General features: G+C 40.3%; 1 protein-coding gene across 3 annotated transcripts; it reads left to right on the forward strand.

The window, feature by feature from the left end:
• Positions 1-29185: 29185 nt before the first annotated feature.
• On the forward strand, positions 29186-75937 carry LOC104218246 (4-alpha-glucanotransferase DPE2). Of its 3 annotated transcripts, XM_070156001.1 has the most exons (24): positions 29188-29568; positions 29709-29802; positions 30175-30556; positions 31264-31381; positions 31462-31514; positions 31628-31755; positions 31859-31982; positions 32083-32279; positions 43876-43954; positions 44073-44111; positions 49100-49219; positions 49473-49574; positions 49660-49743; positions 49844-50086; positions 50190-50315; positions 50398-50472; positions 50561-50632; positions 52597-52716; positions 52854-52951; positions 53163-53322; positions 53424-53522; positions 63395-63592; positions 64763-64856; positions 75520-75937. In XM_070156001.1, the coding sequence occupies exons 3-24, from the start codon at positions 30203-30205 to the stop codon at positions 75735-75737; spliced, it is 2901 nt and encodes a 966-aa protein (XP_070012102.1). In that variant the 5' UTR covers positions 29188-29568; positions 29709-29802; positions 30175-30202; the 3' UTR covers positions 75738-75937. The 3 variants fall into 3 exon arrangements, with proteins under 3 accessions (XP_070012103.1, XP_070012102.1, XP_070012101.1); XM_070156002.1 differs by lacking the exon at positions 29709-29802 and having other exon boundaries at positions 29186-29568; positions 64763-64917; XM_070156000.1 differs by lacking the exon at positions 29709-29802.
• The last annotated feature ends 68242 nt before the right edge of the window (positions 75938-144179 follow it).

Here is a 144179-nt window from a genome sequence, read left to right on the forward strand (position 1 = left end):
TACAAAAATGTATGTCTATTTCCAGATGTGCAATTGTCGGCAGGGTTTAAGATGCCCAAGTTTGACTTGTATGATGGGCACGGTGATCCAGTAGCGCATCTGAGAGGTTTTTGTAGATAAATGAGGGGAGCTGGCGGGAAAGATGAGTTGCTAATGGCATATTTCAGTCAAAGTCTCAGTGGTTCGGCTCTGGAGTGGTACACTCGGCAGGATCACGGAAGATGGTACACATGGGATGATCTAGCCCAGACATTTGCTTGTCACTTCCAGTACAAACTCGAGATTATTCTGGATCGTCTGTCTTTGATGAAACTTGAGAAAAAGCACAATGAGAGTTTCAGGGAGTATGGTTTTAGGTGGAGAGAACAGGCAGCAAGGGTTGACCCTCCAATGAAAGGAAGTGAAATGGTGGATTATTTTCTGCAGGCCTTAGAACCTACTTATTACGATCATCTGGTATCAACTATAGGCAAGTCCTTCAATGAAGTGGTAAAGATGGGCGGTATGGTAGAAGAAGGGCTCAAGACAAACAAAATCATGAATTATTCGGCTATTAAGGCAACCACCCAGGCCATTCAAAGTGGAACTGGGGGAGTAATTGGAAAGAAGAAGAAAGAGGATGTAGCAACGATTGATTCAGGAGCTTGGTTCGGACCCAGGGATTCACCTCACCACTATCATCAGCCTCGTCCCCACCACCAAACCTACTCTCATACCCCATATAATCTACCTCAACACTACTACCCACCACCAGACCCCCATTTTTCTGTCCACCATGCCCAAACATACAGCCAACCTCCAGCCCACGCACAATGGCGTGCACCAATCCCACAAAATACATACTCAGCTCCACAAAATGCCTATCCACCCCCAAGAGCCTACCGAAACCCTCTTGGATCTGGTTTCCGGACTAGCCAAGCATTTAAGAATGAGAGGTTGCAAAAGAAGAAAACATTCACTCTATTGGGAGAATCCTATACCAGTTTGTTCCACAGGTTGAGACAATTGGGTATGATGAGTCCAATCGAGCCAAAACTACTAAACCCTCCCCGAGGAATCTTGATCACTCTATGAGTTGCGAATATTGTTTTGGTGCTCTAGGACACGACACAGAGAAGTGATGGCAATTGAAAACATCTATTTAAGAGCTCATTGATACTAATCGGATTGAGGTCCAAGCTCCGAAAGCGCCCAATATCAACCAGAATCCGTTGTCGGCCCATCATAAGACAAATATGATCGAGATAGTACATAGGGGAGGGGAGCCTAAGAAGCCTTCATAGACCATCATGATGATTCAGTTCAGTGAAGTCAGACCAGTTGAAGAGCCAACAAGTGAGAAATCAGTGATCAGGTTGAGCGGGGCAAACAGTGAACCATCTGCAGTAGTCAAGAAGGGGACCCCAAGTGATGTGGCAGTAAAATAAGAAAGAACAAAAGTGGTTGTGCCAGGAGTGGCGAACAAGCCTGTTGTAATTGTGGAGGGTGCCCGCACAGATCCTGTCATAATCAAGCCGGTAACTCAATTACCGATAGTCAACAGCAAGGCGGTCCCGTGGAATTATGAACGAGTGACAGTGACTTACAAGGGGAAAGAGGTTAAAGAAGAAGTTTGTGAGACCTATGGTTTGACTCGATCGGGGAGATGCTTTGCCCCCGAAGAGTTGAGAAAAGCTAAGATCTCCAAAGATAACCCGGTGCTAGTGAAGAAAGTTGTGACCGAGGAAGAAGCAGAGGAATTTTTGAGAAAGATGAAAGTGCATGACTATTCCATTATGGAGCAGTTGAGGAAGACACCGACTCAGATTTCACTATTGTCATTATTGATCCATTCAGACGAGCACCGTCGGGCTTTGATGAAGATCCTGAATAAGGCCCATGTTCCTGACAAAATCTCAGTAAACCATTTGGAAAGGATAGCTAACAAGATATTTGAGGTAAACAGAGTCACTTTTTCTGCTGATGAGTTGCCCGTGGAGGGTACTGAGCACAATAGAGCCCTCTATCTTACGGTAAAATGCGAAAATTCCGTGATTACTCAAGTACTGGTTGACAATGGTTCTAGTGCGAACATTTGCCCTCTCTCCACTCTGAACGAGTTAAAGGTGGATGATGAAAGAATTCACAAAAATAGTATCTGCGTTCGGGGATTCGACGGTGGAGGGAAAGATTCAGTCGGGGATATAGTGTTTCAGCTTACAATAGGGGCAGTTGAATTTACCATGGAGTTCCAGGTGCTCGATGTGGCTGTTTCTTACAATCTGCTGTTAGGTCAACCCTGGATTAATGCTGCCAAAGCGGTCCCGTCTACTCTGTACCAAATGGTCAAATTTGAATGGAATAGACAGGAAATTGTTGTGCACGGTGAAGACAATTTGTGTGTTCTTAGTGATGCCATTGTTCCGTTCATAGAGTTTGAAGACGACAAGGGGCCATAGGTTTATCAGGTTTTTGACACAGTATCGGTAGAGAAAATTCTAGAAGGGAAGTGCGTTCCAACTCCGAGGGTAGCTGTTGCATCAGTCATAGTAGCCGTTAAAATGTTGAAAAATGGTTTTGTAACGGGCAAAGGTTTGGGTGCATCTCTACAAGGTATCGTACAACCAGTAACCCTCCCTAAAAACTTAGATACATTTGGATTGGGGTTCAAGCCCACAGTTGCAGACATAAAAAGAGCCAGAAAGTTGAAACAGAGGGCACGTGTCCTCCCAAAGCCCATCTCATGTCTCTCCAGATCATTTGTCAGGCCCGGCACCAAGAAACGTCCAGGAACAACAGTTCAAAATTCTGTGGTTGGTCTTGATAAGGAGTTGCATGAAAGGTTTGAGAAATTATTCGACGAGGTGAACATGGTGGAAGCTGGAGAGGGTTCTAGCAAGGCGGATGTGCAATTTGTTGGGCCCAGTGCAAAGATTAACAATTGGGAGCTACTCCTCTCCCCACCAGGAAGGAGTTTTGGTAGTTTGCTTTGATTTTCTTTCAGTTTATCTGGATTATTCCAGGGTTGTAATTCAGATTCTATGTTTCGTCCGTTTGGATGGATAAACCTTGTTATCTTTTAATTTCAATGAAATGCAATTTCCCTTTTTCCTCATTCCTGACAGTTTTATTTTTGTTTTCTTTTCTTCCTTGTATGGTTCTTTTTATGTTGGTTTCAATAACATGACATGCATGAGGAATCTTCGACCCAGTCTTAAAAGCCAATCTAATTCTGAAATAGTAATTCAAGAAATAGAGTGTGATGATGAATCGGAATACGACGAGGATGAGGCCTTTGAAGAGATTAGTAAAGAATTAAGCCATTTTGAAGAAAAACCCAAGCCTAACCTGAGTAATACAGAAGCAATCAATTTAGGACCCAGATAATATCAGAGAAACTAAGATAAGTGTCCATCTTGAACCTCAACTCAGGGAGGAGATAATTAAAGCGTTACTTGAGTACAAAGACGTCTTTGCTTGGTCATATGAAGACATGCCGGGTTTAAGAACTAACTTGGTGGTTCACAAATTGCGCACTGACCCGGAATTCCCTCCTGTCAAGTAGAAGCTGAGGAAATTTAAAACTGATATGAGTATGAAGATCAAAGAAGAGGTTACCAAGCAGTTTGATGCAAAGGTCATTCGAGTCACTCGGTATCCCACTTGGTTAGCTAACGTAGTACCTGTGCAAAAAAAGGATGGCAAGACCAGGGTGTGTATTGATTACCGTGATCTCAACAAGGCAAGTCCCAATGACAACTTCCCACTGCCAAATATCCACATTCTGATTGACAATTGCGCCAAATATGAGATTGGGTCTTTTGTAGATTGCTATACGGGCTATCATCAGATCTTAATGGATGAGGAAGATGCAGAAAAGACGGCATTCATTATATTATGGGGTACGTACTGTTATCGGGTCATGCCATTCGGTTTGAAAAATGCTAGGGCAACTTACATGAGGGTGATGACGACCATATTTCACGACATGATACACAAGGAGATCGAGGTATATGTGGATGATGTAATTATAAAGTCTAGAAAGTAGTCTGATCATCTCATAGATTTGAGAAAATTCTTCCAAAGGCTTTGCATGTACAATCTTAAGCTCAATCCTACAAAATGCGCATTTGGTGTGCCATCTGGAAAATTGTTGGGATTCATAGTCAACCTTCGAGGTATCGAATTAGACCCGTCAAAGATCAAAGTTATCCAAGAGTTGCCACCCCCAAGGAACAAAACTGAGGTGATGAGTTTATTAGGGAGGTTGAATTATATCAGCAGGTTTATTGCTCAGCTTACGACAACTTGTGAGCCTATCTTCAAACTGTTGAAGAAGGATGATGCAGTCAAATGGATAGATGAGTGTCAATAAGCATTTGATAAGATAAAGGGGTACTTGTCAAACCCACCCGTGTTGGTGCCACCAGAACCCGGGAGACCTTTGATTCTGTATTTGATGGTCTTGGACAATTCATTTGGTTGTGTGTTGGGTCAGCATGATATCACCGGCAGGAAAGAGCAGGCTATCTATTATCTCAGCAAGAAGTTCACATCTTATGAGGTTAAGTACACTCACCTTGAGAGGACATGTTGCGCCCTAACTTGGGTAGCACAGAAGTTTAAGCATTATTTGTCATCTTACACTACTTACCTCATCTCTCGTTTGGATCCATTAAAGCATATCTTTCAGAAGTCTATGCCCACAGGGAGGCTCGCAAAGTGGCAGATTTTTCTCACAGAATTTGACATCGTCTATGTGACCCGGATTGTGATGAAAGCCCAGGCATTGGCCGACCATTTGGTTGAGAACCCAGTGGATGAAGAATATGAGCCTTTGAATACTTACTTCCCTGATGAAGAGGTAATGCACATTGATGATTTGGAACAAGCTGGAGAGCCAGGTTGGAAACTTTTCTTTGATGGAGCTGCTAACATGAAAGGCGTTGGGATAGGAGCTGTATTGATTTCTGAAACAGAACATCACTACCCTGTTACGGCTCAGCTTTGTTTCTACTGTACTAACAACATGACTGAGTACGTGGCATGCATTTTGGGCTTGAGGTTAGCTGCAGACATGTGTGTCCAGGAAGTCTTGGTCTTAGGAGACTCGAACCTTCTAGTAAACCAGATCTAAGGGGAATGGTAAACACGGGATTTAAAACTCATACCGTACCGGCAATGTTTGCATGATCTTTGTCAGCGGTTTCGATAGGTAGAGTTTAGGCATATTCCAAGGATCTATAATGAGGTTGTCGATACTTTGGCTACTCTGGCGTCAATGTTATATCACCCAGATAAGGCTTATATGGACCCTTTGCATATTTAGGTCCATGATCAACATGCTTACTGTAATGTGGTGGAAGAAGAACTTGATGGTGAGCCTTGGTTTCATGATATCAAGGAATATATCAGGATGGGGGTGTATCCGGTACAAGCCACAGGTGATCAAAAGAGAACAATTCGGTGGTTGGCGACCGGATTTTTCTTCAGTGGAGGAGTTTTGTACAATAGAACTCCAGATCTTGGATTGTTAAGATGCGTAGATGCTAGACAGGCCACAACTATCATGACCGAAGTACATTCTGGAGTCTGTGGATCACACATGAGTGGGTACATGCTGGCAAAGAAGATTCTCCGAGCAGGTTATTATTGGCTCACTATGGAGCGAGATTGTATCAGTTTTGTGCGCAAATGTCATCAGTGCCAGGTGTACGGAGATTTGATTCATTCTCCACCATATGAATTGCACACAATGTCTACACCATGACCTTTTGTTGCGTGGGGCATGGATGTCATTGGGCCAATTGAGCCATCAACATCAAATGGGCACGGGTTCATTCTAATGGCCATCGACTATTTCACCAAGTGGGTAGAGGCTAAAACGTTCAAGTCTGTAACCAAGAAAGCGATGGTTGATTTTGTGCACTCAAATATCATTTGTCGGTTTGGGATACCAAAGGTGATCATTACAGATAATGGTGCTAATCTCAACAGTCATTTGATGAAATAGGTATGTCAACAGTTTAAGTACGCATCGCAATTCCACCCCATATTGCCCCAAGGCAAATGGAGCAGTCGAGGCAGCCAACAAGAATATAAATAAGATACTTCGGAAAATGGTGGAGGGTTCTAGATAGTGGCATAAAAAGCTGCCTTTTGCATTGCTGGGTTATCGCACTACTATTCGTACTTCAGTAGGGGAAACTCCTTATTTGTTGGTATATGGCACTGAGGCGGTGATACCTACGGAAGTTGAAATCGTGTCCCTTCAGATTGTCGCTGAGGCCGAAATTGATGACGATGAGTGGGTCAAAACTCGCTTGGAACAGTTGAGTTTAATTGATGAGAAGAGATTGGCAGTAGTTTGTCATGGTCAGTTGTATCACTAGAGAATGACAAAGAGCATATAACAAGAAGGTGCGTCAACGGAAGTTTGAAGTAGGTCAGTTAGTATTGAAACGCATTCTTCCTCATTAGGCTGAAGCAAAAGGCAAGTTCGCCCCAAACTGGCTGGGGCCGTTCGTCATAACAAGAGTGTTGTCCAATGGTGCTTTGTATTTAACAAATATAGAAGGCAAATGTGTAGAAATGACCATCAATTCTGATGCGGTCAAGAGATATTATGTATGATTTCTTTGTTTAAATTGTATTTATTTGTACTTGGCATATTTTGAAGATTGGAATGACGAAGGCATTTTGTTCTGCTATCTAAACACTTTATCTTTTGTTATCCCCTTGAGCCTTATTTATTTCCTTTCATACCCCTCTTTTGGAATCAGGAGCAAAGATCAGAAGCGCAAGTGCGAAAGATGAGTAAAGGAAAAAGAGAAAATAAAAGAATGAAAAGAGAAAAGGAAAAAAAACACAACAACAAAACAACAAAACAACAAAAAGAGAAAAGGAAGAAAGAAAAGAAAGAAGAGAAAGAGGAAGAACAGAAAAGAAAATCACAACAACAAAATAATTTCTACGACATGAACTACGTTTGACCTGATTCCTCTTAAGGATATGTAGGCAGCCTCACGGTTCGGTCCATTCCAAATAAAATCCCAAAAGTCCCCCAAGCAAAGAAACTAGGGCAGAAGTTGTGGTTGTTGCAAGAAATCTGATTCCAAAAGTTGTAATTTTGAACTCATTTGAACTGTTTTGAGCCTTTGATACCTATTCTTTCTAACCCTATCCAAAGCCCACATTACGGTCCAAATAAAGACCTTCCGATCAATCTTCGAAAAATGCTAAGTCAGGCAAGTGGTGGTGGTTCATATCAGGGGTAACACTCTGGTCCAAGCAGGAAAAATAATGAAAATAAGAGAGTCTTATTGGTGAAAACCCTCACGGGCACCATAAGGCGACGGGAGCTAAGAGAAATCAAAAATGAGAGAGTGTTATTGGTGAAAACCCTCACGGGCACCGTAAGGTGAAAGTGAGTTGAGAGATGAACAAATGAGAGAGGCTTGTTGGTGAAAACCCTTCAGGGCACCGCAAGCCGAACAAGGTTAAGGTTTTGGTGAAGAAATCAGGTTATGTAAACTCCGGGGCAACAAAGTATGGCAACTGAAAGTTGAGTGGTTAGACAGATTGGGCCGATTAATCCGAAATACATATCATGATCATTTGTACCAGTTGTTCCACTCAGATAAGTCTCTTTTCCTTTTTCTTTTTAGCAAGTCATCCAGTTTTGGATTTTCTTTATCCTTAACTCTCAGGGTCATTGCATTTCAGCTCTTTTGGGTTTCGTTTCTCTAAGATGTTTCAATGTTAGTCTTGGTCAAGCAAATAAGAAAGGATTTCAAAGCTCACAACCAACTTCAAAATTGCAAAGCACAGTGTGGCCAGAACATACCAAAGATAGTATGATGTAAAGTGGGATATAAAGTGCCAGCAAAAGTTCCATCGGCAGAATGATTTAGTAATTTCATGGGAGATGCAGATGTTCAGTTAAAGGGGTTAGAGGTGTAAAACAACGGTTCGGGTATAGAACACTCGGGTCATCCGAGGTCGTGTGTGTTGAAAGTCAGTTAGAAAGTCAAGTGGTTCAGGGCCAGTCTGGGGAAGCCAATCAAAAAAAAGCACGGCAGCGGAGAGACCTTCAGCAAGAATGCCATCAAATAACCACCACATTTTAAACTGACAAGATTTTTCTTTGATTGAAACAGGGGCAGAAAGTTTTGTTGTTTCGGAAAAACCCTCCGTAAGGAAAGGCAAGCACCAAACAGGTTTGACCATAAATTCTCAGGACCCTTCTGGAAAATGGGACCTAGTTTAAAAATCAAAACAATCATGAGTAGCAAAATCTAGCATAGATGTACCCCCAAGGAATATAAGTTGGTTTCAAAATTGGCATATTTAAGATATGATTTAATTGAGAGTTGTCAGGACCCTCCTGAATAATGGGACCTAGATTTAAAATTTCCATTGGATAACAAAATTTAGCGTAAGTTCTGGTGTAGGGTAATATAATTTAGCCGTAAAATAGTCACTTTTCAGATAAAGCGTGACTTTTGATTTCCAGGACCTTCCTGGATAATAGGATGTAGTTTTAAAACTACCTTGGATAGCAAGATTTAGCATAAGATATAACTTTAGGAGATATAATTTAGATTTAAAACTGTCATTTAACTAGGAGTTGTCAGGACCCTCCCAGATAATGGGATCTACCTTTCAAATTCTTAGTAATATTTGGTAATATGATTCAGTTTAACACTCACATATGTGTCCAGCTACCAAACTGGGGAAAAAAAAATTCTTTGTTTTGTCTATTTTTGTTGAAATCAGGTACTCACTTGGAGGAAAAGGGGAATCAATTCAAGTTCAGCAGTCAGGAGCCCACCGGGAGAGCACGGGAATACAATTCAAGTTCAGCAGTCAGGCACCCACCTGGAGAGCACAGGAATACAATTCAAGTTCAGCAGTCAGGCACCCACCTGGAGAGCACAGGAATACATTTCAAGTTCAGCAGACAGGCGCCCACCTGGAGAGCACGGGAATACAATTCAAGTTCAGCAGTCAGGCGCCCACCTAGAGAGCACGGAAATACAATTCAAGTTCAGCAGGTAGGAGCCCACCTGGAGAGCACGGAAATACAATTCAAGTTCAGCAGTCAGGAGCCCACCTGGAGAGCACGGGAATACAATTCAAGTTCGGTAGTCAAGCGCCCACCTGGAGAGCACGGGAATACAGTTCAAAGTTCAGCAAACAGGCGTCCACCTGGAGAAAAGGGAAAGCATATCATATTACAATTCAAATAGGGACTTCACCGGGAGAATACAAGTCAACAAGGCAACAAGAACTACAAGAGCAAGTTTGAAGATATAGATAGGATTTTTGTAATGCATAGATCATAGTCTAGTCTAGCTTCTTTTTATTTTGACATGGTGTAATAAGGGGTTTAGTAAGCAGTAGCAGCAGCAGCAGTAATAGTGAAATCACAGCTTCATGGTAGCCCCAGCTACCAAACATTCCCGAACTACACTGACTTGATTCCTTTATAGCCAAGGATATGTATGCAACCTCGGAAGCAGGGTGCAATCAAATCTTTCAAAAATGCTTCCCACGGAGTATTCAAGCAGGCAAAAATCGCTCATATCCGCTCACTTTATCTTTGCACGAAAACTCTTCATGTTTCCGAGCAAAGAGGGGCAGCTGTGAGCACGTGATTTTTACACTATATGAATTACTCCCACAAATTCAAAACAAAATAACTTTTCCCATTGTTTGCAATTTTGTGGATTTTTGTGGCATTTTTCTGTCAATTGTTTGCATTTGTCTGTGCACGTTTATTTTATTTAATTAATGAAAAACACAAAAAATGTGTGTGTTTGCATTTAAGATTTAATTTAACATTTTAGGATTAATTAAGTTATTTTATAAAAAGATTAGTTAGTATTTTTGATAAGTTAATTTGGTTTTATAACTTAATTTAGGATTTTAGTTTTAATTTTTTGGAAAAAAAGAAGAAAAGAAAAAAGAATTAATTTTGAAGAAAAAAGAAAGAAAAAGGAATTAGAGAGATAGGTTTTGGGCCGAAATTGACCCTAGCCCAATCAAATACCCATCCAAACACCCTACCTAACCGGCCCAATCCCCTTACCCGGTTCCAGTCATCTCCATTAACTCCAAACGACCCCGTTTCCCCCTAAATTAATCTCAGCCATTTATGTTTTATGATCTAACGGACAGGAACTGGGGTGGGGGTTAGTATAAGAGTGTCCGAATTGCATCCACCCCCCCCCCCATTCCATCTTTCCCCCATTCCCGTCTTCCTCCTTCAGAGACTAATTCCCCAAACCCTAGCCGCCCCCATTCCCACCTCCTAGTAGCCTAGTGGCGCCACCTCCAATCTCTCCCAAAATCACACCCTATAACCACCTCGTTCCCCTCATCTCAAATCCACATACATTTTCTCTCAAATACCCCAAAATCGTTCGAATCTTAAATCTAGGGTTTTGAGTTCTAGAAGCCAAGTCGATTTATTCATGACAGGACCTTCCTCCAGCAATTTCTTAATATTCAGAGGCAATTTGGTCTCAAAATGACGTTGCTTGTTTGTTCTTGACAAAGAACAAGCGATTAACTTTATTTGGAGATGAAATTAGTGGGTCGAGTCCCGGGTTCGAGCTTTTGGTCGGTAGGTGTTTCTTTCCGATTTTGTTCATATTGGTGTCACTTTAATTGTCATTCTTCCTCGCCTATCTTTCTGTTTTTCCTTTCTTTTTCTCTGGTCAATTCAAGTAAAGTGTGACCAACACTTCTGGTTGAAAGTTAATTTGTGTGGCTCTATTCCTTGTTGGCTTTATTTTCCTAGTTTGTTTCACTAATTTCTTTAGTTTGTTAAGTATGGCTAAGTTGTTGATTGTTATCTGGTTTAACCTCTTAGTCCAATTTGATTAGTTTGTTTTGACAACTTAATTAATTCCCTGCATGTATGTATGAATTAATCAGTAGTTTAGTTAGTTTGTTGATTAGGGAAGTCGTTCCAGTGTTTGTGTCATGCTATTTTCCAAAGGTATACAGAATTTTGTTGGGTCAATTATTGGTTTGGGCTTTAGGTCTCTGACCCATTTAAAAGGAAAGGGCAACATGTTTATTCAGCCAAGCCATTGGGTCACTTTGACCCATGAGCTAAAGGGTAAATAACCTAGGTTTAAAAGGGTAGTTTAGGTAATTGGAGAAGGGAATCTGTTAGTAGCAGACTTAGGAAGTTTCCTGGAAGCTGAAAAACAAGCTTACTTGGCAAACAAGCCAAAAATTCAGGGATTAAGTAGCAAAACTGAAAATTGGAGAAGGGTAAAAGAGCAAAAGTTGAAACTTATATCTGTTGCCCTAGCACCTTGTATAAAGGGATCACTTTGCTGAAAATAAAAAGGGGGGGGGGGGAAGAAAAAATCCAGAAAAAAGGTAGACGACTAAAAGTTTTCACTGTTCTATTGAAATTTTCTCCTTTTTCTTTGATTTCTGAAGTTTTCCAAGTGCTGAAACATTTTTTGATTTGTCTGAGGCTTAGAATGAGTTGAATTTGGTTGTTTTTCTGCAAACCAATTCTGGATTGAGTTTTGTGTTTGGAGTCCTAATCAAATCTGGAGTTTCAGATTGATTCAAAATGACATTTGATACCTCCTCTTTGTTGTTTCTGGGCTGACTGTATTGCTGCTGTTGATTAACTCCTTGGTCTCTTATTTCTTTCTTCATTTCCAGGTATGTAATGACTCCTGAATCATGAATGAAATGTAGAGCTGAAGGTTATGCAACCAAGTTGAAGTGGCTACATGTTTCTTTGATCAAATGCTTATTGGATTTCCCTATAGTCTCTCCACATGTTCTCTGATGTAGTTATCATGAGTAGTTGTCTATATGGTCAATGTTATATTTCATTTTAAGACTTGGAGCTTGAATGTAATGACTTAGGACCGTTTGGACTTTTAAATGTGTTGATGTGATTAAGAAATAAAGATTTTAGTTGATTAGTTGAAGTTATTTGGCTTGGCCATGGTTCAAATCCATTAATTCGAATTTTGGGTCAGACACAATTAATTCACGTTCTGCTTTCCCATTTTAGTTGTCAAAACTTGCCTTTTGATGGCTTGGAGTATTCATTAGCTTAAGTTTGAAGTGGCATTTAGTCTAAGTTTAATTGATGGTTCAATATTTAATAATGGGTACTGTGATTCTCCGGCTGTTAAGTGCCAATTTTCCAGAATTCGTTGATGTTTCCCTCCAACATAGGTCTGAAGATTAATTTGAAGAGTTAAAGATTTAAAGTTGCATGTTAGTTAGTTGTCAAAGCGGAATCTTGTTTTGTGTTTAAAATCAGTGGCATGCTTCATTAATAATTGGATCTTTCATGATTAATCAGTGCAATTTGGGTTACTCAGGGATTAGATCCTGAGACTTCACTTCTCAGCTGCAGGGCTCCGAATTTGTGTTCAATTATGAGGCCCAATTCTGAAATTTCCTTTGAACGAGATCTAGGCCGTTTCTTTTGTTGGACTATGAGTCCTCTTGTATTAGCTCAAGCCCTTTTATGTAATGGATTAGTTTTCCCTCGTATAAGCCATCTTAGTTTGTTTAAATGGAACCTTTAGCTACACTTAGTGTTAATTAATTAGACTATTAACTAGTTGAGGCGAGCCATATTCAATAACATAAATAATTTATGGCCATTAAACATTTAGCTTGAACTCTCTTTTTTTTAGAATTGAGGTGCGCCATGCCAAACAAAAATGACAATTGCATGACCATCATTTTAATTAATCTTGCTTATCCTTAGAGATCGAAGCGTGCCATTTAGCGAATTTTCATGGCCCTCACAAAGTTGCAAACGCGTAGTTGCTTTAGGCGCGTTGTTTTAATAATTTATCTTCCTAAACTCGGGTGCGCATTTATGTGACCCAAATCCTAACAATATTAAATAAAATATGTCTCGGACTGCGGGTGTGAGCACGTGATTTTTGTTTACACGACAAGAAATTGAAAAAAAAAATAATAATAAATTGTCTTGGTATATAATTTTGTCAATATGCATGGCATTTTGATAGTTATTTGTAGTTTTTATCTGTGATTGTTTAGTTTTATCAATTAAAAATACAAAAATATATGTCACGTGTAAATTTAGGATTTTGTTCTACTATTAGGAATTAATTAAATCGTATTTGGTTTTGAATGAATAAAAAATCACAAAAAAAATATTATCTTTGGTATTTTTGTCATTCTATCGTTTAAAGGTTTATTTTTGTATGATATTGTGTGTTAATTATTACTAAAGAATCAATGAATGTCTTGTGATATAATTTAATTTTATATTTTTATATTTTTATTTTTAGGATTTTTTGTAAATTCGGATTTTAATTAGAAATAGAAAAAGAAAAGAAATAAGTTTGAAATTGGAATTGGGCCGTTCAAATTGGACCCAAATCGGGCCCAAAGCATTGTCTTGCCCGGTCCAGATCAGCTGACCTCAGGGATGTCCAGACAACGTCGTTTTGATCATGCTTGAAATGGGCCGTTGATCTCAGAATGATCAACGGCCAAGATCACATCTCCATACCCACGTTTTAACCCGACCCGTCTCATCCAGAGACCCACCGGTCTCACTTAACCCATACGGCGTCGTTTCCATTTAAGCTGATCAATCCAGGCCATTTATTTTTGATGATCTAACGGCCTAGATTAAGTTTCCCCCTAACTATATAAACCCAGTCCCTTACACCCACGCCCCCTAAGCCAGACCCCCTCCCCCATAATCGTCTCTTTCCCAAACACCCTCAAGAACCCTAGCACCGCCCCTCCTTTCCCTCACCATAAACCAGGCGGCAACAATGCCGGTGACCACCAGATTAACACCCCTAGTGCACCTCGACCCCCTGGACACGGATATGCAAATCGTTGGTCTCAAACCTTCCCCCATCGTCTCGAATCTTCATTGGAAGATTCGAGCCAAACCCCAACCTATGCCAAACCACCCCAAATCCGTACCAGTTACTCCCCTGACCCCCCCTCGTGACCAAACCAAGCTTGGTTTGGTTCGAATCTAACCAGAAAAGCTCGCACCTCAAATCTGAGCCCCGAGAACCCTAGAAATCCAAAACCTGGGGTTTTGTCCAGTTAAGTGAAGGGTTGAGGTTTAATAGACCTTAATCGAGGTGTTCTCAGTTGAGAACACTTCGATTAAGGTCCATTCGACCTCAAAAGAGGTCGAGTCCAGTTCAGGCCTGGTTCATTTTATTCTTGATCTTCCGAGATAAGTTTCTTTCCCTTTTGCTTTTGTTTGTATTTGTATTTGCTTGTATGATTAGTTAGTTTGTTTGATTTTTGTATGTTATCTTCTTTCGATTCTGTCTGTCTTCATAAAGACCCTTCATGTAGTCATTTTTCTTCTGAATACTTGTTACTTGTACTTACAGTGAATTATATGTCCAAGATATTTTGAATCATAGGATAGTTAAAGTCGTGTTTGAAATCCCATGTTACATCTGAAGTCACTGAAAGCCATCCAATGACCTGTTTGATATATTTTATTGGTTGTTAGCTATTTGTTGTAGCTCATATGGTCAATTAAGTAAGTGTCGTCAACTAAACTCACGTGAAAAACTAGAAAAAACATGAGTCTGCCCTTTCCAGTAGGATTTCTAGCATGACTCATATTCTTTGTGTTAAGGACTCGTATCAATGAGTTGGTTTCAGTATATTTGTGATCCTTGTTTACCTTCTCAGCTGCCTGTCTGATCCTTGGGCTTTGATTTGGTCAGGATTGGTTCCCAATATGACCTACTCATATCATTAGAGTAACTTCCCTGTTTGATTGAGTGTGAATCAATAAATGAAGGAATTGGTTGTAGCTGTAGAACTGTAAGCTAACCTGAAACCAGTCTTAGGAGTTAAGTCTATATAGACTATAACCTCAAACCTCTAAGCTTAAGGGTAATACAATAAATCAGAGGAGTTTCAAGGGTATTCTGGGGTTTTAAAGGTTCTGAATTGCTTAAAGGCAAGTGAGCTGACAGTAAGGTACTAAAATATTAATTAAACTAATGAAATTAATTGACCAATAGTGGGATTGATTATATGTTAAGCACCTTTAGCAGCTGGAAATCAGTAACAACATGGGCTTGATGATAAAAAGCTAAAAATGCACATGGCAATAGTAGTGGAACCTGCTGTACAGTAGGATATCCACTGCATTTTTGAATTTCAGCAGATTAAAGTAGAAGAAAACCCCATGCCTAGACAATCCTAAGTGGAAAGGACAGCCTATAAGGTTTATTTTAAGCCATGGGCAGCCTACCTAAAAGAGGGGGGGTTTCTTCTTTTCTAGGGGAGGTCAGACACCAAGAGTTTTAAAAACCAGAAAAGAGGTCAGAACCCAAAAAAAAGATAGAAGAAAGAAAGAGCATAGTTTGAACTAAAAGGATTTGGAGAACAAAAGAGTCCAGAATTTGAAAAAGGTTCCAAGAGCCTTAAAAGCAAAACATAGGCTATGTAGTTGAGAGAAATTTTCCAAAATGTTGCTACTCTAAGGCTAGGTTTCACAACAAAGAGCTTCAGTTGGTTTTTTGCTCAAATGTTCAAAAATCAGAAATTACTGTTTTATTGCCTCTGCCTGTGATCTTTTTGCACTGCTGGGCTTCATTTAGCAGCCTGTTTTTGTCTGCTGATTTTGCGAGCACTGTTCTTCAAGCTACTGCTTTTTCCTCTTGGTTTTAATCTGCTCCTGAAATTCCTGCTACTGTCGTTCCTGGTTGTGCTGGTTTTGCTGTGTTGCCAAACCTATTGTTGTTGTTGTGTGTGCTACTACTGTTCCTGCTGACCCCCTTTCCTTCTTGTGTCCAACATCCAGGTACACACTAGAATTTCACACTGATGTAACAGTAGAGTTGAGCATGAAATAAAAGGCGCGAAGGAGTTTAATCACTTGGTTTTGTACTTGTAGTTTTATAAAATGTTAGTGGATTTGTGTAGTTTTTTTGGGTTTATGACTCAATGAAAAATGCATTAGGTAGTTTGTACTTAATTGAAACTTAGTTTGTTTCATACTGTGATCTATAGTTGTTTAGTTGTATACATGATATAGTTATGTAATTTGTGGAATGCACAAGTAGTTAGTATATCGATAATTAGACTTCATCTCTAGTCATATTTTGTACATATAGGGCAGACTGCTTCTAACCTTGCCAAATGCAACATAGCTTTAATCATTTGAGTTTTAAGTCTATCGGATTCCATTAGGCAGTTTATAGGACAATGTTTGAATCCCATTAATAACATCCTCTAGTAGTTAATTCCATTAATCTCATTAAAAACGAGTTAGTTTAAGTTCAACTTGGAGAACGTTTAGCGTGAGTTTAGCATTTTATCAATCTTGTATGCATATTTTTTAAAAGGCACGCTCGCTCATGGAATAAGGTACGAAATAATTCCCCGCCTTACAAATTCGAGTGCAATTTTCCGTTAACATCTTTTGTAATGTAATAATTAATAAGAGGCCGGAGCTGGCCAAGCATGTAATTTAATTAGCGTATATTTTCTTCTTTCATTTTTAGAGACAAACATAATAGAAAAAATGTAGTCATTGTAGGTTTATCCTTTCAAAAAAATGAGACGAGCCTCGCCAAATACAAATGCAAATTGCGGGGCCCTCAATAATTGGTCGTAATAAATATTTAGATTTCTCGGGACGGACTGTTTAGGGAATTTCACTACCTTCCCGAAAGATAATAACGTGTTAGACTCTTTAGGCGCGATTTAATTAAATTACATTCTTAAATTCGGGTGTGCATTTATGTGACCCAAATCCAAATCTCAACGGAGTCGAAATGTATTAACAACCACAGGCGCATTGATTGTGACGTGGTTAGAAATGCATTTTCACGACGTTGCAATTCCATAAAAAATAATAATAATAAAAGCGGTTCACACTTAATAAAAGCACACAAGTCATAACATGTATTAAAATCAGATATTTAGCCATTATAACAATTTAAGCGACCGTGCTAGAACCACGGGATCCGTGGGTGCCTAACACCTTCCCTCGGGTCAACAGAATTCCTTACTTAGAATTTCTGGTTCGCAGACTTCATTTGGAAAGTCGAAAATTTCCTCGATTTGGGATTCAAGATAAACCGGTGACTTGGGACACCAAAAGCCAAACCTTTCCCAAGTGGCGACTCTGAATTAAATAAATAATCCCATTTCGAATATTGTCACTTAAATTGGAAAAACTCCCTCGCGCATTTATCCTTCGGGGTGGGCGCGCAAAATGGAGGTGTGACAGCGGGTGCATTTCATGTGGCGTGATCCAAAGACGTGTTTTAGATGACGTTGAAATTTTCCTTAAAATAATTAAAAGCGGTTAGAAAGTTAAAATATACCCTAGTCTAAAACATGTATTAAAATCAGATAATAGGCCAATTGTAGCAGTTGAGCGACCGTGCTAGAACCACAGCACTCGGGAATGCCTAACACCTTCTCCCGGGTTAACAGAATTCCTTGCCCGGATTTCTGGTTCGCGCACTGTAATATAGAGTCAATCTTTCCTCGATTCTGGATTTGAACCGGTGACTTGGGACACCATAAACTATCCCAACTGGCGACTCTGAATCTTTAATAAACAATCCCGTTTCGGTTGTCCTTAAATTGGAAAAACTCTCTTATACCCTTCCGGGGTGTAGGAAAAAGGAGGTGTGACAGTGTTGATACCCAATTTTTCCTTCATATATATTTAGATCTACATACATACTTTCAAAATATTGTATACGCATTACAAACATGTACAAGTATTTTTATAATTTTAAAGGCCTTAAACTAATTTATTTCTGTATTTTTAGTTATACAAATATTCAATAATTATTTCTCATATTATTTTTTATGAATATTTAATCATCTAAATTCATCATTTATGCCCATATAATGCTTAAATATTTTAATTGAATTTTTTACAAATCACATTTGTATTTTTAGGCTAGAATTGCATATTTTTGCAACAATAGCCTATATATATGTAAAATTATATTATCCATACAGAAAATAACTTTACATATTTTTACAATATTAAGTAAGTATTTTAAAGCATTCTTATGTACAAATAACTTTTTTATCATTTATAAATTATTTTATAAAATTATTTTACTAAATTAATCAGGTATTTAAAATCTAGCCCCTAGAAAATACCCAATTTTAAACCTAGCCTAATCTAATTACCCATACCCGTCCAACCCAAACCCAAACCCAAATACCCGTTCAATTAAACCGACCTAGACCCCTCTAATCTTGGTCGTTGATCTCTGAGATCAACGGCCCACATTGGTTCTTACCATTTTTAACTCTAAACGACCCCCTAACCTAAATCATTTCCCCACCATACCCCGTCATCACCTGTTCCCTTCTCTCTCAAATGCTCTCTACCTAAACCCTAATCTTCAGGCGATGCCACCAGCTTAGCCCTCCGTTCTATGATATATTCTATCGTCTCATGCCTATATTGGCCTCTTACTTTCTATGGTATCTCCATTACTTGGATCCTTGAGGAGATTCTTAAGGGACCTAGGAGGTCTGTTTATACCTTTGGGTTTTCTTGCCTATTTCAGGCCATTTGGCTCGACCTTGAGTAAGATCTTTCTCATTTTTGTCTTAAGTCCATGGATTCCTAAGTCTATGCTCGTCTTTGTTGCCTTTCTGAAAACCCTAATTTTTATCCTTTGACCTTCTTAGATTTGTCCATATCTGAGATGAATCGAACCTATTTCACATGTTTTCACGAAAGTCTTATGGTTTTTTAATTGATTTCCCATTTTTCCTAAAACTAGGGTTTACTGAACTCACCTTCTCAAAGCCTTTCTGATTTTTGAGTGTTTAATCGTTGTTCTTAAGTGTTACTGACTGATTCATGTTAAGATTGTTTGGACCCTAGTCGATTTATGCTAAAGCCCCAATTTTTCTTATACTTTTGCTTCGTTTCTAGGTTTTTTCGTGTCACTCGTTACATTATTTCGTTCTGTGCTTTGACTTTCATAATCTCTCCTTAGTCTAATTCAGTATCTTGTGACTTTTACCCTAGTTCATCTCTACTAGGGTTTCTGAATCGATTTTTTTGTTCCAAATGTTGGACCAACTCATTCTGTCCTAGTATACTTCTTCAGTCCGAGGTTTCAACATTTTCTGCCATAGTAGCATTGTTTTTTCGGTTACATATTCCCTTTGCCTTTGCCTTTGCTTTTTTAGTCGCTAGGTAGAGGATGAGGTGGAGGACCTCTAAATCTAGTGTGGTAAGCTGATGATGCCAGAATGCACGAACCAACCTTTGGTAATGGGAGTAATCAAAAGAAATAAAAAGCAAAAGGTATCCAAGTCACTAAGACTAAGTAAAAGAGTGTTTGCAATATTTGAACAAGTATCACATAAGGTCATGTGTAAATTTGTGTCCTAATTTGGGGACCTCATTATGCCTGAGGTAAGCTTAAGAGACACATAGACTTGGAGAAAATTCATGCCAATGTTTACCTCATTCCATTAATGCGAAAATAAGCCAAATCCATCTTTTACTAAATCGAAATAAAAATTATAAAGTCACTAATGGCATTAATCCTTGTTACATCGAAATCTAATCTAGTCTAGAAACTAGTAAAGAACATTATCTCATAGCCTACTTGGTCCCTGGAGGACCTTCTCCATGTTTGGGTTTCTTGACTCCATCAATCGTTTCCCAGATCGCACATGTCAAGTATCAATTACGCCATTTCCAACTTACCTCCTTCATATGGATCCATGCATTGACAATCCCAAAGCCTCTTTCTCATCTTCCCCTCTAGATCCATCAGTCCTAGCTCTAGATGTTCTGACCTCTCTATCGACTTATTTGCAATTTCCTTCCATTCTCAGATCGCTTCCATATCCACCTTATGATGTTCTAGATGTTTAGCTTTTGATTCGAACACCCTTTTTCGTAGCCTCTTGTACTTCACCTATGCCTCAACCACCTCATTTATGATCCTATCTTTCAGATTAAGCCCTAGTTTGACGTCCCAGGCTATTTCATCCTCCAACTACGAGAGATAGTAGTACATATGACCGGCGTGATACTTGTCCAGCTCGATAGTCTCTCCCTCCACGATGATCTTTTGGTTCCACATGTGTTGGGCTTCAAACTTGAGATGATATATTCTTTAAAATCTGCTTTATACTGAACCATATTGGAAACTCGAGGTATGACTTGTTTCCTCCCAGCTTGCCTCATTACCCTTATAGGAGCATAAGGGTAGATGCCTCGTAGCTGAATCAGTACTAAGGAGTAGTTCCTGTGGATCTGACGATGAACTCACTACTAGGAAACCATTCAAACATCTAATGCGCTTACTTGTTTGTCGGATTGCTGAAGAAACGCACCTAACATACAACATTTCCAAGAATTGCAGACCTGTATGGAATGAATGTCATTTTTTTTGGATGATGACTGGCTATGTAGCCATTCAGTGGCCTTCGCAGAAGACCTTGGCAATAATCACCCCTTTGAAAGTGTTTCAGTAGCCAAACTTTTAGCAAGAGATTACAACCCTCAAAGTGCCCGAACCCATGCTTGCACCGATCCAGATCACGATACATCTCAGCTAAGATCATCAGGATAATAGTGTACTTCTGCCCCTCGATACCCTCTATTAATGTCCTAGTGACCATGGCTAATCGAGTATGAATTCTTCCCCCTTGCATTGGAAAGATCAACAAACCCAAGAAACAGACTATAAAGACATATACCCGACGATTTACCTATCCCAAAGAAGTGTTGGCTAGCTCCTCATTATGTAGGCGATATGATTTTCTATGCACATACCACTCATATAGAAATTCAAAGGGGATGTATGATTTCTTCAGGCAGACCAATTCATCGTTCTTCTTAAAACCCACCATCTTTAGAAAATCACGGGGGTGCGATTTTATAGCACCAATAGTCCTGGACTATCCCACTGTAAATTGGTGAAACCCCCTATTTCGTCCAGTGGAGGAATCATTTCTATATTGCCAAATAAAAAAATAGCTCTCTTCTCATCCCAGAACATGGTAACAGTCTAGATCAGTCCACTGTTTGTTTGAATGTTCAGCAAGGATGGCAGGTTACATACCCTCCTCACATGATTTCTGTCACATGGTGCAAGGTCATTCCACCAGTCAATTAGCAAAGGCGGGATATTCTGGACCATACCGAACCTGGGGATTTCGTGCTTCATTTTCTGCAAACAAATAAAAGATAGCACTTTCCCCCTCCAGATTCGACTATTTACGCAATAATGATCAATATGTTAGCACGTTTTCTCCAAGTAATGCACATAATATGATGGTGTCCTTTGGGATGATGGAAATCCCGTTGGACTTTGGACAAGGTTCATCTAAGCGAGGTTGATACGTCAATGACGTCTCAATCCGTACTAGGTTTAGCATGTTGCATGTATATTTCAAATTAGAGTGTGGTTTCTAGAAAGTTCTAGACTAATACTCTCAAGTGGACAACTCGAGAGGGAAAGGCATGGGACCGTCGACTACACTGCTGATCGACTAATCTATCGCAAATAAGTCGTTCCAGCTTAAAGGGTGTTTTTAGGAAACCGCGGACACTCATCAAGCGCCACTATGTTGATAATAAGCATGAGTTGAGTATGATATGGAAAGTATACTTTATGCAAAAATGATAATACGTCGTCAGATATTTGCATAATGAAAGTGCGTAAAAACAGTAATAACATGAACAGGAGAAAGAAAAGACAAAGGAAGAGAAGTCAGTTTAAATCAGGAAAATGTGCGAGAATTAAATGAAGCAATTAAGGGGATAGGGATGGGAGAAATATGATATAGTAGCTTCAAACAAGATGAAGGAAGTGAAGAGATGATGTGCATGTCATAACAAATAAAGGGAAATAAGGTGAGGGATGTACATGTCTTAGCGATTTAAACAAATAAGGGAAAATAAGGGAAAGGATGTACATGTCATCAAATAATCCACATAAGTCAACTTTGTTATGGTAAGAGCCTAAGTGTAAATCCCCAGCAGAGTCACCATGCTATCGCGCCCCTTTTTTTCTCGAAAACGGGTTTCGACATGTGACAACTCTTTTAAATGAGTATTAAAAGAGAAGATTCGCCATCTAATGATTTTAAGGTGCGTTAGGGCACCTATTTGCAAATAACTCTATTTTAACTAGTCAACGTCACTAAAGATCAGGTAAGAGCTCAAAGTATCTCAAAGAGAAGGTGTTAGGCACTCTTCGAGTTCCACAACTATGGGTCCCGGCCGAAGTTTACACTATGTGGGATTATTGGATTACAATTTTCCTAAGTGATTCTATAAGTGAGGGAAGATAAGGAATTCAAAGGTTCTATTATGAACAGGTGCAAAGAAAATCGGGCAACAATTAAACTATAGATAATCAATACAAGTCTTAAGAGGTTACAAAGTACAACTTAATTATTCAATAATTAATGACTAAGTGTGAACAATAAACATATAAAGGAGGGGGGATCCTAAGTTTTTTAGCCTAAAGGATAACCCCGTGCAACATAAATAATACTTCGCAATACCCTAAGGTAGGGGTTGCTCATATTATTCAGTGGGCATAGATTATCATCTCCTACTACCTGATTATTATGTTAAAATTGTTTACCTAAAGGCGCTCTAATTCAATTCTAGGTCGTGTCCTATGCATGCACTACCCGTCCCATACTTATGGTCTAGGAGGCTTTGGACCTACTATTTGGATGGTTCTAGACTCTACTTAGGATGCTCAAAAATGATAAAACTAGCGTACATTCAAAAGATATAGGACTTCACATAGAAATAATAAAGGGCTCAAGTTAACCTCCACACATAAATAGTAAATGCAACGCGGGCAGATTAGGTAGTAGATAGTTTTTAGAATTAGGATGCATTAGAATCATTAAGTCATATAGGCATGATTTCTATGTGATTCTAACTTCCAACATTGTACAAGCAGCATTGCAGCTTCAGATTAATGGATTTGCAGATTAAATGTATTACAAACCTATAGGCATTACATCTACATTGTTCGCGCAATAAGGCAGTAAGACTGTTCGAAAGCTCAAGGTTAAAGACGTTTGATTTATAAACATGTTGTCTAAGATAAGTAACAGTATCCTATAGGCAGGAATTCTAACAATTGACAATTGAAATTGATTTCATAATACCTTATCCCCATAGGCATGTACGCTAAATGTGGCAGTACAACAAAGCAACAAGAGTAATCAATTAATTTATTAAGATCCTACAGTCATCCTATATAGGTGAGCAGTATAATAAAGAAATAGAAATGACGGATTAAATGATTGGTTGAAGCCCTATAGACATGGTATAGAGACTAGCGAAGCACATGTTATTGCATCTTATAGGCATGCTGTCTAAATATGGACAATAGTGGACATGCAAAACAAGTATAGCAAATTCTTAAACGAACATGCTTTGAATGGTGCACAAGTATCAGACATGTTAGGTGAAGTGTGAGATTTCCTATAGGCATGATTTCTATGAGTGTGTAGAATAGGAGCACGTCAAACGAATAGTAAACAAGATAATTAAATCCTATAAGCAAGTTTTCTACCCATTTATGCGAGAATCAGAATACCCCAACCCCTTTTCACTAATCTCCCCCATCGTTTGTTTACAAATAATTACATGCCCAAAGATAAAAGAAGAAACAGACACAAATATTACAGAATCGAGATGATTACAAGCCCAACAAATAGAGCAGACTCAAGAAGAGCTAACCCAGCTCAGCCTATGCCTTCAACAGACTCTTACACTCAAATAGTAGGCCCAGATCCAAACAGCTCCCAAAATAGGAGGGTATGTCCATTTGCACAACTCAGAGCCATACATGGACTCATATCCAGCCCAGTAGTTACAATATTGACCACTTTACCAAATAAATTAATGGGCCACACATGAAAATCAACTAAACAGTTCTAATGCAAAAACTTATAAAGACGGGATTGTGTGACATTTAGCAGGATTCATGAACACATGGGCATTTCAGAAGCAAAAGTGACAGATTTGATTAAGCAAGGAACAGGAACTAGGAGAATTAATAGACTTAATTTCAACATGGTAAATTTGACATGGCAAACTAATAACGTAGGTAAATTATTAAGTAGGTGAGAGCACTAAAGGTAGACATAACATCATGAGAGTTGTAGAAACATGCCATTTAGAGATAACAGGGTAAGCACACACAAGATGTACATGTTAAGCTTTCCAGAGTAAGTCTAGGGTAGAGCATGGTTCAAAATTAGTCCAAAAAGGGATTTTAAAACTATGAATCTAAGTTAGGAAGGTCTGATAGAGCCATAGTTAGAGGATGACAATTACACATAGTAAACAAGTAGACATGCATAATCTATAGCAACTAATAAGAATCTTAATTGTGCTTAGTATAACACAAAGGTTCCCTAGTTTAAAAATATCATAGTAGAAGACATTGCCAACTTAAGATCAAGCAAAGCAAATAGATTTCAGAACTTAAACTAGTCAACCATGCACAATACAGAAAATTAAGTGTATTAGGATTCAACTGGGAACCTAGGTAATACGAAAGAGCACAGAGTTGGCTAAAAACCACATTGCAATTCTTAAAGCTACATGTTTGGTTAAAGCATAGGGTTCATGTAAATAACGATAATAGTAGGGCCTACATAAAGGATTCAGAAACTTATTAAGACAAATTCTGGACAGGCAGTAATTCCTTATCGTTTCAGGGCAAGTGTTCACATTGAGGCATAAAGATATAGTATTAAACAGTAAATGTGAGGGATTAGGCATTCATAAACACAACTTCGAACAAGTGTCACAACCTAGAAAATCTTCTAATCATGATAACTTACACAAATCCAGATGAAGAATTATAAGAGAAAAATCAAACAAAGGTCGGCATAATATCATATTGGTTTTGAAAAGCCCACATAACAGGGATATTCAGAAGCATGAACACAAATAGGGAAGAAACATAATTAAGAGAGCCTGGGCACTTACCAATTTGCAAATTTAACAGCAAATAAAGAAGAATCACTAAATCCCAATAGCAAATTAAGAACAGTAACATAAATTTACACTCTTAGAGCATTAGAGTTCACAAGAGCTTCGAATGAGCCCCGAGCAGTACTCGCACTAGAGAGGTAATTAGAGACAATTCTAGTGGCCTTGGCTTTCAGTCAGCTACAACCAAGAGTGCAGAAAGTGTAGAAGAATAAGAGTAGAGAGAATAATAGTAGTGCTAACAGTAGTTGTATTAATAGTCGTTAAGACCTTAGGGGAGATGGGGAAAGGGTTTATATAGTAGTCGATTAAGCAGACAAACAAGGAAAGAAAATCAATCAAGTTCAAGCATGGGGAAGGAAAATCACATGCATAGCCTATTCCAAATCAGAGTAGGCAAAAATCGGACAAATCCTAGTTTGACAAATAGTCAAAATTTAGCCAAGAATCCTGGTGAATTAGACCCATATGACCTTGTTATGGGTGTATACAAACATATTTCCATCTGAATCTTGTAGATTGAGGACGATTGCACTTGCTTCGGAGAGGTGGTACTTGCCAAAATCGGGCAAGTACTAAGTAATGCCACGAACGTATGAGTAATAATTGGATAGTGTAAATAAGGTAAGCAGATCGTGAACGAATTCCATAACTTAGCCGGATTTAGAAGGGATTTGGGAGGAGGCGGCTAGGGCTTCTTCAAGGGAGAAGAGGAGGATAAGGGTGTGTAAGGGTGGCCGGTTGGAAACAATGGATTAGGGTTTGGGGTTGTGCGGTTATAAGGAGAGAAGGGGGAGGTAATATGAGTCGTGATCTTGAGAAATCAATGGCTGTAATTTTAATGTGAGAGATGAGGCGGGTTAGTCGGGTCCCGTCCGTGTTGGAGTAATAAGAGTTTATTGTTTGGGCTGGGGGATTGAATAAAGTGGATTAAGTGTTTGGGCCTGTAATTTGGTCCAAAATTAGCTTAGAATTGGGCTATGAATTTAAATATGCAAAAATTATTTAAAATAATATATAGAAAATGATTAATAAATAAGCAAAATATTATTTATGTAGTAAAATATTGAAAAATAATAGATTAACATTATAAAAATATAAAAATTTGATTCTAACATAAATAATGTAATAAATATAATTATGTATAAAATGTAGGCTATTATTACAAAATTATATAAATAGATCAAAAATACAAATGTAATCATATGAAATGAAGTAAAAATATCGTAAAACATATATGTGGGTGTAAATAATAAATTTGGATGATTAAATCATTACAAAATAATTTGAAAGGATAATTAATAAATATTTGAACAATTTAAATGCGAGAAAATTAATTTTAAATCTTTAAAAATTATGAAAAATTATAAAAAATACTTATTTGGCTCTTGTAAATTGAGTAATGATGCAAAAATGATATTTTGAAAGTATATATAATATTTTATAAAACATGAGGCTAAAATTGGGTATCAACAGGTAACCGAGGGGAACAGATATTTTCCACTTGTTCAATTGGGGCCAGTGGAAAGGCATGAGATGATGGTGTGGCAGCTGGTTTGAAGTTGGAGGAATATCATAAGTATAACCCCTTTGACCGGAAGCGACAAATGGGGCCTGTAAATAGGACTTAATGTTTTCAACCATTTCTGACTCTATAAAAGAGTCCTTGCATGTCATCTAGTTGAGTATCCGATTGAGCTGGAAAAGTTCCCCTTCTTCTTCTACTTTGAAGAGAAATCGCTTCATCATCGACCTTGGTTTCCTCTCATCAAGGACCATTGTGTTCAGTCCTATTGGATTTTCTTTTTATTAGAGGCTTCTTTTGCGTTTCAGCCTTAGAGGTACTTCTTCTTTTTGATTTTTTCACCTTGGGATGGGGACTCAGGGAGGTAGGGTCTTCACCGGAAGCAAGAGCGGCATCACGAGCCCTCTTCCGATCAAGGGCTTCTTGTATTTGTTGATGAGCCACCCTTGGGTCATAGAAAACCTCGACAACTGGGTAGATAGAAGACCCACATGGAAGGCCTACATGTTATGAAACAAAGTTAAAAAATTTACGTGACATAAAGTTGAAGATCAAAATAGAAAAGGGGAAGTTTTAGTTACCATGGTTCTTGGCCTTTTAGTTGAATCTGTGTGAAATGTCCTTCCACTTATGGGAGTCCATTTTGGAAATATCTAAAAATTGTGTACCCACTGGGTTAGGTTTTGAACCATTGGAGGAACCCAATGGGTGGCTGAAATGACAGAAGTAAAAGTTAGTTGAAAGTGGGATTTTCTTTAACACATTGAAAGAGGGATTCCAAGAAAACTCACAAGTAAAGTTCCAAAATTCAGGGATAGGAGGTCCTGATGTTGGTAGAATGTCCCCGATGGAGATGACAATGAACCTCTCCATCCAACCAAGTCATTATCATCATCAATGCTGGTGACGATGGCATGGTGACCGCATTTGCTAAGAGGGTTTCACCGGCCCAGGAACATAGAAAGCGAAGGCAAGCTATCGTTCACCATATTAACGGACCTACTTGAGCTAAGCAAACTCAGTAATTTTGGCACAATTCTAAAATGATGGGATCGATGACTTCGTCCATCCTTAAAGTGAAAGAGTACGTGTAAATACACATAAACCCTGGTTTAGTGAAAGTGACCCTTTCCACTTTATTAGGGGCTAAAACTTCAATATTGTTCTAGCCACAATCTTCTTTCACAACGAGAATACTAGCAGGATGTATTGAAGAAAGATATTTACTAACATGTTTGTTTCTATCATTTTTAGGGTTATGGGGTTCCTGTTGAACTTGGAGGTCCATCTCACAATTTAGTTGAGAGGGGATGATTGTGCTAGTAGTAGGAGGACCAACACCGACTTTCTTAGATTTATTCTTCTTGGATGGGCCGTCATCGATGTAAGTATATAAGTTGCCGAGGAAGAGGTACTAGAAGACATGGTGATGGAAAATGTGAATAAGAAAGTTTTATTGAGAAAGATGGAGTTGCAGAAAAGCTTTTAGAAAATTCGATGAAGAAAAGTTTGTAAAAGTGAAAGGTAAAAGTAGTAAGAACGAGAGAAGTTTATAGGGCAGAATGGAAAGCCATCATTACCTAGGTAACTGGCGAAAATATTTGTCAAATCACGGGATAACACGTGTTCGGCTCATTAAATGCAAGGAGACGTGCGTCCTTTCAAATGTCAGAAACCATTCAGAAACTTTCTCGCCAAGTAAATGAGTCTTATCTACTTTCCAGTAACATAATGTTTAGTCACCGAAAAGTAGGGGGACTATTTGTATGAGGTAAAATTGATGAATGACATGTGGATACTCGTCGAGCTGACACGTGGTAGTAAAGATAGCTAGGATATGAGTCAGCAAATAGTTGACACCGGTTACGAACATGTGACCAGTGTTGTGTTAGATTCGAAGACGCTGGAACCGGAGATGAAGGTTAGATGGAAGATATCGGTTGGAGAAGGAAATTCAAGGAGCGACGTTACAAATAATCTTTGCATTTATACTCAACCGTTATGCAGCCATCAAGAGGGGTCTTTATTCATATTAAATTCGAGCTTGATTTGAGGATCTTGTCCCCTTGAATTTAGCTATACATAGAAGAATTTGTACTCATTCTAGACATGAAAATATCTGTACGCAAAAAAGGCTAAACTTACATTTATCTATTAATATTCTTTTATTCTGCTCTATACACTATTTTTATTCTTGCTTCCGGAGAAGCCAATTTCGCAGTCAGACTCGTATTTTCTTCAAGTTTCTTTAATTTATTTATTTCTGTTCATAATTAATTTATATTCTTGAATCAAATTAATTCATGTGTCTATAAACCACATAGCAAATTTAACTGTACCATTTTACGGGTAAATAAAATTGTGAACCACTTTATAATAAAAAGAGGATTTATGGTTAATATTGGTAGCTTTTGACTAATACTGATAGCATTTTATGAATGGACTAATATTAGTACTTTTCTGCTCTAAAAGACTAAACTAGGTAGTTTTCCCTCGATCAAAATGTTCCTTATCATCTGCATGTGCACATTAGTAATTTAAGACCAAGTTGTGATGTTAACAGGCTTGTCTTACAAACGGCAACGTGCAAAGATGTGATTCTTATTAATCTTTCCCCTTCTCTCTCAAATATAAGGAAAAATATAAAAACAAACTATGAGGAAAAAGGGAAAAGAAATGGAAGTAAATTTATTGTAAAAAAATAGAAGAATCGTGAGGGAATGAAGATCCGTCGTCCAAAATTCACGGATTCGTAGAAGTCACCGTCATCACACAACTGTCTCTCTCTCGTGAAAGTAATGGCCACTCAATTGCTTCCCATTCATTTGCTTTGCTCTCACTAAAAGACGAACACTACCCTCCTTTTCTTCTACTCACTTTATTACTATTCCAATAAAAAATCTCTCGTACAATCTAAGATATTCTTTGAGTCCTTTTTGTATTTTTCCTTCAGAGGAAGAGAACCGCCGCTTTTTTAATTCCTTTTCTCATCTTCTTTAACAAATTCATCCTCTTCAGAATTGGATACTTCATTGGACTAAAGGTAACAGTTGAGCTCTTTCCAGTTAACTACTGAATTCTTTATGATTTGGGTTTTCACTGATTCAAGTAATTGTATAGTTATTGTCAATGTTATAAATTTGTATTACCAATAATAATACATTCTTCTCTAATGATTAATAGGTTTTCTGTAAGGTGTGTCTAGACTTAGTACAAGCATTAAATTTTAATCAGCTCAGAATTCAAATATTGATAGAATTTGCCCGTTTTACTGAAGGTAACTGCTGAGTTTTTCTTTCAATTGGGTTTGATTGGTTAAAGTTGTGGTACTACAGTTGATATTTATGGCAAAATGCATTTAATAGTAGATATTTTGTAAGTATGTGATTTGAATTTAATCTTGCATTATGAACTTCCTATAACCATATTCTTCGTTTTAGATGATTGTTCTGTTAGGTGTTCCAGTTTATATTATAAAGATTAAATTCCAATTAGCCTAGAATTTTATTCTTGGAAGTTCAATTAAGGGAGTCCGAAAGTATGTCATGCGTTACCATTTATGCAAGTTGAATCTCTACCCTGAGAGCTGTTGACATCGTTCATGAATTATATGTAGAATTTTCACACGCTAATTAATTGGTTTTGCTAGATTTTGAGGAGTTCCTCTCCAATTTAATATGGTGAATTTGGGGTTGTTTACTGGGAACAAGCCTTTGAAGTCAAGGAAGGTGAGCTTCAGAATCCCATATTATACTCAGTGGGGGCAGCATCTTCTGATATGCGGTTCAGATGCGTTGCTTGGTTCATGGAATGTGAAAAAGGGTCTATTATTGAAGCCTTCTCACCAAGGGGAAGAGCTGATATGGTCTGGAAGCATTCCAGTTCCTCCTGGATTCCAAAGCGAGTACAGTTACTATGTGGTGGATGATACAAGAAATATCCTGCGATGGGAGGTTGGAAAGAAAAGGAAACTGTTGCTGCCTGATGGGCTTCAGGATGGGCAGTTGTTAGAACTTCATGATCTTTGGCAGGTGCTAATTTTAGTTGCTTCTCTTTTCCATACTGTTTTGTGAATACTACACTACCTAGCATGCATGTCCCCTGGATGAACTTAATTATGAGAAAGGAAGGTATGCGAGTTGCTGTTAAAATTCTCTCTTACGCTGTACAACTCTTCCGCTTGTATCTTAGTTGTCAAAGGCACATAATATGAACTAAACTATTAAGCAAAAGATGACAGTTATCTAAATGCTTTTCGCTGTTCCACAAAAATTGTGGAACTTCATGCTGTCAAGCCAACTGCACTTTGACTTAACATAATTTTACCATCTTTTCTCCCTTAGAACCCCCAGGTCTGGTAAGAAAAATCTCATTATCATTGATAAAAAAATGGTCATTAGCTTTAGATGCCAAATGATCTTTACCACATAAATTTTTGGGGCAGATTAGTAAGCTGTATGATTCTTTATATAAGTAGTGACAATTTGAAAAAACGTGCTTTAGTTAGACATGAGTGTATGATGAAGCTATAAGCTATGAATACTCTACAAATGTCCTTTTCTATCTTAATACTATTTGTTGTTGATAACTGGCATGATTGTCAATATATTCTGCAACATGACCTCAAACATGCTTCTTATGTATTTGATTTTTCTTTGTAAGCAACTACCGATTTCAACAATATCCTATTAGTTTTGCCTCTTCGCTCCAGCAACTTATACTGTTTCTTCTGTTGCAGACTGGTTCTGACAATATCCCTTTTAGCAGTGCATTTAAGGATGTCATTTTTGGGAGAAGTTGGAGTTTGGGTGTTGAAAGGCCCTGGGGGATCACTCAGAATACGTCTGACCAGGATGGTAATTTTCTCTCTGTCTGATTCTCTATTTATGAAACATTGTTATTTGGAATGGGCTTTCTAAAATTACTGTTGAAACAGGTTCAGTTCTGCAATTCAGAATCTGCTGCCCCTATTTAGAGGAAGGAACATCTGTAAGATCTCTTTTCACAGAACAACCTTTGCTATATGTTTGCTTGTATATGTGGTCAATAATATCCTTGCAATCCATCTTGAAGTCAGACCCGACATACATGTTATCCTGTAGATTTATGTGATTGGTAGCTCCTTAAAACTTGGGCAATGGAAGATTCAGGATGGCCTTAAGCTCGCGTATGCTGGTGATTCATTTTGGCAGGCAGATTGCATTATGGGAAAAGATGACTTTCCTTTAAAATATCCTTTGCCTGCTGAGTTATAGGCTAAATGCCGTTCCATTTTGTCATAAACTTGATATAATTTCTTCCCGTTACTTGCTTTCATCCTTAATGCTTTAAACATACAAATATTGTAAATACGGTAAGGCTGGAACCTCAGTGGAATGTGGTGCAAGTCGAGAGCTTTTTGTTGATGTTGCAACAGGTGAATCTAGATTTGTACTTCTTTCAGATGGCTTAATGCGGGTAAGTCAGCAACAAGATATAATCAGTGGCCTGCTATGCTCCTCAATCTGATACTGGAGTATAAGCTGAAAAAAAAGATCTCAACCTGTGTTATTATCAGGAAATGCCTTGGAGGGGTGCGGGTGTCGCAATACCCATGTTTTCTGTACGATCAGAGGCTGATCTTGGAGTTGGGGAGTTTCTTGACCTGAAGTTACTTGTAGATTGGGCCGTTGAATCTGGCTTTCATTTGGTTCAGCTTTTGCCCATCAATGATACATCAGTCAACTGTATGTGGTGGGATTCTTATCCATATAGGTAATTTTCCCTCTTAAAATTTTAGATTTAAGCTCTGAATAATCATGTAGATCAAATTCATGCCATCTTGATATTTTATCAACAACCATGAATAGATGACAGAATATTGTTTATCCAGCTTTAGTGCTTTTGAACTCTGCTTTACAATTGTGAGAGTGAACGGGAGAAAAATCTTATTTATTAATTAACAATGATACAATTAGCCCTATATATATAATACATGTCCTACTCCTAATACATATGAGATTAAGGTTATTTACTCCTATTTAACTATCAAACTAACACTCCCCTCAAGCTGGTGCATATAAATCATATGTACCGAGCTTGTTACATATCAGTGAGGGACTTGGTGAAAATATCAGTAAGCTGATCATTCGACTTCACAAATTTTGTAGCAATATCTCCAAGAGTATCTTTTCTCTAACAAAGTGACAGTCAACCTCAATATGTTTAGTTATCTCATGGAACACTGGATTTGACGCAATATGAAGAGCAGCTTGATTATCACACACAAGTCCCATCTGACTAATCTCACCAAATTTCAACTCCTTCAGCAACTGTTTGATCCAAATTAGCTCACATGTGGCCATAGCCATTGCTCAATATTCTGCTTCTGCACTAGACCGAGCAACCACATTCTGTTTCTTGCTCTTCCAAGACACCAAATTTCCTCCTACTAAGACACAATATCCAGACGTAGAACGTTTATCAGAAGGTGATCCTGCCCAATCAGCATCCGAGTATCCAACGATCTGCTCATGGCCTCGATCCTCAAACAATAAGCCTTTGCCTGGAGCTGATTTTATATACTGAAGAATGCGGACAACTGCATCCCAATGACTATTACACGGAGAATCCATAAACTGACTCACAACACTAACAGGAAAGGAAATATCAGGTCTAGTCATTGTGAGGTAATTTAATTTACCAACCAACCTCCTATATCTTGTAGGATCGCTAAGAGGCTCCCCCTGTCCTGGCAGAAGTTTAGAATTCGGATCCATCGGAGTGTCAACAGGTCTACAACCTGTCATTCCTGAGGAGATCGCTAAGAGGCTCCCCCTGTCCTGGCAGAAGTTTAGAATTCGGATCCATCGGAGTGTCAACAGGTCTACAACCTGTCATTCCTGTCTCCTCAAGAATATCTAAGGCATACTTCCGTTGTGAGATCACAATACCTGAGCTAGACTGAGCGACCTCAATACCTAGAAAATACTTTAGTCTGCCCAGATCCTTAGTTTGAAAGTGCTGAAAGAGATGTTGCTTCAACTTACTAATACCATCCTGATCATTGCCGGTAATAACAATATCGTCAACCAGTGTTGTCAAAAGCGCGCTTAAGCCTTGCAGCGAGGCTCAAAACACGTTGAGCGCTTCGCCTCGCTTTGTCGGCGCTTTAGTGTCGCATCAAAGCTCTAAGGCATACTTTTCCTCGCCAATGAGTGTAATCTTGAAAAAGCGACCTTAAACAATTGATATTTCACTTTATCTTATTTCTTTGTCCATATATTTGTTATTAATGCTTATAATGATTAGTCTTGGAGACTATATGCACATTTTTACTTTTTCTCCTGTTGCGCCTTTTTTCATTAAAGCCCACGCTTTATTTGTGCTTTGCACTTAAAGCCCCAACGGACCTTAGAGTTTTTTTGCGCTTTTCGCCTTTGATAACACTGTCGTCAACATAAATGACCAGATAAATACAGAGATTTGAAGCAGAATGTCGATAAAATACAGAGTGATCGGCTTCACTACGAGTCATGCCGAACTCCTGAGTAACCGTGCTGAACTTACCAAACCAGGCTCGAGGAGACTGCTTTAGACGATAGAGGGACCGGCGCAACCGACATACAAGGCCACTAGACTCCCCATGAGCAACAAAACCAGGTGGTTGCTCCATATAAACCTCATCCTCAAGGTCACCGTGAAGAAAATCATTCTTAATGTCCAACTGATAGAGAGGCTAATGGCGAACAACAACCATGGATAGAAAAAGACGAGCTGATGCAATTTTAGCCATGGGAGAGAAAGTATCACTATAATCGAGTCCAAATATCTGAGTATATCCTTTGGCAACAAGACGAGCCTTAAATCGATCAACCTGGCCATCTGGACCAACTTTGACTGCATACACCCAACGACAACCAACAATCGATTTACCCGAAGGAAGAGGAACAGGCTTCCAAGTACCACTCGTATGTAAAGCAGACATCTCGTCAATCATAGCCTGCGCCATCCGGGATGAGATAGAGCTTCACCTGTAGACTTAGAGATGGAAACAGAGGACAAAGATGACACAAATGCACAATGGGATGATGAGAGACGATGGTAACTTAAACCGATATAATGAGGATTAGGATTAGGCGTGGACTGTATACCTTTTCGTAGTGCAATCGGTTGATTAAGAGGAGACAAGTTCGCAGTAGTAGCAGGGTCAGGTGCAGGACGTGAATCAGCTGGGCCTGATGCAGGGGGCGGACGACGATGATAAGTCAGGAGTGGTGGAGCTATAGAAGGTTGAACTGGACTAGGTGGTGGCACTGGAGCTATAGTTGGTGGAACTGGGCTATGTGGTGGCACTGGAGCTATATTTGGTGGAACTGGACTAGGTGGTGGCCCTGGAGCTATAGGTGGTGGAGCTGCAACTGGAATGGTAGCGGTGGAGCTATGGAGGAAGATGTATGGGAGATGGAGATTGAATCTCCAAAAGAAGGAACGGGTAGCACCTCAGAAATATTTAAGTGATTAACTGGACCGGTGAAGTATGATTGGGTTTCAAAGAAGGTAACATCAGCAGACATAAGAAATCGCTGCAGGTCAGGAGAATAACATCGATATCCCTTTTGCGTTCTCGAGTAACCCAGAAATATGCACTTAAGAGCACGAGGAGCTAACTTATCTTTTCCTGGAGTAAGGTCATGAACAAAGCACATACTCCCAAAGACACGGGTGGAAGAGAGAACAAAGGTAAGTGGGGAAACAGGATAGAGAATGGAACTTGATTTTGGATAGCTGAAGATGGCATACGATTAATAAGATAACAAGATGTAAGAACTGCATCCCCCAAAAACGTAGCGGAATATGAGATTGTATGAGTAGGGTACGAGCAGTTTCAATAAGATGTCTATTCTTTCTTTCAGCTACCCCATTTTGTTGGAATGTGTACGGACAAGATGTTTGATGAATAATCCCATGGGAGTTCATAAATTGCTGAAATGGGGAACACAAATACTCTAGGGCATTATCACTACTGTTAGAGATAGCTATGTAATTATCCCACATTGGAATAGGAGTAGTATCCCCTTTGTATAGAGTAGCTATAAATAGCACCTCCTGTATTGCATCACATACAATATCAATATATCATATTTTCTCCCGTGCCTTCTCACATGGTATCAGAGCTATCGTGAGAGATTTATCGCTGTGCATAAATTCCAGCGATTCCAGGAAGTAAAATCAGTCACCGGAACCCTTTTTTCCGGCGACTTTCAAAGTTGTTTTGCGTCTGCTTTGTCTCGGTCAGTGTTGTGCACAAAATCCAACACTACCACAAGAGTAGTCACTGTCCAGCGACCAAATCCCAGTGAAAATCTCCGGCGGTACTGTAGCTGTCCAAAGAAAATTTTCCGGCGAAGTTCCAACGTTGCGTGGGCCACCTTCCGGCCATTTTTTGGCGACGCCTCTTCAGGACAGATTGTTTCCCTTGCAATTCCGAGCCTACCCATCCAGGTTACACCAAATTCCGACCACTTTTTTTATTTTTCTGGCGTGAATAGTGATTTCAAAAAGTTGACTTCCGGCCATTTTTTGAAAAAGTTCCTTCAGAACAGTTGGGTCTTCTGGTAATTCCGATCCTACCCCTACTGTTTTATTTCATTCCGACCACTTTGAATATTTTCCGGCTGCAACAGTAACTTTCCAACTGCTACAGTAGTTTACTATTCTGGTTCAGTGTTCCCTACTCTATTTTCAGTGGATTACAGTTGATTATTTCTCTTATTTGGTAATAATTTACAAGATGTCTTTGGGAATTGATGTTTTTGGGTCTAAAAGCATGAGTTCTGGAAACTCTAATGTTATGATTACCTCGGAACCTTTAATGGGAGGTTCAAACTACTTAGCTTGGGCTTCATCTGTCGAGTTGTGGTGTAAAGGTCAAGGTGTGCAAGATCATCTGATTAAACAGTCTAGCGAAGGAGATGAAAAGGCGATAGCGCTTTGGGCAAAAATTGATGCTCAATTATGTAGCATCTTGTGGCGTTCTATTGATTCTAAGTTGATGCCTTTGTTTCGGCCATTCCAGACATGTTATTTGGTTTGGGCAAAGGCTCGTACGTTATACACTAATGATATATCTCGCTTCTATGATGTGATATCACGGATGACAAACTTAAAGAAGCAAGAATTAGATATGTCTACTTACTTGGGTCAGGTACAGGCAGTCATGGAGGAATTTGAGACATTGATGCCAGTTTCTGCTAGTGTGTCAAAACAACAAGAGCAGCGACAGAAAATGTTTCTAGTTCTTACACTCGCTGGACTTCCTCATGATCTTGATTCAGTACGAGACCAGATTTTGGCGAGTCCGACTGTCCCTACAGTTGATGAATTATTCTCTCGATTACTTCGCCTTGCTGCAGCACCAAGTCACCCAGTGATTTCATCACAGATACTTGATTCCTCTGTTCTTGCATCCCAGACAGTGGATGTTCGGGCATCTCAAGCTATGGAGAATAGACGAGGAGGCGGTCGTTTTGGGAGATCTAGACCCAAGTGTTCTTATTGTCACAAACTTGGACACACTCGCGAAATGTGTTATTCCTTAAATGGCCGTCCACCCAAAAATGCCTACGTTGCTCAGAGCGAGACTACAGGTAACCAGGGCTTTTCTGTATCTAAAGAAGAATATAATGAGCTCCTTCAGTATCGAGCAAGTAAGCAAACATCTCCACAAGTAGCCTCAGTTGCCCAGACTGACACTCCTATTGCTGGTAATTCTTTTGCTTGTGTTTCCCAGTCTAGTACTCTTGGACCATGGGTCATGGACTCAGGCGCTTCTGATCATATCTCTGGTAATAAATCACTTTTGTCGAATATTGTATATTCACAGTCTCTTCCTACTGTTACTTTAGCCAATGGATGTCAAACTAAGGCACAAGGAGTTGGACAAGCCAACCCATTGTCTTCTATCACCCTAGATTCCGTTCTTTATGTTCCTGGTTGTCCTTTTAGTCTTGCATCTGTTAGTCGTTTGACTCGTGCCCTCAATTGTGGTATATATTTTATTGATGATTCTTTTATTATGCAGGACCGCAGTACGGGACGGACAATTGGTACAGGTCGTGAATCAGAAGGTCTTTACTACCTTAACTCGCTCAGTCCTTCCACAACATGTCTAGTTACAGATCCTCCAGATCTAATCCACAGACGTTTAGGACATCCGAGTTTATCCAAACTTCAAAAGATGGTGCCTAGTTTATCCAGTTTGTCTAGATTAGATTGTGAGTCGTGTCAGCTTGGGAAACATACCCGAGCTTCCTTTACGCGTAGTGTTGAGAGTCATGCAGAGTCTGTTTTCTCCTTGGTTCATTCTGATATATGGGGTCCTAGTAGAGTCAGTTCAACCTTGGGATTTCGTTATTTTGTTAGCTTTATTGATGATTACTCAAGATGTACTTGGCTTTTCTTAATGAAAGATCGTTCTGAGTTATTCTCTATATTCCAGAGTTTTTGTGCTGAAATCAAAAACCAATTTGGTGTCTCTATCCGCATTTTTCGCAGTGATAATGCCTTAGAATATGTATCTTCTCAGTTTCAGCAGTTTATGTCTTCTCATGGAATTATTCATCAGACATCTTGTCCTTATACCCCTCAGCACAATGGGGTTGCAGAAAGAAAGAATAGGCACCTTATTGAGGCTGCTCGCACACTTCTAATTGAGTCTCGTGTTCCGCTGCGTTTTTGGGGCGATGCAGTTCTCACAGCTTGTTATTTGATTAATAGGATGCCTTCATCTCCCATCAAGGGTCAGATTCCACATTCAATATTGTTTCCCCAGTCAGCCTTATACCCTCTTCCACCTCGGGTTTTTGGGAGCACATGTTTTGTTCATAACTTAGCCCCGGGGAAAGATAAGTTAGCTCCTCGTGCTCTCAAGTGTGTCTTCCTTGGTTATTCTCGTGTTCAGAAGGGATATCGTTGTTATTCACCTGATCTTCATAGGTACCTTATGTCAGCTGACGTCACATTTTTCGAGTCTAAACCTTTCTTCACAACTGATGTCACTTCTGCTGACCACCATGACATATCTGAGGTCTTACCTATACCGACTTTTGAGGAGTTTAGTAATCCTCCTCCACCTTCAACCACAGAGGTTTCACCCATACCAACTTTTGAGGAGTCCAGTGTTATCCCTCCTAGTTCCCCAGCCACAGGAACACCACTCTTGACTTATCATCGTTGTTCGCGCCCTACATCAGGCCCATCTGGTTCTCGTCCTGCACCTGACACGGCTCCTACTGCGGATCCTGCTCCTAGTACACCGATTGCACTTCGAAAAGGTATACGGACCACACTAAACCCTAATCCTCATTATGTTGGTTTGAGTTATCATCGTCTGTCATCTCCCCATTATGCTTTTATATCTTCATTGTCCTCGGTTTCCATCCCTAAGTCTACAGGTGAAGCATTGTCTCATCCAGGATGGCGACAGGCTATGAGTGACGAGATGTCTGCTTTACATACAAGTGGTACATGGGAGCTTTGTTCCTCTTCCTTCAGGTAAATCTACCGTTGGTTGTCGTTGGGTTTATGCAGTCAAAGTTGGTCCCGATGGCCAGATTGATCGACTTAAGGCACGTCTTGTTGCCAAAGGATACACTCAAATATTTGGGCTAGATTACAGTGATACCTTCTCTCCAGTGGCTAAAGTGGCATCAGTTCGCCTTTTTCTATCCATGGCTGCAGTTCGTCATTGGCCCCTCTATCAGTTGGACATTAAGAATGCCTTTCTTCATGGTGATCTTGAGGATGAGGTTTATATGGAGCAACCACCTGGTTTTATTGCTCAGGGGGAGTCTCGTGGCCTTGTATGTCGCTTGCGTCGGTCACTTTATGGTCTAAAGCAGTCTCCTCGAGCCTGGTTTGGTAAGTTCAGCACGGTTATCCAGGAGTTTGGCATGACTCGTAGTGAAGCTGATCACTCTGTGTTTTATTGCCACTCTGCTTCAAGTCTATGTATTTATCTGGTAGTCTATGTTGATGATATTGTTATTACGGGCAATGATCAGGATGGTATTACTAATCTGAAGCAGCATCTCTTCCAGCACTTTCAAACTAAGGATCTAGGCAGATTGAAGTACTTTCTAGGTATTGAGGTTGCTCAATCTAGCTCAGGTATTGTTATTTCTCAAAGGAAATATGTGTTAGACATTCTTGAGGAAACAGGGATGACAGGTTGCAGACCTGTTGACACGCCGATGGATCCGAATTCTAAACTTCTGCCTGGACAGGGGAGCCGCTTAGCGATCCTGCAAGCTATAGGCAGCTGGTTGGTAAATTAAATTATCTCACAGTGACTAGGCCCGACATTTCTTATCCTGTGAGTGTTGTAAGTCAGTTTATGAATTCTCCCTGTGATAGTCATTGGGATGCAGTTGTCCGCATTATCCGGTATATAAAATCGGCTCCAGGTAAAGGATTACTGTTTGAGGATCGAGGTCATGAGCAGATCGTTGGGTACTCGGATGCTGATTGGGCAGGATCACCTTCTGATAGACGTTCTACGTCTGGATATTGTGTTTTAGTAGGAGGAAATTTGGTGTCCTGGAAAAGTAAGAAACAGAATGTAGTTGCTCGGTCTAGTGCAGAAGCAGAATACCGAGCAATGGCTATGGCAACATGTGAACTAGTCTGGACCAAACAATTGCTCAAGGAGTTGAAATTTGGTGAAATCAGTCGGATGGAACTTGTGTGCGATAATCAAGCTGCACTTCATATTGCATCAAATCCGGTGTTTCATGAGAGAACTAAACACATTGAGATTGATTGTCACTTCGTCAGAGAAAAGATACTCTCAGGAGATATTACTACGAAGTTTGTGAGATCGAATGATCAACTTGCAGATATTTTCACCAAGTCCCTCACTAGTCCTCGCATTGATTATATATGTAACAAGCTCGGTACATATGATTTATATGCTCCGGCTTGAGGGGAGTGTTAGAGATAGCTATGTAATTGTCCCACATTGGAATAGGAGTAATATCCCCTTTGTATAGAGTAACTATAAATAGCACCTCTTGTATTGCATCACATACAATATCAATATATCATATTTTCTCCCGTGCCTTCTCACAACTACGAAATGTGCGGATAGAAACCCCAAATTGATTTTGAATTTCAGCGTGGAAGGTCTGGAAAATAGAAAACAACTCAGATCGGTTTTTCATCAAAAATATCTAAGTGCACCTGGAATAATCATCAATGAAACTGACAAAGTAGCGGAATCCTAAGGTAGAACTAACCCGACTAGGACCCCAAATATCTGAATGGACTAAAGTAAAAAGTGACGTTGCTCGATTATCAAGACGCCGCGGGAAATGGGAGCAGGTATGCTTACCGAGCTGACACGACTCACTCTAGAGTGGACAAGTGAGATAAGCCAGATACCATTTTCTGAAGTTTTGACATACTGGGATGTCCTAACCGTTTATCTAATAAATCTGGTGAATCAGTAACGGGAAAAGTTATTGGAGGAAGACAAGATGCGAGTCCATGTGATTTTGCAAGGATAAGGTAATAAAGTCCATCTGATTCACGCCCGGTACTAATGATTCGCCCTATACTGCGTTCCTGTATAAAAACAAGGTCATCAAGAAATAAAACAACATATTTAAGTGATTTGGCTAAACGACTAACGACTATGAGATTAAAAGGACTACCAGGAACATAAAGAACAGAGTCTAAAGGTAAGGAAGGAAGTGGACTTGCTTGACCTATTGCACTTGCCATGGCTTGAGACCCATTGGCCATTGTGACTGTTGGAAGAGATCGAGAATAGTAATACTAGTGAAAAGAGATTTGTTACCAGAAATATGATCAGATGCACCTGAATCAATGACTCAAGACTCAGAAGGTGAAGATTGGGAGACACAAGTCATGCTATTATTTGTTGGAACAACGAAGGCTAATCCTGAAAATGCCTGTTTACGTGCTTTGTACTGAAGGAACTCAATATAATCCGGTAAAGAAACCATCTGGACTGGATTCAATGCATTGGATCCAACGGATTGTGAGTTAAAGGCTTCCGATACGAATGCCATTATAATATCATGCTGGAAACAGCACAAATGTTCTGGGGATCATTGTTCACGCCGGGAAAAATCACTGTAGCTCGCCGAAAATTCCAAAGTTGTCGGAATCCGTCGGAAATAGTACCAATGGACTCGGAATTGCAAGGAGATGAAGCTGTCCTGAATTTTTTTTTTTCAAAATCTGACCGGAAGAGGTCACACGCGCCGGCGCGTATGACAGACGCGCCGCCGGAAATAGTTCTCCGATAGGCGCGTGACGGCGTGTGGCTAACTATTTTCCGGTGATGTTTTCTGGGGTTTGGTCGGATCTCTCTTGGGAATCTTGTGGTGGTGTTGGATTTTGCACAACACCAGTGACTTTGACGCGATTAGTCACTTAGGTCACCGAAAAATTGCACGGTGATTGAGTTCTTTCTTCCCGGATATCGCTGGAATGACGCACAACGATCTCTTCTCACCGATGCTCTGATACCATATGTGAATGAACGGGACAAAAATCTTATTTATTAATTAACAATGATACAATGAGCCCTATATATATAATACATGTCCTACTCCTATTACATATGGGATTAGGGTTATTTACTCCTATTTAACTATCAAACTAACAACAATAATCACTTTTACTTAACTGGCCTGCTTGTGGCCTCATGAGTCTTTAGAGGCTTTGCCTGTTGAGATACATTAATAAACTATTTCCCTCCTCTTATTTTCTAATTATTCTTTTTCCTCCTTATGTACTGAAGTTACGCAAGGTAAGTTCCTGTGCAGTGTAGGTCAAGCTTTGCGGACACCTCTACTATGTTAGAGGTTGAAAGTACAACATTTAAAGATCCATGGTTATGATCCATCTTCCGCTTCAAGAGTTCGGAGGAAATTGTCTTTTGGGGAGAAGCTTTATGTTGTTTGAGTGTGGGTCTTAGTATAGTTCGATGTATACTTTACCTTTTCTCAAAAATAAAAATAAAAATAAATTAGTTTGATGTACATGGATGGTTTTCCCTTAGTGCTTCTTCTGTAAAATTATTTGCTTATCAGAAGAAAATATTGTAGGAGAGAATCCCAATTTCACGTGTTTGCTACTTGTTTTCACCTTGAATACATTTTTAGTTAAGGATTGTAAAGGGAAGATTTCCTTGTTGAAATAGCTAGACTGATTTGCATGAAAAAAGGGCAGCCAATGCACAAAGCATCCCGAGTTCACGCAGTGTCCGGGAAAGGGCCGCACCTCAAGGGTGTGATGTAGACAGCCTACCGTAATGCTGATAGACTATTTGCATGCTGGACGGAAATTTTTAAAAACGTAAAATGGGTTAAATATCAAGATAGAAAGGGAGGAAAAAGGGCTGCAAGAAATTACATCTTTCTGGGTCTTGTTAAGTGGATAGGAAAAGCTTGACTTAGACACTTTAGCTCTGTTGATATTCTTTTCTGATGTTATCTCCTGATTTCTGTAACCTATTTTATCAAACAACTGCACAATAGATGTTATTAAATAGCTTGAACTCAGAGGGTAATCAAGAAGTATTCATCAACAGCTTAAAGAACAATTTTGTCCACATGTAACATCCACAATAGTTGTGTGATCTGTACTTAAGAGATTCAACGGAAACTGCTAAATCCTTGGAGATTTGAAACAAGTTACTACTAGGAATATGGTCAAAATCTACATTGATCTACATTGACCGTTCATTTGTAAAATGAAAACATTTAGCCACATAAATACAGTTCAAGTTCTAAATCTAAGAAGTATATTGTCAGCGATAGCTAAACCCGGAATAAACAGTGTGACTGTGTACCTGTACTCCTATTCCCTATAGCATCATACTAAATGTACCTCCACCTAAAACCTAAGCTGACTAGAAAAAGAATAATGCTACAGAGATTCCAATTTAATCCTACATTAGGGAATTAAGAATTCAGGTCTCATATTTGGCTGGAGTACTCCCTTGTCAGGTTTGAATAGCAAAGGAAAAATCGTTTTAAAAGGACTATATGCATTTCCTAAGTTCTTTCTGAAAGCATTCTGATGGGGTTTGTAGCTGCATAAACCATAAGATAATCTTAATAGAATGATTTGTTCTGTTTAAAGAAAAGAGAGTGCATGAAATTTTTGCGAGCCCCAGTTCATAAAAGTGGCTATTCGGTGTTACCAGCTTTATCCTTTTAACCTTGTGGCTATTCGGTGAGCTAACGCATTTTCTGTTATTATTTCAAGCTGTATTATGTATAGGACTAATAATTTGATACTATCTGTTCCATTTTCTTGCTTGATGGCTATGCAGCTCACTCTCAGTTTTTGCACTGCACCCATTATACCTAAGGGTAGAGGCAATGTCAGAAAATATTCAAGAAGATATCAAGGTGTCATTTTAGTCGTTATTATTTTTGTGTCTGTATATAAAACAACACCATTTTTGTTGGATGAGCTGAACAGTGAAAATGCCATTTTATGGGTGACTATTTTTCTACTCATTTGCAGCAAGAGATCAGGGAGGCAAGAGTTCAGTTGGATAAAAAGGTATTCACACAATTCCTTTTTTTTTTTAACTGCTTCCTCAGTTTGTTAGGGACAAAGGCATTCCAGGAAAGTATTTTCATCTTAATTGCCGATACTATTCAGGCTCTTTTTGATGTAACACATAATTGCTCTCTTAAATCTCCTAGACTAGGAAAGCATTTCATCTTAACTGCAGCTACTATACAGGCTCTTTTTTATGTAACACATAATTGCTCTCTTAAACCTCCTAGACGTGACTGCGACCTTACTAGTATTGCTGTGACTGTTACCTAACCACTAACAATCTATCACCATGATTACAACATGCTATTCCTTTGTCTGTAGCCTCTTACATGTGAATTTGTTGAACATCCTCTTCAAGTTCGAACAGTTCCATCATGAAGGGCATATGTATTTGTTAGTTTAGTAGTTAAATAGTTACATGTAAATAGCCCTAATCCCATATGTAGTAGGAGTAAGACATGTATTATGTATAAATAGGACTCATTGTATCATTGATAGAACAAGTGAATAAAATATTCTCTCATGCTTTCTCATATGGTATCAAAGCTGTGGTGGTGAGACACATCCGGGAACTAGAATACAGAGCCAGGAGTCATCGTGCCTCAATTTTCCGGCGACTTTTCAAGGCTGTTTGCGTCATCTCTCTCCGTTAGTGTTGTGCAAAATCCAACACTACCACAAGACCTGTCATTGTCCGGCAACCAAACCCTAGTTAAAATCTCCGACAAAAGCCTCCTCACGCGCCCTCACGCACCGTTAGAAGCTAGGGTTCCGGCGCGCGCGTGAGCTCACGCGCCGGCGAGTACAGCCTTTTCCGGCCATTTTTTGAAAAATTTCTTCAGAAGAGTTGGGCCGCCTACTAATTCCGACCCCACCCATACTGTTTTCGTTTGATTCTGACCACTTTGAGTTTTTCCGGCGATTACACTGATTTTTTCTGGCAGCTACAATATTTTCCGGCCAAGACAGTGTCTCCTTCATTTGTTTCAGAGAGTTTTCAATTGATTCTTTCTGTTATTTAGCGATAATTTTATAGACCTCTCTTCAATCCAATGATGTCTTTGGGAGTTGATGCTTTCGGGTTTAAAAATTCGGGTTCTGGCAGTTCCGGTGTTATGATTACCTCAGAACCATTAATGGGAAGTTCAAACTACTTAGCTTGGACTTTGTCTGTCGAGTTGTGGTGTAAAGGTCAAGGTGTTCAAGATCATTTAATCAAGAATTCTAGCGAAGGAGATGAAAAGGCCAAAGCACTTTAGCAGAAGATCGATGCTCAATTATGCAGTATTCTGTGGCGATCTATTGATTCCAAGTTGATGCCCTTGTTTCATCCATTCCAGACATATTATTTGGTTTGGGAAAAGGCTCGCACTTTATGCACTAATGACATATCTCGTTTCTATGATGTGATATCGCGGATGACAAATTTAAAGAAACATGAATTAGACATGTCTACTTACTTGGGACAAGTACAGGCAATTATGGAGGAATTTAAGAAGTTGATGTCAGTTTCTGCTAGTCTTGAAAAGCAACAAGAGCAGTGACAAAAGATATTTCTAGTTCTTACTCTCGCTGGACTTCCTAATGATCTTGACTCAGTACGTGAGATTTTGGCTAGTTCGATTGTCCCTATAGTTGATGAATTATTCTATCGATTACTTCGCCTTGCTGCAGCACCAAGTCACCCAGTGATCTCATCACATGCACTTGACTCATCTGTTCTCGCATCCCAGACAATGGACAATCGGGCATCTCAAACTATGGAGAATAGACGAGGAGGAGGTTGTTTTGGAAGATCTAGACCTAAGTGCTCTTATTGTCATAAACTTGGACACACTCGTGACGTGTGCTATTCTTTACATGGTCGTCCGCTCAAACATGCTTATGTTGCTCCGACCGAGACTACAGGTAACCAGGGATTTTCTTTATCTGAAGGGGAATATAATGAGTTCCTTCAGTATCGAGTAAGTAAGCACACATCTCCACAAGTAGCCTCTTTTGCTCAGACTGATACTTCTGTTGCTTCTGTTGCTGGTAATTCTTTTGCTTGTATTTTCCGGTCTAGTTTATCTACATTAGATTGTGAGTCGTGTCAACTCGGGAAACATACCCGAGCCTCCTTTCCTCGTAGTATTGAGAGTCAAGCAGAGTCTGTTTTTTCTTTAGTTCATTCTTGTTATATGGGTCCTAGTAAAGTTAGTTCAACCTTGGGATTTCATTATTTTGTTAGTTTCATTGATGATTATTCAAGATGTACTTGGCTTTTCTTAATGAAAGATCGTTCTGAGTTGTTTTCTATATTCCAGAATTTTTGTGCTGAAATCAAAAATCAATTTGGTGTTTCCAGTCGCACTTTTCTCGGTGATAATGTCTTAGAATATTTATCCTCTCAATTTCTGTAGTTTATGACTTCTCAAGGAATTATTCGTCAGACCTCTTGTCCTTATACCCCTCAGTAAAATAGGGTTGCAGAGAGAAAGAATAGGCACCTCATTGAGACTGCTCGCACACTTCTCATTGAATCTTATGTTTCGTTGCGTTTTTGGGGCAATGCAGTTCTCACAGCTTGTTATTTGGTTAATCGGATGCCTTCATCTCCTATCCAGAATCAGATTCCTTATTCAGTATTATTTCCCCAGTCACCCTTATACTCGCTTCCCCCTCGTGTTTTTGTGAGCATTTGTGGGATTTTCCTGGGTTGTTGTTGTTGTTGTTGTTGTTGTTGTTTCGTTCATAACTTAGCCCCCGGGAAAGATAAGTTAGCTCCTCGTACTCTCAAGTGTGTCTTCCTTGGTTATTCTCGTGTTCAGAAGGGATATCGTTGTTACTCACCTGATCTTCGTAGGTACCTTATGTCAGCTGACGTCACATTTTTTGAGTCTAAACCTTTCTTTACCTCTTCTGACCACCTTGATATATCTGAGGTCTTACCTATACCGACCATTGTGGAGTTTACGATAGCTCCTCCTTCACCTTTCGCCACAAAAGTCTTACCCATTTCAACCGTTGGGGAGTCTAGTGTGGCTCCTCCAAGATCCCCAGCCACAAGAACACCACTCTTGACTTATCATCGCCGTCCGCGCCCAGCAACATGCCCATCTGATTCACATCATGCACCTGACCCTGCTCCTACTGCGGACTTGTCTCTCCCTAGTACAAACCACACTTAATCCTAATCCCCATTATGTCGGTTTAAGTTATCATCGTCTGTCATCACCCTATTATGCTTTTATATCTTCTTTGTCATCTGTTTTCATCTCTAAATCTACGGGTGAAGCATTGTCTCATCCAGGATGGCGACAAGCTATGATTGACGAGATGTTTGATTTACATGCGAGTGGTACTTGGGAGTTCGTTCCTTTTCCTTCAAGTAAATCTATTGTTGTTTGTCGTTGGGTGTATGCAGTCAAGGTTGATCCGGATGGCAAGGTTGATCGACTTAAGGCTCGTCTTGTTGCCAAGGGTTATACTCAGATATTTGGGCTCGATTACAGTGATACCTTCTCTCCCGTGGCTAAGATAGTATCAGTCCACCTTTTTCTATCCATTGCTGCTGTTCGCCATTGGCCTCTCTATCAGGTGGACATTAAGAATGCTTTTCTCCACTGTGACATTGAGGAGGAAGTTTATATGGAGCAACCACCTTGGTTTGTTGCTCAGGGGAGTCTCGTGGCCTTGTATGTCGCTTGCGTCAGTCACTTTATAGTCTAAAGCAGTCTCCTCGAGCTTGGTTTGGTAAGTTCAGCACAGTTATCCAGGAGTTTGGCATGACTCGTAGTGAAGCTGATCAGTTTGTGTTTTATCGAGATTCTAATTCAAGTCTCTGTATTTATCTAGTGGTCTATGTTGACGATATTGTTATTACCGGCAATGATCAGGATGATATTACTAAATTGAAGCAACATCTCTTTTAACACTTTCAGACTAAGGATCTGGGCAGACTAAAGTATTTTCTGGGTATTGAGGTCGCTCAGTCTAGCGCTGGTATTGTGATCTCACAGCGGAAGTATGCCTTAGACATTCTTAAGGAGACAAGAATGACAGGTTGTAGACCGATTGATACTCCGATGGATCCGAATTCTAAACTTCTGCCGGGACAGGGGTAGCCGCTTAGCGATCCTGGAAGATATAGGCGGTTGGTTGGTAAATTAAATTATCTCACAATGACTAGACCTGACATTTCCATTCTTGTGAGCGTTGTAAGTCAATTTATGGATTCTCCCTGTGATAGTCATTGGGATGTAGTTGTCCGCATTCTTCGGTATATAAAATCAACTCCAGGCAAAGGGTTATTGTTTGAGGATCGAGGCCATGAGCAGATCGTTGGATACTCAGATGCTGATTGGGCAGAATCACCTTCTGATATACGATCTACGTTTGGATATTGTGTTTTAGTAGGAGGCAATTTGGTGTCTTGGAAGAGCAAGAAACAAAATGTAGTTGCTTGGTCTAGTGAGAAGTAGAATATCGAGCAATGACTATGGTAACATGTGAGCTAATTTGGATCAAACAATTACTCAAGGAGTTGAAATTTGGTAAAATCAGCCAGATGGAACTTGTGTGCGATAATCAAGCTGCCCTTCATATTGTATCAAATCCGGAGTTCCATGAGAGGACTAAACACATTGAGATTGATTGTCACTTCGTTAGAGAAAAGATGCTCTTAGGAGATATTGCTACAAAATTTGTGAAGGCGAATGATCAGCTTGTTGATATTTTCACCAAGTCCCTCACTGGTCCTCGTATTATGTATATATGTAACTTATATGCACCAGCTTGAGCGGGAGTGTTAGTTTGGTAATTAAATAGTTACTTGTAAATAGCCCTAATCCCATATGTAGTAGGAGTAGGACATGTATTCTATATAAATGACTCATTGTATCATTGTTAGAACATGTGAATAAAATATTCTCCCATGCTTTCTCAGAGTATTCATAAATCTGATAGTTTTCTTTATCTTTTTGCCTGACCTATGATTATTGCAGGATGTAGATTATGAGGCTGCCATGGCTACAAAACTTTCTATTGCCAAGAAAATTTTCGCTCGTGAGAAGGAGAGCATACTAAATTCAAAATCATTCCTGGAGTTCTTTTCTGAAAATCAGGTTTGTAAGGGTTGAATTTTAATACATTTGTGATTCAAAACTTTAGGTTAGAGATATTTGTTTTGGCAGTTTTACTCTTAATGGCTGAAGGAAAAGAAATGAGAAGAAAAAAAGAAAGCAATCTTGAGATCCTTTTCATGTAGCTTTTAGCTTGTAAGCATAACATGAATAATTTTTTTTCCCCCCTACAAATTGACTGGAATATGATGATCTTAATTATGTTTTTGCGTCGGTCGTTTATTATTGAGTGTAGGAATGGTTGAAACCCTATGCTGCTTTCTGTTTTCTGCGGGACTTCTTTGAAACATCTGACCGCAGCCAATGGGGCCGGTTTTCTGAATTTTCAAAAGAGAAGGTAAAGCATAGACACAATTCACTTCAGGTAGCCTCATAGTCTCCCTGACACTTTCGGACTTACAATATATTTCCTGTCTCTGCAGCTTGAGAAACTCGTCTCAAAAGAAAGCTTGCATTATGAAGTTATTAGTTTTCATTACTACATCCAGTTCCATTTGCATCTACAAGTAAGTAAAGACAAGCTTTATGCATTTTGCTATTCCGCTATGAATATTATCTCTCTTCTATAAGAAAGCTGCTATCATACATTTGGGGTTTTCATATCAGTTATCAGAAGCTGCGGAATATGCACGAAAGAAAGGTGTAGTGCTGAAAGGTGACCTGCCCATTGGTGTTGATAGGAATAGTGTGGATACCTGGGTCTACCCAAATTTGTTTCGCATGAACACCTCAACTGGGGCACCCCCTGACTATTTTGATAAAAATGGCCAGAATTGGGGATTCCCCACTTATAATTGGGAAGAAATGTCAAAAGATAACTATGGGTGGTGGCGTGCTCGTCTAACACAGGTACCTAAAGCTTGCTACTAAGTTCTGTTTTTTTCCTTCTCAACGCTGGTACTTTAATTTTCAGGTGTTTATTATAAACTATATCCATGTTGTTACTTTACAGATGGGAAAGTACTTTACAGCTTATAGGATTGATCACATATTGGGATTCTTCAGAATATGGGAGCTTCCAGATCATGCAATGACTGGTCTTTGTGGAAAATTTCGACCTTCTATTCCTATTAGTCAGGTATCTAATACTTTGCTTATGCGGAAACTGCATACAATTCTTCGAATTCTCGTATTAAATGCACTAACTAGTTTCCTTGCAGGAAGAGCTCGAGTCAGAAGGATTATGGGACTTCAACCATCTGACCCAGCCTTATATTGGACAAGAGCTTTTACAGGTATAGAATTTCATATTCCTGCGTGCCTTATGTCCTTGTAATATCTTTTGCGATGTCTGATTTTGACCTTTCCCTGCTTATTTTACAGGAAAAATTTGGAGCTTCTTGGACAATAATAGCTTCTACCTTTTTGAATGAATATCAGAAGGGCTTTTATGAGGTTATTTTGAGATGACATATTGCTGAAATTTCTTTATTTGTTGCTTTTATTTTAATTCTGTTAGAAGTCTGTTCAAACTACTTCTAAGTAGTTCAAATGAAACGTTTGAAATCCTATAAATGGTAGGTCAATTGAAACATTTCAAAATCCTGTATGCGGTTTCTCTCTCTCTCTCTCTCCTTTGGTGGTGTAAGGAGGAGGGAGGGTGGTAGGTGTAAGTAAGTATAATTTAAAATCCTAATCTTGTCCTTTGAAAGGGAGCCGCACTCTCCCAAGCCCTGTACAGTGCAGGCAAGTATGATAGTAGTGTCAATATGCTATTAGTAGAAGATAGATATGCTCACCAAGCTCAATAAGCTGCAACAGCTCTTCAAGTTTCCCTTGTATCATTGTGCATTCTTTCCGTGCTGTAGCTAGTTCAAGGGTGGCCTCTGCTGGATGACGCCATCTTTGCCACTGCAGAAGTATGGTTGGCTTATTTTCTCAGGTGTTAGGCAGATTTCCATGAAAAGATAGTTTGTAAAATTAAGTAATTATTTATTTATTCCGGAATGCTGTATCAAATTTCTGAATATCATGAGTTAGTGCAATTTCAACCTTTCAATTGCAAAAACTACAAAAGAAGGTGACCTTTGCAGTTTCACTTGTTGTTCGAAGTTTGTTTGGGCCCCGTTTTCCCAAAACCCCCAAATAAGATACCTGTTTGGTAGCTAATATACAATATGAGATGGGTTTGAGATCAAGAGACACTAGAGAGGTATAAGAATATGGGGTTTGCAGTTTTAATACTTATGTGAATGTGAATAGCAAAACTTATATTCCAATACTGTTACAGTTGACACAATTGAAGGTAAAATTTAGTATCTGGAACATTTATCTCCTAGTCTTGTATTAGTTAACCTATGTGCTTTTATACTTTCTACTTATACCTGAATAGACATTCTTAAACGGGAGTAACTTTATTAGTTATTGTCATGAGACTTAGACTTACTATTTTTTAATTGCTATTTTAATTTCTTGTCATTTTTTCATTTACTAATTTTTAAATTAAGTTTTTTCATTTACTAAATTAATTGGGTTTTTTCTCTTCTTGTTGTTAAATACTAGTATTAAATTACTTGGTGTTTCCTTCGCATTTTTTTTCAAATGTCTATTCGTAGTCCTAATTTCGTTTTAAGACCACTGCACTAGGCTGGACTTCTCAGTGACAGTTTGGGACAGGGATATGGGAACCTATGGGATATTATTAAGTAGGTCTGATTTGGAATTTCTTGTGAGATATCTGTCCCTCACCCTGACAGAGCTGATGCATTCTTCCTTTTTTTTTTTTTTTTTTTTTTATCTCTTGATTTATTCATACAATATTGCTTTCAGTTTATGCACAACCATCTTAGTTCTAGCGTTAAAAGAACTAGCTACCTCGTCGAAAGCACAACCTTTTATTTTCTTTTGCAAGGGCTCATTTCTACAGTTCTCTTTGTTGCATCATGTACCTATTTCTTTATGTCATAGTGGCATCTCAGCTATGGGGCTGGAGGGTTCTTTCATTAGGCTGGACTTCTCAGTGACAGTTTGGGACAGGGATATGGGAACCTATGGGATATTATTAAGTAGGTCTGATTTGGAATTTCTTGTGAGATATCTGTCCCTCACCCTGACAGAGCTGATGCATTCTTCCTTTTTTTTTTTTTTTTTTTTTTTATCTCTTGATTTATTCATACAATATTGCTTTCAGTTTATGCACAACCATCTTAGTTCTAGCGTTAAAAGAACTAGCTACCTCGTCGAAAGCACAACCTTTTATTTTCTTTTGCAAGGGCTCATTTCTACAGTTCTCTTTGTTGCATCATGTACCTATTTCTTTATGTCATAGTGGCATCTCAGCTATGGGGCTGGAGGGTTCTTTCATTGAGGTTGCTATGCGCGTAGTTCCAAGTGAATATATTCTACTTCTTTCAATGTAGTTCAAGGAGGAATGCAATACTGAGAAGAAAATTGCATCTGTGTTGAAGTCATTCTTGGAAACATCCATGTTGGTAAAGAGTGAAGAGAAGCTACGACGAAAACTCTTTGATCTTCTGCAGGTGTAGTATACATTGCATTGATGTCCAGAAGTCTAATTTTTCTCTTCCCGTATATACAAATTTATGCTTTTTTCTGCATTATGCTTATTCTACAACTGATGCATGTCTTTATATTCATCCTCCCTACTTTATCACAGAATGTAGCTCTAATTAAGGATCCAGAAGATCTGAGAAAGTTTTACCCTCGCTTCAATATTGAAGACACGACAAGCTTCAAGGATTTGGATCAGCACAGGTAGCTCAAGTGTTTATCTAGTTTGCACTATCTGATCTCAGATTGATAAACTGCAGTAACTTTTTCAATGTAACTTCACTGCCTATCCTTCATCCATTTAGATGTCTATACCTTCCTCTCTGCATGTGAAGAATAATAGGGTTTTAGCCTCTATTTTCTTAGGAAATTATGCTAATTCATCCGGTTTCTTATGATCTGTTTACTATTGCAGTCAAAATGTCCTAAAAAGATTGTACTACGATTACTACTTCCAGCGACAAGAAGGTCTTTGGCGTCAAAATGCTTTGAAAACTCTGCCTGTTCTTTTGAACTCATCAAATATGCTCGCTTGTGGGGAAGACCTTGGCCTAATTCCCTCCTGTGTTCATCCTGTATGCTACTCAGTACCAACATTCCTCCGGAATCATACTTCATTGTTGCTTCACTTCTTGCATCTTAATTTTCAATTTGAATGATGACCACTTTGATGCAGGTGATGCAAGAATTGGGCTTAGTAGGCTTACGCATTCAACGCATGCCAAGTGAACCTGGTCTAGAATTTGGTATTCCTTCTCAGTACAGCTACATGACGGTAAAATCCTCAGAGATTTTTGCTACTAAAGTGCAACTTATTTTAATGGAAGTTAGTTTTATTTTTTTGAGAATGGTAACATGTTTAAATCTATATATGAAAGAAAGTAATGCACTAAGGCAGTGCAAAGCAAAATTTACAGGGTAGCAAAAATCAAAGCTAGATCACCTTGGATCACAAAAAAAGTAACATGTCAACCAAGGATTCTGTCTCATTTACCTAACTTTCTTTCCACCAAAAATGAAACAAAAGAATACAATTCATCTTGACTTCCTGAAATTGTATTTGTCTTCAAAAACTCTTAAGTTTCTCTCCATCCAAATTGTCCGCCATATGCGAGCTGGAACTAGTCTCCTCCATTTCTTCTGTCTCACAGATCCTCCATTATAATTCCAACACTTCAAAAATTCACTAGTGGTTGCTGGCACAGTCCTTCTAATGTAAACTAGTGGTTGACTGGTCATTAAAGATAAAAGATAGGCAGATCTGACAGTGAAAATCCCATTCCTACAATTATTCCAATGTAAAGTATCGTCTGTGAATCCTTGAAAAGTCTCCACAGTGTTAAAGAATTCCCCAACTCTCTCAAGTTTCCAATCAGTTAAATATTTTCTGAAAGTGATGTTCAACTCTTGCTGACCCTTAACTCCTTCTAGATTGGCTGTAGGTACTGTTGCAATGCTGTAAATTCAGGGAATACAATTCTTTAAGTGGACCATGTCCCAGCCAATTATCACTCTAGAATGGAGTTTTCCTTCCATTTCTCACCCTTATCCACCCTTATCAGTTTTCTTATTTGCCTTAGCGATGGATGCATTGACGCACCATATTCAAGGGGAGGTGCCATGGTGTATGTTATTCGCAGACGATATTGTACTGATTGACGAGACGCGAGGTGGTGCCAACCAGAGGCTGGAGGTTTGGAGACAGACGCTAAAGTCTAAAGGTTTCAAGTTGAGCAAGACTAAGATCGAATACTTGGAGTGTAAGTTCAGCGACGTGACCGAGGAAGTGGACATGGACGTGAGGCTTGATTCACAAGTTATCCCCAAAAGAGGAAGTTTCAAGTATCTTGGGTCTGTTATCCATGGGAATGAGGAGATTAATGAGGATGTCACACATCGTATCGGAACGGGGTGTATGAATTGGAGGCTAGCATCCGGCGTCTTGTGTGATAAGAATGTGCCATCGAGACTTAAAGATATGTTGTACAGAGTGGTGGTTAGAACGACTATGTTGTACGGGGCAGAGTGTTAGCCAGTTAAGAACATATGTTGAGATGGATATGCGAGCATACGAGGTTGGATAAGATTAGGAATGATGATATTCGGGTAAAAGTGGGAGTGGCCCCCGTGGAGGACAAGATGCGGGAAGTGAGGTTGAGATGATTCGGGCATGTGAAGAGGAGAGGCATAGATGCCCCGGTAAGGAGGTGTGAGCGGTTGGTCTTGGAGGGTATTAAAAGAGGTAGAGGGAGGCCAAAGAAATATTGAGGAGATGTGATCTGGCGGGACATGCCACGACTTCAGCTTATTGAGGACATGGCCCTTGATAGGAAGGTAGAAGGCTAGTATGTAGTCGAGCATTTTTCGTTTCCGTACCCGTGGTATTAGTGTTAATTTGTTAGTTTTTCTTGTTCTTAGATTGCTATTTACCTGTATTATCTTTAGCTTCGATTTCTTGGTATCTTGCTATTGGTACGGTTTGTTGCTACTGCTTCTTTCCATCTATTTTTGTGGCTCTTAAATTGCTCTTCTTATGTGCTGTTCTCTCACTATCTTTCGCTTTGGTTTTCTCAGTATTTTGTTGTTGTTATTGCTTGTTGCTACTGCTTCGTTTCATCTTTCCTGAGCCGAGAGTCTATCAGAAACATCTCTACCTTTTCCGGATAGGAGTAAGGTCTGCGTACACTCTACCCACCCAGACCCCGCTGAGTTATTTTTTTTTTTTTTTTTTTGTTGTTGTTGTATCCTGCAATTTGTAGCCAAAGAGTTCCAGTGCATTCTAATGGATTTCCAAACATTCACACCATAATGGCTATTGACAGACCTAGTGCACCACTGTCCATCCTGACTATACTTGTAGCAGATAACTCTTCTCCATAAGGCATTTGTCTCCGGATTATACCTCTATAGCTACTTCATGAGAAGGCTTTGTTTGTGTGCCTTGAGGTTCCTGATGCTCAGCCCCCTTGTCCCTTACTAGTGATGAGAGTTTTCCAATTAACCAGATGATTGGCATTTCCTCCTTAATGCAACAATTCTTTATCTTACCTTACAAGGTAAAGGAAACAAAGACATAACACAGGTAGGAAGTGCATCCAGTACACTACTCACCAATATCATTCTCCTTCCCAGGGAAAGATATTGGCTCTTCCAGATTGTTAACCTCTTTTTACATCTTTCAAGATTTCAAGCACTACATTCCAGATTCCCTGAGCTTTATTGTGGATCCTAGAGATAAACCCAGATAAGTAGTAGGTAATGAACCCGCCTCACATCTCAGAGTAGCAGCTAGAACCTGGTAATTTGCAACCTCTTTGATTGGGAATAACAGCCTCTTCCTCCGGTTGACATGTAGCCCAGAATCTGCATCTGCATCAACATCATAAAAAACCAGTATGATAGTCAAAGTCCAATCTTTCACCGAAATTTAAAAAATGTGAGTATCAAGGAAGCTGTGATTTTCCGAACTTTCAACAACTGATAAGATATTTCATTACCAGCTAGCATGAGGAAAAGACATCTCTATGCCTACATGTCAAGTCAACAACACCATATTGACATCTAGCATGAGGAAAATACATATCTATGCCTACATGTCAAATATGCATGTCAAGTTAATAGCATTAAAACGAAGCCATTACGTACACTCACACTCAGCACACTCACGGTGGTTGGCACAAATGCCCCTCACCATCACACACACAATTACACTCGGCACTATACGGGTGCCTTGCATAAATGCCCCTCACCAAAGCACATATATATCTCTGTGCCTGCCCTTACTGCGAATACCAGACTCCTGAAGGGCGGATCCTTGCCCAAGCGCTAATCAATATAACCGTTGCAGCGTGCAATCCGATCCAAATATCAAACCGTTGCGACGTGCAACCCGATCTAAATATAACTCACAACGCGGCTCTATGGCCTACACCAGTCATCAATCTGCTCAAGTCTCCATATGCCAACATCTCATAGAAACATAATCCAATTACACAACACGCAATATCACAATTTGCCACAAATTCAGCTCAAACTCGTATCACGTACAAGAACACCAATAACATGTGAGACAACATATCAGGTACGGAGATAGAGATATTACATGCGGATATAACTATCATGACCGAACAGTATGACTACGGCGAAGACAAATATTTCAACATGGCAAAAATAGCCCTATCATGTCTCAAACAATTAAGCAGATAGCCTAGATGTGATTTCTAGCATGAATAATAACTCATTTAGTCATACAAATGGAGAAAACATGACATCAAAAAAGCATGATAGCAAAACAAGTCATATAATACCCTAAGAACTATCCGAATCATGAATACCTCGGTGCACGCACACACGCCCGTTACCTAGCACATGCGTTACTCCAATACATCTCAAATATCACACTTCTCAGGGATAATTACCCTCAAATCCAAGTTTAGATTTGTTACTCACCTCGAACCGAAAATGCCATCCCGCGCGAATCGACATCTGAACGGCTTGAAACTAGCCAAAAGCAATTAAAAAATAGTATCAAATAATGCCATAAGAAACAAACTCAAACGAGAAAGGTCGAATCTTTAATCAAATACTCGTAGTCAACCCGGGTTCGCACCTTGGAATCCGATGAAACTCACAAATTCCCACAACCCTTGCGAATACGAGTCCAATCATACTAATTTCATCAAATTCCGATTCCGAAACGGTGTTCAAAACACAATTATTCACTTTAGAAAAGTTTAGACAGAAACCCGCAATTTCTCCTTTAGATTCATTAATCAAATGGCAAAATCAAATATGAAATCATGTAAAATAAGCAAATCCGAGTAAAAACTACTTACGCCAATCCAAATGGTGAAAATCCCCTCTAAAATCTCCCAAACTCGAGCTCCCAAATTGAAAATGTGATAAAATGAGGTCCAAATCCGAAAATAATATCTTATACCTCTGCTTCAGGTGTACCATTCGCGATCACGGGACCCATTTCGCGATCGCGAAGCACTAAATGAACGCTGCCCAGAAAGACACTACGCGTTCGCGGCCCCAGGCTCACAATCACGATGCACAACTCAGCCAAGCCTCCGCGATTGCAGTATAGACTTCGCGAATACGAAAGCAATATCACCACCTCTCAGCTCCCCTTCGCGAACGCGGTTGACTTCACACGAACGCGAAGAGCAATCTCCTCTAGTCCAATTCCTTATCCACGAACGTGATAGCTCCTGCACGAACGCGATGAACTACCAACCCAACTCACAAAACTCCACGCGATCGCGCCTCTGCTGTCGCTGTTGCGAAGCTCAACTAGAGCACCAAAAAACCAACATCTCATGCAAACTCCGAAATGGTCTGAAACCAATCCGAAATACATTTGAGCTCCTTGGGACCCCGTCTGAACATGCCAACCAAAACATAACAGAGACCTACTCGAGTCCCCAAATCACGTAAAATAACATCAAAATCATGAATCGTCGATCAAGATCAAACTCTTAAGTTCATAAACTTCAAACTTCAACCAAGCGTCCGATTCAAGCCTAACCAATTCGGAATGAACCCAAATTTTGCAAACAAGTTTTAAATGACATAATGAACCTACCTCAACTCCCGGAACAACAATCCGAACTTGATAGCATCGAAGCCAACTCCCGGTCAAACTTATGAACCTTCCAAACCTCCAAATTGCTAAATTTCGCCAAATAGAGCTAAAACCTTCTAGAAACATCCAAATGCAAATCCGGGCATACGCCCAAGTCTAAAATCACCATTCGAACCTAATGGAACCATCAAAAAACTCTGATCCAAGATCAAATACATAAAAGTCAAACTTGATCAACTCTTCCAACTTAAAGCTTCTAATTTGAGAATCATTCTTCTAAATCAATCCTGAAGCACTCAAAAATCAAAACCGACAATACATGCAAGTCATAATACACCATATGAAACTACTCATGGCCTCATATCACCAAACTGAATGCAAATGCTCAAAACGACCGGTCCGGTCGTTACATTTAGCTTAACCACTTCCTCCCAAATCCTATGTCCTTTAAAACTTCAATAAGAAAGTTCCAGTTGGCACGGTCATCTGCTTCTCAATCTCAAGTGTACAAAGGATCCCTAGAGATTGCTTAACTCTAGCAACACATTCATTAGCAATCAGAGCAACATCTATTATTTGTCTACCCTTAATGAAAGTCATTTGTTGTCCATCCACCAGTTTATCCACCACCTTCTTGAGCTATCTTTTAACAACTTGGAGATGATTTTATAGGCACTTCCTATTAGACTGATGGGCATGAAGTCCTTGAGTTCTTTAGTCCCATTCTTTTTAGGAATTAAAGCTATGTAAGATGCATTATAACACTTCTCAAAATATGCATTACAATGGAAATTCTTAATGGTATTTATGTGGTCTTCTTTCGGCATCGGGCAGTATATATGGAAAGAATCCCATGGAATACCCATCAGGACCAGGTGCTTTATCAGCTGCGCATATTTCAAGCATTCCACCACTTCCTGTTCTCAAAGTCCCTTTGTAACCATTCATTTTCTTCATCTGTGATATAAGAGCCCTCACTGCATAGTAAAACCAGGTCTCCTATTTTCTGTTTCAGTATATAATCTCTGGTAGAAAGCCTCTATCTCCCTTTTAATTCCATCTGGATCATGAATGTAACCCCTTGACCCTCAGATTGTCTATATGATTGAATCTTCTATGGAAGCCATCCTCTAGAAAAATTTGGTGTTATTATTCCCTTGCTTCAACCATAATGTTTTGGACTTCTGCCTCCATGATGTCTCTTCATGCTTTGCAATCTTCTGATAGATATGACATTTCTTTTCTGGTGAGTGTTGTAAGTCAGTTTATGGATTCTCCCTGTGATAGTCACTGGATGCAGTTGTTCACATTCTTCGGTATATAAAGTCAACTCCAGGCAAAGGATTACTATTCGAGGATCGAGGCCACGAGCAGATTGTTGGTTACACAGATATTGATCGGGCAGGATCACCTTCTGATAGACGTTCTACGTCTTGATATTGTGTTCTAGCAAGAGGTAATTTGGTTTCTTGGAAGAGCAAGAAACAGAATGTAGTTGCTCGATCTAGCGCCGAAGTTGAATGATCGGCCATGGCTATGGCAACGTGGAAGCTAGTTTGGGTCAAGCAATTGCTCAAGGAGTTAAGTTTGGAGAAATCAGCAAGATTGAACTGATGTGTGATAATTAAGTTGCTCTTCATAGTGGTATGAAGAGCGTGAAGCGAGAAAAAGCGACAACCCCCATTTTGCTTAAAGCGAGAAGCGAAGCGCTCGTTTTTTTGAAGTGAAGCAGAATTTTAAAAAGGATATAAAATTAGAGGTAAAAAAAAAACTGGGCAGAGGAGGAAACAAAAACTAGGCAGTAAACTGGGCAATTTTTTTCAAAATTGGCATCAATTCTGAGAAAGAACCGAAGGTAAAAAAAATTCGCGAGCATTTCGCTGCTTTTTGGACGTTTAAACTGTGAAAAGAAGGAGAAGGGCTAGGTCTGTTTTAAAAACAGAAGCGGTCGCTTCTTCGCATCACATCGCTTTCCCGCTTCTTGCTTTTTAGTGGGAAGCAGTCACTTTTCTGCACCTGAGTCGCTTCAGCAGGGTGAAACGTGCAGCCTCTCGCTTAAGCGCGAAGCGAGCGCTTTTATAAACACTGGCCCTTCATATTGCGTCAATCCGGTGTTCCATGAGAGGACCAGTGTTATCAAAGGCGCGCTTAAGCCTTAAAGCGAGGCTCAAAACCTGTTGAGCGCTTCACTTCGCTTAGTGGACGCTTTAGTGTTGTCATCAAGGTTCTAACACATACTTTTCCTTGCCAATGAGCGTAATCCTAAAGAGGCGACACTAAACAATTGATATTTCACTTTGTCGTAAGTTCTCTTCAGTTTCTTTGTCCATATGTTTGGTAATCATGCTTATACATATTAGTCTTGGACTACACATACATATTTGTAGTTTTTCTCCATTTGCGCCTTTCATCATTAAAGCCCACGCTTTTTTTGCGCCTTGCGCTTAAAGCCCCAATAGATCTTAGAGTTTTTTTGCGATTTTCACTTTTGATAACACTGGAGAGGACTAAACACATTGAGGTCAACTGTCACTTTGTTAAAGGAAAGGTACTCTCAGGAGATATTGTTACAAAGTTTGTGAAGTCGAATGATCAGTTAGCAGATATTTTCACTAATTCTCTTACTGGTTCTCGTATTAGTTACATCTGTAACAAGCTCGGTACATATGATTTATATGCACCGGTTTGAGGGGGAGTGTTAAGTAGTTAGTCATGTATAGTGTCCCACATCGAGAAGTAGATACCTATGATTATGTAGTCAATATAAATGGGGCATTGTACAATACTTTAAAAAATTAATAAGAAATAATATTTTCTCCCGTGCTTTCTCACATTTGTGATAGTCATTGGGATGCAATCGTCCGCATTTTTCGCTATGTAAAGTCATCTCCAGGTTATTGTTTTGAGGATCGAGGACATGAGTAGATCGTTGGGTACGCAGCTGCTGTTTTGGCAGGATCACCTTCTGATAGACGTTCTATGTCTGGATATTGTGTTTTGGTAGGAGGTAATTTGGTGTCTTGGAAGAGCAAGAAACAGAATGTGGTTGAAGCAGAATATCAAGCAATGACTATGGCAACATGTGAACTAGTTTGGATCAAACAGTTGCTCAAGGAGTTGAAATTCGGTGAAATCAGTGAAATGGAACTTGTGTGTGGTAATCAAGTTGCCCTTCATATTGCGAGAACTAAACACATTGAGATTGACTCTGACTTCGTCGGAGAAAAGATACTCTCAGGAGACATTTCTACAAAGTTTGTGAATTTTATCTGTAGGACCTCTAACTTTGATTCTTGCCCACTTTAGGAGATTTTTCAAGATAGTCTTCTCCTTTGTCTTTAACTTTAACCTATTTCCATTATTATCTCTGTAGACCAGAGATGAAGAGTCAGGCCAATGACCCTGATACACAACCAATCAATGCCTGAACGCACTGGCGCACATCCAGCCTCCGGCGACCACCATTTCAGTTTGAGAGGCTCTTGCTTCCACCTCCAGTCGCCGAGCATAACTTGTTCTGCTATCTTCCTATTGGGGAATTCATAAAGAAATTCCAGCTCATTTAAATCTTAGATCTGGACTCCGAAATCAGATTTCCATTTCTCCGCTGCCCATCTGCGTAGATCCGAGCGAGTGGGACTTCAGTGTTTCCAGAGAAACTCCCTACCAGGCGCCTGCCAAGTATATCATTATCAGATATGGCTACAGAACCGGAGATGTTGATGCACTCATTTTTCTGCTTGAAGCTGATGTTCCTAACCTAGTTTCCCATTTGCCTTGGGCAATCGTATCAGCATAAGAATTATTTATCTTCTTGGGTTATCTCACTACATGGTTAATCCCACCTTCAAGAACAAAATTTTTGATTTTTCCAGCTATGAGTCCCCATCCCTTGTTTGAAGACAGTTCAGGAACTTTAATGACTGAGCTCCTCTCGCCATGTACTGTCATGATACTAATGAATCTGCCATATCTGTTGTACTTTTGAGAGCAATAATAGTTGTGTAAATGGTCATTAACTTCCAACTTTTATACTTGTATCCTTGTGCCCATGTCGCCATGTCATAAATCACAAATGCATAGCAGAACTTCTTGCCAACTGTTATCCTACACATTAAATTCAGCTCTCTCCACCTGGTCATACCACAGAACTGAACCAGAAAAGTTCTCCGTGATATCAAAAGATTTGTCCGCCTCCGTGAAAAAGACCCTTTTGATCTTGTTTGCATGTTCACGAACCGTGTTTTTAATCGATCTGACGACATTGAAGAAAACACAGTCCCTCCAGTAACCTCCGATGACCTGAATTGCTCTCAGAAAAAGATTTAAGACCTCACCTCGTAAACTGTGCCTGAGAGCATTTTTCACTTTTTTAACTAGTGCATATATTTTCATAAACCAAATCAAATTACTTGAAGGACGAAGTACCAACGGACGTTAGTCTTATGTGGAGCAGTTTCTATGATAATCTACTGTACAAACCTTTTTCTGTAAAATTGTAAAACATGCTTAACCTATTAAACAAATATAATCAAACCATGACAGAAATATAAAAGGGCTGAGCAATATTATGATGTTACCTTAGGTACTCAAATTGAATCTGAGCATTTTCTTCATGTGATTATACGTCGTGTTGCTATAAAATTTGTCCAAGTGCTCCCTCTGGCTGTAAGAAAACAGCACCTGGGGGCTTGACAAAACTCTTGATTGTTACTCCTGTTCTGTCATTCTACCTTTTAAACGAAAACATACTGATGTACTGGACTGGAAGTCTGTTCAAAGTCAATGGAAACTAGATGCAAGCACTAATCTTGCTTAACATGAATTTTTTTTTTTTTGAAAGAACTAAATATTGTTCTGCTTTTAATGCTTACCCTTCGGGATATATTGGATGAAAAGAGTGAAGACACCTTTGAATATGCTTCCTTTTTCTTCTATGGAAGCCTTGTAAGACTTTTAGGAGTGCGTTTGTCGTCTAAGTAACAATCTGGTTTTAATGCATACTAGTCCTTGTTGCTTAAAGGCTAGCCAAATAAAGTTTGCTACTTTAAACTAAGGTTTGTGCTCCATCATGCCATGACTGTTCCACTCTACGCGCTTGGTGGGAGGAAGATGAAGAGAGAAGGCACCGCTTTTTTCAAGCAGTCGTGGGATCTGATGAGTTGCCACCTGATCAATGCACTCCTGAAATTGTGCACTTTGTCTTACGGCAGCATGTTGAAGCTCCATCGATGTGGTCAATCTTTCCGCTCCAGGTACTTCATTGATATATAGATCCTGCCACTCTTTTTGTAGCATGTACTTGATGCTTGATTAGTAGTTAGTGCTAAATTGGCTCGCTCACATGTGCCTCGAAGCTTCATAACACTGATGCAGCATGATGATTAGTGGGTTCTATGTCCTTTCAATAATCCCTTAATTCCTTCTAAAGGCACTAGTTTGCTAGGCTTCTAAAGGATAATGCTCTTTAGCCCAAGACTAAGTTGCTCGGACACGGGTGCGGATCTAGAAGTCGGATCCTACGATATGTAAATTCTGAGATTTAGAGATATGGATCATAATGCTATTTTCTTCAAATTTACCCTAAGTCTGATTCTGATTTCGGGAATCAAATTTTATTTTGTCTCGAATTCTTCTGTCCGTATTGGTGAAAGTATCCAAAATTGTTTGACCAAATCCTGTACGGATCCCATACCCACTCCCACACTAGTGTCGTGTTGACATGAGTGCGGCACCTAAACTGCCATGTCGGAGCAACTTAGTTCCAAGAGCAAGAAAAAGTCAAAATTCCTTTTCCTGGGGAGCTTTTAGCTAATTTCAAACAACCAAATTCAATTTGGAAAGGATGGTGATGTAAAGATCCTACGTAATAAATTAGTTATCCTCCCACCACCCCCAACTGAAAAAAATTTCTAAACAAATTCGTTTGATTGTTCACCATATTGACATCTTACGACTTTTTAGCTCTACAAAAGAGAAGCTGATTTATTTCTCGGAATGGATGTTTTCAAACAGTTTGGAAAGCATAGATTCTGTAGCTCTGTGGAAATGGTTGAATGGTTGTGTTTCGTCTACCGGCATTCAAAAAGTTAGAACTATGTACTTATTCAAGTTAGCATTGAAATGCATGGATATTTAGTAGTACTAATGTTTAGTCAGGGCTACTAAACCACTTCGTGACTAAATATGCTACTTAATGAGCATCTTTTCTGTTCTACTCTAAAGCAGTCATAAGAAAAATTAGGTGGTTGTTTGTCATGGTATCATTTCTTGTGAAGCATGTGATCTTGACATTGTGCTTTCCACTATTTGCAATTTCTTTTTTGATGTTAATGAGCTGCCCAGCAGGATTAATGTTTCAATGCTCATCTCAACGTTCAGTATTTTCTTCTACGGCACTGACAAAATTGCAACATAATGAACAGGATTTGTTAGCACTCAAAGAAGATTACACAACGCGGCCTGCAGTGGAAGAGACAATCAATGATCCAACAAACCCAAAACATTACTGGCGATACCGTATGTGCATTCGTCCTCTTTGTTGTCTCTCTGTCCCCCACCCACCTCCTAAAGAAGAAACGTAAGAGGAAACTTACCTTTCTTGCATATCTGTGATTTGATCAAAACTTTACCCAAAACATTACTGGCGATACCGTATGTGCATTCGTCCTCTTTGTTGTCTCTCTGTCCCCCACCCACTTCCTAAAAAAGAAACATAAGAGGAAACTTACCTTTCTTGCATATCTGTGATTTGATCAAAACTAAAGTTTTAATCAGGTCTTTAAATTAAAATGTACAGAAAAATGTTGGGTTGTGTTTCATGTTCCTGATAAAAGTTCTACCACATGCTTCACAATGCTTGATCCCTTGTCATACAGTGAAATCAATTTTAACTCGTTTTTGTACTTTGAAGTGTTTAAGTGAGAAGAGAAACTTGGCCGTGTTATTAAATCCGCCTTAATAGTAATAGTAGCTGACTCGTCCAAATTTAATTTGCTTTATACATGTAAGCAAAGTTAGGGCATGTATTGTTTGCACCTGGACTAAGTCCTTGCAAATACTGTTCTGCAGAAGAGAAGTCCTCAATAACTAGACTCCAAGTTTCTTATGGTGATTCCAACTTATCGTCCTATATAGGGCACGTGTTGTGTATCCTCACTTTTTCTTTTTCAAAATTTTGTCTTGACCATCTACCCAAAGTTATTTCTTGTTATATGCATGTATAATCACATTTTTATTTTGAGTCGAACAATTGAAAGAAGGTCTGTGAACTTATGTTCACCAAGTAATTACTAGTAAAGGTCTATTTTGTAAAAATCACAATCTGGATCGTAGGACTCTACAATCTTATTATCCTAGTTCATGAAAGATCTGGATTGCTAGTAGGATTGAAAGAGGTGTGTTCAAAATAGGGTTGTGAGAAGGCACGGGAGAAAATATGATATATTGATATTGTGTGTGATGCAATACAAGAGGTGCTATTTATAGCTACTCTATACAAAGGGGATACTACTCCTATTCCAATGTGGGACAATTACATAGCTATCTCTAACATTTACATAGCTATCTCTAACACTCCCCTCAAGCCGGAGCATATAAATCATATGTACCGAGCTTGTTACATATATAATCAATGCGAGGACTAGTGAGGGACTTGGTGAAAATATCTGCAAGTTGATCATTCGATCTCACAAACTTCGTAGTAATATCTCCTGAGAGTATCTTTTCTCTGACGAAGTGACAATCAATCTCAATGTGTTTAGTTCTCTCATGAAACACCGGATTTGATGCAATATGAAGTGCAAGCTTGATTATCGCACACAAGTTCCATCCGACTGATTTCACCAAATTTCAACTCCTTGAGCAATTGTTTGGTCCAGACTAGTTCACATGTTGCCATAGCCATTGCTCGGTATTCTGCTTCTGCACTAGACCGAGCAACTACATTCTGTTTCTTACTTTTCCAGGACACCAAATTTCCTCCTACTAAAACACAATATCCAGACGTAGAACGTCTATCAGAAGGTGATCCTGCCCAATCAGCATCCGAGTACCCAACGATCTGCTCATGACCTCGATCCTCAAACAGTAATCCTTTACCTGGAGCCGATTTTATATACCAGATATTTGAGTGTATCCTTTGGCAACAAGACGTGCCTTAAGTCGATCAATCTGGCCATCGGGACCAACTTTGACTGCATAAACCCAACGACAACCAACGGTAGATTTACCTGAAGGAAGAGGAACAAGCTCCCATGTACCACTTGTATGTAAAGCAGACATCTCGTCACTCATAGCCTGTCGCCATCCTGGATGAGACAATGCTTCACCTGTAGACTTAGGGATGGAAACCGAGGACAATGAAGATATAAAAGCATAATGGGGAGATGACAGACGATGATAACTCAAACCAACATAATGAGGATTAGGGTTTAGTGTGGTCCGTATACCTTTTCGAAGTGCAATCGGTGTACTAGGAGCAGGATCCGCAGTAGGAGCCGTGTCAGGTGCAGGACGAGAACCAGATGGGCCTGATGTAGGGCGCGAACGACGATGATAAGTCAAGAGTGGTGTTCCTGTGGCTGGGGAACTAGGAGGGATAACACTGGACTCCTCAAAAGTTGGTATGGGTGAAACCTCTGTGGTTGAAGGTGGAGGAGGATTACTAAACTCCTCAAAAGTCGGTATAGGTAAGACCTCAGATATGTCATGGTGGTCAGCAGAAGTGACATCAGTTGTGAAGAAAGGTTTAGACTCGAAAAATGTGACGTCAGCTGACATAAGGTACCTATGAAGATCAGGTGAATAACAACGATATCCCTTCTGAACACGAGAATAACCAAGGAAGACACACTTGAGAGCACGAGGAGCTAACTTATCTTTCCCCGGGGCTAAGTTATGAACAAAACATGTGCTCCCAAAAACCCGAGGTGGAAGAGGGTATAAGGCTGACTGGGGAAACAATATTGAATGTGGAATCTGACCCTTGATGGGAGATGAAGGCATCCTATTAATCAAATAACAAGCTGTGAGAACTGCATCGCCCCAAAAACGCAGCGGAACACGAGACTCAATTAGAAGTGTGCGAGCAGTCTCAATAAGGTGCCTATTCTTTCTTTCTGCAACCCCATTTTGCTGAGGGGTATAAGGACAAGATGTCTGATGAATAATTCCATGAGAAGACATAAACTGCTGAAACTGAGAAGATACATATTCTAAGGCATTATCACTGCGAAAAATGCGGATAGAGACACCAAATTGGTTTTTGATTTCAGCACAAAAACTCTGGAATATAGAGAATAACTCAGAACGATCTTTCATTAAGAAAAGCCAAGTACATCTTGAGTAATCATCAATAAAGCTAACAAAATAACGAAATCCCAAGGTTGAACTGACTCTACTAGGACCCCATATATCAGAATGAACCAAGGAGAAAACAGACTCTGCATGACTCTCAACACTACGCGTAAAGGAAGCTCGGGTATGTTTCCCAAGCTGACACGACTCACAATCTAATCTAGACAAACTGGATAAACTAGGCACCATCTTTTGAAGTTTGGATAAACTCGGATGTCCTAAACGTCTGTGGATTAGATCTGGAGGATCTGTAACTAGACATGTTGTGGAAGGACTGAGCGAGTTAAGGTAGTAAAGACCTTCTGATTCACGACCTGTACCAATTGTCCGTCCCGTACTGCGGTCCTGCATAATAAAAGAATCATCAATAAAATATATACCACAATTGAGGGCACGAGTCAAACGACTAACAGATGCAAGACTAAAAGGACAACCAGGAACATAAAGAACGGAATCTAGGGTGATAGAAGACAATGGGTTGGCTTGTCCAACTCCTTGTGCCTTAGTTTGACATCCATTGGCTAAAGTAACAGTAGGAAGAGACTGTGAATATACAATATTCGACAAAAGTGATTTATTACCAGAGATATGATCAGAAGCGCCTGAGTCCATGACCCATGGTCCAAGAGTACTAGACTGGGAAACACAAGCAAAAGAATTACCAGCAATAGGAGTGTCAGTCTGGGCAACTGAGGCTACTTGTGGAGATGTTTGCTTACTTGCTCGATACTGAAGGAGCTCATTATATTCTTCTTTAGATACAGAAAAGCCCTGGTTACCTGTAGTCTCGCTCTGAGCAACGTAGGCATTTTTGGGTGGACGGCCATTTAAGGAATAACACATTTCGCGAGTGTGTCCAAGTTTGTGACAATAAGAACACTTGGGTCTAGATCTCCCAAAACGACCGCCTCCTCGTCTATTCTCCATAGCTTGAGATGCCCGAACATCCACTGTCTGGGATGCAAGAACAGAGGAATCAAGTATCTGTGATGAAATCACTGGGTGACTTGGTGCTGCAGCAAGGCGAAGTAATCGAGAGAATAATTCATCAACTGTAGGGACAGTCGGACTCGCCAAAATCTGGTCTCGTACTGAATCAAGATCATGAGGAAGTCCAGCGAGTGTAAGAACTAGAAACATTTTCTGTCGCTGCTCTTGTTGTTTTGACACACTAGCAGAAACTGGCATCAATGTCTCAAATTCCTCCATGACTGCCTGTACCTGACCCAAGTAAGTAGACATATCTAATTCTTGCTTCTTTAAGTTTGTCATCCGTGATATCACATCATAGAAGCGAGATATATCATTAGTGTATAACGTACGAGCCTTTGCCCAAACCAAATAACATGTCTGGAATGGCCGAAACAAAGGCATCAACTTAGAATCAATAGAACGCCACAAGATGCTACATAATTGAGCATCAATTTTTGCCCAAAGCGCTATCGCCTTCTCATCTCCTTCGCTAGACTGTTTAATCAGATGATCTTGCACACCTTGACCTTTACACCACAACTCGACAGATGAAGCCTAAGCTAAGTAGTTTGAACCTCCCATTAAAGGTTCCGAGGTAATCATAACATTAGAGTTTACAGAACTCATGCTTTTAGACCCAAAAATATCAATTCCCAAAGACATCTTGTAAATTATTACCAAATAAGAGAAATAATCAACTGTAATCCACTGAAAATAGAGTAGGGAACACTGAACCAGAATAGTAAACTACTGTAGCAGTTGGAAAGTTACTGTTACAGCCGGAAAATATTCAAAGTGGTCGGAATGAAATAAAAACAGTAGGGGTAGGATCGGAATTACCAGAAGACCCAACTGTTCTGAAGGAACTTTTTCAAAAAATAGTCGGAAGTCAACTTTTTGAAATCACTATTCACGCCGGAAAAATAAAAAAGTGGTCGGAATTTGGTGTAACCTGGATGGGTAGGCTCGGAATTGCAAGGGAAACAATCTGTCCTAAAGAGTCGTTGCCAAAAAATGGCCGGAAGGTGGCCCACGCAATGTTGGAACTTCGCCAGAAAATTTTCTTTGGACAGCTACAGTACCGCCGGAGATTTTCACTGGGATTTGGTCACCGGACAGTGACTACTCTTGTGGTAGTGTTGGATTTTGTGCACAACACTGACCGAGACAAAGCAGACGCAAAACAACTTTGAAAGTCGCCGGAAAAAAGAGGGTTCCGGTGACTGATTTTACTTCCCGGAACCGCTGGAATTTATGCACAGCGATAAATCTCTCACGATAGCTCTGATACCATGTGGGAAGGCACGAGAGAAAATATGATATATTGATATTGTGTGTGATGCAATACAAGAGGTGCTATTTATAGCTACTCTATACAAAAGGGATACTACTCCTATTCCAATGTGGGACAATTACATAACTATCTCTAACATTTACATAGCTATCTCTAACAAGGGTCATAATAAAATTTCAGAGGAACTAATAAAATTTCGCAGGATCATACAGTATCATTAGTACTACCACTCTTATTTTATTTTGGCATGATGATTATATGAGTTGAGCTAAAAGAAAGAAGTGAGGATTTATATCGCCAACCCCAACTTTGTTTCAGACTGAGGTGTAGGTGTTGTTGTTGTTGTTATACAGTATCATAAGTAGGATTATAGGATCCTGATGAAACTCTTAATTCTTCCAATTTTAGTCCTCTTCTTCTTCTTCTTCTTTTTTTAAAAATATTTTTTAATCTTTTATAAAGAAAATGTAATGTTTTAATGCATGTAGCTACTAAATACGTTACCATAAACAATTATCTATACTAACAACATCACTAACCCAGCTGCATTACATTTAACTTTATTAGTACTTCTCTTTAGAAGTCCAATATTCATGTGATACCATATACATCTTCTGGTGGTGATCTGTTTCCCGGGCTACATTATCATATTCTGACTACACTTTTAAGTTTATATTAAAAATTGACTCAGTTTAAGTTAATATTCAAGATAACTGCATTATAGTTATTTCTATCTACTTTTGAAAACATTTTCATGAGTGTATGAATAATTAGTATTAGTACTTTTTTATCTCTTTTTTGAAAAAAGGTAAATTAGTATTACTGCTACTTCTTATACTACAACAATTACTGCTTCTGCTGCCTTTTCTTCTTTCTTCCTCATTTGCTGCCGTTTCCTCATCTTTAGTCATTTTCCTGTTAATTTTAGTTCTATTAGCTTGATACTTGAGAATGTTACCGTGAAGGTTTATTAAATCAATACGCAGAAGTTAAACCGTGGTGAAAATTTCTATATGGGATAGTGAATAAATATTTGATTGGAAAACTTTATTTTCTTCTTTTTTCATGCTGTAATACTTCTCTTTAGAAGCTCTATTAATTTTTTAATATTTCTCTTTAAAAAATCTATAGTTTGTGTGATTGGCACTATTAAAAGTTTTTCCTGCATGATCAGCAATAGTTTTACTTCCTTTTATTGGCTAGGTAAACTTCATAAAAAGTTTCTTTAAGAGCTCATAGAATTACCTTCTTGTAGGTCTACCCAAAGCCCCTCCTTGAATAGGTAAGACACATGGTAATTGTCTATTGAAGCCTTTCTTTTTGACTTCCTTTTATTGGCTAGGTAAACTTCATAAAAAGTTTCTTTAAGAGCTCATAGAATTACCTTCTTGTAGGTCTACCCAAAGCCCCTCCTTGAATAGGTAAGACACATGGTAATTGTCTATTGAAGCCTTTCTTTTTGACTTCCTTTTATTGGCTAGGTAAACTTCATAAAAAATTTCTTTAAGAGCTCATAGAATTACCTTCTTGTAGGTCTACCCAAAGCCCCTCCTTGAATAGGTAAGACACATGGTAATTGTCTATTGAAGCCTTTCTTTTCTCTTTATTACCGCGGTATGCCAATTTAGCTTAACATTTTTTTTCCTACAAGTAAAGAACTCCCTTAAGCAGTATCCTAGCGAAGTATATTGGCATCAAGAAAAGAACATCTTTGAATCTTAAGCTTCCCTCCACCTAAGACTCATAACAATTTATTTTATACTCTATCTGAAAGATAAGAAGTATAGTTTCTTTCTTTATCATTAAATTTCCCTTGAATAGAGGTTGCTTGTATAAATATCTGGGAAATACTACCTTCAATGAAGAAATAGGTGACTCAAAATTACCTTTAAGCTAGCTTTAATTAATTGGCTGTAGCTATTAATTATTGGACATGGCGAAAGAAGGGGCAGACTATGAACTGGGGAAAGCCCCATTTTAAGTTGTAATACGAACCACTGAGCATTGATTTTATCCAATTAATGGGCATCAATTAAGATATTATGTGAACCATTGAAGGGGTGGCAAAACTAACCCAAACCCATTTGACCCGTCCAACCCACCCAAGTTTTAATAGGTTTGGGCTGAAACATTTTTGAAGATGGGCTGTTTTAGGCTAGCCCAAGTTAACACATAAAAAATCATCAGCCCAAATGGACCCATGATGATGCCCAACCTTGACCCATGAAAATGCTCAATCTTAAAGTTCTACCTTGACCATGCTTTGGAGAATATTTTCTAATTTTCCCATGTTTGGTTGGTTTAAATGTTTGAAAAATATTTTTTTTTATGAATTTGTTTTTCTCCAATTGGTGGAAAATATTTTCCGTATCAAGAGAACGGAAATATTTTCTAAAATTTTTTGTTGAAACAAAAGAAAATATTTTTTCTACAACATGAAAAGAAAGTACTCATTTTATGAAAAAGAAAGTAATGTTTTTACATCATAGGAAGAAAGTATTTATTTTATTAAAATGAAAGAAAATACTTTTTCTACATCATAAAGAAAATTTTCATTTTGTTGAAATGAAAGAGAATACAACATTAAAAAAAATTACTTTTTCTACAAAAGGGAAAGAAAGTACTCGTTTTGTGAAAAAAGGAAAATATTGTTTCTACGTCATAAAAAGAAAGTACTTTTTTTGTTGAAACAAAAGAAAATACTTTTTCTATAACATGAAACGAAAGTACTTATTTTATCTAAACAATATTTTTATATAGGGTGGGGATGGGGTTCGGGGGTAGGGTGGGGGTTGGGGTGAGTGAAAAGTTCTAATTTTGCTACTTTTTGTTATTTTGATCTTTGGTATTGTTATAAGATGAAGAACTATCAAATAAAATTCTAAATCCAAACTGAGGAAAGAAATCATTTGGCATGAATTAACATTTTTTTCAAAACATAAGATAATTTGTATATATGATTGTTTAAAAGTTGAGAATATTGCAAAGATTTGGGTCAATTTGGGCGGGTTGGGTTACAACCCATTGTTTAGCCCATCTTGACCCAAGTGAACTTTGGGCACGGTTGGACAATGACCCATTTAATGAGTCAGCCAATCATGACCAGCCCAAACAACCCTTTTGACACCCCTAATTTTATCCAGTTTCCTTATTATCATTTTTTAAGTTTAAATAGATTTCAGATCACAAGTATCAAAAGTCAGTGGTTCTTCTTCCATGCAATTTGTTGCGTTTCATTAGACTTATATGATCTAAGAGAGGTTAAAATTTCATCTTGAGAGTCAGGTGTCACGCATACCTACCGGTCACTTACTTGGCCATATAATCCCAGGAACCCCTACCTCAACATTATTAGTTGATCTTTTAGAGGACTTTTTAGGGAAAGAGATAATTTCTGCAAGCCTCAATTCTATCAGAATCTTAACGGAGCCCTTGAACTTATTCTTGAATCTTGACTCACATGGCATTCATTTTTCTGACGGTCAAGAAAAGCATAGGTTAATACCACCATATGTTAGTGTTAGGTGCTCTTCTTGAACCTAAAATAAGTTACAGAATATATCAGTGGAACAAATCTGACCACTTTGTTGAGAATCTGTTATTTGTATTGGAGTTGTAAATTTGTGGTATATTCATGGTAATTTTACCAAAAACTTATAATTTCTCAAATGTGGTGTTTTTTTTTTTTTTTTTTTTTGAGATTGGTAACAGAATATGTTTGTATATTTGTCAATTTACTAAATAAAATAAACTAAAGAAAACATTATAATCTTATAAATGATGTGTTTAAATTCAAATTGTAACTATTTAGTAAACTAGTTTTAGGTTAAATAAAGTTGTGAATGTTCATACGAAGTAATGTATTGATATCTTGCTTCACACTGCTCTAATTAACCAAAAAAAGAGGGGTTTTTTCCTTATTAAAAAAGAGGTGTAACTACATAACACCCAAAGGTGTGGCCTAGTGGTTAATGAAGCGAGGAAAATTAGGAGGTCTCAGGTTCAAATCCTAGCAAGGACAAAAAACACTAGATGATTCTTTCTCATATGCTTAAGCGCTTTGATTGACAGAATTACGTGGTACCGATGCTAGTGGGAGGTAGTAGGTACCTTGTAGAATAGTCGAGGTGTGCCAAGCTGGCTGGAAAGCCACCAACATAAGAAAGTAAAATGAAAGAAATATAGGTTCGATTGACCACTTGCAAATTTGAATTAAAATGCATCTCAAACTACGTTTCACATCATTATGATATGTATTTTGTTTTTCTTCTGTTTCTTAACAAAAAAAATAATATGCTACATCTCAATGTTGGAGAGATCTCTATTAAGATTAAATAACTATAGATCAAGAAAATACCACATTTTTATCCAAACTCTTGATCTGTGCTATAGCTTTGAAACTTTAATTTATCATCTGGTTGCATTAAAGTTCTCGTCTTGGTATGATCTAAAACTTTTAGAAAGCCCAAAATTTTTATTTTGGATTCAATAAAGCTCTGGCATTTCTTTGGTACTATGAAAGCTCCTCCTTGATTATACTGGTTGAAGAGCTTAGGTGTTACCAAATGGAAAATCATAATGCCAGATGAGTTTTGAAATGAGTTGGGGGATTTTGTCGAGAATTTGAGAGAATTTAAAGCGGTCTATAAAGTCTTTTTTCCCATATTATGAAAGCGGTATTATTTGGTTTCATTTTTATCTATTCGTGCACAAAGTTGTACTGTGATTGCTTAAGTTGGATCTCTCCTAGATACAAAAAGAACTGGATAGTCTGCCAGCCTTTATTGTTTGATAAACCGACTTGGTTGTCAAAATTTAGGATAAATTGATATATAAGCAACTGGAACAAGAACCTATTTGAGTTCTTACTAGTACTGCGTGAAACACCATCAGTGCCTGGAATAGTCTACTTTAATATTCTTTTTTGGGAATGAAAGTGATTGGTAGAAGTGCAGTTTAAGATGCTAAAAGTGTATCCATGCAGAACTGGCAAACTTTTACCACAGTATAGACAGGTACAGAACATACTTTTTTGTAACTAGTATATTTTCCTTGGCTTTCAAGGCGACTCTTCAATACAATAGGATAGAAGTTTTAAGAGTTTTGGCTGCTTTTGCTGATAGCAAATTTGGAAAGATCTGCAATGATCTCTATGATGAATGTCTTCTTTTGCAGCGTCCTTCAGGTAGGAATGCTTGATTCATATAGAATACGTTGCTCTTGCTTGTGGCTGCTGGTGTTACATGAAATAAGCTACTGCAAATATAATGAGAGAAAAAGGATGACTCAACGTGGATTTGTCTGTTAAATAGTGACATTAATATGGACTAATACTGTAAATCTTGTTTCAAATTTGAATTTAATTGTTTGTGGAGCATATTGCGGTGAACTTATCAAAGACATCAATGTGGATAGAAGTGCAACAGAACTTCACTAGCAATTTGTTTACATTTTTGTTCCAGTGGCTTACTCTAGCGTCAACTGATAGGGCAATTTTGCTACATACTGATGCTAGGAGAATTGTTTTTCCATCTTGTTCTTACTCTTCTTTGCTCTCAGGTGTACATGTGACGATGGAATCCTTGCTTGACGATAAAGACCTCATGAAAAAAATAAAGGATCTAGTCCGCGGGAGTGGAAGATGTTACCCTCAGAAGGATCTGGAATCAGGTCAGGCAAATGGTGTAGGATCAGCAAAGCTGCCATTAGGAAGTGAACTCCCTTCACTGGCACAGACAAATGGAATTCCCAACAGGGAAGCTGTGGCACTTGTATGAATATAATATCCTTTCGACTTATAGGTGTTCATGTCAAAGTTGAAGCAATAAATCCTCCGTAACCCTGCTCCTAATCCCCATCCCTACAACTACCATGTCCACCACAACGTTCAATAGTTTGTCATGCTTCATAATGAACAGTATTTGAAGCTGTATCTCATTTTAGCAATAAAAGAATATCATTGTGTGGTACTCTTTCAGTTCTTTTCAGTGTCTAAATTTGGCACAGCTCTGGCCCTGCTTAACAGGACTTACTCTTGTTGCTATCCTAGTGATAAATTCTAGCTTCTTCCGAGAAAAGTCCGTGCACAGTTGCCCCTTTTTGGGAGCGGGTAATTGTTGGTGATAAAATGAGGTAAGGTCATTATATAGATCTCCAGATACAGGCTGTTAGGTGTGATATTGTGATTGGAGGTGTTAGAAGTGGATAAGATAGACCTAAAAGCATGTAAAGAGGAAGTCTGAATAGATGTATAATTTATTGTTTCAATGCATTTAACTAAAAAAGAACATAATGAAAGCTGAAAAATCACAATGGGCTATAACTACTTGCTCCACTTCAGTTGAAAGCATTTTCTTTTGGTCTCTTTTAAAAAGCATGCGAGCTTTCTAAATTAGAAAGTTTTTAAGTTAAATTTTTTATTTTATCCTTAATCAGAAGTTTTTATAGCCACACAAATGTTATGGTGTATTTAAGACTATAAGTTTCAAAAGTCTATAACCGAACAAATTTTATAGCATGTTTATAATCTTAAGTTTCAAAAGCCTTCATTTTTTTTAACTTGGTGCATATTAAAATTTTGCCGCATAACTTGAAACGGAGGAAATAGTTAGGGTTAAAACATAGTTATTAAATTTATGTAGATCTAGGTTTGTTAGTAATCTTTACTTGGTTACGTATTTGTACATCTTTAAAGTTAAATACTTAAAAGGACCTCTAATCTTTACTTGGTTACATATTTGTACATCTTTAAAGTTAAGTACTTAAAGTACGTCTTACTTCAGAGAGCTTTTACCTTACCTTAAATGACAAATTATTAAGCATTAAAATTAGAGATTCATGTACCTAATCTAAGTAATTTAAGATTTAGGTATTGATGATTGATTGATTGGTAATTGTTGATGGTTCTTAAAAGACAGCCGAAACAATAAAAGGCATAGTTAATAGTGGGGCTCACTAATAAGAAAATCAATACATATGCAATAAATGTGATAAAGTAACCTATGTACATGTTTAGATCCCTATACTGTATCACCGAATCTCTATGATGTATAAAAGATGAACTATGTATAGGATATGTTCTCAGCTATGCAAAAGAATAAGACATGAAACTGGCCACCACTAAATTGTAGTGGGGCTGACCAAAAGTTGAGAAGGAGAGATCGACGCTACGCGCGCGTCCCGCTCTCCAATCGCAGTTATATCGCGATAGAGAAAGAACAATGACACTGGAAGGGCATGAACATAACTAGGGGGGTGTATACGGTCAAAATTAAGTATGCTTGATTTAGTGGGCTCGAGGAACCACTTCAAGAATAAGCCCGAAGTACACTAGGTTCGAGGCCGATGACAGAGTTCGAAGTTCGAAGATCAAAGTGACCGATGAATATCAAGGTCGAACGTGACCGACCTCGAGATAATGCCATTGTGGCTTTGTAACAGAAAGAGCAAGATTCCCACCACGTTCCCAAGATCGTGGCGTAAATCCAGGAATAGATTTGTACGAGTTAGTACGAATCCGTACTAGGCGGTTAGACAGCTGTCCCAATAAGATTTTTTATTGTAAATAGAAATGTACCTTATTTAGAGTTCTCCTATTATATAAAGGGGACCCCAATCATTTGTAACCATCATCAATCATTGACAAAAGAATATACTCTTTTACTTTCTTGCTCATTGTTTATCAGAATTGTCCTTTAACTTTATTATTCTTGACCCACCTCGAGGTCACCTTAGCTCGAGGTCGAGATTGGCTTGCACATTGGTTTGATTTTACTTACTTCTTTCATTGATACGTTGTTCTTCTTGGTATTAATTAGTATTGAATTAAATCACATATGTTTAAAACCATACACAAGTTTAACTGTTACTCGTATTTTTGAGGTAAACTGTTTGGCGCCCACCATGGGCTAAAGATAATAGTGGTTATTTCAGTACTCATTCTCATAACACACGTTATCTTTACACTTGTTCTTCTCGAGAATTTTTGTTCTCAGGCTAAAACAGGTCAAACTCGCAAAACACACATGTACATGACAACGATGGTCTTGGTTTCATGGGGAAACCAATAATGTAGGTGTCGGTGTACCACCGATAAACTCTGGGGAAATGCCAAATGTGGAACCAGTTGATGTTAGTTCACACTTGCTTTGAACGCGAATTTAGGCACAGACCCCAGAGGAAGTGTACGCAGGGAAACCCGATCTGGTGGCCAAGGAACATAGGGTATAGGAGATGGGGGAGTCAGCCTCCAAGTAATATTCGAGATGCCATAAGCTCAACAGCTTGCTATCGCTCAACTTCAAAGTTAACACAAAACTCCAAGTATAGTCGAGCCAGAAAATACTCGACGTACTGAAACAATACTGGAAAGATCAAATGGTAATGGCTCGGGGACTGATCCCACAATTATGAGGATGCTCGAGGAACTCACTAAGAGAATCGAGTCCGAGGAGAATAAGATTGAGGATAATGACAAAAAAGTGGAGACTTATAACTCCCGTGTTAATCAAATACCAGGGGCACCCCCGACCTTGAATGGTTTGGATGCCAAAAGGTTCATACAAAAGCCGTCCCTTCCGAGTGCGTCTTCGAAGCCCATTCCTAAAAGGTTTTGCATGCCCGATATACCTAAATACAACGGAACAACCGATCCTAATGAACATATTACCTCATACACTTGCGGGATTAAAGGAAACTACTTGAATGATGATGAGATCAAATCCATATTGTTGAAAAAATTTGGAAAAACTTTGTCAAAGGGAGCTATGATTTGATATCAGAACTTGCATCTGAACTCTATCGATTCGTTTGCTATGTTAGCAGACGCCTTCATGAAAGTATATGCCGGGGCCATAAAGGCGGCGACAAGAAAATTAGACATTTTTAAAATAAGATAGAGGAACGATGTGGTGCTAAGGGAGTTCGTATCCCGATTTCAAATGGAGAGAATGGAATTACCATCGGTTTCGGATGATTGGGCAGTACAAGCTTTTATGCAGGGTTTGAACGAGCGGAGTTCGATCTCTTCACGGCAGTTGAAGCAAAATCTAATCGAGTACCCAGCTATAACTTGGTAAGAGGTACATAATCGTTACCAGTCAAAGATCAGGGTCGAGGACGACCAGTTGGGAGCCCCCTCGGGTTCAGTTCATCCTGATAGATTGGCAGTTAAGGCCCTGAGGGACACGGACTGGGAACTAAGATCAAACAAGGAACGATATCAGCCATATATCAATCGGAGAAACAACAGTTTGGGGCCTAACATTCCTCGAAACGATCGAAGAAATGATCAAGGTCAAAACTCTCGGGGACTTATGAGTTCAGCGTAGATGCATTGGGGATCGTGTCAGCTATTGGAAGAATCAAAGACACCAGGTGGCCCAGGACAATACAAATCGATTCTTCTCAAAGGAATCCAAACTTGATGTGAAATATCATGGCACACATGACCATAAGACTGAAGACTGCATGCAGCTGAGAAAGGAGGTAGCTCGATTGTTCAACGAGGGTCATCTTCGAGAGTTTCTCAATGATCGAGCTAAGAGCCACTTCAGGGAAAGAGACACAAATAGAAAAAATGAGCAGGAAGAATAGCAACATGTAATCCATATGATCGTTGGCTGTGTCGATGTTCCACAAGATCCTGTATTCAAATGCACCAACGTGTCAATCACCAGAGAAATATAGACTCAAAGCTATGTGCTCGAGGGTGTTCTATCATTCAATGAGGAAGCGGAAGGCATATCTCAGCCGCACAATAACGCCCTGGTAATTTCTATTTTGCTAAATAAAATTCAAGCTAAACGTGTTCTAGTGGATCCAGGTAGCTCAACAAACATAATCAGATCGAGGGTCGTAGAGCAGCTCAACCTACATGACCAAATTGTACCTGCATCCGAGTCCTAAATGGCTTCAACATAGCAAGCGAAACAATGAAGGGGGAGATAATCCTACCAGTAAACGTGGCCGGGACCATCCAAGATACAAAATTCCATGTCATTGAAGGTGACATGAGATTGAATGCACTTTTCAGGAGGCCATGGATCCACAATGTGAGGGCAGTACCTTCAAACCTTCATCAGATGATGAAATTCCCAATAGTAAATGGTGTGAAAATGGTTTACGGAGAACAACACGTTGCAAAGGAAATGCTTGCAGTCGATGAGGTGACACCGATACTAGTGCCTTTAAACTCAAAAAAATCGAGCACCAAAGATAAGCAGACGCCAAATAGCAATCACCGATCCTAGCCCCGATCGAGCCGAAGGAGTAGGTAATCGAAGAAGAGGATTTCCTTACTCCTCGAACTTTCATTGTTCCTGAAAAATCAGACACAACCAAGCCAACGGTCGAGGAACTAGAATAGGTTATGCTGATCGAGTACATGCCCGAGAAAAAGGTATACCTTGGAACGGGGTTAACCCCCGAACTCAGGAAAAAACTCATTCAATTTCTTATCGTTAATATAGATTATTTTTCTTGGCCCCATTTAGACATGACAAGGATCCCACCAGACATAACAACACATCGGCTAAGCATCGACCCCAGATTCAAACCGGTGAAGCAAAAGAGAAGGCCCTAGTCCGAGGTGAAGTATGCATTCATAAAGGATGAGGTAACTAAAATTCTTAAAATAGGATTCATTCGGGAGGTAAAATACCCCGAGTGGTTAGCAAATGTGGTTGTAGTCCCTAAAAAAGAGACCAAACTTGTGATGTGCGTAGATTATAAGGATTTATACAAGGCATGCCCTAAAGATTCTTTTCCACCGCCTAACATCGATTGCATGATTGATGTTACAGCCGGCCACGAGATCCTTACCTTTCTCGATGCCTACTCCGAGTACGATCAGATTTAGATGAACCCGGGGGACTAGGAGAAGACCTCATTTATCACTAAGTTTGGAAATTATTGTTACAACGTAATGCCCTTCGGTCTAAAAAATGTAGGAGCTACATACCAACGCCTAGTTAACAAAATGTTCGAGGAACAGATAGGCAAATCAATGGAAATTTACATTGATGATATGTTAGTTAAGTCCCTGCACGCAGAGGACCATTTATCTCATTTGTGGGAAATATTCAAAATCTTAAGGAAGTACAACATGAAGCTTAACCCAGAAAAATGTGCCTTTGGGGTCGGTTCAAGCAAGTTCCTCAACTTCATGGTATCAAATCTAGGGATCAAAATCAACCCCAACAAGATCAAGGCCATAGAAGATATCACTATCATAGATAGTGTGAAAGCCGTACAAAGATTAAAAGGATGGATAGCCGTACTGGGTCGGTTCATTTCGAGGTCGTCAGATCGAAGCCACATGTTCTTTTTCTTGCTAAAAAAGAAACAAGATTTCGTATGGACCCCGGAATTCCAGCAAGCATTAGAGGAATTGAAGCGATATTTGTCGAGCCCACCTCTGCCTCACACCCCGAAGGTAGATGAAAAGCTTTATTTATATTTGGAAGTATCTGAGATAGCGATAAGTGGGATACTGGTTCGGGAAGAGCAAGGTACGCAATTCCCTATTTATTATGTAAGTCGAACTCTAGGAGATGCTGAAACTAGATACCGTCACTTAGAAAAATTAGCACTTGCATTAATAAGTTCATCTAGAAAGCTGAAGCCATATTTCCAGTGCCACCCAATATGTGTGCTAACTACTTATCCTCTCCGAAATGTATTACATACGCCCGAGCTATCAGGTCGATTGTCCAAATGGGCAGCCGAGCTTAGCGGGTACGATATCGAATACCAATCTTGACCGGCCATCAAGTCTCAAATCTTGGCTAACTTCGTGGGTGATTTTATGCCGAACCTTGTACCCGAAGTGGACAAAGAACTTCTAATAAAATAGGGTACATCGTCGGGGGTATGGACCCTTTTCACTGACGGTGCCTCGAATGTGAAAGGGTCCGGGCTCGGCATTGTTTTGAAGCCACCAACAAGTAGTACTATTAGAAAATCTATCAAAACTTCTAGGTTGACTAATAATGAGGCCGACTATGAGGCCATGATTGTAGGTCTCGAGCTAGATAAAAGCCTGGGGGCAGAAGTCATTAAAGCCAAATGCGATTCCCTGTTGGTCTTAAATCAAGTAAACAAAAGCTTTGAAGTTCGAGAGGATAGGATGCAAAGAGATTTGGACAGGCTGCAGGTAACTTTGCATCGATTCAAGGAGTGGACTCTAGATCATGTGCCTCGAGAACAAAATAGTGAGGCTGATGCACTTACTAATTTAGGGCCATTGGTTGAAGAAGATGATATGGTCCCGGGGACTGTTATCCAATTATCGAGGTTTGTGGTTGAAGAGGGTCATGCCGAGATTAATTCTACGAGTTTGACTTGGGATTAGAGGAATAAGTATATCGAGTATTTGAAAAATGGAAAACTCCTATCGGATCATAAAGAGTCAAATGCCCTACGAGCCAAGGCTGATAGGTTCACATTTGATAAAGATGGAACATTATACCAGAGGACGTTCGATGGGCCATTAGCGGTATGTTTAGGGCCTGGGGACACCGATTATGTTCAACGAGAAGTCCACGAAGGTACTTGTGGGAATAACTTTGGCGCCAAGTCTTTGATTCACAAAATTATTAGAGAAGGGTATTACTAGGATATCATGGAAAAAGATACTAAGGAGTTTGTTAAAAAATGTGATAAGTGCCAACGGTTTGCACTGATGATCCACCAACATGGAGAACAACTTCACTCAGTCCTGTCCCCGTGGCCTTTCATGAAATGGGAAATCGACATCATTGGGCCTCTACCAACGACCCCAGGTAAAGCTAAATTCATTTTGTTTATGACTGATTACTTTTCTAAATGGGTGGAAGCACATGCCTTCGAGAAGGTCAGAGAAAAGGAAGTTATTAACTTTATCTGTGATCACATTGTGTATCGATTGGGGATACCTGCCAAAATCATATGTGACAACGGGAAGCAATTCATCGGCAACAAGGTAACGGAGTTCCTCGAAGCACACAAAATAAAAAGGATCTTATCAACATAGTACCACTCGAGCTGGAATGGACAGGCCGAGTCAACAAACAAAACTATCATTCAAAACTTAAAGAAGAGGTTGGACGATGCAAAAGGAAAATGGAGAGAAGTTCTACCTGAGGTTATTTGGGTGTATCGAACAACATCGAAGTCCAGCACGGGGGCGACCTCGTTCTCATTAGTATTCGATTCCAAGGCCTTGATTCTGATCGAGGTCGGGGAACCCAGAGCTAGATTTTGACATGCATCGGAGGAATCAAATCTCAAGGCTATGAATACCAACCTCGAGTTATTAGATGAAAAACGAGAAGCAACACTTGTTCGGATGGACGCGCAGAAGAAAAAAATCGAGAGATATTATAATAGAAGGACCAACCTTCGACACTTTGGAATCAGGGACTTAGTTCTACGGAAAGTCACCCTCTATACTCGAGACCCGAATGAAAGGAAACTAGTCCCGAATTGGGAAGGATCGTACCGAGTCATCAGAGTTGTCGGTAAAGGATCTTACAAACTTGGCAGGATGGAGGGCGGACAACTGCCAAACAATTGGAATGTATCACTACTCAAACGATATTACTGGTGAGATATGACTTTCTCATTTTTTATTTGAATTTAAGACTAACTCATTGCAGGTGTTCGACCGAAGACGTCGAGGGCACATATCTACACGAAGACCTTAGGTTTTAAAGCACACATTACACTCTTTTCCTTTTAGATTGGATTTTGTCCTAAACGATTTTTTCCGGAGAGGTTTTTAACGAGGTAACATCTATGTTCTACCTAAGAAGAATTCAACATTATCCAAGGCTTTTTTACAATCAACCTCGAATATTGGGGGGCATCACCCTTGGAGGTTATATTTTCGAGGAAAATACTTCATGCCAAAGAAGGACTCGGTCAGAAAACTTTGTAATGGGCCAAATGGTCGAATGAACCGTGTCCTTATAAATAAGTCGAGCCTCGATGGCAAAACATGTACACATGTATCAAATCATTCAAAGAAGCATTCTTTCTATATCAAAACAACTTGTGTCTCAAAGAAGTCTACTATTATATGAGCTACATACTTGTAATTCTGTGAGAAATGGCTCAAGGGCCAAAACACAAATACACCTCGAATACTCAGGGACTATCATCGATAGTCAACACATTAGATTCATTTAAACTCGAATTCATAAGACCTCAAAGAGACACCCCCCTGACACAAAGTCCAAGGCCATCATACTCGGGGACTAATCTTTTGGACAAGTTTGAAAGGTTATTGGGAAACAAGTATAAGAGACACACCCGAAGGTTACGACCATATTAAAGACTACGGTCATACAAAAATATTACGGCCGAAATAATGCGGCTCATAGACGTCTGACTTCTTTCATAAGTTAAAGGCCTTCAAACACTTTGAAAAATCGGTTAAATAAGGATACCATCGGCAAAACCAAATAAAAAAGGGCTTCGATAAAATCAGCCCTTGAATAATTTAAAAGCTTCAATAACAACAACCTTCAAAAAAACCTCAACAGGTATTCAATCATAACACAAACAGATTACAAATGGGGTTCCGATTGACTGAACCCTCAAAAAACCTAACGGGTACAAAAACACATGCTAAGGAATAAAGAATTTTTCACTAAGTCTTTTAGATGAAAAGAGGGAAAAATTATAGCCGTCTTAGAGGCCGAATTGGACCAACTTAAAGAGCCTAAGGGCCGACCTAAAAGAGCCTAAGGGCCAATATAAAAGAGCCTAAGGGCTGAAGCATGCAGAGTTCGAGACCTTGCTCTCACTCAACTTGGACTCAAGAGTCCCATCATCCCGAGCTCGCATTAAATCGACTTAAGCATACTCGAGGATTAACAAAAACTTTAAGAGGTATTCTATTATAAACTCAAAGATCGCCCATTGATCACTAAAAAACCTAAGGGTTTGTTATATTCCGAGTCCGAGTCAGTGTTCACTTGATCATTAGAGTTATAACATCAAAATTTTTTCACAAATGAAGACAAAGCAGAATTCAATACAAATTGGAGATAAAGCGAAAAGAAAGGGAATTCCTTATATTCATAAAGAGTATTTACAATGCCCACAAAGGGCCTTACACAAAAATAAAAACAAAAGAACCTAATCTTCTTTGGGAGCCACATCCTTAGGAACCACATCTTTGCGAGCCATATCCTCGGGAGCTGCATCCTCGGGAGCCACATCTTTAAGAGTTGTGTCTTCGAGAACTCCTCCTCAGGGACTTCATCCTTATCTCCTCCTCTCTCTGAACCACTAGAGAAATCCTCATCATCAGAGAGTAAAGTGGCAACCTCGTCCTCCAAAGTTTTTTCTTTTCAATATCAGTAGAGAGGTCAAATCCATGATCGTGCACCTCCTCGAGAGTTTATCTCCGGGATTGTTGCCTGGCGTGGTCAAGAGCACATAATAATTTAACTTCAGCCGCAATGGAGATCTCCTGTGTCCGAATGTTATAAGCTTCGACTTCAGCTCGGTGTGAGGACACAAATGCCTCTACCTCATATTTGTCCTTCGCAAGCTCATCGGCTGATTTAGCTTTGAGCTCCTCAATATTGCGGCTTCGGGCCAAGCTTTCCTCCTTTTGCATTTTTAAACCGGCATTCAATCGAAGTTAGATGGTCTCGAAGTGTATCTTTCTATGAGGCAAGATGATCCATGTGTTGCTTCCACCCCAAGGTCTCGGCCTCTTTCACTTTGAGCTCTTCTCGAAGCTGCTCCACCAGCTCGCTCTTCTGCTGGGCCTGCAAAGTTGAAGTGTTAGTCGGTAAATCAAATGAATGCATAACAGACCCTCAAAGGCTATATTACCTTTTCAATAAGCTCGGTCTATTCTTGACGAGCCTTTGCCAATTCAATCCAGAGATCCCTGACCTCCCCCCCTTTCTGTACATAAAGGCGCTTAAGACTGTCCCCCTCTTCCACTAGCTTCTTAAGTTCAGCTTCACATCAGGCAAGCTCGGTCCGAGATTCGGAAAATGCTTGTCGATGAAGCGCCACAGCCCTCACTGAAAGGAAAAGGGTAAGACTTAGAAAAACGAGAATAAAACTCGAGTGTAATTATAAAGACAAAAAACTCGAGCGTAATTATAAAGATAAAAACTTACTTGTTTGAGGAACCTTTGGGCCTTATCAAAGATAAACGAGGTGTTGGGATGGGGAACATCTTTGACCCCTGCAAGGCACTCCCGAAAAATATCACTCCCTTCATGGGTCATTCCCACATCAGGAGCCCTCATGGCCTGGGCATCACGAAATTGCCCTTCAGAAAAGACAGGGCCTGGAGGCGAGCCATCTACATTAATTATCCCAAGTGATTCACTTGGGATATTATCTTCTATTTGGAGGGCCTAGGAACTAGGCTCCCCGGGCTTACCTGCCTATTGTCCTCCGAGGCAAAATGCATTTTTACCACCCGATGGCTTGGGGACACAGCTTGATCTCCCCTCCGAAACTTATCCGGTTCGAGAACGAACCGCATCAGCCATCACTGGTTCAGCAAAATTTGAAGCCCCAGTGCTTCCTCTTTTCCGAGCTACCAACTGGAAGTCGTCATCTTCTCCCTCCTCGTCATCCCGAAGGTGTTGGTTACTTTTACAGACAGGGCCACGGGATCGACCCTAGGCTTTTGAGGCTTACTTTTCTTGGTCTTCAGGGAACTTGCAGGCGAACCCCTTTTCCTCTTCTTCTCTTTGGTCGGCTTCAGGATTTCTTCTTCATCGGGTGGGAGCGGCCACATAGCAACAACGTCTCTAAGGCATGCATAATGGTAAAGTAAGTATTTCACTAAGAGACATCAATATGTGAACAAGAGAACTTACCATGGTTTTAGCTTCCCATCGATCCTTGGCCAAATCATGCCAAATGCGTTCCGCATATGAAGAAGTGGAGGCCAGTTGCTGGACCCAACCTGCAAGGTCCGGGACCGCACCAGGAAACCAAGAGACATCTACATCATCAGAAAAGAATTAGACCGAGAAAGAGTAGGGAAAGTAGGATATTAATTACCATCGATAAGTTTATACTTACGTTTCATATTCCACTCCTCGGGAAAGGACATCCTCTCAGCAGGAATCAGATCAGAAGCCCTGATTCAGACAAACCAGCTCATCCATCATCTGTCTTTTTCCTCATCGATGCTGGAGAAAAAAGACTTCGGGGATTGGTGTTGAAGCTTTATTAGACCTCATCGATAAAGGCGAGGGCTGTATAGCTTGATCAGGTGGTCGAGGTTAAAAGACATACCCTCAGCCAAGCCCGAGAAATATCTAATCAGATTGACGATGCGCCAGAAGAAGGGTATATCTAGGAAGTAAAGATTGCAAAAATTGTGAAATTGGCCTATTTATAGAGGCCACTTTAACGGTTTGGGGAAACCAACAACCGACCATCAGCCACCTCTAATTAATGACCTTGGGAACTACATAGAAGTGAACTTTCAATCACTTCAGTCATTGACGTCACAAGATTGTCATCATGGTCGAGGCATCAGAGCATCGAGGATCAAGTCGTTTCTATCATCTTATTCTAAGAAACGGGGGGACTATCTGTATACGGTCAAAATCAAGTATGCTCGATTTAGTGGGCTTGCGGAACCACTTCAAGTATAAGTCTAAAGTACACTGGGTTCGAGGCCGATGGCAGATTGCAAAGTTCGAAAATCAAAGTGACCGATGAATATCGAGGCCGAACATGACCGACCTCGAGATAATGCTAAGATTTATATGTTTCAATTGAGAATTTTTCGGATTTGTATATGGCTAGGATATGAGATTTGCATTGGATGGCGTCGAGACTCGCGATATTTCTATATAATTATAGATTTTACATTTTAGTATCAGAGAGGTTAGGAAGCAGCTTTCGATTCACAGAAGATCTCCTTAGAGTGGGTAACTCAGTTCTAGTACTTTAGGGTGATTAAAAGGGAATACAAAAGCTTATGGCTTTAGGGAGATGTGGTTTCATGTTAGGATTTCTTGTGGCGAGCTTTGGTTGAGGATTGTGGTATTTTAACAAGGAGAGGTGTTAACTTGAAGGCAATTCAGAAGGAACTTAGAGAAATAGGACAATTTGGTAGTAGGTTGGATTAGCATGGTAATGGATATAATTGGTTCTTTTGGTTCTTATGATGTGGTGAGGCTTTACCGGTGCTTTGTGGCAATACTCTTGGGTTTGGCGGCCTGCGTGATTTTGTTGAGTTAGAAAGAATCAGTTTTGATGGCTTGGTTATCTGCAAATGGGTTTCGAAGAGTTCTCGATGATTTCTATCACGTCTTGAGATTGATATTTCTATAGGCATATGGAGTTTGTTGCGTGTTGTGATTTTCTCCTGGATGTGATCAAGTGGATGGTTTCTGGTTGATTAAGTATGTATTCTTCTTGTGACTCATAGTTGATAATGGGATACACGTATTTTCATATGGTGGCATGATAGATGTGGTGTGGCGTGTGGAATTGAGAATTTTATGTATAAGTTTGCATTTCAATTTCGAAGGGAAGGTCATGAGTTTAAGACAATATGAACGGTTTATGATCTTTACAAGAATGCTGGCACTGTCTAGTATCACTTGAAAAGAGTGTGTATTTCAGAAGGCGCCCTATGTTTTGACTTACGGATGCTTCATTGGTATTGCGTTACTCGCCTGGTTGATCAACTGCTGATATTCATATTCTGCTATGTGGCATAGAAGAATGATAGAAGTATTTCTTGTGATTGTGTATGAGAGAAGTGTTAGTCATTTGAGTGATGGAGTTGGAATCGGATGTGGTGATTTATGTGTTCTCATGATTTGGATACTAGGAGTCTCAGAGGGGGACTATTCCTTAGTTGTAGACTATAAATATATGACCAGAGTTAGATAGCTGATGGTATGTGTTATGGATAGGTCTCAGTGGATCATTAAGAGGGTTATCTATTCATTTCGAAGGATCGAAATTGATTTGGAGGCCATTGATAAGCCTAATGAGGATGTGTATTCTACAAGGGGTCGAATTTGTTGACTCAACATCGCTGTTGTTGAAGGATGGGCCATTTGGTTAATGTTAAGTTTGTTTGTGTTCCGATATGTTGTATGTGTTCATCTTCTATGCTATAATAATGGGTTGTGATTTGTTGGTTATTTGCACACTAGATGCATTTTGTTTGGGCCTTGAGGCGAAATTCGAGCGAGATAGTCTTGGTTATGTTCTTTTTCGGCTGTGGTATATTGTGTTATTCGCTTCTCCATGGTTATGGTCATGCACTTCGTGTACTTGATGTCGAATTTCATGTGGTTGTTTATTTTGAGCATTGTGGCTTGAGGTATTTCATATGAATCGGTGTTTGGATGGGTCACGCATTGGAACATGGTTATTTTGGGATATGATCCTTTGTGTTAGATCTGTGTGTCTTGGTTCTATTATGTTTAATGGGTTATAATATTGCATTTGTGGTGATACTTGTTGAGCTTGCGGGACGGCTCTCTCATTGCATCATTTTCCATGTTGAGTACATTTGAATTGTTGCTTATTGGTGCATGGATTGCATGGTTTGTGGATTTAGGTTGTAGTTGTGTGGCATGTCAGTAGAATAGCTGTGTTTGATTAGATAAGGTCATTGGACCTAGAATGGGTGCTATCAGATTTGATTACGGTATGTTTGGAAGAACAATATTGGAAGTCGACTTAGAATTTGGCTTAGGTTCTTGTGGACGAGAGAGAGCTCCATGACTTTTTAATTTGATGAGTGTTTATGAGTTTTTGCATGTTTCTTTCATCATCGGCAGTGTACGAAGGTTTTGAAAGAGGTTTTATTTGATATGAGGTTTATTACCGATACCAGTTTTTATTGAGAAACTATTGTGATAAAAAATTATTGCTACATTTGCAAGTTATATGGTATATCATGTGATTACATCTTTGGTTATGGTTATGGGTTGATACATCTTGTTCAGACTTATACAGTGTGTAGATGCGGGATTCTAGTCTTGTAATAAATTGCGGATGTTGGAAATCGGGTTCTAGGGTTTATAAACTAAGGTTGATGTAAGGATCTTTAGTTATGTTGAGTTGTCAGGCTTATACGGATTGGGGGTGACGTGGGACCACCCCTAGGGTGTTTTAGGTAGGTTTACACAGTGATTTGATGGCTTTGGAATGACTCTTGGTACGTTTAAGGACAAACGTATGTTTAAGTGGGGGAGAATGTAATGACCCAACCGGTCGTTTTGAGAATTTTCATTCCTCTCAGCTGTTTGAAGTATTGAGTAGCTTCATATGATGTATTATGCCTTGTGTGAATCGTCGGTTTTGGTTTTCAAGTGATTCAGGATTGGTTTGGAAGAATAATTCTTAACTAGGAAGCTTTAAGTTAGATGAGTAGACTAAGTTTGTCTTTGGTGTATTTGATCCCGAATCGAAGTTTTGATGGTTCTATTAGGCCTGTATGGTGATTTTGGACTTAGGCGTATGCCCGAATTTTCATTTGGATGCTTCTAGAAGGTATCAACATTATTTTGGCGAAAGTTGGCAATTTGAAGATTTAGAATGTTCACAAGTTTGACCGGGCGTTGACCTTGATGATATCGGGTTTGGATTATGGTTCTGGGAATTTGAATAGTTTCGTTACGTCAATTGGGACATATGTGCAAAATTTGAGGTCATTCCGAGTTGATTTGATATGGTTCAGCATGAGCTTTGGAAGTTGAAAGCTCAAAAGTTCATTAAATTCAATTTGAGGTGCGATTTGTGGTTTTGATGTAGTTATGCGTGATTTGAGGCCTCAAGTTAGTCTGTGTTACGTTATGGGACTTCTTGGTATGCTCGAACGGGGTTCTGAGGGGCTCGGATGAGTTACCGACTGGTTTGAATTGTTTTGCGCTCATTTTTTATATTTTAGCGTTGTTTCTTCAAGCATAAATAGTACGACATTTCTGTTTTGATTAAGACATTAGATCCGTATCGTAATTATGGATCCATAGAAAAAAGAATCTTCGAATTTCGACCGAGGGAGTTATGCTCATTTTAGTGTCGGAGAAGAGAGTTGGTGCTAGTGCTTTGCAGATGCGAAGTTCGATCCGCATCTGTGACCCTGTAGGTACGAAATATGGTCCGCAAAAGCAGAAATGACACCTGGAAATGCGTAGATGTGGCTTTTGGGGCGCAAAAGCGGAGATGCATGTGTATAAAAAAAACAGACTGTGTTCGTTTGGTCTTTGGAACATATCTTGAGTTCTAGAGCTCCGATTAAGGTGATTTTTGCGGCGTTCTTCTTGTATTTTCATGGGGGTCAGTATCTACTATAAAATTTTGTATTTTAACTTGATTCCAGTAGTTCATTTGTAAATTTATCTATGTTTTGATTGGAGAATTGTTTTTTTTTTATCAAAAACTTTTTTAAGGAGAATAGTTGGGTTTTGAACATCGATTCGGAGTCAAAATTGGATGAAATTATTATGGTCGGACTCGTAATTAAATGGGTTGTAATATTTTGTCATTTTGTCGGGTTCTGAGGTGCGGGCTTGGATTTGACTTTTTGGTTGACTTTATGTAAATATGTAAAGATTCGACCTTTATCATTTAGGATTGTTTCCATAGGTATTATTTGATGTATTTGAGTTTCTTTTGGCTAATTTCAAGCCATTTGGAGGTCGAGATGCACATGATGGAATTTCTAGAGTATTGTTTGGTTTGCTCGGTATTGTATTTGGCTTGTTCGAGGTAAGTAACACTTCTAAACCTGGAATTGAGGGTAAATCCCTTTGAAACGTGTTGTTGGTTTTATGTTGGGGTGACACACAGACTAGGTGATAGGCGTGTGGGATATACTGTGGTAAACATGAACCGAGTTGATTTATGTACTGTGTTTCTATACAGTCTTGTTTCATCTGTGAGATTCCTATTTGTTAGAGTAATTGAAGTGTGATTCATGGTAAAAATCATGTTTAGGCTATATGCGTATTCGGTTGAGACCTAGTTGGCTTCAGTCATTATGTATTGAATACAAGCAAAATCCTTAATAACGGTTGGATGATAGTAAAAAGTCATGAGACAATTTCTATTTCTTTGAGTTATCTGATTTAACTATAATTATACACTTAGTCATGATTCTTCGTTTGCATATCATGTCTCAGTTTCTATTCATCATTCGTGGTTACATCGCATGTTATCATTTCTTTTTCATATGTGGAGTTGTTGGGTTGAGTGGTATGAGATTGTGAGCCCTTGATACTCGAGAGATTGATGACTGAGGTGGGCTAGAGATCCCTATTGTCAGTGTTATTGTGGATCGGGCTGCACGCCACAACAGGCCATACTGGCTTTATGATTATCTATTATTATTATGGATCGAGATGCACGCCACAACAGGCCTTATTGACTTTATTATAATTATTATTAGGGATCAGGTTGCACGCCGTAGAAGGCCTTATGGGCTTATTTATTATTGTGGATCGAGCTGCATGCCACAACAAGCCTTATAGGATTTATATTAGCGCTTGGGTAGGATTCGCCCCTTGGAGTCTGACATGCCAGTAGTGAGCGAAGACATAATGATATATATACACGTGTTTGGGTGAGAGGGCTTATGAGGTAGGCACTCATAAAGTGCTGAGTGGTTCTCTATGTGTGTGATGAAGTGGACATTTAAGATAGACAATATGAGTATGTTGGAGGGTGAGAGAACTTGGGAATATCTCCGTGAAATCAATCATTTGACATGCATACTTGGCATGTAGGCATATAGATGCATTTTTCTCATGCTATACAGTATTGTGACATTCATGATTTGCCATGTACATTTGACATGTAGGCATTGAGATGTATATTGGTCTAGCTAGACAGTGCATGATAATTGATGACTTGACATGCATATTGACATGTAAGCATAGAGATGTACTTTCCTCTTGTTATCTGAAAATGAAATATCTTATCTATTGTTGAAAGTTTGGGAAACAAATCACAGTTTTCTAATATACCCTTATATTTTGGTGATTTCGGTGTAAGACTTGGCTTTTACTATTATACCTGCAAAGCATGTCTATTTTTGCATACCTATGAATGAGCTGAGCATAATATCTTTTTAGTTATTACTTGTAGTGCTTTCATTATATTGTTTTGAGTTGTTCTTGGCTATTGGTGTTGTACTCTGACCATTTTTTGAGCTCGTCACTACTTTCGACCTAAGGTTAGGTTTGTTACTTATTAAGTACATGGGGCTGGTTGTACTCATACTACAATTTTGCATGGCAGGAGCTAGCATTGACGATGTGCCTACATTACGATTATAACTATATCTTGTTCTTGGTAGGTTTAGATTTATACATCTGTTTATGTATATCTCGAATAGATGGTGTATTTATTTCATACCAGCTTTGTAAACTCTAATTCTTAGAAGCTCATGATTTTTACTACCAGTCCTTGAGTTGTTGTATAAAAGTTCAGCTTTTTCATCATTTATTTCTCGGTAAATCTCATTCGAATTGGATTATTGTTAATTGGCTTACCTAATGGGTTGGGTTAGGTGCCACCAAAATTAATTGGATTTTGGGTCGTGACATGCACAAAGGATTGAGAATTAATATAGACATATATTGAAGAAATAAGAGATTCTTCAAGAATTCTCTTGTGCTAGTTGTTCTCTTAATAAATTGGTAATTATACTAGCTAGTTGGAATTGTATCCCTTGGTTTTTGAAACGTATAAAAGGTTATATATATATATATATATATATATATATATATATATATATATATATATATATATATATTATGTTACCATTGTATGAATTTAATAGGTGCATCTATGGTCACATGTGCATTTGTTTCAACTTTCAATTTGACTTTTGCAAGGTTTCTTGATCACATATTAGAGCAGAATTTCAAATTATAAAATTATGATGGTTTTGACAATGCTGGATGGTTTAGCAAAACCTGTATGACTCTAATCATAACTAAACCATTGGTTATGGGAATAAAATTTCCAAAAAGAAATTTGGTATGAAATGTATTATTTAATATATAACAACACTTGTACGTATCAAGCTAACAAGTTGTGATAAATTCTCTCTATCATCATTGGTTCAGTTCAGGAACCAATAATACCCATTCAAATTTTTTTGATGTGTGGTAAATATTTTAATTGTTCCACAACAATCCACAAAGATAGGGCCCAAAAGAATATTGAAGATATATGTTGGTCATCCCAACATTAAGGGGAGAAAATGAGCAGATGAAAAGTAATATATGAAATGAATTATTATGAGTAAATCTAGATCATCGTACAAAAAAATATGAACATGAAGTTCAAGTGATAATTCATATGTAAAATGTGTTAGGTGCATGTTACACCCCGTACTTCAAAGGTTACTGTTATTATAAGATTATCTAATGTAAATTCAAAAAGGACGAAATCCTTCTACAAGGATAAGAAAGGTTTACCGAAGTGTTAAGTAAGTTAAGATGAATATAAGACTTTTTAATCATGATTTAAATGAGTTTAAAGTCATGTGGCTATATATGATGTTTTATATGAAATATAAAGTTTGGCAAAAATCGGATTTAAGTTGCGGAAAAACCGACTAAGAATTTGTCTTGTAATGAAGCATTTTGAGCAATACATTTTATGGGTTATATGAGGTCTTTTTGGGAAATATTATGCACGAAAATGAAGGTCTTGGAACCTAGTTTCCAACGGTCTAAACCATTTATTCATACGACATCTGGGTAGAGAAATATGGATTTTTAAAGTAGGGTCGACAAGTGACGTCGCCGCACTTCGGAGAAACTGGCATATTTATATGCCAGGTTGCGACATCGTTTTATCGCAATCTATTAAGAGTTATAGGGAGATATTTATATGTAATTAAATCCCCATGTGTCTAGTTTCTCATGCTAAAAACTGTTTGTCAATACGATATCGTAGTAGAGAGATACAAGTGTGCGAATTTGCACTGCTCAAGCTGCCAGCCAACTAGGCAGCGTACCCACCTGCTTGGAGAATTGAGGCGATGGGCTTATAAGTGGTCTTATCACCTATATCTCATCAAAAATAAAATACAGATATTACTTACACCAAAACACTCTCAATCTCTCCTAAACCCTCCATAACATATCCGAAGTTCCCAAGAACCAAATTCAAAGGAAATCAACTCAAATCATCATCAAAGGTGTTAAAGACTACAAGAGAATGCTTCTATAATGTTGTGGTGTGATTGAGGGCTATTGTAAGCTAAGTTGAGATAGGGTTTATAGTTTTAGATGTTGTCTAAGGTATGTATAACATCTTTTTTATTGTGCCTATGGTTAATCTTGTGTTGGTTGTGTTGTTTGAGTGAAAATCCATAAGATAACACTTGAAGGAACATGTGATATGGTTGTTTTTTTGGTTGGAGTGTTTTGCGGCTAAATATATGGTTTGTGGTGGCTGGAATTGGTGAGAAATAATTTGATAATGTTTTGGCTAATTTTATTAAGCTTTTCTAGGTGTTAATTAAGTTGATTGAAGAAGAAAAGATGAAAAACAAGTGATTGACGATAAAAATTAAGGTGCTACACGTATGAGGCTTTTTTGAAAGTCATTTTGTGGATGTTTCTAGAAATAATATATAGAACATATAAGCATGATGTTTTGAAGGTTGTAAACTAATTTATGGAATAGGAGTTGGATTCAATTTATATCTTGTTATGAGTAAAAACGAGCTTGCCGCTCAATATGATTGTTATGATAATCGGAGAAACTCATATTAGATTATACTGTTGTTGTTGCTCTTGTTGGTTATAATTATTGTTTACCGTGAAAATGGTAACAACACTTAAATTTGTAAATGAGATTCTAAAAATACGTGATCTATTTCCGAGCTAGTTGTTAAAGAAGTTGATGCTAATAATATGGAGTTTAATGATGAAATGTAAGCTAAAACGAGATAGTAATCGAACTGAAGGGCCTGCTGCCCGGGCGTAGGTCTGGTCGATGGAGGACTCGGGGTTGATGTCAGGGTCGAATTCCAGCTACTGCGGATAGTCGGGGATGTGATAACAATTGAAGATATAATTAAACGAGGCTCTTTACAGCCAATACTAAGCTATATGATGAAGAAAAAGTAATAGAACAATGAATATAAGGATGGCCTCGGGCCAGTAGAACAAACAAGTTAGGAAGAAAAGAGAGAGAGAGATATATTATTGCACTTGTGGAGAAATAGAGCAACATCAACCCTTTACAAGGTAGTGTGATCCCCCATTATATATAAGGGGAACTCGACTGCAAGTACATGGGCATTAATTACAAAGTATAGAGATGGGATGGCTTGACGCGACGCCTCAGGGGGGCTTTGGATGGGCGGCCCTGTCAAACTTAGCCGTGTGCCTCAGGAACTTCCCCCTCTGTCCTGGCTTCGATCTCCATCTTCTCTGATTCGGATCTCGATGAGTCCCAAGGTCAGGAAATCGGCTGTGGCTTCCTATCCTCGGGGTCTCAAGGTGTTCTTCCAAAATGACATGATAGCGAGAAATCAAGTCCTCTGATTTTTCCGCGTATAGTAGTCTCTGCGTTTCCCATAACAAAGTTATGGGAAATGATTCTGACACTTGAGTCCTCGAGCTTCTTACTGCGACGTCATGCCGATGATGCGACTCCTGGCGTGAGTTTTGCGGCAACTAGGCATCCACGGGCTTATGTGTTTCGACCTCATTCAATGTACTCCTGATTCCTGCTTTCCAAGGTGAAGGTACCGCCGTCGGTTTGTTTTTTCATGGATGTATTAGTTGCGCTCATCGGTCAATCTTCCAAAGCCTTGATGATCGTGCCGTAACCCCCGATAAATAGGGGTGTTTTGGTGTTGTTTTTCCTATCCCAGTGCCTTCATTGGCTTGCTTGCCTATTCCTTTTTATCATGTTTTTATATCCTTGAACATCATGTTTGGGGCTCATGGCCTCAAGGCCGTCTGGTGGAGCTCCCTCAGATCATGTTGTGGCCCTTTGCCGGGACTTCCCTTTGTCGAGCATAATCATGCTGTCCCGTTACTGTTGTAGTCATTGATATGTTTGTCTTTGCTGCTGATGTTGGCTCAAAATGATGACGGACGGGGAGTCGGTTTCCCTCTTATGTAGACAGTCCTTCGGACTATGCACCACTGCGCACTCTCCTACCCAGTCCTGGTGTGGCACTTCATACCTAGGGTTTTTTCTTTACCAAGGGATAAAGTGGCACTACCGGCCGCGTTGAGGCTGAGGCCCGTCGAATCTTCAACCTTCGGCTTTGGCGGGCCATGTCTCTTTTGTCTGCCTCCTCTGCATCCCCTCCTTTTCCTCTTATTCATCTTCTCCGGGGGGGGGGAATCCCTTGGGGGACTAAGCTGGGAACTTAGAGGAGGTGGAGGCCGAAGGAATCATCCTCGAGGAGGCCAGTGCCCGAGGATGCTGATACTGGAGATGGATCTTCAAAAGTGGACCGGGCCCTCGGGTTTCATCAAATCTACATCCTTCCGTTCCTCCTGTAGATCTCTGTAGACTTTTGTAATTGTATGTAAGGCCCCCTCAAGGGCTGTTGTACATGGATCTTTATGAATATGAATATACTTCATTGACTTCTATTTTTGATTCTTGCTTTGTAATTGCGTATTTCCGTGTCCTTCGAGGCTTTTTTGGATGTCTTCCTTTATTGTTGATTGCTGACATTTAACTTGGGCGTAAGCATTCTTTCCGATCCTCTACTGATCGACATGGATCCTTTCCGAGCCTACCGCCATATCAACATGGCTCTTCCCCGAGCCCATCGTCATACCCAGGACCGAGCTTGAGTTGACCCGATATGCTCAGGCTATCAGGGCCCTCCGAGTTGTATGGAGATAATACACCGAATTTTTGGGCCTTCGAGGATGTTATCCTGAATGATGGTCAACTTTGGGTACCTGGGGGTCCCTTTTGATCTTGATGCAGATAGCCTTCTTAAAATGCATAGGATAAACTTCTGCTGAAGAGTTGCCTATACTTGAGCGCTGCCTCAGACCTTCGTGGAGCTTTCGTGGTCGGAGATTCCTGTGCTTATTCCTCCTTTTAGAAAGGGAACCATGGGATCAGGTACCGCCTCGTGTTGAGTGTTGGCGTTGAAAACTTCCCGAAGTCCGACTTCCTTTTGGCGGGGATCCTCGGGGTAGAGTGCTACCTCGATATTGGAGATAATATGGACGATTCCTCGAGTCTTGGCTTCTTGTAAAAGTATGCTTTCGGGATTGGGTATCACCCCATCGATATGCATTGAGGCTGTAGGTTTCCCGGGGGTCACTTCGGGTAGGCGAGTCGTCGCTGCTTCTCGCATATATGTGGGGCGGCTTCGGCTTCTTTGCAAGACCTCACTATTTTTAGATAGATGCCCTTTTGCTATGGCATAGGGTTCTTCATTTATTCAGGTGTAAAAAGTGTTAGTGCATGCGATTGGTATGATCTGTTAGTTTTACCATAGTCATGGCAACCACTTTGGGGCCGGCTCGGCAAGGCATGGGGAGTGCTGCTCCCGGTGCTCTGGAACCGCGGGAGTTCGCTCTGAAGATGGTGTCTTTGATAAGAGGGGAATATCCGGAGATGGTGAGAAAATACTGTGGATGGAGCGAGGGGATAGTGCTACAGGTGCTTCCCCCGGATGAGAGTATTACGGACTCTACTGACAGATTCTTGAGCGTATACCTAAATCCTTTCGCGTTTGGTCCCCTTGATAGGGTTGTGATTGATTTTTGCTTTAAGTATCGGGTTACTTTGGCGTAGATACATCCGTCATTTTGGCGGGTGGTGCTAATGATGAGGTTCTTTGCGGAGAAGGCTGGGCTTGAGTTCACGCTTAACCATCTCATCAGGCTATACCGACCCTTTCATCACCAGGGCCTACTAACCCTTAGGTGTCGTTCGTCCACGCCTTTTGTAGTTGACGACGAAGAGGACAGGGATCGAGAGTGGGCCGGTTGGTTTATCCGGGTCCGCACGATCGACATTATCCCCGTGGAGCTTTTGCCATTTCCCGAAAGGTGGAATTATACACGTGAGCGAAGCGTTTGGTGCTTTTTCAGATTTTGTCTATAGCGAAAATCAGTTGAGTAATAATGTTGTCTCCCTTGTTGCAGCAACTTCATGGACGCCGGGCAAAGTCCTTAACCTGCCTGGCTGGATCCCGAGGCTGGTGACCCATTTGACCTACGACGAGCGTCGGTGACGAGTTGTACTCCGTGCTAGATGGGGAGCAAAATACCAAGGAATGCGCACACGTTGCCTTTGCCTTGGCCTTCGTATATTTGAGGTAACATTTTCCTCTTTTATTTTATACTGGCTTTTCCGTTTGTAGGCATTGGGCGGTTCTTCGGGATGACACAGTGCTGTTCCGAAGGGGAAAAAGAGGCATCAAACTCCGAGCTGGGGGATGACGATGATAAGCGAGATTGGCACCCGTAGGATGGAGGAGCATTTAGTGGTGCCGAATGGGTCCGTATTTCTGTGGGCACTGCACCGTCCGAGTCTGCTATTCTCGGAGTATCTGATTCCCGAGCGGCAGTTCCTCCGAGTGAACATGCTTTGCCAGAGATCAGTTCTTCTAGGGCCGAAGAGTCAGGATCAACAAGAGTGTGTTCTGACTTCGAGGAAGTCCGTCGGCTTGACTTCATGGTGAGTTTAGGTGCAGTTTTCCTATATTCCGTGTCCTCCTCCCTCTATTGAGATTTCTTTGTGCAAGCTTGTGATAGGCTTATGTTCGAGCTGCTCCATCAAGGGGCCAAGCTTCAGAAAATTCTGGATGAGGGCGAGTCCCTTAGGCTCCATAGCAAGGAGAAGGAGGTTGAGTTGCTGCAGTGGCGATATGAGGCATACCGGAGCTCGAATTACAAGAGCTATTTGATGGGGCAGGTAACTTTTTGTAGCTCGTGCTTTGCTCCCTTTGGCCCTTAAGCTTAACCCCCTTTTTGTTATATTAGCTGCAGAAAAAGACGAAGGCTTCGGAGTACCTCAAGGGCGATATTGACCGCGTCAGAACTGCTTGTGGTGAGCTAAGGGCTTAGGTGCAAGCTCAGACTTTAGAGGATACAAGCGCCTCGGCCAAGGTCCCTGCCTTCGAAGATCAACTTTGCTTGGCTTATGACAATGCCAAAGTTCAAGCGGATATGATTGCGAAACTCGAATCTGATCTTTCGAATATCAGGGCTAAGATAATTGATGCCCGGGCTGAAGCGACATTAAACCGAACCAAGGCTGATCAAGAGATGGCGATTCGTATGAAGGACGCTGTTGATGCTCAAGCTGAGCTGAAGCGAACCCTCGACCGGGAGAAGAGGATCAAGGAATATGTTCATTGCATATCCCGAAGAGAGGTACTCGAGGAGATCAGTGAAAGGGGCTTCATTCTCTCGGAGGAATTGGCTTGAGCAAGGCAGGACAAGTGTGACGCGCGGTCACTTCTTGCTGACGACGCGAAGAGTGAGCCCGACAAGCTGTAGCCCTTTGGATCAGAGTGTAGATTTTGCCGTTTTCCCGCTTTGTATTTGACATATGTAGAGCATGTCTGTAGATGGAGAGTGCCCCTTTTTTGCGTATGTAAGATAAGAGGAAACTTGAAGCTTTATTTCTTCTGCATCTCTTTCTGTATTGCTTTTGACCAAGCGGGCTAGTTTTGGAGTTGGGCAGGATTCCCGTAGGTCCGGAACTTATTGGGCGGGCCTGGAAGCTTTTAAGTGCAATCCTTGACGTGAGTGGGCATCGAGGCCTCCGTATTTTGCCCAGCTGTTTAGGCTCAGTCTCCGAGTCAGGCCTTGACTCGAGCTTGCCTGCCTTTAAATCCTCTATGCCCGTGAGGGCAGGTAGTTATTGCTCTTATTTATTGCCCTTGGGCATCTGTCGTTTCAACTATTTTGGGTCCAGTCTCCGAGTCGCATTACGATTCGAGCTTCAATCGGCCCTCAAGTTCTTTTTTGCCTGTATGGGCAGACAATGGTGGCCTTCATTTCTCGCCCTCGGGCGTTTTGTTGTTTCAACTATTTCGGGTCCAGCCTCCGAGTCGCGTTGCAAATCGAGCTTTAATTGACCCTTATGTTCTTTCCTGCCCGCATGGGCGAACGATGATGGCCTTCTGTGCTTTGGGTCGAAATGACCTTATAGGTGTGTGTACCGGAGGCTCACTCCACTTGCGATAGTGGTATTTACACCGTGCCCTTAGGCATATTGTAGTTTAACTATTTTGGGTCAAGTATCTGAGTCGTGTTGCGGCTCGAGCTTTAACTGAACCTTAAGTACTTTTGATTTTCAAACTGGCGATAGTGCCTCTTATGCTGTTTTGGCCATTGAGACCTTTTAATATGTGGCCCGAAGGTTTTCATAGTTAACTATTTTGGATCCGGTCTCTGAATCGGGTTACAATTCGAGCTCATTTTAATCCTCAAGTTGTCAATTTTCAAGCTGGTGACAATGGCTCTTACGATGTTTTGGTCATAGAGACCTTTTAATATGTGGCCCGGAGGCTTGCTTAGCTGGCGACAATGGATTTTACGCTGTTTTTGCCTGTGGGCTTTTTGTAGGCTTTGTTTTCCGCTCGTTATGGTCTTTTGAAAGATTTTTGCCTAACCCGTCGTCGGTTATGGAAGAACCTTGATTTCAAGTCATTATCGGCGATGTTTCGAGCATCTTGGAAGGTTCATAGCTCATAGGCTGAGTAGGTCAAAGCCTTGTGATTTGGAGTTGACATGGTCAAAGCTCATTTTTGCCTATTGAGGGAACCCTGTTTTAACCGGTTCTTTCCGAAGTATATTTGAAGTAGTGGCCTGCGATTTTGTTTAGCGACGGTCGGGCGTCCCTGAGTCGCGTTAATTTGGCTGTATCAGCTGTTTTGACCATAGTCATATGTGTTTGGCCAGAGCTATTTTTGATCCTGAGTGATAGTTCAGGCATCTACACCGAGGGTATGCCCTTTCAGGACTCTTACAAATGCGGCGTATAGCCTGAACTTCGGGATTTTCATGCCTGTTGAGGTCTTACAGTTTGTCATACCTTTGAGGTCTTACAGTTTGTCATGATTGTTGAGGTCTTACAGTTTGTCATGCCTGTTGAGGTCTTACAGTTTTTGTTGTAATGTAGAATAAATCTGGTTACGCTGAGTCTGCCCACTAGGGGTCTTACAGTTTGGGGTTTTACAGAGCATGGTGATTAATGACAGTCTCCGAGTCACCGAGTTTGTTTAAGCCTGAAAACCACTTCTCGTGAGCTCAGAGTTGCCTTGTGGGGGGTTTTATGAGCCTGGAGTTTCGACCCTAGGGTTGTGCGGACGTTGAATTGCTAACGCTTAGTCTCCGAGCGCGTTTGGTGGAGAGGCCCTTGTCGAGGGTATACTTGATATTTCCTTGTTTGGAGAATAAGATGCTGAAAAGATATCCTTTTATTTCTTGGTGTAGACATACATTGTTTCATTGTCGTGAGCTCGGCCCGCGCGGGCTCGGCTTCTCGGACCATTCGATCCGGTACATAATTCCCTATCGAGACTTAGTCTGCCGTTTCCCAGTCCTCTTGAAGGGACGGTGCCCTTAGAAGAAGATCACCCCTCGTTGTTGGACTGTAGAAGAAGGCCTATGAACTTATCAGATCCTTTTTTGGGGTTACGCTACTCTGCTAATAATCTTGCTGACGAGGCCCTCTTCGGGGCAAAAGTTCGATTGAGGGGAAAGATCACGACGGGCACTTTTTTAGAGCCTAAGGATCTCCGGGTAGAGTTAGAACTTTTGAATATCCTGGCCAGTTGTCTGCATACTGGTTAGTGAAAAAATAACAAGGGAGTAAAACAGTTCCTCCTCACCGCGGGATGCGTAGGCGACGTTTTGATATTTGATATGTTCCTTTCCTTTCGAGGCGTGAGTCCCGATACATCCCTCCGCTATGTCTTATCAGGCTTGGCCGAAGATGTGGTTTGCTTACCCTTTGATCCTTCCGAGGCTGGGGTTATTGATGCCGGCAACGTGCCATATGGTGAAGAATTTCCATTCGTCGTGTATTACTCTCTGTCGGCTTATTTTAGTTCTACCCTTTGCGAGGGATTTCATTCTTTTGGAGAAATGGGGCTGACGGTGTCCTCGAGTTGTTTTTCCTGTGGTCGTCTGAATAAGACATTCATGCTTTGCACCTCCTCTGATGGTATAGAGCTCGACGTCCTGGCCTGAGCTCAGATGGGCCGTATAAAGAGAATGGACTTTGTGGTGATTGTCATTTAGAATTCGCCAAGGATTCGGGATGCAGGAGTGATTTGGTTAGTTATTCCGAACCGCCCCATTGACTTTGGTCCGACATCGCTGTTGTACATGATCGAACCACCTGAATTCATGAACACATGTTTTATTTGAAATAGATCAAATGAGGGGGAGGGTTACCAATGCAATAGTGTGATGCCGAGGCGGAATCTCGGTGTCCTTTTCCCTGGATGTAAGGGTGTTCTCTAGAATATTTCCCTGGACCTGTTTTTCTTTGACGGCGGACATTTTCACTTTCCATTTTATGAGTCCTTGGAGGGTGTCGCCGCTCCTTCACTATCGCAGTAATACGTCGTGGCTTGTTTGCTTCATTCTTCCCAGTTGCCTTCCTTCCTTATGGCTGGACTCGAGCCTGGCCGCTCGATGGTACTCGGCGGTGATTTTTATTAAGTAGCACGACTGTCGTCTTTTTGAGCCGGTGGCCATTTTTGACCTCGTAGCCATGCGCACCCTACGGTTCCTGCACCGGGTTGTGGTTCTTTTGAAGGGGTCTTGGTTGAATAAGCCTGAGTTGTTCAGTGTCCCTGATTTTGCTTATGGTGATCAAGATGTTAGGTGTAGCAATGTTTAAATTGTACTCCGCTGGGTGAGGTTCCTCTGCCGGCTGTGCCTCGTCAAATCTGTTTCAACTGAAAGTTCCTCGAGGATGCTGTTCTCGAGCTATATTCCTACCGTTGCGAGGTAGGTTGCATTTTGTGGTGTTCCTCACATCCGTGGCGCACGGATGGTACCTCCATCTATTTGGTATTAGTTTCTTTGTCGGGAGCCTGCTTGGGTATACCGAGCCCGTAGAGGTTCCCGGGCGGTTTTCCACGGCCCTGATTTGCGGTCGGTGCCGGTTACGGGCATCTGACCAGATCTCGACTGGGTATCTAATCAAGCTTCGTTTGAAATAACCTGTAGTCATCGGGCATGCTTTGTTTAAACTTCGGGCGAAGGCTTGTGTTGCCCAGTCATCCGAAACAGGGAGCGATCTCACTCGTCCTATTGGGGAATGAGGCGCGTCTTCCTGTGGTGTTTCATTCTCTCTTTGTTCGGCCTTCGATGTATTAGGGTCTTCCATTACTCCTTCTATGGCATTGGCGTGTGCTTCTGTGGAGGAATCTACTGGTACGGTAAGCGAGTTTGTGAGGTCAGGCGCTAGGCTACGACGCCACATCATGGTTTCTTTCGAGAGTGTTTCCCCGAACCTCTTCAATGAGACGGGATCGAAATTATCATCTTAAAGGTCACTGATTTTTTTCGCGCATATGTAAGCGGCGGTGCACTCATCGAGATTTGAGTTCCTTTCGCACCTAGGGAGTTCTAGCGTTCCGGATTTCCGTGAAGCGGGTTCTAGGACCGCTTCCCCGGGAGATAACTGTTGCATGAACCTCCACAAACCTGACTCAATCCCTTTAGAGAGATCTCCTAGCATCTTTGATATGGCGAGGTATGTTATCGATCCATTGTCGCTTGATCTTTTGGGTACTCGTTCGGCGTAGGGAGCCATTTCCGGTGCTACTGTGCTGGGGATCCCCGGATGGCTCTGCAAATGAGTGATAGCCAACTGTTGTGCCTGCAATATTTCAAAAATGTCATGAAGACTAACATCCTGTGTTTCCCGAGCCGGGGTTTGTTGGGCCTCCTGTTGGTTGATATGCTGAATGCTCCTATCGGTGTGTGAGGCCTCGTCGACCTGCTATGTGCCTCGCGAACTTGCATCCGCTGGAATTAGCCCAAATGCATTATCGGGGTTCTATGGTGTCATGCCAACCACTGAAATAGCCTCACCATTTCTGCCGTGATTTTCGGGGTAGTCGTTCTCGACTCTGTTTACCAAGCCAGATATTTTGACCTCCTATCAAGAGATCTTCGGACAAGAAAAAATGTGAAAGATAATGTGCGTTTGTGCAATGAAACTAGCAAGAAAATAATCACTATTATTTTTAGCCCCACGGTGGGCGCCAAACTGTTTACCGTGAAAATGGTAACAACAATTAAATTTGTAAATGGGATTCTAAAAATACGTGATCTATTCCCGAGCTAGTTGTTAAAGCAGTTGATGCTAATATGGAGTTTAATGATGAAATGTAAGCTAAAACGAGATAGTAATCGAACCGAAGGGCCTGCTGCCCGGGCATAGGTCTAGTCGATGGGGAACCTCGGGGTTGATGTCAGAGTCGAATTCGAGCTACCGAGGATAGTCAGGGATGAGATAAAAGTTGAAGATATAATTAAACGAGGGTCTTTACGCCCAATACTAAGCTATATGTTGAGGAACAAGTAAGAGAACGATGAATATAAGGATGGCCTCTGGCCAGTGAGAACAAACAAGTTAGGAAGAAAAGAGAGCGAGATATATTATTGCACTTGGAGAGAAATAGAGCAACATCAGCCCTTTACAAAGTAGTGTGGCCCCCTTTATATAGGAGGGGAACTTGGCTGCAAGTACATGGGCATTAATTACAAAGTATGGAGATGGGATGGCTTGACGCGATGCCTTAGCGGGGGCTCTAGATGGGCCGGCCCTGTCAGACTTAGCCGTGTGCCTCGGAAACTTCCCCCACTGTCCTGGCTTTAATCTCCATCTTCTTTGAGTCGGGCCTCGACAAGCCCCAAGGTCGGGAACTCAGCCATGGCTTCCTGTCCTTAGGGTCTCGAGGCGTTATTTCGAAATGACTTGACAACGAGAAATCAAGTCCTTTGATTTTGCCGCGTACAGTTATTGTTGTTAGGTTGTTGATGACCCTTAGTGGTGTTTGGGATGTATTAAAATAGGGACTTGCTACCCGATTTTAATTAAGCCATACAACTAGCCAAATACGATGGTATGACATTATATGTTAACGACAATATCATTTCACTTGTTGGAGATGCAAGAAGTTGTGTCAAGCTTGGTTGAGTAATAAACAAGAGATCATATAGGTACGTTCAAGCTATCCCTTCTTTCCTTTTGGCATGATCAATATTATGCAATGAAATGAGCAAGTACACAAGTTTCACAAATGATCTTATTCTTAGAAGTACTAGGGTTGCCTATGTTCTTGATTTCCCATATGTCCTACTATCATATCGTCTTTTACGGGGTCTCATGACATTCCGAGAGATCTTATTGACTTGCTTCATTATGCATTGCATTCATTTATACATGTATATTGACCCATGACCAGACGGCGTTATATACGCGTATAGTATATGTATATGGGGTATGGGGAAAAGGTTATGGCGTTATATACGCACCACCACCTAATCAGTTGGTATATGTTGATAATTTTGCCACAGAGGGTGAGATGATATGATGGGATGCCCTCAGAGGCTTGATGATGTTATGTACGCATATACTTATGCATGATATCACATTTATATGCACATGTATGACATTATAAACGTTTTATGATTCATAGAGCTATTCAGAGTTATAGGTTGAGTACTTTACTCCATATTTCTTTCATGTCTTTTAGATACTACTTTTCATTGTATACATACTCAATACTTTATTGTACTGACGTCCCTTTTACTTAGGTATGCTATGTTTCATGCTCGCAGGTCCCGATAGACAGGTTGAGAGTTCTCCTAGTAGGCTATCAGCTCAGTGGAAGGTCTTGATGCCCTCCACTTGCTCCAGAGTTGCCTATTTGGTCAGTATGATTTAGACATGTATTTATTGGTATGGCAGAGCCCTGTCCCAACCATTATGACATTTATGTACTCTTAGAGGCTTGTAGACAGATTCCATGTATATGGATACTTGTATGGTCTTATCGAGCTATGTTTTTAGTGTACAAATGATCATGTCGGCCTTATAGGCTCGTATGTCACATGTATAAGTTTCTATATCATGTTGGGTCGTCCTATGTCTAGTATTCCCTTATGTTTTCTTTTGGTTATCTCATGATGACCCTTCTGGCCCATTTACCCATGATGGTATGATATGAAAGATATGTTACATTGGTACTCGATTGCGTAAGGTACCGGGTGCCCGTTGTGGCCCTTCGGTTTGGGTCGTGAAAAAGTGGTATCAAAGTAGTTCTGTCCTAGGGAATCTACAAGCTGTGTCTAGTAAAGTCTTGTTTATGGGTGTGTTGTGCACCACACTTATAAGAAAGAGGCTATAGGGCATTTAGAACTGTCACTCTTTCTTCTTACGCTAGATCAAGTGGTAGAGCTCAATTGTAATAATTCGAACTCCTAAATTCTGTTTTATTCGTAATACAACGATACCTACATCTAGAAAGACAGTTGGTAAGAGATTGAATGCTGTTGTGGAAGAGTTAAGTCAGAGGAACCCGATTTTACATCATGCTTATGATGAGTAAATGTTAGGTATTCAACAGATCACGTGTGTACTAAGATGTGTAAGCTTCTTAATAAGGATCCCTAAGGCAAGAATATGTATCCACTCGTACGGTAAAAAAGAATAAGAGATTGGGAAGGTAGATACAAGTTTCAACAAGTAAAAGAAGCAAGGTGAAGAAGGGTACGAGGTACCTAGTTAATAAAGATTAATAGTATTTACAATTCAAGCAAAGAAATATAAGCATTCTGAGTTACTTTCAACAGTAACTGATATATGTATAATTAGCCACACCCATCTCAATTATGCCCTATGAGAGCTAACAGATATAGTTTAAGAGAAGGATGAGATATCAAGATCAAGCTGGGGTTCGAGCAAATGAAAATTATGGATGGATTGTTAGAATTAGTTGATATTTCCGAAGGATAGTGCAAATGTGGTACTAGATCTCCTTGTGAGACACCCAAATGGTGAAATCTATAATAGTACAATTAGATATGAATACTAGAATATTCAGAAATTTTAGAAGATAGGTAGTGGGATCCTCGAAGGGATAAATATTTACCTTTGTATGAATCCATCCCCAAGTAAAAAAGAAGGGAGAATGTTAGGCATTCCGAAGAGCCAGTAAGATGAAGCAAACAGAGCTAACAGTGAAAGAACGTTTTGCTGAAGTTTTTAGAATAAAATGATAGACAAAAATATTAGCCGGAGAATAAGAAGAGAGTGAATGAAGCATTATGAATAAGATGTGATAAATGGATGATAAAAGTAAATCCAAATATGACATAATGACAGAGTCTATAGTCAAGTGAAGGAAAAGACAAGAGCTGATAGGCCTTGAGGCAATAAAAGAGTATAAGGCATAAATTCATATCCCCATTTTGAAAAATGAGTTGGTGACTCCAACGTGATTACCAGAAGGAAAAGTTAGACCACTAGAGTAATAGAAATCAGTATGGGCTAGTGAAAAAAATATACTGATCATGAATTAGGGATCAGAAGATTTGATAATGGTCGAGTTACACTATGAGCAGACTTAAGCTTAAGGGACTAAGTATGCCAGTTAGTGAAAAAAAGTATGCCAGCAAGCACTATGAGCAGACTTAAGCTTAAGGGACTAAGTATGCCAGTTACACTAGTTATCGCCCTAGTGCATAAGAAATTCAGTTATCCCTGGTATAGAAGGGTTGCCGTAAGGTGGGTAAGTGTCATTTATGCTGTAAAAAGACGCCAAAGATGAAGAGGTAAAAAATCTATAGGTAGATCGTTGTACCATTAAATGTTAGTACTCCCTAAAGGGGGAAGTTGGTATGATATGGTATTAAGTCAAATTTAAATGGTTCAGGTAACTATAGACTGGTAAAGGAAGAATGTGGTAAAAAGGCAAAAGGGATGAGGTTGCATTTATTTTGATCCTACAGAAATGTCGCGACTCCAGAACATTATGCAAGCACGATACCGGGGAGAGACTGTAAGAGTTCCCGACAAGGTTGTTTTTGATAAATAAGTGTGAATGGACACTTGATACATCAAGAGCCAGTGCAAGAGGTAAGTTAAGATAAAAGATATAACCCAAGAGAGATTACGTGGAATATAGATATGATAATGGACCAATGAGTAGTTAGCAGTTGATTCAGGAAGAGTCTAGTTATGGCTAGACAAGATGCTACAAATAAATCAATAGATCATGCAAGATAAACATAGTGAACCCCAACATAGGAAATTCGGTCTCATAGATATGTCATTGTGGTACTTGATAAAGATTCAGATAGGGTTTGGGTTGTTAAAGGTACCGTATGAGTGTTACAAAAATAAAAGAGAGTGCCACTAGGAAGACAATAAAAATTTCAGTTCAGAAGCAACCATACGAGCACACAAGTGTAGAGGTAAGTAACTGAGGATAATTATGAGCGAGTAAGAACATCAAAAATTCCTTTGGGTATACCACATAATAAGCTCAGAGCTTTATAGGAGTCAGAGGATCTCCCCTAAGTACTATAATGAAAGACTAGCTGAGGAAATAAGGAAGAAGGCTTCAACCTAAGTATAGTAACTTGAAGAAAAAATGATTTTGTAACAACAGTCTCACTACAATATCGTATGCACTCCATAAGAAAGTGGCACCTATATGATTAATGAACTGGAAGTCAAAAGTGATATTTGAGATCATATGAGTTACATGGAATTCCAGTATTCGTAGGAAATAAGATAAGCCAAGTACTCATGCAACAAGTAGCAGAACGACTAGGAAAAACAATTGCTTACATTTAAAAACAATTAAGAAGGCATAAAAGAAAATCTATGGTGTTAGCAATTTAAAGGAAGATTGCGAGTAGTATAAATAGATATGTGTAGGTCACAAGCTAAAATATGATAGAGAGACAAGGTTTTAGGTAGATAAGAATAAAGGTATGAAAGATAAGTGAGAAGGTGACGAGAATAGGTAAGGCCTCGAGAATAAGCCCATCAAAACAAGAGAGTTGATGGTTTCCATAAGTTGTAGAAAGCTTAGTATAGCCTTAATGAATGCAAAGTAGTCTAATACTAGTAGTACTTAGAAGAGATGGAATGCTGCTTGGTAGTAGAATAAGGGTGTAATTGTGATAGATAAAAAGATGACGTTTAGGCCTTTGATTGAGTAATAATTTAAAGAAAAGGGATTTCATGAATTGCACGGGATTAGAATACCCATATAAGATGAATCACGTTGGGATGCTATGAAATATTTTTGTTGAAGTATAGTATCAACCCTAGGTGGATTAGCAAAATCATTTCAGATGTTCCCCGATGAGACGTGAGCCCTAATGACAATGTATTACGTAAGAGGTCTCAAGTTATCAGTGGTAGATATAGATCAACATTATGGTGAATCAACAATAGATGGATAAAAATTCCAAAGCATGAGAGGAGGTTATGATGCCATACTTTAGATGAACAGTAATAAGGAAGCATTAAGGGATTTAGATTTATACATATGGGATAAGTAATGAGAGAGTAACCTGGAGTTAGGTAGCATACCCGGCAATAATAAATCGAAGTTAGTGTTATAGTACGGTATGATCTACTTAGATGCACTAAAGCCATAAAGACAGATAACTAAGGCTATGAAACAAAATATAGCAATAGTCGTAAGTTCGGCAAAGTACAAAGTAATGAGCTTCAGTACAACTATATAGGATCCGAGGGACATCTTATCATAGTTTTGTATATGTTTGCAAAGTGAGGCCAAGAGATTTGCAAAAAGTTGGAGAACAAAAAAAAGAGAAGATCCGCACGTTAAAGGACAAAGTCATATAGGCTGCATCATAGAAGGTAGACAAAGTTACGGGATTGGAAGAATTCCAATCACAAGTCGTGATGTGAGAAGAGGCCTAAAGGGGGGAATGCCCTGGTCTTTTGAATTTATTCACAGAACAATTGCCTAAATGGTAAGGACAATATTAAAGTATTCACAAGAGCTATAAGTTATGAGATTGATAAGCATATCAGTCAACATTCGAGGATGAATGTTCCAGGGGGGAATGATGTTACACCCCTTGTTTTTTTACGTGAAAGTACGTCGTAAGTCATATGATGTAAGCTCGAAAATGAGATCCTCTTTGAATGTATATAAAGTGATTTAATGATGTTACGCCCCGTTTTTGCAAGCCTTTAAGAGTTAACATTCAGGCCGAATGCTTAATAAGGGGAAAAGAATTTTACACCCCATACTTAAAATGTCACTGTTATTATAAGATTATCCAATGTAAACTCAAAAAGGACGAAATCCTTCTACAAGGATAAGAAAGGTTTACTGAAGTGTTAAGTAAGTAAAGATGAATATGAGACTTGTTAATCATGATTTAAATGAGTTTAAAGTCATGATATGACTATATATGATGTTTGGATATGAAATATAAAGTTTGTTAAAAATTGAATTTAAGTTGCGGAAAAACCGACTTAGGATTTGCCTTGTAATGAAGTGTTTTGAGCAATACATTTTATGTGTTATATGAGGTCATTTTAGGACATATTATATACCAAAATGCAGGTTTGGAACCTAGTTTCCAATGATCCAAAACATTTATTCATACGACATCAGGTAGAGAAATATAAATTTTTAAAGTAGGGTCGCCAAGTAACGTTGCTGCACTTCGGAGAAACTGACAGGCTTATAGGCCAGGTTGCGACGTAGTTTTCTCTCAATATATTGAGAGTTACAGGGAGATATTTATATTTAGAGCCCTATGTATCTAGTTTCTCACGCTGAAAACCATTTGTCAATACGATATCGTAGTAGAGAGATACAACTGTCCCAAGTTGCATTGCTCAAACTGCCAAGCAGACAGCTTACCCACCTGCTTGGGGTTGAGGCGGTGGGCTTATAAGTAGTATTATCCCTTTATATCTCGTAAAAAATACAGATATTACTTACACCAAAACACTCTTAAGATCTCCAAAACCCTCCATAACATATTCCAAGATCCCAAGAACAAACTCAAGGGAAATCAACTCAAATCATCACCAAAGGTGTTAAAGACTATAAGAGAATGCTTCTATGATATTGTGTTGTGATTTAGGGCTATTCTGAGCTATGTTGAGTTAGGGTTTCGAGTTTTAGCTGCTGTCCAAGGTATGTATAACATCTTCTTGATTGTGCCTATGGTTAATCTTGTGTTGGTTGTGTTGTTTGAGTGAAAAACCATAAGATAACACTTGAAGAAACATGGGATATGGTTGTCTTTTTGGTTGGACTGTTTTGTGGCTAAATATATAGTTTGTAGTGGCTGGAAATTCTGTCTGCTGTTGTTAAGCTTTTATTGGTGTTAATTATAGATAACACTTATAATATTTTGTCTGCTGTTGTTAAGCTTTTATTGGTGTTAATTAAGTTGATTTAAGAAGAAAATATGAAAAACAAGTGATTGACGATAAAAATTTAGGTGCTAGATGTATGGGGCTATTTTGGAAGGCATTTTGTGGAAGTTTAGAATTAAAAATAATATAGTATATATAATTATGATGTTTTGAAGGTTATAAACTAATTTATGGAATAAGAGTTGGATTGAATTTATATCTTGTTATGAGTAAATACGATCTTGCCGCTCAATATGATTGTTAAGATAATTGGAGAAACTCATATTGGATTATGTTATTGTTGTTGCTATTGTTGGTTATAGTTGTTGTTGTTGGGATGTTGATGACCCTTAGTGGTATTTGGGATGTATTAAAATAGGGGAGTTGCTGCCCGATTTTCTTTAAGCCATACGACTAGACAAATATGATGGTACGATATTATATATTAACGATAATGTTATTTCACTTGTTGTAGATGCAAGAAGTTGTGTCGAGCTTGGTTGAGTAATAAGGAAGAGATCATACAGGTATGTTAAAGTTATCCCCTATTTTCTTTTGGAATTATCCATATGATGTAACGAAACGAGCAAGCACGCAAGTTTCATAAATCATTCTATTCTTAGAAGTACTAGGGTTGCCTATGTTGTTGATTTCCCATATGTCCTACTATCATATCGTCAATTCCGGGCTCTTTGGCTGTAGAAACCAAGGTAGGTGCATCTCTAGACAGCTCACCAAATCTGATGGCATACTCTTGCACTGTCGTAGCACCCTAGCACAACTACCCAAACTCTACGCGGTATGCATCCCGAAGGGTCTGGGAAAAAAACTCTCCCAAAAATACCTCTGAAAATTGAGTCCATGTAAGTGAAGCTTCATCGACAGAGCAATCCTCCTCGTAATCCCACCACTACTGATACGCTGCTCCTGAATGTTGGAAGGTAGTAAAAGCAACTCCGATCATTTCCATAATACCCATGGCTCAGAGACTATGGTAGCACTTCTCTAGAAAACCCTGTGCATCCTCTGAAGTTAAGCCACTGTAAGTAGGAGGATGATACTTTTTGAACCTCTGAAGTTTAAGATGCTCCTTCTTAGATGCCATTGCCATAACTTTGGGCTAAAATGGAACAATAGGTTGCACTGGTATAACCTCTGGGACCTTATCAACATGGACCCTCTGCTCTGGAGTACGGGCAGTGGGAGTCTGAGCTCCTTCCCAAGCTTGAGATATGGTAGGTGCAAGTGGAATCAACTCCTCTTGAGCTAGAGTATCGAACATGCTCAAAAACTATGCTAGGGTCTCCTGAAGTGCAGGGGTGACTACAAGTGCCTTGGGTGCCTTCCCCCAACTAGAGCTACTGGTGGCTCCTCATTCGTAGCTTGGGCAGGTGCTCTAGCTTCACCATGTGCCCCTCATCGACCTCTACCCCGACCCTGGCTTCTTGAATCTCTAACTGGGGGCGCAGGTGTCTGATCGTCGGATCTAGCAGTGTGTGTCCTTACCATCTGTGAGTGATTAGAAAGACAAAGATTCACATTTCAAAGCCAACCAATCACGATGGGGAATCAAAGAAGTGTAAGTTTCCTAATAGTTATGTAGACTCTCAAAAATAAGTACACATGTCTCTGTACCAATCCGAAGGACTCTACTAATATTGCTTATGACTCGTAACACCTATGAACCTAGAGCTCTGATACCAACTTGTCACGACTCCCAGTTTCTTACCTTAGGATGTCATCATGGCACCTAGACTAGGTAAACCTAACATGCATAGAGAAATAACAAAATTAATATTAAAACCTCAAATTAAACCATTACACCATTATAATAAAACTCAACAGTACAATAGCACTTTCCCAAAACCTAGTGGAATAGAGTCATAAGCTCTACAAGAAAGTACTAATAGTCTCGTAATACAATACTGTTTTGGGACAAGAAATAAACAGTAGAAAGTCTAAAAACAGAAGGTGATTAAGAGGCATGCGGATGACGGGCAGTTATACTTTGAAGTCTCTGGAAGGAAGCTAACAAGTCAATCATTAGCGTCTATGATGGTAGGCTATAATCTCGTATTTAGTCGCTTATTACACTCTAATTTATTGTACTTCAATTGAGTTTGAACTTTAATCACTAGTGTTTTGCACTGATTGTGTGTTTTATGCCTTGTAGGAATGATTTCAATAAATGTAGATGTTGTGGAGCTAATTCGAGCTATTTGGAGTTTTAAAGTCTGAGTAAACTCCCTAAGGATTAAGCCAGGATCATATTTGGGGATCAACAGAGGCTAGTGCATTTAAAGAATGAAATGAAGAATCAAGTAGGATGCCATCCAGGTGCACGAGTGTGCACTTTGCGCATAGCGTGCACTTTGTGCGCGAGGTAGAACAATGGCTAAAGTATGCGACCATATGCGCGAGCACACTCCCAAGTGCATGACTGCGCACGTCTAACTCTGTAAAATGTCCTATTTCATGTAGGAAAAAGGTGGTTTCACCTGGGTGACTGTTTACCGTTAAAATGGTAACAACAATTAAATTTGTAAATGGGATTCTAAAAAAATGTGATCTATTCCCGAACTAGTTGTTAGAGCAGATGATGCTAAGAACGTGAAGCTTAATGATGAAATGTGAGCTAAAACAAGGCAGTAACCAAACTGAAAGGGGCCTGTTGCTCGGGCGCAAAACCGGTCGATAGGGACCTCGGGGTCGGGATTCAAATCGAGCTCGAGATGTCGGGGGCAACTGGGAATAGGATAAAAATTAAGGATACGATCAAGCAAGGTTCTTTACGGCCAATGTTGTGCTATATAGCATGAAATAAGTAAGAAGACAATAAATATTAAAGCGGCCTCGGGCCAGTGAGAACGAGCAAAATAGGAGAAGAGAGAGAGAGAGAGATGTTATTGCACTTGTGGAGAAATGGAGCAACCTCCCTACAAGGTGTTGGTGACCCCCCTTATAGAAAGGGGACACCCAAACTTAGTATAAGATGCGTAGTATGACAAAGGAGAATGAGATGTGATAGCCTATTAGCTTTTCGTTGTATGTGGGCTGATGTCGAGCCGCTTGAGTAGATTTGATCGACCCCGGGTGCATTCCTCGGGGGGATTCCTGCATTCGTCGGGGCTTCAGCCGATGTTATTCTTGGCAGGGCATTGACAGGTTTCGAGGGAAGTGATTGACCTGGGATCCCATGCTTCCGGAGTCACTCTTCGGAGCATTATGTCAAGGGGAAATCGGTCCCCTGGATTTCACCGCACACAAATAGTCTCCGCATTTCTTAGAGGGAAGTGATAAGAAATAGTATCGACATATTATTTACCGATCTCTTATAGTAGCATCGTGATGATGGTGCTGCTCTCCTTTGATAGGTATCGAGGTGCTTTGCCTTTTCACTTCTTCAGGATCACCCAAAATGTTACGACCCTTCGCTCTTTGGAATCATACCTTTGCTATTGGTTCAGCTTCTATGAACGCATTGATTGCGCCTACCGTTACGTTTTTTGAGGGCGATAATGACGCTGCCGGTTGCTTTACCCTCCCTATAAATGGGGCTCCTTATGGCTGGTTTTTTTATTCAAACTCCCTTCGATACCTATCTCTTCTTCCTTTGCTGCTATCTTGAATCTCTACCATCTTACCGTGTTTGAGGCGTGAGGCTTCGAGATTCTACGCCATATGCGTCTTGACTCCTTTCTTTGTCTCTTTTCGGTTGGATAGAGGTGCGCCGCTATGATGTTGCTGTTGCTGTTGTTACTATTGCTATCGGCTCAGGGCTATGAGGCAAAGGGCCGATTCCTTGTGGCCCTGGGGGTATTTTTGTACTATGCACCGCTGCTCAAGATGGGGTTTGGATTATACACCGCTGCTCACCCTCCTCCCTTGGCTCGGAGTGTTACACCCCTTTTGGATTCCTGGGGTGGGGGGTGTGGTGGTGGTCCCCGCTGGCTGTTGTCTCCCAGTCTGAGGCAACGTCTTAAGAAGTGGCTTGGTGGGATTTATATTGGCGGGGTTCATGACAGCCAGATTTTTCACCCAGCCAATTCTTGTCTCCTTCCCTCACCTCTCTTCCTTTTGAAGATGCAATTTTAAGGAATTGAAATAAGGTCCCCGAGGGCCTCGGACTTGGAAGATATTGTCTTTGAGGTCATATTCCTGAGGGGATGGCGATAGAGATGCCGCATAAAAAGTAGGCTAGACTCTTAGGCTTTTGCTGTATACATATCTTTGGATTTCCTTTTTTGCATGATAATCCCCTTGCGGGCTTTTGTAACCATATGTAAGGACCCCTCGAGGGCTGTTGTTTATGGATTTCTTATGAATATGAATATACTTTTTCTTGACTCATGCTTTCAATTCTTGCCTTGCTTTTGTATGTTCTTATGCCCTTTGAGGCCCTTGAACGTCTTCCTCTGTTGTTAGCTGCCGATGCCTGGCTCAGACGCGAGCGTTTTTCCCGATCTTCTGTTGATTGGTATGGCTTCTTTTTGAGCCTATTGTTATACTTCGGATCGAGCCTAAGTTGATCTGATAGGCTCGGGCCGTTGGGTTCTCCAAATCGCATGGAGATAGCTGGTGGAGTCCTGGGTCTCGAGAATGGTATCCCGAGTGAAGGTCATTTTTAGGTACCTAGGGGTCCCTTTCGGACTGATTGTAGATATCCCTTTGGGGCATATGCAATTGACTTCTATTGACGAGTTTCCCATGCTCAGGTGCTATCTCGATTTTTTCTAGAGCCTTTGATTGATAAAAATGGCTTCGCGTAGGGTCCTTCGTGTTCTGACCCTGAATAAGACCAGTAACCTCGGGCCACCAGATCCTTACCGTGAAGGCATGCGTAGTGTTTTCGTACTTCGTAGTGACCTTTGAGAGGAGGCTTGCCTGAGGGCTGGCGGGTTTAGGGACGTCAAGGGCTTCTTGAATGGGGTCTCTGGGTGGAGGTCTACCTGCGTTTTGACCATCCAGATCAACATCCGGGGCCTGTTCCATAAAAGTGTATGTAAAAAACAACTGCATTTGCCAGCTGGCTTCCCTTGGCAGAGGCCTTTGAGGCAGTGCACCGATCTTGTGTTGGCGAAGGCGTGTTGGCCTTCTGGGGCTTTGTCTTACCACAATGGAGGCCTCCGAGGTTGACTATTACATTAGCGCCGAAAATGGTGCTGATGGCTGGTGCCCTTGGTTGTTTTTAAATTGTCGCCGCTTTTCCTATATGCAATATGAGGCTTCTTTCACTACCTCGGAGGTCGTTGGAGCATGCCTTTAATGGCTGCTTATTTGGGGAAAGCAGAGATCGGGCTCAGGCAAATCATTCCTCCTAGGCGTTAGCTGCTGGTGCCATACCTTCAAAACCCTCGTTATTTGTTTGAAGAGATGAAAAGATGCACTTCAGGTGGTGTGCCTCGCGCTTCACCAGCTCCACCTACGATGATGGAAAATTTAGCAGCTGTGCCTTCTTTCCTCTGCCGCGTTCGTACGGGTGTTTGTCGGTGTCGGACGGTTCCTCAGGACCGAGGCTATGCCTCATCGGGGGAGTCGTAGATTTCTAGGTGGGCAATGATGATAGTGAGATATGTGCTTCATGATGCGACAAAGCTTTTTTATCAAGGTGAGACCGTTTCACGCTTCTGAGGAGAATGTGTCGATTGATCCGGGTGCTTCCGAAGCCCTTGATTCTGGGGTGGCGGTTCTCTCGGGCCTAGTAGGATTGGACCAATAGGAATATGTTTGGCTGCCGAGTAGGTTTGCAGGTCTTACTTTGTGGTGAGTTTTAGCATGATTCTTCTGTGTATCCCTTGTCCTTCTCCCTCTACTAAACCTTTCTTGTGTAGGCCTGTGACGGGCTTAGGTCCGAGCTGCTCTGTCAAGGTGCCAAGCCTCAGAAAATTCTAGATGAGGGCGAGTCCCTTAGACTCCTTGGCGAAGAGAAGGAAGATGAGTTGCAGTGTTGGCGATATGAGGTGTATCGGAGCCCAAACTATGAGAGCTATTTGATGGAGCAGGTGACTCCTTGTAGTACGCGCTTCGCCCCTTTCTACCTTTAAGGCTAACCCCCTTTTGTTGTATCAGCTGCAAAAAAAGGCTGAGGTCTTGGAGTACCTCAAGGGAAACTTCAACCGCATCAGAGTTTCTTATGGGGAGCTATGGGCTCAAGTGCAGGCTCAAGCTTTAGAGGGGACGAATGCCTCGGCCAGGGTCTCTACCTTCGAGGTACAATTCCTTTTGACTCATAGAAGCGCCAAAGTTCAACCTGGTATGATTGGGAAACTTCGAATCTGATCTTCCGAAGTTTTAGAGCTGAGATAATTGATGTTTGGGCCGAAGTGGCACTAAGCCGAACCAAGGTTGATCGGGAGATGGCGATTCGTATAAAGGGTGGTGCTGATGCCCAAGCTGAGCTGAAGCGAACCCTCGACCGAGAGAAGAGGATCAAGGAACATGTTCGTTGCAGATCACAAAGAGAAGTACTCGAGGAGGTCGGTGCAAGGGGCTCTGTTTTCCTGGAGGAATTGGCTTGAGTAAGGGGGAGTAATTGGGGCACTTGGTCACTTCTTACTGAAGTTGCGGAGTGCAAATTTTGACAAGCTGTAGCCCTTTTAGTGCGGAGTGTAGATTTTGCCGCTTTGTTTCTGATATATGCAGAATATTCCTGTAGATGGAGAATGCGCCTTTTTTGCGCGTATAATATATGAGAAGGAATTTGAAGCTTTATCTCTTCTGTACCTTTTCCTTTGTTATTGCTTTCGACCAGGCGGGCTGGTTTTAATGTTCGGTGGGATCCTCATAGGTCCGGAACTGATCGGACAGGTCCGGGGGCTCTTAAGCGTGATCCCTGTTGTGAGCAGGTGCTGGGGCCTCCGTACCTGACCTGACTGTTTAGGCTTAGTCTCTGAGTCGGGCTTTGGCTCGAGCCTTCTTACCCTTAAATCTTTTGTACCCGTGAGGGTAGGTAGTATTTGTTTTTATCTCCTGCCCTTGGACATTTGCCGTTCCAACTGTTTTGAGTCCAGTCTCCGAGTCGCATTGTGACTCGAGCTTCAATTGATCCTCAAGCTCTTTCCTGCCTACATGGGCGGATGATGATGGCCCTTTGTGCTTTGGGTCGAAGTGACCTTACGGGTGCGTGGCCCGGAGGTTTACTCATCCAGCAACAATGGCACTTATGCCGTGCCCTTAGGTATATTAAAGTTTTCGGGTCCAGTCTCCGAGTCATGTTGCGATTCGAGCTGTAATCGACCCTTATATTTCTTTGAAATTTTGGCCAGCGACGGTGGCACTTACACCGTGCCCTTAGGATTATTTCAATTTCCGGGTCCAGTCTTCGAGTCGCATTGCGATTCGAGCTGTAATCGACCCTTAAATTTCCTTGAGTTTCTGGCTGGCGATAGTGGCACTTATGCCACTTGGTCGTTGAGACCTTTCAGTATGTGGCCTAGAGGCTTGCATAGTTAACTATTTTGGATTCGGTCTCCGAATCAGGTTACAATTCAAGCTCATTTTAATCCTCATGTTATCAAAAATAATTTTAGCTAACGACAATGGCTCTTATGCTGTTTTTACCCGTGGGCTTTTTTTAGGCTTTGTTTCCGCTCGTTAAGGTCTTTTAGAGTAATTTTGCCTGATCCGTTGTCGGTTCCAGAGGAACCTCGATTTCAAGTCGTTGTCAGCGATGTTTCGAGCACCTCGTAAGGTCCATAGCTTGTAGGTCGAGTAGATCGACGCTCTTGCGGTTTGGAGCCGACATGGTCGGAGCTCATTTTTGCATGTTGAGGGAAGCCTGTTTTAACCAGTTCTTTTTGAAGTATATTCGAAGTAGTGACCTGCGCTTTTAGCGATAGTTGGGGGTCCTCGAGTCACGTTATTTTGGCTGTATCAGCCATTTTGACCATAGTCATGTGCGTTTGGCTGTAGCTATTTTTGATCTCAAGTGATAGTTTAGGCGTCTACACCGAGGGTATGCCCTTTAGGGATTCTTACAAATGCGATGTATAGCCTAAACTTTGAGATTTTCATTCCTGTTGCGGTCCTATAGTTTGTCATGCCTATTGAGGTCTTATATTTTATTCCTATTGAGGTCTTATAGTATGCCATGCCTAAATAGGTCTTACAATTTGCCATGCCTATTGAGGTCTTACTGTTTGTCATGCCTATTGAGGTCTTACAGTTTGTATGATGTAGAACAGATCTGGTTATGCCGAGTCTGCCTGCTAGGGTCTTACAATTTCTGATTTTCAAGTGTTCGACGATTGGGGACAGTTTCCGAGTCATCGAGTTTGTTTAAGCATGAAGACCGCTTCTTGCGAACTCGGAGTTGCATTGTGAGGGCTTTGTGAGCCTGGTGTTTTGACCCTGGGGTCGTGTGGGTGCAAAATTATTTAAGCCTCCAAGTATCTCGGGACGTATTTGGTGGAGAGGCTTTTGTCGAGAGTATACTGTGATTTTCCCTTTTGGAGAATAATATGTTGGAAGATATTCTCTAATCCATTGGCGCAATACATGTGTTGTTGTGCTGAGTCGATCTATTTTAGGTGGAGTTTGGTTACTCCGATGATTTTCACGTTACCGTACTTTGAGAAGGACCCTTTCTCTTTTTTCATGGAAAAAGGGTATTCTTTGATTTCCCGATATAATAGTACATGCTTCCGCTTTGGCAGGGTCTGATTACATCGACCGTTTGGCTCGATACATCATCTCCCTGTAGGAACCTTTGCTTGGCGTTTCACCACCTCCTTCGAATCAGGTGGTTTCCAGTGGAATGCCCCTTGCCGCTTAAAAGTTTGCCGTAAGGGTGGCTTCGAGCAATTTTTGAAGTTTCCCCTTTAGGCAGCTTGGCAGACGTTGCCTCAATAAAAACCATGCCGATAAAATCCTTTCTTTTTTGGGATAAAAACTTGGTTGAAGGAAAATAGTGCAACGAGCGCGCTTTTGGGGGTCTCGAGGTCTCCTAATAGTGTTAGCGCTCTGGTATCTCCGGTCGAGTGCCTACATGAGGGTTAGTTCTTAATCCGAAATAAAACATGTTAGTTTCATTGTATAAATAGTAGTAAATAACCTTAATCCCATATGTATTAAGAGTAGGACATGTATTGTATATATAGGACTCATTGTATCATTGTCATTATCAATCAATAATATATTTTCTCTCGTGCTTTCTCACATGGTATCAGAGCATCGGTGAGAAGAGATCGTTGTGCGTCATTCCAGCGATATCCGGGAAGAAAGAACTCGGTCACCGTGAAATTTTCCGGCGACCTAAGTGACTAATTGCATCAAAGTCACTAATTATCAGTGTTGTGCAAAATCCAACACCACCACAAGGTTCCCAAGAGAGATCTGACCAAACCCCAAAAAAATACCGGAAAATAGTTAGCCACGCGCCTGTCGGAGAACTATTTTTGGCGACGCGTCTGTCACACGCGCCGGCGCGTGTGACCCCCTCTGGTCAGATTTTGAAAATTTTCTTCAGGACAACTTCATCTCCTTGAAATTCTGAGTCCATTGGTACTATTTCCGACAGATTCCGACAACTTTGGAATTTTCCGGCGAGCTACGGTGATTTTCCCGGTGTGAACAGTGATCCCCAGCAATTTCCTGCTTTTTCCGGCACGATATATAATGGAATTCGTACATGAAGCCTTTAACTCACAATCCGTTGGATTAAATGCAATAAATCCAATCCAGATGGTTTCTTTACCGGATTATATTGAGTTTCTTCAGTACAAAGCACGTAAACAGACATCTTCAGGATTAACCTCCGTTGTTCCAACAAATAGTAGCATGACTGGTGTCTCCCAATCTTCACCTTCTAAGTCTTGGGTCATTGATTCAGGTGCATCTGATCATATTTCTGCTAACAAATCTCTTTTCACTAGTATCTCATATTCTCAATCTCTTCCAACAGTCACAATGGCCAATAGGTCTCAAGCCATGGCAACTGCAATAGGTCAAGCAAGTCCACTTTTTTCCTTAGCTTTAGACTCAGTTCTTTATGTTCCTGGTAGTCCTTTTAATCTCATAGCCGTTAGTCGCTTAGCCAAATCACTTAAATATGCTTTTTTTATTTCTTGATGACCTTCTTTTTATACAGGAACGCAGTACAGGGCGGATCATTGGTACTGGACGTGAATCAGATGGACTTTATTACCTTATCCTTGCAAAATCACATGGACTCGCATCCTGTCTTCCTCCAATAACTTCTTCCGTTACTGATTGACCAGATTTATTGGATAAACGGTTAGGACATCCTAGTTTGTCGAAACTTCAGAAAATGGTACCTGGATTATCTCACTTGTCCACTCTAGAGTGTGAGTCGTGTCAGCTCGGTAACCATACCCGCTCCCATTTCCCGTGGTGTCTTGACAATCGAGCAGAGTCACCTTTTACTTTAGTCCATTCAGATGTTTGGGGTCCTTGTCGGGTTAGTTCTACCTTAGGATTCCGCTACTTTGTCAGTTTCATTGATGATTATTCCAGGTGCACTTGGATATTTTTGATGGAAAATCGATCTGAGTTGTTTTTTATTTTCCAGACCTTATATGCTGAAATTCAAAATCAATTTGGGGTTTCTATCCACACATTTCGTAGTGATAATGCCCTAGAGTATTTGTCTTCCCCATTTCAGCAGGTTATGAACTCCCATGGGATTATTCATCAAACATCTTGTCCGTACACATCCCAACAAAATGGGATAGCTGAAAGAAATATAGACATCTTATTGAAACTGCTCGTACCCTACTCATACAATCTCATGTTCCTCTGCGTTTTTTGGGGGATGTAGTTCTTACATCTTGTTATTTTATTAATTGTATTCCATCTTCAGCTATCCAAAATCAAGTTCCATTCTCTGTTCTATTTCCCCACTTACCTTCATTCTCTCTTCCACCCCGTGTCTTTGGGAGTACGTGCTTTGTTCATGACCTTACTCAAGGAAAAGATAAGTTAGCTCCTCATACTTTTAAGTGCATATTTTTGGGTTACTCGAGAATGCAAAAAGGATATCGATGTTATTCTCCTGACCTTTAGTGATTTCTTATATCTGCTGATGTTACCTTTTTTGAAACCCAATCATACTTCACAGGTCCAGTTAATCACTTAGATATTTCTGAGGTGCTACCTATTCCTTCTTTTGGAGATTCAGTCCCTATCTCCTATTCATCTTCCTACATAGCTCCACCGCCTACAGTTCCAGTTACAGCTCCACCACCTATAGCTCCAGTGTCACCACCGAGTCCAGTGTCACCACCTAGTCCAGTTCCACCAACTATAGCTCCAGTGCCACCACCTAGTCCAGTTCCACCAACTATAGCTCCAGTGCCACCGCCTAGTCCAGTTCAACCTTCTACAGCTCCACCACTCCTGACATATCATCGTCGTCCGCCCCGAACATCAGGCCCATTTGATTAACATCATGCACCTGACCCTGCTAATACTGCGGACTTATCTCCTCGTAATCAACTAATTGCACTACGAAAAGGTATAAAGTCCACACTTAATCCTAATCCTCATTATATCGGTTTAAGTTACCATTGTCTCTCATCATCCCATTGTGCATTTGTGTCATCTTTGTCCTCTGTTTCCATCCCTAAGTCTACAGGTGAAGCACTATCTCATCTCGGATGGCGACAAGCTATGATTGACGAGATGTCTTCTTTCCATATGAGTGGTACTTGAGAGTTTGTTCCTCTTCCTTCAGGTAAATCGACTGTTTGGGTGTCATTGGGTGTATGCAGTCAAAGTTGGTCCAGATGGCCAGGTGGATCAACTTAAGGCTCGTCTTGTTTCCAAAGGATATACTCAGATATTTGTGCTCGATTACAGTGATATTTTCTCTCCCGTGGCTAAAATTGCATCAGTCCGCCTTTTTCTATCCATGGCTGCTGTTCGCCATTGGCCTCTCTATCAGTTAGACATTAAGAATGCTTTTCTTTACGGTGACCTTGCGGATGAGGTTTATATGGAGAAAGAACTTGGTTTGTTGCTCAGGGGGAGTCTAGTGGCCTTGTATGTCGGTTGTGCCGGTCCCTCTATGGTCTAAAGCAGTCTCCCCGATCCTGGTTTGGTAAGTTCAACACAGTTATTCAGGAGTTTGGCATGACTCGTAGTGAAGCTGATAACTCTGTATTTTATCGACATTCTGCTTCAAATCTCTGTATTTATCTGGTCGTTTATGTTTATGATATTGTTATTACCGGCAATGATCAGGATGGTATTAGTAAGTTGAAGCAACATCTCTTTCAGCACTTTCAGACTAAGGATCTGGGCAGATTAAAGTACTTTGTGGGTGTTGACATTGCTCAGTCTAGCTCAGGTATTGTGATCTCACAATAGAAGTATGCCTTAGATATTCTTGAGGAGACATGAATGACAGTTTGTAGAACTATTGACACTCCGATGGATCCAAATTCTAAACATCTGCCAGGACAGGGGAAGCCTCTTAGCGATCCTATAAGATATAGGCGGTTGGTTGGTAAATTATTACCTCACAGTGACTAGACCTGACATTTCCTTTCTTGTGAGTATTGTGAGTCAGTTTATGGATTCTCCTTGTGATATTCATTGGGATGCAGTTGTCCGCATTCTTCGATATATAAAATCAGCTCCAGGCAAAGGCTTATTGTTTGAAGATAGAGGCCATGAGTAGATCGTTGGATAATCAGATGCTGATTGAGCAGGATCACCTTCTAATAGATGTTCTACGCCTGGATATTGTGTCTTAGTAGGAGGAAATTTGGTGTCTTGGAAGAGCAAGAAACAGAATGTGGTTGCTCGATCTAGTGCAGAAGCAGAATATCGAGCAATGGCTATGGCCACATGTGAGTTAATTTGGATCAAACAGTTGCTCAAGGAGTTGAAATTTGGTGAGATTAGTCAGATGGGACTTGCGTGTGATAATCAAGCTGCTCTTCATATTGCATCAAATCTAGTGTTCCATGAGAGAACTAAACACATCGAGATTGACTGACACCTTGTTAGAGAAAAGATACTCTCGGGAGATATTGCTACAAAATTTGTGAAGTCGAGCAATCAGCTTGCTGATATTTTCACCAAGTCCCTTACTGGTCCTCGTATTAGTTATATATGTAACAAGCTCAGTACATATGATTTATATGCACCAACTTGAAGGGGAGTGTTAGTTTAATTGTATAAATAGTAGTAAATAACCCTAATCCCATATGTATTAGGAGTAGGACATGTATTGTATATATAGGGCTCATTAAATCATTGTCATTATCAATCAATAATATATTTTCTCCCATGCTTTCTCACAAAACAAAAGGAATGGCTGTACCTTGAAACGAGATATGCTGGTGGCACCTTGAGGTTGGCTTATTATGACTGCCTGAGGGTGGACACGCATGCAAATTTCTACTTTGTGTTGTCAAACCCGACTAGGGTTGAGACCTGATTCGCCCGTCAGCTTATTCAGGAGCGGAGGTACGAGCGCTGGTAACACGTCGTGTATTGCAAACATTTCCCTTGCCGCGTGTTGCTCCCCATATACGGTTTTGATCCCGTCCTTTGTCGGAAATTTTATCATCTGGTGGATGGTATATGGTACTACTCTCATGCAGTGCATCCATGGTCGCCCAAAAAAGGCGTTATACCTTATATCTCCTTCGATGACATGGAATTTGGTGTCTTGGGTTGTGCCGACCATAGTAATCGGAAGGATGATTTCACCTTTCGTTGTTTCGCGTGCCACGTTGAACCCATTGAGGACCCGAGTGGCGGGCATGTTCCGTTCAAGCAGTTCGAGCTGTTCTATCACCCTCGACTTGATAATATTGGCCAAGCTACCTGGATCCACGAGTACACGTTTTATCTAAAAAGAATTTACAAGAAAGGAGATTACCAGGGCATCATTGTGTGGTTGAGACAGGGCCTCGGTATCTTTTTCGCTAATCATGAGGGCGCCTTCGTGGATATATCCCCGAGTACATTTTTCCCTGGTGATGGATATTTTTTTTATCCTCATCACGGGTTCCTTAGGGTATTGGTGCCCCCCATGATCATGTGGATGATGTGTTGCGGTTCGTTTGCCTCGTTCTTCTTGGTTGCCTCCCTGTCTCGGAACTGATTTTTGGCCCGGTCACTAATGAATTACCGAAGGTGCCCTTTGTTGTGTAGACGGGCCACTTCTTCTCGTAGTTGATGGCAATCCTCGATCCTGTGACCGTGTGTGTTGTGGAACTCACACACTAAGTTGTAATGTCTCTGCGAATGGTCCGAATATATTGGTTTGGGCTACTTGGCGTCCCTGATTTTACCGATAGCGAACGTGATGTCTGATATGTCGACGCTGAAGTTTTATTCCGATAAGTGGGGCGCATTCGTCGGCACCATGTTTTGATCGAACCTTGTTTTGTTGACGAGCCCTCGAGGATCTTATCCTCGATTTATCCTCCGATCGTTGCGGGGTAGGTTGCACCTCGGGGCGTTCCTTCTGTCTTCAAGGTATGGTTGGTACCTTTCCTTGCTTGGTTACGACTCTTTTTCCAGGAGTCTGTTTGGATATACGGAGCTTGAAGTGGCTCCCAGCTGGTCATCCTCGGCCCTGATCTTTGACTGGTATCAGTCGTGAACGTCCGACCAGGTCACGGTCGGATATTCGATTAGATTATGCTTCAGCTATTTTGAATCCATCGAGCTTCGTTCGTTCAGGCCTTGGTGAAGGCCTGCACCGCCCAGTTGTCGAAGACTGGTGGCAGCTCCATCCGTTCCATCTGGAAGCAGTATACGAATTCCCACAACATCTCGTTCTCTCTCTATTTGATTTTGAAAATGTCGGATTTCCTCGTTGCTACCTTGATGGATCCGACATGTGCTTTTATGAAGGAGTCTGCTAGCATGGCAAATAAATCTATGGAGTTGGGAGCCAAGTTATGGTACCACATCATGGCCCCCTTTGAAAGCATTTCTCCGAATTGTTTCAGCTCACAGACTCGATCTCGTCATTTTTTATGTCGTTGCCTTTTACTGCGCAGGTGTAAGCAGTGACGTGTTCGTTAGGGTCAGATGTGCCATTGTACTTGGGGAGTTCTGGCATTCTAAACTTTTTTGGGATGGGCTTCAGGGCCGCTTCCTCGGGGAACAGCCTCTGAATGAACTTCTTTGAATCCAAACCTTTGAGGACCGGGGGCGCACCTAGGATCTGATCGACCTTGGAGTTGTAGGTCTCGACTTTTTTATCATTGGCTGCAATCATTCTCTCACCTGATTCGATCCTTTTGGTGAGGTCCTTGAGCATTTTTATGATGGCGGGGTCAGCCATTGACTCGTTGTTGCTTGACCTTTTGAGTGCTCGCTCGGCAGGAGGAGGGGGGCTGTCTTTGGTGCCGGTGTGCTGGGGGTGCTCAGATGGCTTTACAGCTGAGCAATGGCCAGTTGCTATGCCTGCAACATTTCAAAAATAATATGAAGACTAACTTCCTGTTCTTCCCGGGCCGGGGTTTTTTTGAACTTCCTGTTGGTCGCTGTGCCGTATGCTCCTCTTGGTGCGAGAAGTTTTGTCAACTTATTGTGCGTATTGTGAATCTGCGTCCACTATCCGAGAGCGATATCAGGATTCAACGGAGGTGCTCCAGCAGCCGGTACAACCACGCCATTTTCTCTGTGGTTTTCGAGGTTGTCGTTCTCAACTCCATTTACCGAGCCGGACATTTTGTCCCGAAGTCAAAGGATCTTCGACAAGAAAAAGTGTGAAAGCTGATGTGCATTTGTTTAATGAAAACCAACAAGAAAATAATCACTATTATTTTTAGCCCCACGATGGGCGCCAAACTGTTTACCGTGAAAACGGTAAGAACAATTAAATTTGTAAATGGGATTCTAAAAATACGTGATCTATTCCCGAGCTAGTTATTAGAGTAGATGATGCTAAGAACGTGAAGCTTAATGATGAAATGCGAGCTAAAACAAGGCAGTAACCAAACCGAAAGGGGCCTGTTGCTCGGGCGCAAAACCAATCGATAAGGACCTCGGGGTCGAGATTCAAATTGAGCTCGAGCTATCGGGGGAAATCGGGAATAGGATAGAAATTAAGGATACGATCAAGCAAGGCTCTGTACGGCCAATGTTATGCAATATATCATGAAATAAGTAAGACGACAATAGATATTAAAGTGTCCTCGGGCCAGTGAGAACGAGCAAAATAGGAGAAAAGAGAGAGATATATTATTGCACTTGTGGAGAAATGGAGCAACCTCCCTAGAAGGTGTTGGTGACCCTCCTTTTATAGAAAGGGGATGCCCAAACGTAGTACAAGATGCGTAGTATGACAAAAGAGAATGAGATGTGACAGCTTATTAGCTTTACATCGTATGTGGGCTGACGTCGAGCCGCTTGAGCAGAATTAATCGACCCAGGTGCATTCCTCGGGGGGATTCCTGCATTCTTCGGGGCTTCAGCCGATGTTATTCTTGGCAGGGCATTGATAGGTTTTGAGGGAAGCGACTGACCCGGGATCCCGTGCTTCCGGGGTCACTCTTCGGAGCATTATGTCAAAGGGAAATCGGTCCCCCGAATTTCACCGCACACAACGACCCTACTTGGGGTATATATATATATGAAAAATGGTATTTTCTGGACTTTTGACACATCTAAGATTTAAAAAGGCTAAGGAGAAGTGGGAGAAGCAAGAGCACAAGGAATCGATCATTCAATCCCAACTGAAGATAAGGGTTTGGATTGTTTTATGTTTTTGCTTTACTTTAATTAATTTTAATGAATTACTCCATGTCTATGGAGTAGTTACCTTTAGGGTTTGATGGATTTGGTGTATTGAAATTTGTTTGTGGATTGTAACTCTGGTTTAGGTATTGAATCGTTTTAGATGTGTTAATTGTTGCATCTATATTTACTAGTTAATGTAATCGAGAGAGGCATAACTTGTGATATTTTTGTGTTATATTTTGTTGGGTAACTTCATTAATTCTTCTTAGTAATCGAAAGAGACTTGTTGAATTGTTGATTAACCTAGTTAGGAGAATAATCAAAAGAGGTTTTCCTAAAGACCAATTCATTATGAATTCTTTCATATCTTCACCAAGCTTAACTTAGTCATATTGTGAGGTTGAAACTTAATAGAGAGAAGAGTTTATGCTGAGCATGGGAACAAACGATTGAGTAAATTCGAGAGACTCACTTAACATTAGAAGTGAATTATCTAGAGTTAGATCCCAAACATTTGTCTTGTACCTATCCTATCAACCCCATTTTTTCCCATTGATATCTTTCCTTATTCGTTACTTCCATAGAGCGCCATTAGTAAAAAAAAATAGTCTCTTAGTTAATATTAGTTCTAGTCACATATTTCTCAATTGTTGATCATATTGGATATAAATCAAGCTATAAACTACGAAAATAATATTATACTCCAATCCCTGTGGATACGATATTATAATTTACTACATTCGACTAGCGAGCATATTTTAGTGTGTGTTTTGAGCTCGTTAGTCTAGCATGGGCAGACGTACCTAGATCTGCACAAAATAATGTGAAGAAGCGTAGTATGACTACACCACAATGGTACCCAGTAAGTATCAAGCCTAACCTCGGTAGAGCAGTGACAAGGTTGGGTCAAGAAACCTACTTGGACATAATAAATAGAACGAAAATATAATAACGAGAAGTAATATGGAAATAGAGAAATGAATGATAACAAAGAAGTCTAATAATGTAAACTAATGACATAATTGTAAGGAGAAAGACAACAAGAAGTAAGCAATTAATGAGAACCTTAAATAATCAAATACAGACAAAACTGGTATGACAGGGAAACATATAAGCAACAAGAATTTCAATCAATAACTCTTTTCAATATGAAGTGCACAACAAGAATCACAACCGAGGTACAACCTCTTATTCACGTTTCACAATTTCAATCACAATCTTTCCTTATATTACCGCGGGAGCCTTACATTTAGTTTTGAAATCATTTTTCACGAAATAGTTGCCCGCGTTTTATCCCACCTTATCACACCACGTGGCTTCTAGTAGTTTCCCTATTAGAAACATGCGTATCAAGCCCACCTTATCTCACCGTATGCATATCAACCTCTAGCCTTATGTCATCTAGAAGTCAAGAGCTTCCTTTTGAATCTGAACTGCAACCTTATCCTAAAATCTCAATCCTACACGACGTGCCACATCTGTCATTATTACAAAATTCTCATAATCAACTCTGAATGACAAGTAGGATGACACTCCATTAACCAAGAACCACCTACTTAACTCAATCTAGGAGGACACAATAACACGCAAAAACCTCCTATACCTACAGAAGACATCAACCTCAAGTTATGATCGAGCCTATTGTAAACTTGCTGGATCTTGCTAGCACCTGTCCAAGCCATTAGAACCAAATCTCTCCAAATAAACCAAGTCACGAAGACTACTAAACCAAAAAGTAACTCAAATCGAAATTTTCGTTCTGAAGAGACCTTCTGCGAATATGAAGTTGTTTCTTTTATCTCTCTAATATTGCCATGTAGAGTCAATAATGGTATAGAAATACTACAAGTCTCGGCAACATTCAATGCAATCTTAGATCTCAGCCACAAACAAATATGGAAATCCTTAGATACCACACATGAATCTTGGACCTATTAGAATCATTCTCGAGAGTCATCCACTGTGTTGTTTCTTCAATGCACAACCAATACACACCAAACAACCTATGCTCCACCAGCACATGAATATCTCCTTTTCCTTGAACACTACATCCACAACCAATATCAAACTCGAATCGTTCCAATATTCCATATACCACAAAGTATAATACCATGCCTTCAGCCAATCCCTTGTTTGAATCATCCTCGACGTCACCTTTTCCAAGTTATATTTAATCCATAAGCATCCCTTATTCCAAAATTTAATATAACATATGATCATGCGATCCGATTGTCGATAGTAGACTCCCCCACTTGGATTAAAGCCATAGAACACATCATTAGTAACCTATAGTACACTTCCTTTATAACTACCCCAATCTCGCATTGTTAATCAACTGAATACTTAATAAACTCATGTAACACAAGTCATAAAATACTCCAAAGACTCTTCCAAGTGCATATTCATTCTTGTGACAGTCGTGTGAACTCCCCCAAGCAATCCGGCCTTTGGTAGTAGTGCATGCACTCCACTTAATAGAAGGAACAACTCATCATAGAAACCTTATAAGGAACACACAACCTCACACCCTTTCACAAGAGATAACCCACCTTCTTATCCTCCAACCGACATCTTTCTTTGACTCCCTCCATTGTTGTAGACACCATGCAATCAATTAATACTCCTTCATTCATACTCATCCACCAGATATAAGAAACATTTCATCCCACTAATAAACAACTAAATGATCTATTAATGCATCTACATATAGGACTAGACAACATATCACAATGATAATCATGCATCCACAGACCTTTACAGCTTATCTGCAACATCACAAGCCTTCAGTGCACATCTGAGTCTAAGTGCTCAACATCACATATGGATGAATGTGAAGAAATTGAAGATCCAAAATTCAAGCTGAAACAAGACCACATGATAAGGAAAGAAAGAAGGGAAGTTCAAAGATGCCATGTAGCCACTCGAAGATATGTATAGACGTCAGCATATCGATTCGCAGAACTCTACTAGACACTTTCTCATAACTTGTAGAACCTATGAACCTAGATCATGACATTAACTAGTCACAACCCAAAACCCCATCAAGTCACAATGGCACCTAAATCGACCCGCTAGGTAAACCAAATAGTATAGGTTATAACTATAATGAGAAATCATCAATTTTAATAATAAAAAGAACTATATAGAATTCAATCAACTATCATAAGGACTAGTAGTACAAGTCATTAGCCAATATGATTAGATCATAATGCTCATTAAATAATCAATACAACATCTATTTGAAGTTTAAATAAACAAAAAAAAAAGTCCTAAACCACCATGAACACAAGGTAACCTGAATCTGGTACACTAATATGTCTCCAATGCAAGGCTTCATCATCCACAACTACTTAGTTCCCGAATCTGCATGCAAAGTCTAGAAGTGTAGTATGAGTACAACTGACCCCATATATTCAGTAAGTATCTTGACTTAACTCAGAGAAGTAGTGAAGAGGGTTTTAAGTCAAACGATACTCACTTTGAATATCCTATACAACACAATAACATGTATAATACAGAGAAAATATTTCAGAATGACAATTACAGAATAAAGGATATTAGCAGTAAAAGTGCACAACTGAGATAGGGTAATAGGAAAATTCTCCCAATTAGACATGTTCAAACAAATACAACTTGCTCCAACCCTGCTCACAAATAGATATGCATCGTATAACGTGTCTGCTATGATACTCATACATGACCCTAAACATGTGCCAAACATGACCTGATTCCGTATCAATTACCAATTAACACATTTAAGAGAACTTTTCAAGAATCCAATACATCAAGTATATGCTGACAACCTTCTCTTTAATCAATCTAATACGCTACCGACAACTCAACTAAACATGAGACATCAACTAAACATAGGTAAATTTATCGTGACAACAAATTCATCAAATAATAATAGAGACATAGATTAGCATGTTAGATGCAATGCAAATATCATGTAAAAATGCATGAAAAACATAAAGAATACACATGCATAATCAAGAATGTCACCCTTGTATCACCATATAAATATCATCAAGTAAATCACCCTCAAACCATCACATAACATCATCAATAATGTCGGCCTTATTTCACCGCATGCGCAACATCAAGAAATGTCACCCTTATTTTTCCACATGCACATATCACCTTATTGCGCCACATGTGCACTTTTTGAGAACGCCACCCTTATTTCACTGCATGCGTATAATTAAGAATGCCACCTATTTCTCCACATGCACAATAATGACAATGCCATATGTGCAAACAAAATCCAAATCGCACATCAAAGACCTCGTGCCACAATATCATCACAATTGCACGGTTAACACCTCGTGCCATAATAGCTTCACAATCACATAGCATACGTCATGCCAACACCCAATTAATCTGCCAATATGTCCACATGTGCCTTTATAATAACAATGCAATATACCAAATTACCACAAAAGAAATGCTCATAACTTGTCAAGAAGGTGCATAAGTACAAGATAATAAATAAATGTTGATTAGTGTTCAACATACAAAGCATGACTATGGCTATATGAATAGTAGAAATCAAGTTCAAGTAGTCATACAAAGGATCAAATATGTGTCACAGAGTGTACACATCAAAATCAAGGCACAACACAAGAACAAGTACGGATGTGTGTTCATAACATGTGTATATCTATGTCCAAGGCAAGTATAGCACCAATCTCAAGATTTGATCATCATGTTCAAAATAACGTACCAATAGACTCACATTAGCTCTAGCATGATTGATCATGCTCACATAGTCAATCAATTGAGTAAAATATAGAATCAAGTAGAACAACCGACCAAACAAGGCATAGAGTAATCTAGAATCCACCCAGAGCATGAATACCCATGGCAAATTTATGTACGCTCATCAGCTTATATATATCACCCCCACATGTAGCAAACAATATCAATTATTAAAAAAATTCCCTCAACCAAAGACAGGCAAGCACTTACCTCATTCGGCTAGACCAAAGCTCCACAATCACATTTCCTTGAGAAATCATCTCTAACCGGCTCCAATCTGGACAAACATCAATCAAGGAAGCCAACCAATGCCCAAGGAAGTAGTCATAATCAATAAAGTATCCTTCTTTGAAGAATTCCCCAAAAGTCAACCCGGGGACAACGTTCTTGAGACCAGAACCAATATAAAAATCTGATGAAACATAACCCGCTGTGTCAAAATATGTGATTAGATTCCAAATCTGAGTCCAAATATATACTCAAACTCCCAAAATACACTCTCTTAAAGTGTAGGCACATATTCCATTTTTTCCATCAAAATTCCACGATTAAAGTGTGTAAATCCATGGGAAATCAATGTACATAATCAAATCCAAGTGGAAGTTACTTACCAACAAAATAGTAGTGAAAATATCCTCCAAATGTCGCCTCTTACTAAGCTCCAACACTTAAAATAATGAAATATGAGCCAACCCTCGAAGTATAATAAGTTGCTAGTGACTCTGCATTTGCAGACAATAACATCACACCAGAGACCTCACATCTACGAGCCCTTGCTCGCATCTGCAAACCCTACTGAGTCTAACCAATCTCGCATCTACGGACCAAGCATCATATCGGTGGCTCCGCAGGTGTGCATATACTATCACAGAACCGTGGTCATATCTGTGCTACAAGATCCACAAAGGCGACCTCTCATCTCAGGTCTCAAACATTCATCTGCGAAAGTTACAATATCTTAGACCACCTCCTCTTCGCATAAGCAAACTACATTCCACATAAACGACATTGCACCTACTACCAATCCTATGCAGGTGCGAAACACCAGTAACAAAACTGCCAAACAAGATCAAATTATTCTGAAAAACATCTGAAACACACCCGTTCCCTTCGGGACCCTATCCAAACATACCAACCAGTCCCAAAATATTATACGGGCCTACTTGAGGCCTAAAATCACATAAAATAATATCAAACAACAAATCATATCTCGATTCAAGCTTAATGAACTAATCGAACCTCCAACTTTTAAAACTCGTGTCGAACCACATCTAACCAACTCGGAATATCTCCATATTTTGCACACAAGTCACAAATTACATAACAACCCTTTTCCAAATCCTGGAACAATGATCTGAACCTGATAACAACAAGGTCAACTATTGGTCAAACTTATGAACCTTCCAAACCTTTAAATTTCCAACTTTTGCCAATTAAATCCAAAATAACCTAGGAACCTCCAAATTTAAATTCGGACATATGCCTAAGTCAAAAACCGCCATACGAATATATTGGAACTATAAAAGTATAAATCCGAGATCATTTATACAAAAGTCAAACCTTGATCAACTCTTATAACTTAAAGCTTCAAATTGAAATTTACTCTTCCAATTTAATCCTGAACCACCCAAAAATCAAAACAGACCCTGCACACAAGTCAAAAGCTCAATATCTCAAACCACCGAATAAAATGTCAATGCTCAAAATACTGGTCAGGTCGCTATATACCTTCGAACCAGGTGGAAAGAATAACTCGATGTGCGAGGAGTCCCCCTCTTGATGATTTGGGTGACGAGCCCGTAGCTAATACCGTAAACATTTTGATAGCACAATAACAAGAAATTATGAAATATCTCTCAAGACAGGGCTGGATATTTATTAAACTTCAACAAGCGTTATCGATGGCTTCAAATAATTCAAATGGTTGAGTTCGAGCCCCTCATGATGTGCCTATAAATCAAACTGCACCAAGAACAGATAAAATCAATTCCGGAGGGGAGTTTTGGCTAAACAACCAAGCAGGCGGTGTAGGTAGTGGATCTGGAAATGAAAATAATACATACGATCCTTTCAAGACCGAACTCATGAGGTTCATGAGAGAAATAAATTCTTGAATTGATTAGAATGCCAAGGAATATTAGGCTCGGATGGATCAAATCCGAGGGGCATCTTTGGTCTTAAAGGGCTAGGACTTGAAAAAGTATATTAGAAGAAGTATATACAATTGCCATTCAAACCTAGTCCAGCTCCAGAGTAGATCCTAAAGAGATTCAACATACCAAATATTCCAAAATACGATAGAATATCGGATCCACATGAACTCATTACAACTTACACCATAGTTGTGAAGGAACAATTTGGCTCCACATGAAATCGAATCAGTCTTGCTATAATAATTTGGCGGACACTAACGAAAGGGGCTTCAGGTTATTGAAGAAGAATCACTGAAAAGTTGGAGCAGCAAGTGCATAGAAAATCACATTTTGAAGAAAATTTCAATGGTGCAAAGGCAAATGATCCGTGGAAGTGTGAAAATGATGATATCATGTGGTATGACCTTATTGATGATATGTTTCTACATGCAAATGAAGCAAGACTTGTACCTCAATTTTTTAAGGTCAAGAGTTTAAATGGAGGTATAACTCAAATTGAAAATGAATACCGCTTGTTAATCACTCTTTTTATGTGAAAATTTGCCACAATGTGATGAAAGCGAGGGACAAGAAAAGTTGAGTGAACAAATCACATGCTTGATAGAGGATGAATGTTGTTCATATTCCAATTCACTAATTCTTTTTTGTTCTAGTGTTGTTTCTCATTTCATGCAAAAAATTGAGGCAAAATCTTAGAAGATAATGATGGAGACTCTTTTGATGATTAAAATCTTATCAAGTAATATTTTAAAGTGTACAAAACCGTATACCGTGAAAATAGTACAATTAAATTTATAAATTAGACTCTAAAAATATGTGATATATTTTTATGCTAGTTATTAGAGCAGTTGATGCCAGGAGTATGAAATTTAACGATGAGATACGAGCTAAAATGGGTGTCACGCCCCAAAACCCGAGGAGCGCGACTGGCGCTCAACCGAGTAAACCCGAGTGAGCAAGCCTGTTAGGTTTCATACTACCCAAATTCGTCTTTGAATAAAGAGGAATGTACACCATTAATCAAATTCTATAAACATGTTATTAATAAATCCATTTTATTTCCATTAACAACTTCGTTCACAATTTTGAAGATATTACAAGTTTTATACATCATTGCGAAACATCAATATTTCTACTTTAATTCCAATATCCGACACTACCCACAACCTGTATATGAAGCCTCTAAATAAAACTGAAGAATAATATGGAAATTTAGGCAACAAGGCTCTGGCTATACCTCAAATATAAAGTACATGATATACATATGAAACAGGACCCCGAAACGAAGAGGGGCTCACCAAGTCAGCTGAAAGGATGATGCGACACTAGCTGCGGCACACACTGCCTGCTATAGAAACACCTACATCCATTTAAATACATAATGCCCCAGCAAAAGAGATGTTAGTGCCATCGAATAACACTAGTATATATAACTAAGCACCATCCAATTAGAAAGAACAACCATACAAGAGTAAAAGAAATCATAAGGACAACAAAGCTTCAAATAAGCACCATACCAACAATATAAGAGGTTCACATAGTTTTCACATAATTTCTAAAATTTTAGATTGGGGCATTCCATATCATTGCATCATCATCCATATTACCACCTCTTCTTTGAGCTGAGTCCGATCACAGCCCGATCGGCTAAGCCGTCTTGCCAAGAAGTTACCCTTATTTCATTCTCACTTTCCAGTTTCAATTATCAATACATTACCACCATGTGTGCATAACATGGCATCCGATCATGGCCTAATCGGCTAAGCCATCTTATCAAGACGTTACTCTTTTCCGTTGATCATTCTCACTTCAATCTTTGGTTCCACATGTATTAGTTCATCGGTAGTTGGGGCCACATTTGCCACATTATTCCCATTTTTAACATTAACCTTGCCATTTAAGATCATAGGCACACACAAAAGAAATTTAAGTTATAAGCATAGAGAGGAATTTATCTAGTTTGGCATATCAATCACAATGTAACCTTGACTTGACATTTAGGCATTTAGCACATAGCTCATGTTTTCCATAGATCCACAATTTACAAAGAATAACACATTAAACACATGAAGAAGCACCTTCTACATACATTTTCACAACATCAATTCATTTGACATAACAAGTGCCACATCAATAAAATTTCGGACTTACAACATTTGCACGGGCACCATGGAGGCTCAATTTCTAAGAGTAGAGGGTTTTAGCCATACATACCTTGTTTAAACTTTCCTTAAGTTACTCAGATGTACCGAAAATTCTAGCAATCCCAATCTATGTTGAGACATAACAAAATTGGACACAAATTAGGAAGGTATTCATGGTTTCAGATCATTTGAGAATTTTATCAAATACTAGTTGAGCATCTTGATTTCAAATCTCTTTTACAAGATTTCCTTCATTCCCCAACCTAATCTTTACTTATTTATGTTCAAGAATCTTCCCACAAACCTAATTTGTATATGGATGTATACATAATACTATTACACCCAAGAATCATACCTCAATAACCCATCTCACAATCTCTACAACACCAACACAACCTAGGTTAGACACTTATGGCTTCCAATCACCGTCCCATGAGTTCTAACATATATACCATACATAAATAATCACCATAGAGTAGTTAGAGATGATACACATACCTCTTATAGTAAGAATCTTGAGAATCCCCACTTGTAGTGTTCTTGATCAATTTAGGGATTTGAATGGGAATCTATGGATTTTCAAGATCAATCCTTGTTAATATAAGTGTTTAGGAGTAACAATCAAGTCAAAATACTCCAAAAACATTACCTTGGATCATCGGAGGGAAGCATGGAACGGATTCCCCTTGATAGAGCAAGCCCTAGCTCAAAAAAATGACTTAGAGACTCTCCATACCCGGTCTTGGGGTATTTATAGGGCTGCTCTGCGTGCGACCGTGGTCAAACCACGCCCGGGACGCAGTGGCCGTGGTCGTACCATGATCGGGCCGCGCCCGGAGGCAAAAACTTTCAGTTTTCCCGCGGCCGCGCCGTGGATGTGCGTCTGACATAGGTCCGGTAAAATGGTCATAACTTTCTGTATAAACCTCCAAATGACAAACGGTTTGACGCGTTGGAAACTACACTCAAATAGATTTAATTTTATAGGTTGTGCATCACACAAAACCTTACATAAATGGAGATATGCTTGTCCAAAGTGAGGTCTTGTGCGTACTCATTTACAACTTTAGTCTATTACAAAATTTCCCAACTTGGCTTAGACTTAGGCCTCTCCTTAGACCCCAAATCACTTATAATATGACTTATACACTTATTAACATATCCAATTGATATCCATTATATCATGAATCCTCATTTGCGCACAGAATATAATAATTAGCCTACCTTGGCACTACGAAATCTTAAATTACTTAGCAAAATTTTCTCGGGCTTTATAACGGGGCAATAATCAAACCGAGGGGCTTGTTGCTTGGGCTTCGAACAGATCGATGAAGGGCCTCGGGATCGATATCCGGCTCAAGCTTGAGCTATCGAGGGTAACCGAGGAAGGTATAATAGTTATAATTTAATTAAATAAAGCTCTTTATGGCCAATACCAAGCAATAAACAAAGAACAAGTATGAAAGCAATAAATGTAAAGAGTAGCCTCGAGCGAGTAAGAGCGAACAAGTTAGGGAGAAGAAAGAGAGAGGGATGTTATTGATCTTGTGTAGAATAGTTGGAGCAACAGAAACCCCGTACAAGGTGTGTAGATTCCCTTTATATAGCAGGGGAAATACTGTATTAAATGTAAAAACACGGGGATGGGACGGCTAGGCACGATAAGAGACTCTGCTGATGCTAGTTGCTCGCCTCGGGAGTTCCCCAGCCTCGAAATCTTTGTTAGGTAGTGGGTGAACCTCAGGGGAGGGAGCTTGACCGTAGCCGTACAGCCTCGAGATACCAATATGACTCCCCGAATGAACCTTAGTGACGAGAAATCGGTCTCTCCGATTTCACCGTATATAGATAGTCTCCGCGTTTCCTAGAACGAAGTAATAGGAAACGATTTTGAACTGTCATCTTCGAGGTTATCATTGCCGTGACGTCAACCGTTTAAAAGCATTAAATGCCATGTTCCAGAGAACTGTGCAAGGTCACTGTCAGATGCGATAATCGAGAAACCCAGGAACTGCCATTGGCTCGTCCTTTCCGCTCTCCAAGCGGTTCCTATAAATGCATCAGTTGCTTGACACTTCCCACTTTAACCCCATTTCCAAGCTCATGAGCTAGAATCTTTTGTATTTGAGACTCTTTCATCTTTTTATAGAAGAATTTTTACCATTGACATGGCTAGGACTTCTAAGATGGTTCCCCGGCGGAACGATTCTACATTATCATCCCGATCACCTAACAAAGAAACCAGAGCAATTCCCTATTTGGAACAGTGTACCCCACCGGATCTCGATATGTTAGAGGATTTTAGTGTCGATGCCACTTCATCTACACGGGGCTGGTGCGAGCATGTGTCCAGATACGTTAACGTCGTGACCGATATTAGCAAGGTGAGGACGAACTGCCGATGGAGCGAGGTAGTGGGGGTGGAGATTCCCGGTCCCAATGATAATATCACGGATCATAAGGCTAGCTTCCTTTACATGTACACCTACCCATTCACCCTGGGTCCCCATAATTCTACCGAGTCTTCTCCCCTGGAGATAGACCCGGTTATCCTTGATTTCTGCGACCGATACCAGGTGATGCTTGGTCAGATCTACCCTTTTTTTGGAGGATAGTGTTGATGCTTCGCCATTTCACCGAAGGGGTTGAGGGTGAGATCTTTACCCTCAATCATCTAATCAGGATGTACAACCCTCAATTTTATCGAGGTTTAATCAGGCTCCGCCATCGGTCGAAAAAATCTTTTTTCTCGAGCGTCGATGAGGAAAAGGATCGAGGATTGATGAGCAGGTTCATCCGGGAAAAACCTCAGACATCATCCCGGCCCAGAGGATGCCCTTTCTAGATAGGTGGAATACACGACGTAAGCAATATTTCCCTTAACCGCTTTTCAACTATTCTTCCTTTTGAAATAATGATCTCTTGTGCTTCCTGTAGCTGCTGCTTGGTACCCGGAGGTGGTTCAAGATTTGTCGGGATGGATCAGGCAGTTGGACGAGAAGTTCCCATACCGTGTTCGGTCTTGGACCGGCCTGGCCATGAAGCGTTTGGTGGCTAAGAATCATGGTGAGGTTTTTTTTACCACCTACACCTTGTACTTTGTGTTTCTTTCTGAGCCCTTAGTGAAAACGTCTTGCAGTTACTACGCTGGTGCAGGTCTTGGAAAGAATATCAGATGAGGCCGTCCCCTTGTGGCAAAGTAGGGGCTCTGGAACCTGACATGAGTAAAAAGAGGAAAAACAAGGCAGCTATTGTCCATCCTATGGCAAAGAAAACCAGGCCACTCGAGCATCGAGCCGCTGCTAGGATTGCTGCTTCAATCTCAGAGGTGAATCCTGAAACCGAGGGAGAGAATAATGATAAATGCCCGCTAGAGCGGAGAATGAGTTCGAGTGCGAGAGACTTGCATGCACCTCGCCCGTAGGTTGCTGAGTCTGGAACGACTGGTACCAGTCGGGCTCGTAAATCAGGGAGCCTTGAAGAGGATGTTGATGTAGCTTCAAATTGCGCAACTAGATTCGATGCAATTTCCACCAGGGGAACCGCTGCTGTTGATCCTGAGGGGTCAGGGCTCGAAGCCTTTCAGGAACGTGGGTTGCCTCTTGGAGAAGTTGGCAACCTGAAAGACTTCCTTTCATGCTTCCCGGTCTCATTAGGGGAGCTGTGGGATGCTCAAGGGATGATCGGTGCCACAACAGGGATTCCTCTCAAAGGGGGAGGCTCTATTTCCAACATCTTTGATGGTGTTAGTGATAGCACCGATCTTGATATTCCTGGTGCTGTAAAGTGGTGGAGAAGTTCATGCAGCAGGTGATAGCCATTTCTCGTGCATTTCTTTTGTCCTCGAACGTCATTCTTCATCTTTCTAACTTTTCGGCTATGCCGTAGTGCAAGGAGATGTATGATCATGCCATCCTTCGGTTCCACGGGGAGATTTCTTATCATGAAAAGGAGTGTAAAAAAATTACCTCAAAGTTGCAGGATTCGGAGGATCGCTCTACCCACGGAGGGAAAGAACTGGGAGAACTTCAGGCCACTTTGGAAACGGCACTCCGAGAGAATGCCATTTTGCTGCTCGGGTACTTTGCTTTGCTCGTGCCCAACTTTTATTCTGTATTCCCATATATATTGGCTTACCTTTCTTACGTAGATCGAGTAGAGTGGCTCATTGATTAATTAACTGAATATGGGGAGCTCCAGGCTGAGGGAGCGAAATGAAATAGCAGCCAGGGAGTTGGCAACATCCCGGGATCTTCTCAAGGATTCACGCAGGGAGGTTGCTGCCTTGACCGCGGCTAAGTCCGAGGTCGAACAAAATGTTGTTACTTATCAGGAGGATGCAGCCACGACACATAGAATAGCTCGTGACATATACATAGCAACTGAGCAAAAACTAACCTCAGCTATTAAGCATGATAAGGCGGAGGCGAGGAGAGAGACCCCGGAGAAAATCAGTACCAGAGGTATCGATCTGTCAGTTGATTTCAAGGAGGCTCATGGAGGAAGAACTGGCACTTTTAGTTTCCCCCAATGAGGGCGAAGATAATAGCAATGAAGAGTAGTCTCCGAGTAATTTTGTATCCTTTCCTTTTCCCCTTATATGCGGCCCCCGGGGGAATGGGTTGTGCAAAGATGTTATTTTTTTGACAATCTAAAAAAGGGATTTTCATTTTGTCAGCCCTTCACTTCCCCCTTTTTTTAGTCTCCTTGCCCCTTTACTTTCGCGTTTTAGCTTTTGCCTCTCGGCATCGGCCCTTCGGAGCCTATTCTCGGATCAATCGGGGCCCTGAAACTGGCCATGTCCCGGGGTTAAATCGACAGCTTCTCTCGGACTGAAGCTCGTGGCATAGGGGGCCTCCTCGAGGTCTTGCAGTTTTTTGAGTTACATGGGGTAACCATATTCGTATTCTTCGATATTTAAAAAATGGGGGGCCGGGGTGATCCCTCCAGTATGCTTCCCTAGGAGAGGGTAACGTTAACGCGACCAAAATTAATTGGCCCTCTTGGGTAGGTGGGCAGTTGTTGCTTTGACCCTATATATTTGTTCATCCGTCTCTCAAGTGGTGAATTTGCCGTTTTGAAAAGGCTGTCTCTTCTGCAGAGCTGGGCACTTTATGCTAGTCCTCCCGCTTCGCTATTTCAGGAAATTTTTCTCAGATCCTTATTTTTTCCCCTTACTTTGTTGTAGCCATGGTTGCTGCGTCGACATCCGATCATCGGGTGGAGGGGAATCTCTCATGCGTTCTGCTATTCAGTTGGCACCAGTGGCTCGCCTCCGACATCAGGTGAGCAAGGCTCGAGATGCCCTGCCTCGAGGAGAGCTGTTACGCCGGGAAAACCTCCCAATGTTCCGAGCCATCAGGAGCATGTGTCGAGGATCATTTCATCATTGCGGGGAGGAAAACCTCGAGATGATCAGAAAAGATTGCGGATGGGGGGAAGGTGTGATTTTGCAAGTACCTTCCCTCGAGGAGAGCATTATTACATATGTTGAGGGATTTTTAATCATATACACTCATGTTTTTGCGCCAGGTTCCCCCGACCGGGTCATGCTCGATTTTTGTCAGAGATATCAAGTAAAACAGGTACAGGTTCATCCCTCCTTTTGGAGAATAGTGTAGGCGATGTGATATTTTGCCGACAAGGCCAGGATAGAGTTTACCCTCAACCATCTTGTGATGTTGTATTAGCCATTGTGCTACCGGGGCCTGATTTCTCTTCAGCATCGATCCACCCAAGCTCCTGTTGTTAGCAACGAGGAGGGAGAGGACCGGGAATGGATGAATTGGTTTGTTCGGATCCGAACGACCGACGTCATTCTTGGACAATGTTTGCCATTTCCTGAGAAATAGAACTTCACATGTAAGTACCTCATATGATCTATCTTCGTTTCGACCGGAGGCTAGCTCCGTAACGATATATTTCTATTAATTATTTGTAGCAACTCATTAGTCGCCTAGCGAGGTCCCTGATTTAGCCGATTGGTCTCGTAAACTGGAAGCTTGCTCGATTTATGATAGGCACCGATGGCGAGATCTGTCCAAAGGGATATGGGAGGCGAAGCATCATGGTACGTGACCGACACTCTTCCTCCTAAAAAATGGCGCTTTTCTTGCCGGTT

This window comes from Nicotiana sylvestris, chromosome 9, assembly GCF_000393655.2.
Source record: "Nicotiana sylvestris chromosome 9, ASM39365v2, whole genome shotgun sequence".
Taxonomy (NCBI): domain Eukaryota; kingdom Viridiplantae; phylum Streptophyta; class Magnoliopsida; order Solanales; family Solanaceae; genus Nicotiana; species Nicotiana sylvestris.

Coding starts and splice junctions, on each gene's coding strand:
- LOC104218246 (XM_070156001.1), top strand. CDS start 30,203: ATGGTGAATTTGGGGTTGTTTACTGGGAACAAGCCTTTGAAGTCAAGG. Junction 31,756..31,858: donor AAAGATGACTTTCCTTTAAA/ATATCCTTTGCC, acceptor AATGCTTTAAAC/ATACAAATATTGTAAATACG. Junction 32,280..43,875: donor TGGGATTCTTATCCATATAG/GTAATTTTCCCT, acceptor ATGGCTATGCAG/CTCACTCTCAGTTTTTGCAC.